General features: G+C 40.1%; 1 protein-coding gene across 2 annotated transcripts; it reads left to right on the plus strand.

Moving 5' to 3' along the window:
• Positions 1–59,058: 59,058 nt before the first annotated feature.
• Positions 59,059–119,732, plus strand: gpr26 (G protein-coupled receptor 26). Of its 2 annotated transcripts, none has more exons than XM_087999195.1 (3): positions 59,059–59,898; positions 67,350–67,463; positions 117,429–119,732. In XM_087999195.1, exons 1-3 carry the CDS (start codon positions 59,231–59,233, stop codon positions 117,538–117,540), a joined length of 894 nt encoding a protein of 297 aa, XP_087855321.1. In that variant the 5' UTR covers positions 59,059–59,230; the 3' UTR covers positions 117,541–119,732. The 2 variants fall into 2 exon arrangements, with proteins under 2 accessions (XP_087855321.1, XP_043568596.1); XM_043712661.2 differs by lacking the exon at positions 117,429–119,732 and adding an exon at positions 92,138–93,179.
• The last annotated feature ends 24,447 nt before the right edge of the window (positions 119,733–144,179 follow it).

Here is a 144,179-nt window from a genome sequence, read left to right on the forward strand (position 1 = left end):
TCAATCCCCTACAGGATGTGGTTACTGCTTTATTGATAAACACCAGTTTACCAGTCACTCCACTTGTCTAGCACTTCAGCTGTATCTTCATTTTCACCTTTCAGCAAGGCAATGCACTACAGGGTTTGGAGCAGCTTATGCAGCTCCACCTGCAACTCTGGTAATGCTCAAGAGAAGCAAACAACAGCACCAGTAGCAGCAACTGCAACAGCAGCTCCTTCATCTCAACCGTATCTCTCTCCACAGGCAGAAGGGATGATGTATACATCCAGCTCCTAGAAGATGTGGGCTCCATGGGATCTAGAGAGGATCAGCTCTCTCACTTGTCTCAAGAGGTTAGGTTCTTCATGGCAGTTTGCTGCTGGCAACTGGAGCCTCCTGGGGAGAATGATCTCCTATCCAACAGAGCAGAGGAACACATAATTGTCAGTGGCTGATAAGGTGCCTGTTATTGGAGAACCATCCCACCCCTCCAGTCATCGTCTGGGTCTCTGAAAGCTTCCAATTTATATCTACTCACGTGCAAGGAGTGCAGAGAGGTGAATATGCATCATGGCAATGTATAGAGAGTGTTGAATCATGGCAATATGATGAGGGTGTGTCAGTGTGTTCATTGGTCAAATGGGATTGTGAAGAGATGCCTGGAGAGACAAAATGATTTGAGCTGCAGAAGTGGTGTTTAGAGAACTGCTGTACAAGGGAATGCACAGAACTTAAGGGCTTGGTTCCTGCACTAAATTTAATTTACCTGAACTCCTGAAGAAATATCTCCAGGTTAGAAGCACCACAACCTGCTGTTGACTTTTTTGAGCACTTTCTTCCAATTTGCCTATTTGGCTAAAGATGTTATCTGCTTCATTCACCATTGAAAGTTCTCAATTCATTGTAACCCTCAGATCTCAAAGCAGCTTCTTTGCAGAAGCAGAGACAGTAGGAGCAGCCTTTACAGGTCTACTGTCCATTACTGGTATTGCTGCAGATTCCAAAAAATCCAAGTACTGCTGAGCCTCATAACCCATATCATGGTCCCCTTCATTAGAAACTCATTCTTTGATAGAATATGTATTGTGTTCTATTTTCTGAACAGGTCCAGGAATTTGGAGGGCAGATGACAATGCCTCGATTAAAATGTCACAGCACGGTTGCTAATTAGTCAATTCTGACCTGAAAATGATGCTGCTATTCCAGCAAGAATTAACTCTGAAAAGAAATCTATTTCATAGGTTTGGTTGAAAAAAGTTGTTACTAATATGATGAATTGAATGCAAATAGCAGCACAATGTAAAATTTCAAATAAAGTTTAATATAGTATATGCCTGAGAAGTTTATTTTTCATTTCTCTTTTTACCCGGATTTATTTCATTGTAAAATAGATTCTGAGCTCATTAGAATACAAATTTCATTGTTTTTCCCAAAATGTCACAATACATTTGCACACAAATTTTCTGATATACTCAAGGCCAATTTCACTGACCAAACAAGTCAATTCTATGAGTATATGTTGTTCTCCTGATGCTTGTGATTAAAAGAGAAGTAAACAGCTTGAAAGTTGTAAACTGCCTATCTTAAAGAAAAAAAAACATCCACAAAGATGCAGTGTTACAGAGAGAAACAGTTAGATGCAATCAAGAGGGTTGGTTGTGTTTGCCACCTTATGTAGCCTATCGAATAGCCTCAAGGTAATTGAATATTCCCTGTCTGAAATAGCCAGCATGTTCTGTAACTGTCCACCAGGAGCTGTACAAGAGCAGTTCAATTATATATACACACGTTGATTTTCAACCATCTGTGACAGACTACTTCATCTCCTTTCAGTGTGCCCTGCTGCAGACTGGTTGTGATAGTGAACTTTCATTGCCAATTCTGGATATAACCTGCCTTCAAACTTCAACATTAATATGTTGCTACATCACTGTCACACTAACTGATCATTTGTTTCACACAGTTTTGAAAAGTGAAGCTGTGCTAAGACTTGTATGTCGAACAACGACAAGCACCTGAACATGGTCACGAGGTTCACCTACACACATTCATGACAAATGGCTCTCTCACCTATGAACAAACAAAAGACTATTTAAAACTAAAAATTCATGAAATGTATCACTACTTGTTTCTAATACTTGACTTGCTAAAATAGACGAGAGTGTGGTCCTGGAAAAGCACAGCAATTCAGGCAACACCCGAGGAGCAGGAGATGTTTCAGACATAAGCCCATCATCACCATTCCTGCACCTCGGATGCTGCCTGATCTGTTGTGCTTTTCCAGCACCGCACTCTCGACTCTGACCACTAGCATCTGCAGTCCTCACCTTCTTCTAGCTTGCTAATATAGCACATTCATATATTCAGGAATCTCGCAGATTTTACGTTTGCATCTGGACCTATTGCATGTTGATAAAGGTCTGAATGAGTGAATGATTTTTTTTGTCACATGCAATAGGTCCAGAAAACAGTAAAATGCAATGAAAAGCTTTTTCATTGTTGCCATGATCCAACACCATATAGTTTTAAGAATAAGAGAAAATAGAAAGAGAGGTTAAAAAGATTCTATCAATCCTGAGCCAGCTTATCATCAACAACACCTGTGCTACCATCTCTCCTCCACTGCCTCAGCGCAATCTACACCAGATCCAACCAACGTTGAAGTTGCTATTATTTAGGCAACATCTTTTGATGCCGGGCTGATTCTCCAATGCCTAGCTGCCATCTGTGAGAGACTCATCAATGGCAGAGTCACACCTCTTGCTGCTGGGCCCACCTCATCGATGTCACTGTGGTGCCCTTGGATCACCACTTCATCACCAGCAGCACTGGATCCAATCAATCAATGATGAAGTCGCTGATCCTCAGGCTCCACTTTTGCCTCTGGGCCTACCTCACCAATGTCATCTCCACTGATGCAGCTGCCACTGATTCAGATGCCAGGTCCCGTGCTTGCCCTGGATTAATATGTAGGGTCCCACTCGATTCAGTGCTGGGGCCACTTGCTGCATGCCATCTGAGCTCAGGACAAGAGGCAAGGAAAAAGAAAAGCAAAAGAAAAGAAAAGGAAAGCAGTGGAGCTGATAGGCCCTGACTCAGGAATCCTACTCCACTGTCTGCCTGATCTTAATTCTGTCAATATTAATTACATGTCCACACTCAGGGACGTTGATGCTGGATTTGGTGAGAAAATTGAGGGATTAACAGCTATAACTGCAATGGCGCTGGATACCTCAAGATAACACTGAAGACTTGTGGCAATTTGATTTGTCAATTTTCTATTTTGTGAAGATCTGGGAAAATGCCATCAGTGTTTTTGTGTTGAATTTACTATTAGATGTGGAAAATGCCTCCAATCATTAAATGTAATCTTTTCTATTTTGATGTTGGCCCCCAATAACAAGTATGCTTCATGATTAAAGCATTTCTCTAATCTGTAAAATATTTTTTGTCTCTTAAAAACTTCGTTCATCACAATTAAATTTGATCTTATCATGTGTTGCTTATGGTATTTTTGTTCACTTTTGTGAAAGTCTGAAGACATCACAGACAGCAACACTTGATTTAATAAGAAAAGAAATCATGAATTGAAAAATGTTAAAGATGATGTGAGAGGGAAGCTGTGTTTGGGATTTAGCTGCCCATATGTCGTTTACATTTTGTGTTCTCTTTGTGTGAAATAGTAAAGACTTACCATCACCTATATAGCAATAATCTAAATATCAGCGCAGGTTTTGAAATTTTTAATGCTATTTCTAAGCTTCTGGTTCTCATTGAAAATGTAGGTGATGTTTCCCACTGTTGTTAATGTTTGGTGTGTTTCATAAATGTTAGGAGCATTTTCTGCAAGTTGCAACACCAGGCAGTGAAACACAAGCATTGATAATGCTGGGCAACACAATGACAACATTTACCTGCTTCAGGGTCAGTGACACTCAGCATCCAAAATGCAGCCTTCTAATTGAGCTTTCAGACCACACAGTTAAGGGTTTATATCATAATGTTCTTGTGACACTGCACTTTTAAATTGGCAGCTCATTAGAAAAAAGACTGGAATCTGGAAAACAGGAAAGGCAGTTAACCAATGCAAGTTTCACACGAATGTTTTGTGCATTGTGATGAAAGGTGCGAGATTTAGATCTGTACAGATATCATCATTTTAGATCTTGGTTATGAAACTAGTGATGCATGGGGGTTGGTCTATTTTTGAGAAGGTGTTCAATAATGAATGAGGTAACGTCTTTCCAGAACCATGCTTTGTGCCTCTTGGAATATTTGCGATAGGAGAGAGAAAAAATGGCAAAAGAGCTTGCTTTAGGGTTTAGAATAACGCACAATTTATGCACTGGTATGTCATAGAGGAGTCTTTCAGATCAGTGCAGGCAGTAGAATTGTTTTTTCAGTGGTATATTCTGCGATGTTTCATGTGATAGTATGGTTCTTACTCTATGCATGCTAGACACTTAATTTTAGGTTGCAGTGTGGAGTCATGAGCCAACTGTTAAGCACATAGTTATTGCCATTCAGCAGTTGCCGTCTGGTTGGATGTGGTAGCGGAAAGATTGCTGGAACATTGGATTAACACAAGATGACTGCTACCACAATAGCAGACATTCAGCAGCATGAGTGAGATCACACTGCAATTGCAGATTCAACAACTAGCAATCTATTTGGTTGTGAAAACTGTCAGCATTTGGATACAGCTCACACTAGGTTATTGATCAGTAATTGTTGAAAGAAACATAGAACAAGAAAGATTTTTTTTTAGAATTCTATTCATAATATGTCATTGGCACACAGCACATTGGTGATATCCACTACCCTGGCAGAAACGTGTGTAATCTCTGCTTGTTTCTCTGTCAAAAAAATAGAATGATGCGCCCCTCAACTGGCACAACGAGTCTGTGTCATCTCTATGATCTAGTAATGGACAGGAACTGAAAGATGTCACTCATATTAACTGTCAATGTCTGGAAGGATTCAAACATATAAAGAAATTCATGGCTATTGGTCACCTTAGTATTCACTGACAGCCCCATCCTTGCTATGCCCCAAGGTTACAGCTCTGATTGCAAAAGTTGACAGAGATCTGTGAGCACTTCCTTCATAAAGTGCAGGCACATATACTTCTCCTGGCTTCAGTGGAGAGAAAAGAAATATTCTTGGATGATTAGAGGTGAATAAGGCCTCCTGCTGACAGCCTTCTCCTTCTCTCTCTGCAAGCGGATATATAAAGGCAATGACAGTGTGAAATTATTATTCACATTGACTTACATTATGATCTGGAAAAGCACAGCCAGTCAGGCAGCATCCCAGGAGCAGGAGAGTCGATGTTTCGAGCATAAGCCCTTCATCAGAAATCAGCTCATTTTTGATGAAGGGCTTATGTTTGAAATGTCAACTCTCCTGCTCCTCAGTTGCTGCCTGACCTGCTGTGCTTTTCCAGCACCAGATTCTTCGATTCTGATCTCTAGCATCTGCAGTCCTCACTTTCTCCTAGTTACATTATGATCTGTCTGCTCAGCATATTTCCATTGTCAGATCATAAGTCTGCATTAATGCCTTCATGAATGTTGGGATACCTGGTAGGAACTGTGTCATAAGTGTGCACGTACATTTTCATATCAAAATGTCACCTGTATCATTGGACTGATAAGTGCTCCAAGGCCCTGTTTTGTAGTCCATATATCCTAGGGGCTGTATTTCCACCTTCACAGGGGCATGCTCCTGACCATATCCATGTTTCTGACTCTGGAGAAATTTGGTTGAGAGAGGTATGTTCTTTGCCTTCCATTAGAAATTAGTGCTAGACCAGGATCAATTCTGATTAGTTTGTTGTAGCATGAGGGAGAAGATTCAATAGTCTGAAGAATAATATATTTTGAGAGAAAGTTCCTTTTTCCATGCTAATAAACTTTGTTCTCTGAAAGCACTTGCACACTTAAGACCAATATGTGGAGAAATGTTTTCCTTCAAAAGGTTGTTTATATTTGAAACATCCCTCCTCACAGACCAAAGAAGGCTGAGTCATTGAGTATACTCAAGGCTAAATTAGACAGATTCTGATCACCAAAGGAGTCAGGGATTAGGCTGTGAAAAAGGATTACAGGAAAATTGAATTAAGATCACAATCAGATCAGACCTTAGTGAATAACAGAATAGATTTAAGGGGAAATTAATTGAGATTTTTGAAGAAGTAATCAAGGGGATTGATGAGGCCAGACCGGTGGACATGATCTATATGGACTTTAGTAAGGTGTTCAACAAGGTTCCCCATGGGAGACTGGTTAGCAAGGTTAGGTCTCATGGAATACAGGGAGAACTTGCCATTTGGATACAGAACTGGATCAATGGTAGAAGACAAAAGGTTGGTGGTGGAGGGTTGCCTTTCAGACAAGAGGCCTGTGACCATCGGTCCTGGGTCCACTACTGTTTGTCATTTGTATAAATGGTTTAGATGTGAACATAGGAGGTATAGTTAGTATGTTTGCAGATGACACCAAAATTGGAGGTGTAGTGGACAACGAAGAAGCTTGCCTCAGATTACAACGGAATCTTGATCAGATGGGCCAATGGGCTGAAGATTGGCAGTTGGAGTTTAGGTAAATGTGAGGTGCTGCATTTAGGAAAGGTAAATCAGAGCAGGACTTGTACACTTAAATGGTAAGGTCCTGGGGAGTGTTGCTGAACAAAGAGACTTTGGAGTGCAGGTTCATAGTTCCTTGAAAGTGGAGTCTCAGGTAGATAGGTTAGTGAAGAAGGCATTTGGTATGCTTTTCTTTATAGGTCAGAGTGTTGAGTATAGGAGTTGTGAGGTCATGTTGTGGTTGGCCAGGACATTGGTTTGGCCATTTTTGGAATATTGTGTGCAATTCTGGTCTCCCTCCTGTTATAAGGATGTTGTGAAACCTGAAAGGGTTTCAAAAAAATTAACAAGGATGTCGCCAGGGCCAGAGGATTTGAGCTATAGGGAGAGGCTGAATAGGCTGGGGCTCTTTTCCCTGGAGCGTTGGAGGCTGAAGGGTGACCTTATAAAGGCTTATAAAGTTGCATGGGGCATGGGTAGGGTAAATAAATAAGGTCTTATTTATTAGAGGGCATAGGTTTAGGATGAGAGGGGAAAAATTTAAAAGGGACATACGGGGCAATTTTTTCACACAGAGGGTGGTACGTGTATGGAATGAGCTGCCAAAGGAAGTGGTGGAGGGTGGTACAATTGCAACATTTAAAAAGCATCTGGATGGGTATATGAATAGGAAGAATTTAACGGCATATGGGCCAAATGCTGGCAAAATGGGACTAGATTAGATTAGGATACCTGGTCGGCATGGACGAGTTGGACCGAAGGATCTGTTTCCGTACTGTACATCTCTATGACTATGACTAAATAGACTCCTCCTGCCTTTATTTAATGTGCTCTTTTGTTGATGCCACTGAACACAAGAGGTTCATCCATAAATCTGAGATTACTTAGATGACACAACACCCAGCGTTCACACAGGACAAGTGGTGAGAAACAGGGTGGAAGCTAGGCTTCTTTCAATTTAACTTCATTAGCATGGGTCCAACCACATGGTTTGGTGTAGTTCACGCTACCAAGACCTCCCATCAGAAAAGTAGGGTAAGTGGGAATAATGATAGTAGATTCCTGAGGATATTTCCAGTCCTATCTAAGCACATCTGCCAGACAATGAGTGAACTGGAGGCTGAAAGCTTAGGCCTGTACAATTCACATTTAATTAATCATTACCTTTCTGTTTGGGTTCTAGGATCAGCCATTGTTACAGCATGTCCCTCAGGAAAATTTTTCAACAAGCTTTTCAAATGTTCATTAAAGACAAAATGACCAATTACAAGTCATGTAAGTATATTGAATTGCTATTAATTATCATTAAATTATATGAAGAGAGGTTGATTAGATCTTTAATAATGAATAACAAGATCAATCTTGGAATGAAATTGAATGCAAAATCATGGTGTGTAATTATTGTTTCCAGCTATGTCTTAATTCCACCATGATGCATAAACTCACTTCTCCACTGTGATGTTTGCAGTGACCTTGCTTGGAATAATCCCTTGCTAACACTTCTAATAGCAGAATAGAGATTTTTCAAGCAGTATTGCTTTTACATGTAGGGAATTTATATAACACATTGCATTTAATATTCTGTATCATGTATCCTGTATCTTTTGAGTGGTGATTTTAGATCTGCAAACAGAAATGATCAGATATCTATTCTGATTGAGGCAGAATCTGTTGATAGGACAACAGGAGTGCTATGAGATAAGACAAGATCTCAGTTTAACATTTCACATGAAAGGGAAGAACTCTGACATGTTTACACTGAAGCATCAGGATCAGATTATCTATTGAAATCTCTGCAGTACCTCTTAAGCTTCAAACTTTCAGCATTAGAAGAATGAAATCAACCACTGGGCTATAGCTGATACACCAAAGTAGTAAGATTGTTATTTCCAGTAGGTAAAAAGACCGATAAACACCAATTGCAAAGTATTCCATTGGTGAGTAAATGGTAGATATGATTGCTATGATCGTTCTTCACTTGTGTTCACATGTACTGACTTGAACTGCATGCTTTGAGAACTTTAAAATAAATAGTGGCAAAGAGGGTTCAATTCAGGGGAGATATTCAAAGTTAAAGACAAAAGATAAGAAAACACTGCAGGGGAGTGATGCAGATAATGATAACTAAAGTGTGACAGGAGTGGATATGTATATTTATAAGAATGCACCAGCAATGAAGGTTAGAGCACCAAAAACCAGCCTAACAACAAAATTAAAAACTCTTTATCTGATTGCATGCAGCATTCATTACAAAACTGATGAATTGCAAGCATAAACAGAAATAAATGAGTATGATATGATAGTAATTACAGAGACATGGGACAAAATGAAATGGTTCCCTGCCCATAGCTTTGAAAACAAGGCAGCTATATGAAATGCAGTGCATGACCTGCCTGCCACCTATCCACCAGCCCTGACCTGTCATCCATTTCATGGTGGGAGTGACAAAGTAAGCTTTGGGCACTTCCATCTTCTAGACTCATTCAGAAAGTGAGGAGGCATGGAATACAGGGAAACCTGTCCGTCTGCATGTAGAATTGACTGGTGCAAACAAGACAGAGGGTGGTGGTTGATGGGAAGTGTTCAGTCTGGAGCTCAGTGACCAGTGGTGTTCTGCAGAGATCGGTTCTGGAATCTCTGCCCTTTGTGATTTTTACAAATAACTTGGATGAGGAAGTGGAAGGATGGGCTAGTAAGTTTGCCGATGACATGAAGGTTGGTGGAATTGTGGATAGTGTGGAGGGCTGATGTAGGTTGCAACGGGACATTGATAAGATGCAGAACTGGGCTGATGCAAGGCAGATGGAATTCAACCTTGAAAAGTGTGAAGTCATTCATTTTGGAAGGTTGAATTTGAATGCAGGATACAGAGTTAAAAGCAGGATTCTTGGCAGTGTGGAGGAACAGAGGGATCTTGGGGTCTATGTCCATTATTCCCTCAAAGTTGCCACCAGGTTGATGGGCTTGTTAATAAGGTGTGTTGGCTTTCATTGGCAGGGGGATTGAACTTAAGAGCTGCAAGGTTGTGCTGCAGCTCAATAGAGTCCTGGTTGCACCACAATTGGAATATTGTGTTCAGTTCTGGTTGCCTCATTATAGGAAAGATGTGGAAGCTTAAGAGAGCATTCCAAAAAGATTTACCAGGACACTGTCTGGACTGGAGGGCATGTCTTATGACAAAAGGTTGAGAGAGCTAGGGCTACTTTCATTGGAGCAAAGAAGGATTAGAAGTGACTTGAAAGCAGTGTACAAGATGTTGCGTGGCATAAATAGAGTGGATAGCCAGAGACTTTTTTCTCATGGCAGAAATGTCTATCACGAGGGAATATCATTTTATAGTAATTGGTGGAAGGTTTTGGGGAGATGTCAGAAGTAGGTTCTTTACTCAGAGTGGTGGGTGTGTGGAATGCATTGCTGGCAGTAGTAGTAGAGTCAGATCCATTAGGACATTTAACCAACTCTTGGATAGGCACATGGGATTTAGTGCAATGAAGGGTGTGTAGGTTAGTCTGATCTTAAAGTAGGATAAAAGGCTGGCACAATATTAAGGGCTGTACTGTTTTATGTTCTATAAGGAGCAGACATGTAAGGAGATATTTTATAGCTCTCAGTGAAGAAATAGTCCAGTGAGAAAGAAAGACGAAAAAGGTCACACCATCCATGACTAACAACATTAAGGAGAGGATAAAATTAAAAGAAATTATATGCAATATCACAAAGATTAGCAATTGGCCAGAAGACTGGGAAATTTTTAGAAATCAAAGGATGGTTAATAATCAGAACAAAGAGGCAGAAATTGTAGCATGAGAGAAGACCAGAGGAAAAATATAAGAACAGACAGTAAAGTTTCTCCAATTTTTATATATTTATATACAAAACAAGATATAGTACAGTGAACATTGGTCAGGGAATGCTAGGAAATTAATAATGGAAACAAGGAAATTGCACAGACTTTGAACATATTTTGTCTTCATAACAAAAATATCCCAACAATTACAGAAAAGCAGTGGATAAAAGGGAGCAAGGAAATTAAAACAATTGCTAACACCAGAGAAAACATTACTAGAATATCACTGGCACTAAAGGCCAACAAATCAATTGGATCTGCTGATCTGCATCCCATGTTCTCAAAGGAAGTAGTTGCAGAGATAGTTGATGTGTTGGCTTTAATCTTCCAAAAATCCCTGGATTCTGGGAAGTTTCCGTTAGAAGTTACTATTCAGGTAATGAAGCAGACCAAAAGCAGGAATATAGGCTATTAAGGTGAACATTTGTCATTGAGGAAATGCTGGAAGCCATTTGTTATGGAGGTGGCAGAAAATTTAGAAAATCATCATAACTTAAAGCAGATTCAACATAGTTTAATGCGAGAGAACTTGTATTTAACAAATTTATTAGACTTTTAGAATGTGACAAACATTGTATTCAAAGGGAGTCTATAGCTGTTATATACTCCCGGAAAGCATTGGAAGAGTTGACACGTAAAAGGCAATAACACAAGATCCAAGAGGTGTTGGGAATTGGGGGTAATAAAGCATGGAAGGAGTATTAGCTAACTTAAAGAAAACAGAAAGTCAGGACGAATGGGTCATGAACAGGTTGACTAACTATAATCAGTAGTCACGTCTGTACTGAAGCCTCAGCTGCTAACAAGCTAAATTAATGATTTGGATGAAAGCACTGACTCTCTTCTAATTTGGCGATGATACAAGGATAGTTAGAAAAGCAAGTTTTGAAAAGAATACAAAGACTCTGCAATGTAATCTAGAAAGGTTAATTAAGCAGATAAAAAATTGACAGTTAGAATATAATGAGAAAATGAGGTTCTCCACTTGGGCAAGAATGGAAAAATGGAATACTATTAAAATGGAGAAAGACTGCAGAATATTGCAGTCAGAGGAATAAGGATGACATTGCACATGAAGTACAATAAATTAGCTTGCAGCTACAGAAGTGTAGAAAAGCAAGTGAAAATTTGACCTTTATTGCAAGGTGTATGAAAACTTGCTACAACTGTCCAGGCCTTTGGCAAAACCATATCTGGAGTACGGTTTACAGTTTTAGTCTCCATACTGAAGGACTGATTTACTTACATTGGAAGGAGTCAACACACTACCTCGTCATGCTTTCCTATTGCTTAAAGTACATGATATTTTTAACTTCCCATGTTTTGACAGAAGACCATTGACATGGAACATTAACTCCGCATATTGTTACTGACCAGATCAGACCCCCTCAAAGTATTTTAAATGTAGCCTGGACCCTAACCTTCTCTTATTTTAAAGAAAGTAAATGTGAAGTGCCAAAATCCAGGTGCGATGCAACTGGTCAAACTACTTGATGTTAAGCAAAACACAATTTACTTAAACACTATATTTAAAATACAACCAAAATCAAGAGGAATTTAAAATAACTTAACTATTAGAAAAACTAACCAAATAATAGATACAGTACCAGTACTAATATGCAGTCAGTTCTGCTATAACACAGTAGTTCTGTTCTCCTGCAATTCCGTATTTTAAGAAAATTATGTAATGGCAGCACCACCCAAACTAATTGGGCCAGAATCGCTTAATAACAAATACATGATTCAAAAGTTCACGTTTTAGAAACAGTGTCCCCACAATTGTCAATGGTGTTATAGCGAATTCATGTCAACAAACATGCATTATAGCAGAACGATCTGTGGTAACATCCCAAAAACACACCCCGAGGTAAAAAGGCAAATTTGGACACAGATTCTTCTGTGCAGTTCTCCAATACAGGAGGAAAAAAAATCAAGAGAATGTTCATAAAGAATAGCAGTTAGGAATCATTTACAGAAGCTTCCAATTCTTTTGAGATTCCAATGGCTTCTGACCTTAACGCTAAAACAACTCGAAAGGCTGGTCAGTGAGAGCTGGCCACATCTAGGCTGCTTCCATTGATCCAACTTTAAAAAAATCCCAAGGCCTCACAAGTTGTTTACTAAAGTCATCATCAGTAGCCAGTTCTATACGTCTGCCTTACAACCTCTCTTGAAAGAACATCAGGGCCAAATAACCATTTAAAATGACAGGACTGTCACAATTTCCCTCTACAGTTGCTGCTTAACCAGGTGAATATTTTGAGCAATTTCTGCTTATGGTAAATTGTTGAGCTAATTTCTAGATTGAAGGCCCATTTTCTTCTTTTCACACCTTAATTCACTTACATTTTCCATTCTTTTTTTTCTCACCACCATTAACTATTTACATTGAGCCTCTCCATCATCTGTCTTTAATAATAGAAACATCTTCATCTCCCCTCTATTGAAAATATAAAATAAGTATATTTTAGGACACCTTTCAGTTCTGGAGAAGGAAAAAAAGAACAGTTCTGAAGAAGAATCATACCAGACTCAAACTGTTAATTCTGTTACTCTCTACATAGATGCTGCCAAACCCTTTGAGTTTCTCCAGCATTGTGTGTGTGTGTTTCAGATTTCCAGCATCCACAGTATTTGCTTTCTTTCCAGATTGTTTGTTGCTGCACTGTGAGCTTTTTCCAACCAATTACTTGGAATTGCAACAATATCCTACATGATGCTTTTTAACAGCAAACTATTCCTAGTACCACCCCCTTCAAAGAGCTGGAAAGCTACATCCGTCACAACAGATCATGGTGTTGTTTAACAAGCACAGTAGGTTGAAATGTGCCCCTGGCTATAATCCAGTTCTATGTTTAGGGTAATGTTATTCTGGAAGAAAACATTCTCAGGTCGTCAGTGCTCAAGCAAATGTAATATTTTCAATTAAAATTCTTCTGAATTCTGTTAAATGTCTCCACTAGAGGAATCTTGAAATCAATTATTAACACTTCAAGACAATAAAATCTCAATTAATGATTAAGGAAGTTTTTTTTGTACACATTTGATTTTTAAGGTATTTTACCGAACAATTATTTGAACTTTCTTATCTAATATACATTCATACCAGATTATTTTGCATTTTGTTGAACATGCAAATATTTCCATTTACAAGAAGAATGCATATTATTTAACATGAAATGTGTATCCAGAACAGTGAGCATAATCACATTAAAAGATTATTAAAGCTTATAGTTCATTACTTTCATGTGTTTTTGTCTATTTACAAATTAGGTAAATGATGACCAGATTTCACTATACAGTCTCAGTCTTCAGAAACCAATAGGTTAAGCAAAATGATATTGTTCCCATAGCAACATGTGAATAATTTTCTAGTTGGAATGATTTATATGGAAAATGCTCCATTTTGGGATATTAAAATGGTGTAGGAAATTGAGATTCTACAGATTCACGTATCTTTTGAAGATTATTTCTCATTTTGATGTAAAATTACACATATATTTTTCAAAAAAAAAAACAATTTTTAAGAGGCGTTTCAGTGTTGACAGCAATTAGAACCTTCGCTTCATTGTCAAATCTGCTGTCATGATACAGCACTGCACAGAAATCTAAAACTGATTATCCAAACTGCCTAAAATATATGATATTTTAAAAATACATCCATTTATAGTATTCAGTTTTCAGTTCTGGCTATGAACTAGAAGTATTTTTGTAATAATAGTGAAATTGAGGTGTTAATTAAGTTAGTGTCGTACTATTTTGCATCATCATGCAAATGACCTATTTATAGCAGCCACATCTCACCTATTCAATTAGGCAGCATGATAGCGAACTGAAAAAAAGCATCTGACAACATTGAGTCAATCATTCAATTGTAATGATGAAAAAGACTTCAGTTACCCTTAAACTCATCACAATATTTTGGGGTACAAAATGGAGTACTATCATTTTAGCTTTTCTGCAACAGATTCTAAACAAAGAGGATCTATTCTTGGTGATTGTCCTTGTCACTCTTTGAAGTAATTCCCAGTATTTACAAAGCAGTAACATAGCTTGTTTTATCTCTGGTTCCTTCCTCTGTTCAATTGTTTCATCTCCATTTGACATATTTTCTAACAGGATGATATTCCAGTGAGACTCACCACTTCAATAAACTGTGTATTTTCACAGCCACATAATCCAATTATACTTCCTTCCAAGGACTCCAAGGCCACACATATCATGTAAATTGTAAATGTAAATGGGTATTCTGTAGTTAGACTTGATTTACCTTTGGAAGAGGAAATAACTTTCAGAATATTTGCTAAGGAAATTAAGTTGGTGGGTTATAATCCATGGTTGAGCAAGTTGTACATGATTAATTGATGAAAGTGCAGTAAAATGTCCTTTTTGTATTATCAAGTAGGCAAAGAAAGAAAAGTCATAACTTTATGCTAAACTAACAGTATAATTTTTTATAAGTATTCAGTGTTTATCCTTTCTTTTCTGAGATTCTCAAGTCACTTCTCCCTCAAATTGTCTCTTTAGGAAAATTTCTCTCTCTCTCTCACAGAATGAGGATTGAAATGTGTTTCATTGGTCAAAATGCAGCCCCCAGTCAAACTCGTAACCTGATCCAGGCAGGGAACTCATAAGTAGGGATTGCATTTTATCACTTAAATAAAAGTATTGTTGGATGACCTAATTGTAAAATTGGCCACAGCTGAAAGAACAAAATATAAGCTTTTCTACTAGGTTCTGCCACTCTAGGTTGTGCTCCGTGTTACCAGTCACTGAAAATCTTCCCAAACTCCCTGTACCAAATTTAGCTTCTTTTAGGTTTAATCACACTTATATGACCTACATGTGATAAGACTTTTTTTACACCCAGTTCGGGCAAGGAAGAAGCACAGTTATGAATGTCATACTGACAAAACCAGCCATGTCTCACAATTCCTGGAGAAACTTGACATCTCTCTTACTTTCTAACTATAAGTTTAAAACCTTCGTTCCCTCCCCGTCAGTTGATTTTATAAGACTTATCTCAGCTGTTCCTGTCATGAGGTGATGCAATTAAATTTAAAACAGCCAGGTTTTCCATGTGTTAGAAATTTGTTTTAATTGAGTTTGTAAGTTAGGTGGGTGAGCAATCCATGAAGGTGATTCACTGCAGCTTTAAATGTGACAATAGAACAATGATTGATTCATGACATTGTTAGGGACTGAGGTGTGCATCTGAACTAACAGGGAGTTTCTGATTGGGCTGGAGTGCAGCAACCAATATTCTTTGCCGAGTTGAAAGGCCTATTTAATTTACAATGGTGGAAGATAAATCCATCTTCAGCCCTAACAGGATGAAACACTTATCTTGTATAAGATACAGTTAATTATATGACAGTACTAGGTACAGGTTCCATGAGTCTAGATTAGAGTGGTGCTGGAAAAGCACAGCAGGTCAGGCAGCATCCGAGGAGCAAGAAAATTGATGTTTTGGGCAAAAGCCCTTCATCAGGAATAGAAGTAGGGTGGCTGCGGAGTGGAGAGATAAATAAGAGGGAGAGGGAGAGAAAGTAGCATAGAGTACAATAGGTGAGTGGGGGTGGGGATGGAAGTGATAGGTTAGAGGGGAGGGTGGAGTGAACAGGTTACATGAACTAGTTAGGCATAATTATGAAGGCTGTCAGGAGCCAGATATGTCACACCTGTCTCCATCAGGACCTCATGCTTGACTGCCTCTTCTCTACCCAAAGACTATGTGCTATCTTCAGACCACATAGAGCTTAATGCAACTTCAAATGAACTACCTCAGAAGCATTACCTTATACACAATGAAGGGCAGGTAGGTCAACAATAGACAGAAGTCTTTGAAACATCTGTTGCTGCTCATTCAATCTTGACAAGGTTTCACGCCAATATGGGTGCTATAGGAAGTATAGCTATCATTCAGACAGGATTAGAATATTGTGTGGCACTAAAGCTGGCTACATTCATTCTTAAAGCTGCAACTAAAATGACATTTGCTCACACAGATGATGATGACAAATGGACATGTATTTTCAAAAGTGATCATGAATTTACAATGAAGTTTCACTTGTGCCACCTATATGCCCTCAAGACGTTTACCTTCCATTATGTCGAGACACAGTGCTGAGTTTGGAAGCTGGGTTGGAGAGAACCTGACCTCCAGGGGAACTGTAGCCTTGGAGGTTAGGGCCATTAACCCCAGGGATGTAGGTGGCTCAAAGACTCATATGCTGAATGAGTTCTGCCCAGAAGCAGGTTCACCCTCATTGGCTTGAACACCCTTAGGACTGAGGGTGGCAAGCTGGATGGAGGTTGGAAACCCAGCCTACTGGCCTCACTCTGTCTCTTTGTGAAGAAGGGACACCTGCATTGAGATGAAGGTATCTCACTGTTACTGTCCTACTGCCGGTACTGAGCATCAATGCCTAGATCTGTGGGGTACAAATCTGTGTGCTAATGCTGCAGACAGTGAGTGTATTGGACATGGCTATTCCTGGCAGCTACCAATGTGTCCATGAAAGCAGCCAGACACTTGTATGCCTGAGGCATCCTGATACAAAGAGCATTGAGGAACGTGAAGCTTTGTGTCAGCTTGCCCAGTGCCTCTGACACAACTGTCTGCTACTCCTATGTCTGTCTGTGAATTTAAATGAAGCTCTTAACTACCAACAGCATGGAGTCCTCTCTTGCCTGGGGCTGAGCAGGTGACTGGTCTCAGTGATTTGGGGCATTTCTTCCTCAATCAATGTGGGGATGGAACAGCGAACTGCTCATTAGCATGCGCTCCTGACTGTAATCCGGGGGGGGGGGGGGGGGGGGTGATGTTCAGGAGGCTGCCTGGCTGTTGTATTGTCTAAGGGATCTGTGACTTCTTCCTCTGAGGTGAAGGAAAATACCTCTTGTGGGGGTCACCCTCTTGACATCAAAGACCACACAGATTTCTTTACTGCTTGCAAGAGATAAAAATGGAAATGACTTGTTAAGTACGAGTAGACACTGCATGTTGAGATTACATTCACAGTGGTGGTTAAGGGAGGGTAGCATATCAATGGAAAACAGTTCTTACTGGATTGCTGGGACATGGAGGTTTTGGTGTCACTACATCAGAGATGACAATCTTCTCCCACTAATGATGTGGAGGGGCCGGTGTTGGACTGGGGTGGACAAAGTTATAAGTCACACAACACCAGGTTATAGTCCAACAGGTTTATTTGGAAGCACTAGCTTTTGGAGCACTGCTCCTTTACCAGGTGGTTGTGGAGCTAGATGACCATAAGACACTTCTCCTCAAATGAGGTGAGTAGATGAATATTGGGCACTCCACCATTCACCTTGGCCCTTTCATTCCTATTGTGAGCTAAACTTGGCTGGTGCAGCTGTTAGTGTTGGAGCAGCTGGGGAAAAGATAGTGAGGCACCCCAGTGAGTGAGTAGGCAGTGCAGAGGGCATGCAGGATTAATGGTGAGGAGGGTTGGGGTGATTGAGAGCGACTGAGGAAAGATTTTGCAAGCAATAGTGAGAGTGGTCGACCATGAGCTCCAATGGGAGATGGATGCAGGAACAGAGTTAGCGTGCATGTGAGGTAGTAGAGAGTGCGGAACTTACCCTTGTAGAACTCCAAAAGTCTTTAAACTTCAAGAGGGATTACTGGGCACACTGATACTGCTTGGCTAGGTGTGACATTACTGTTTAAATATAATACAGGCCGCAGGAATCCTGGAAGGTTCTAGCACTGGTGAGTACACTCACTTCACGTGAGGGGAAAATTGTGCAGTGCCATAGATGTGTGGGGCATAGCTAATGAGATTAGCTGTGGAGAAAAAACTTCAGGAAACCTACTCAAGATCACAAAACCTGCACAACTTGACTGGATGACTCAAACTCACTCTTATTTTGCTATGAATTGCCTTGTGAGCTGAAATCAAAACCTAAAGTACCTGGCTGAGAATAGCAAATTCTTGCCAATGACCTAACTTGCAGCATGTTCCACTCACCCATCTCCCCGAGTGCTTGCTGATTAAAATTTGTGGCCAATTTGTGCCTCAATTATGAAATTCTCATGCTTGTTTAAACATCACTTCATGGCCTCACCCCTTCCAAACTCTGACAACTCCTACATTTTCCTGAGGTGTTTGCACTTCACCAACCTTGAGTATTTCCAAGCAATTGAGACGCAATATGATGAACAGCTCACCATTGCCAGTGGTTTCTTCAACTGCCTAAGCTCAGGAAAATCATCCATATCACCCTGTGCCTCTCCGCCTTACTTTTATCCTTATGATATTCATTAAAATCTAGCTTTTGGACATCCTGACTGATACCACCTGACATGGTTTGGTTCAAACTCTACTCCACAATGCACCCATAAATTGAGACATTATATTGACTAAAAGATGCAATATGAATGCAGTTGGTTTTGCTGTTATTGAAAGATTAATACTCCTAGGTTCCAAGACTGAAGGAAACTACCTGAGTTGTTGCAGTAATGAAAGCTACATATGTTTTTAACATGGTGGTAGCGTGATGTGGGTGAGAGATGTCAGGAAGCAGATTTTATTTGTGGGTGTTGTCATTTTCTTGCGAGACATTTACAGGATACAATAATTAATCATTTCTACATTCAAGTTTTTTGGTTTGCATATTTAAAAAAAAGATTAGTCCTGCTGCCTCACAGTTGGCACAGAGCAATTAAGAAATAATTGATGTGTGCATTTTCCCTGCCAGCATATGCTCATTAGAGTTTGGCAGGAGGAACAAGTGAGAGTTCAGGAACTGAGGTTCAGAAGTCGAAGGAGGTTGAATGTCTTTCAAAAATCAAAGCCGTCCATTTTAAATAAAACACTAAAAGCATTAGATATATTAGGTCTGATATCGCTAATTCACTTTTGGTGAATATTTATTGGTTGATAGATTTTCAGTATGCATGGGAAATAAATGTACTGGAATTAAGATAGTTAGAAGGACTTAAAATACACATCAACCATGATCTAACTGAATGGCAGTTGAGGATTGAGAGGCTGAGGTCTACTCATGTTCTGTTATTCAATGCCTTTAATTAGTTCAACCAATACGAGATCATAAGAGCAGGTGTAGACCACACAGCCCCTCAAGACTGCTTATCCAAGTAATAACATCTACTTTCTCATTTGCTCCGATATCCTTTACTTCCTCTAGTATCTATGTGTTGATCAATCTCACCATTGATTACATTAAATGACTGAATATGGACAGATCTCTGGAATAGAGAATTCCAAGCTATACAGCATTCATGGTGAAGAAATTCCCCTTCGTCTTAGTCCAAAATGGGTAACCAGTTTCTCTGTGGTAAAAACAAGGACTGCAGATGCTGGAAACCCAAGTCTAGATTAGAGTGATGCTGGAAAAGCGCAGCAGGTCAGGCAGCATCCAAGGAGCTGGAAAATTGAAATCTCAGGCAAAAGCCCTTCCTTTTGCCCGAAACGTCGATTTTCCTGCTCCTAGGATGCTGCCTGACCTACTGTGCTTTTCCAGCACCACTCTAATCTAGAACCAGTTTCTCTGTGTTATTCCTGTTCTAGATTCTTGATGAGCTATAAATATCAGCCCAAACAGCTGTGCCTGCATCTTGAATGAATTTTTAAAAATGTTCCAAACAGGAGAAACAGTCTCTCAGCATTTGCTGTGTCAAGATTCCTGTTCACCCAAAAATCAGAAAATATCAGCTCGTGCTACACAATCTCCCCTCAAAGGATAATGCTCTCATCTGCGTGATAACAATTGTCTTAAACTATCCCTTGATTCAAGGATATCAACTACACAGGGTTGCAACATCCTGCCACAGTCCATCTGACCAAACCTGCTGATCTGACAAAGATGTTTAGGCATATGCAGCAGGTGTCTTACAAGGTAGTGGATTCCTGAATGCAGGATCACAGCTTTGTTTCATCATTTAAGATGTTGTGAATCAAAATGTGCTTTGGTAGCCACCTCTCCCTCGATGAGGAGATACAATACCAGTTAAACCTCAGTCCTCTACAAGTGACTGTAATGGCATTGAAAGTATCTAAAAGTCTTAATCACTGGCAAAATAAATTCATGGCATGCTTTGATAAATAACAATATATCATAATTTAGTTTACACTGGCAGACCTGATGCGGCATTGGTGATGGTGACACTGAAATAACACGATAATTATGACATGCAGTTTTACCAGTGGCATTGGGCTTCTTGAATGGGGAAGAGTGACTCCTGATGTTGAAATGCTGAGATGAGTCTTTGGAAACAGCAATGTTTTGATGGGATGTATGCAGGATGCAGAGAGTATTGGAAAGCAACACTGAGGCATATACGGAGGTCTGGATTCGCTGAATGAGGGATCCTGTAGTCTGGGAGCAGCTTCATAGGAAATCCTAAGGCATAAGATAACTGGAATACCCTAGGCAAAAATACGAGAGAAAAATGCCACCTTGAGATTGTGGAGAATGGAGTCTTAGGATTCAGCAGGTCTGGGGAGAGGTGCCAGAGAATTGTAAGGACAGAATCTGACAGAGTTGAAACTTTATTGCTGGAACAGCACAGCAGGTCAGGCAGCATCCAGGGAACAGGAGATTCGACGTTTCGGGCACAGGCCCTTCCTCAGGAATGAGCAGAGAGTGTTCAGCAGGAGAAGATAAAAGGTAGGGAGGAGGGACTTGGAGGAGGGGAGTTGGAAATGTGATAGGTGGAAAGAGGTCAAGGTGAGGGTGATAGGTCGGAGTAGGGTGGAGGCGGAGAGGTCAAGAAGAAGACTGCAGGTCAGGAAGGCGGTGCCGGGCTGGAAGGATCCGGCTGAGACAAGGTGGGGGGAGGGGGGATGAAGAAACTGGTGAAGTCCAAGTTCATCCCCTGCGGTTGGAGGGTTCCCAGTCGGAAGATAAGACGCTCCTCCTCCGACCGTCGGGTTGTTGTGGTTTGGCGGTGGATGAGTCCAATGACCTGCATATCCTCGGTGGAGTGGGAGGGGGAGTTGAAATGCTGTGCCACAGGTTGGTTGGGTTGGTTCGTCCGGGTGGCCCAGAGGTGCTCCCTGAATCGCTCCGCAAGTAGGCGGCCTGTCTCCCCAATATAGAGGAGGCCACACCGGCTGCAGCGGATGCAGTAGATGATGTGGGTGGAGGTGCAGGTGAATCTGTGGCGGATATGGAAGTTTCCCTTGGGGCCTTGGAGAGAAGTGAGGGGGGAGGTGTGGGTGCAAGTGTTGCACCTCCTGCGGTTGCAAGGGAAGGTGCCGGGAGTGGTGGTTGGGTCGGTGGGGGGTGTGGATCTGACAAGGGAGTCGCGGAGGGAGTGGTCTCTACGGAAAGCTGATAGGGGAGGGGAGGGAAATATATCCTTGGTGCTGGGGTCTGTTTGGAGGTGGCGGAAGTGACGGCGGATGATGCGCTGTACATGGAGATTGGTGGGGTGGTAGGTGAGGACCAGTGGGGTTCTGTCCTGGTGGCGGTTGGAGGGGCGGGGCTCAAGGGCGGAGGAGCGGGAAGTGGAGGAGATGCGGTGGAGGGCACCGTCGACCACGTCGGGGGGGAAATTGCGGTCCTTGAAGAAGGAGGAGGTGCAACACTTGCACCCACACCTCCCCCCTCACTTCTCTCCAAGGCCCCAAGGGAAACTTCCATATCCGCCACAGATTCACCTGCACCTCCACCCACATCATCTACTGCATCCGCTGCAGCCGGTGTGGCCTCCTCTATATTGGGGAGACAGGCCGCCTACTTGCGGAGCGATTCAGGGAGCACCTCTGGGCCACCCGGACGAACCAACCCAACCAACCTGTGGCACAGCATTTCAACTCCCCCTCCCACTCCACCAAGGATATGCAGGTCATTGGACTCATCCACCGCCAAACCACAACAACCCGACGGTCGGAGGAGGAGCGTCTTATCTTCCGACTGGGAACCCTCCAACCACAGGGGATGAACTTGGACTTCACCAGTTTCTTCATCCCCCCTCCCCCCACCTTGTCTCAGCCGGATCCTTCCAGCCCGGCACCGCCTTCCTGACCTGCAGTCTTCTTCTTGACCTCTCCGCCTCCACCCTACTCCGACCTATCACCCTCACCTTGACCTCTTTCCACCTATCACATTTCCAACTCCCCTCCTCCAAGTCCCTCCTCCCTACCTTTTATCTTCTCCTGCTGAACACTCTCTGCTCATTCCTGAGGAAGGGCCTGTGCCCGAAACGTCGAATCTCCTGTTCCCTGGATGCTGCCTGACCTGCTGTGCTGTTCCAGCAATAAAGTTTCAACTTTGATCTCCAGCATCTGCAGGCCTCACTTTCTCCCAGAATCTGACAGAATAGAGTTTTGTTGGAGATTGTGAGTACTAGGGCTGGGTGGCTATGTTCTGCCAGTTGTCTGCTTCTCAGTCCCTTCCCTCAATCCACCTCCAACCCCCTTTTATATTTTCAGAAACCTCCTAGCAATGTGATCACAAATCACCTGACTGCACTTTTCTGCCCTAAAAGCTTAAATTTTGTACTGTTTTAAAATTAAACAGGGAACGCACAGACTGGGCTGTGTAAACTTATTATAAGCATTCCTTTCACAGGCCAGGAGCACATTAAGTTTAGCGCAATGTTAATGTGTATATTAGTCTATACAGACTTACACTCACTCTTACCAAGCTGTTGCTTCTGTGATTGCAGACATAGTCACTCTCGCTAACCTGTTTTTCATATGGTTACAGGGACAGCTATTCTCCCTAATCTAAATTACAGATGCAACCCCTGCTCTCCCCGACTATGTTCGTTATGATTTCAAACACAGCTTCATTCGTTAATTTATGTTTTCCTGCTGTTGGCACAGCTTGCTTTTCAATCTATGCTTGTTTTCTAATCAGTGCACTGTGCACAGATGACTATTGCACAATTGGTATTGAATAATTTGAGAGCATTTAATAGATAGTTATACAAATAAAAACAAATCTATTGGAGTGGTATCCTTCAGAACATGTCAGCATTCCTTAGTGAGGTGTTAAAATAGAGACTTTTGGTGACTGACAGTATTATCATGTTTATATTATTAATTGAGATAGTTATTAAATTAGGCAGTGAAGCTGAGCAGCTTAAGCTCAAGAAAGTTTTGAATACATTTTTCAATTGGGTAGACAGATGACCATTGAAATATTACAAGACATTGACAAATTGTAGAATGCATCTATATTTACTGAATTAATTTCAACATAATAATGTGCAAGAATGTATTCTGGAGGGAAAAATAAAGAGGCCACACTACTGCTTGAGTCTGCTCTGTGTCTCTATAAAATCATGCTGATATGCTTGTGTTTCAAATTCCACATTCCCATTTGTTCCTGCATAACATTGATTGCCTAACAAAAATCTATTCTACCTTTGCCTTAAGTATAATCAATGATATGCTTTCATCTCCTGAGTCGGAAGGGTCCCAGTGCTCCAAGAAAAAAAAGAAATCTCTTGATCTCTATCCTGAAAGGGTGATGATTAATTTTAAACTAATGCCCTTTAGTTCCAAACTGACCCACAAGAGGTGACAGCCTTTCCATGTCCCCTTGTCAAAACCATTCAGACTCTTGAACACTTTAATCAAGTCACCCTTCACTCTTCCATATTTCAGAAACAAGTTCAACCTGTCCAATCTATCTTCATAAAACAACCATTTCATTCCAGGTATCAATCTCATGAACCTCTTCTGAACAACCTCCAGTATATTTATATCCTTCCTTAAGTAAGGAGACCAAAGCAACACTCATTATTTGACATGTGATCTTATAGGTACCTTGTTTAACTGAAGAATAGCATATTTACTTTTATGTTCAATTCCTCTCATAATAAGGGACAGCATCCCATTAGTCTTAATGAATTGATATACCTGCATACTAACTTTTTGTGACGGGTACATCAGAAAATTTAAATCTCACCTCACCTCCAGATTCTAATATAGTTCTCCATTTAAGTAATATTTTGCTTTTGTCATTCTTCCTGTCAAAGTGAGCAACTCTATATTTTCCCAAATTATACTCCAACCAACAGATTTTTATCCATTCACTCAACCTATCCAAATATATCTGTAATTTCCTTATTTCTTCTTCACAACATAGTTTCTGACCAAAATAATGTCCTGTGGGGTGCCACTTATTACATCCAGCTGATCTAACAAAGACTAATTTATATGCACACTGTTTTCTATCACCCAGTCAATCTTCGAGCCATGCTAATATGATTAGCCCTACACTGTGAACTTTTATGCTCTCCCACAAACTTTGATATGGCAAATTATCAAGTGTCTCGAGACGTAAGTGACTTCAACATTACTTTTTTTTAATGAACAGTTCAACGCTAGTAAATCTTCCATTTCTTCTGTTAAAACTTTAGCCATCAGCAGCCAGGAGTGACAATCCAAAAGCTACATTGAGTGTACCTCATCATCCTTTCAAATTGCACTTGTTGGGGTAAGGTGGTGTCCTGCGTAATCTTCAAAGTTCTGATTAACAATCATTGGACTCAAAAAATTAACTCTATTTCTCTTTTCATTGGTGTTGTCAGACCTTCTGAATTTCTGCAGCATTATACTCCTGTTCAATATTGCTGTACAATGTAAAAATAAGATATCGTTGGACTGGGCAATTGCAAAATGACATTATTGCAGCAAGTCAATGTCACACACTAAAGCATAAGAATCTGCCTCCTGTACAGATCTTTTCAGGCTTAGGTATATTATAAGCCTGTTTCCCAAAATGGCACAAGGAGAAAGTGAGGACTGCAGATGCTGGAGATCAAAACTGAAAATGTGTTGCTGGAAAAGCGCAGCAGGTCAGGCAGCATCCAAAGAGCAGGAGAATCGACGTTTCGGGCATAAGCCAAATGCATAGGCATTCCTGAAGAAGGGCTTATGCCCGAAACGTCAATTCTCTTGCTCCTTGGATGCTGCCTGACCTGCTGCGCTTTCCCAAAATGGCACCCTTTGTATTTTTATTGGGTGGGTGCATGCACTTCTTGCTCTTAATTTTTAAAAATGTAGTGGTTGCACAACATGTTAAAAAGCAGTACTACACAGTTACATTGATCTACCAAACATCTTCCTAACTGGAAAAAAAATGACTTCACTATCATCCCTGTTCTTGTTGACCCATTGGGTCCTGGTCAAACACGTAGCCTCTCGCTTGTTGTTGAGGAGTTCATAATTAACATATTTTGCTCAAGCATCACTTTCCTGAAACAAACATTTTGATTTGTTTCAAAGAACATCAGCTCTTTTTGATACACAAATTGTATGGTGGGAAATCCTGCAAACTGCACGAGATCATTTTAGTAAGAGTGAAAATATATAGCAGATGCCCAAGCTTTTGAAAGAATCTAAACCCTTAAAGTTAAAGCATTAACAAAGTCAATAAAAGAAACAATGGAAAATTGGGAAATGCAACCATCTCAAAGCGAGATCGATAAAAATGCTATTTTAGTGCACTGCCATGACTGCCTATTTCCACTTCCATAATAATGCCTCACTTTGCCCTTAGCTCAGCTTAACTTTTACTAAAGCCATCATTCTTAACTTTGTTCCCTTTAAGAGATATTACTTCAACGGACTCCTAGCTGATCTCCCACATTCTGCCCTCCCGATACTTGAAGTTATCAAAAACTCTTCTGCATACATCTTAATTTGTACTTGACTCTGTTGGCCTATCATCTCTGTGGTTGATTGACCTACATTGGCTCATGGTCAAACAGCTTGATTTTGAATTCCCCATCTTCATTTTCAACTCCATCTATGTGTTCACACTTCCATAAAGTTAATCTACAGCCCTACAATCCTCCAAGGTCTTTGCACTCTAATTTTAGCTCCTGTGCATCCCCAGTTTTTATTACTTGTCATTGGTGGCCTTACCATCAGTTGCCTGGGTCCCAAACTGTGGAATTCCCCATCTTAAGCCTCTCGATCACTCTGCCTCATTCTCCTCCTTTAAGACACTCCATGAAACCCTTCTAACCAGTTTTTGGGCATCTTAACTAATATCTCTTTTCAAGGCTCCATTTTATGCTTTGCTTTATTAACGCCCTGTGAGGTGCCTTGTGACATTTCATTGTGTGAAATTTGCTAGATAAATATAAATAGGTGTTGTTATTACTGCTGTAATTATTTTGATATTATAGTTTTAATGTTTAAAGGGTGTAGCTATGTCACTGAAAGTAAGGCAGTGTGGAACTTCTCACTGCTATTGAGCTCACCAATAAATCATCTGAGTGAAATATTCAGAGGCAGGGAGACAGTATAAATCTACATGAAGGTATGATCCTTACTGTACTCCTCTTTAGGTGTATGGATATCACTCCTTTAAACAGCAATAGGTTTTATATCCAACCTTGGCACCAGAACTGTACCTTAGTATCAATTTTCCTACCTAGCCTATTTAATTTTTTCTATAATGTGGACTCAAGTCCTCAGTTCATCTCTCCTCATGCTAATTCATCTATTAATTTCAAGGAGACTATAAAATAATACTTTGCTGGTTAAAATTAAAGAACGGGAGGAAACAACTGTTTGAGATTGAGAGCAGAGACATGCTTAAACAGGAATCAAAGGCAATGTGGAAGGAGGAAGCAGCCAATTCATCAATTCTAGGGCTCCTCTTCCATGCTGAAAAGTAATATTTTTAGCAGGTCAGCTTATAATCCTGTCTTGTACTCAATGTATAGGTATGCTAAGTGAACAATACTTAGGCCAATAACATCGACTGTATCAATCTCCACTGAAATCAAACATCACAGATTTATTATTATCAGTAACTAGCTGAAATTTCAGTATTATAATTAACTGTTCCTTTTTTAATGCTATGAATTAAAATGCCTCTCCAAATCCCATCATTATTTCCTGCTTTTGCCAGACAATGGTTGGGAGGCACTTTCTGAATAAACATTGCCATCAAATATACATCCTACTCCCATTACAAGAGGAAGATATTCATTAAAATAAAAATTATTGACAACAAGCAAAAGATACCAGACATTTGATCCTCATTGCGTTATGAAATTTTGTAAGTGCTGGCGAGGCAGAGAACAGACACTTGAGATGATGAGCTAAGAAGGCTACTAACAGCCCCAATTTGAGCATTGTCTGGTGTTAATCATGATCAAAATTTATAGAGCTCAACCATCACGCAAATACAGCTGATGAGACATCAAGTTAACAGCTTACTCTGCATCATCTTTCCCCTTGCTTAAATCCTTAGATAAATCATAGCAATTTGCTGAGTAAAATTTAATAATCATAGAATGACCAAAGCACTGAGGAGGGCTTAACAAGTCCATGCTAGCTCCCTGTAAAATCAACTCAGGCAAACCCAATCATCTGTCTTTTCCTGTCGTCCTGCAATTTGTCTCCATTCAGGTGTTTATCTAATTCTCTTTTGAAACCTATAATTGAATCTGCTTTCATCACAGCCTGGACCAAAGATTCCAGATCTGAACTGTATGCTGTGTTAAAAAGATTCTTGTCATGTCATTATCGATTCCTAGATCATTCACCTTAAATTGATTTCCTCTGGTTCATGACCTTTTGTTAATAGAAATAGTATCAGTTCAGTCCCCTCATAACTCTGAATACCTATTGTCAAATTATTCTCAACCACTTCTTTAAGGAGAACAACTCAGCTTTTCCAATTTATCATGTAATTGGAAGCTCTCAACCCTCAACCATTGTTGTAAATTCTACTTGTACTCTGTCTAAACCCTTCACATCTTTTCTCAAGTGCAGAGCATAGATTTGGATACAGATTTCTGAGTGAGGAAAATCAGTGTTCTATAAAAGTTCAATATAACTACCTTTTTTTAATTCTCCACATGTATTTCTAAAACCCAGAATTCGGTATGCCGTTTTAATCCATTCCAAAATTTGTCCTGCTATCTTCAATGTGAGTTCTGTTTTGAACTCTTTGTTGATCTCTCAGATCATTCAACCCTATTGGTGTCATGTCCTTTATTTTATATTGCCTCTCCTTATTCTTCCAACCAAACTTAATCAATTCATACCTCTCTACGTTAAATTCCATCTGCCATGTGCCAATCTGTTACACAAGGATGCTTTTTCTGGAAATTTATGTCATAGTTCACAACAGTACTGATTTTTGTTCCTGCAAATTTTGAAATTGTGCCTGCACACCAAAGTCTAGGTCAACAGTACATTTTCAGAAGAGAGTGGTCCGGACTCACCCAGAAACATCTCCTCACCACCCTCCATCTTCTTCCAATCCAAAATACTGCTGTTCACTACATGCCCTGTCACTCAGCCAAAAGAATGAGGAGAGACGCAGTCTATCATCTGTCTCTTTTCAACTTCATCATCACTCATGTTATTCATTCTTTTTTGCTTACCAGTCTAACAAAATTGACTCAGGTGGCTCAGTAGCTCTGACAAAACTTTAGTATGGGCACAGACGGGAAAAGTGAGCAATGAAGAAGTCATCAGTTACTGTGAAATCTAACGATTCAGATTTCAATAAAACTTTTCTAAAAATAAGGATGCTTGATGAACATCACATTTGTGTGGAGGCAGAGAGGACCATCATGGAGAGTTTGAAATAGGTGATGCATCATGGTGGTGTCCAATGCCTTCCTTTGTTCTGGTTTCAATGTAGCATTATCTGGAGAGAGTGGTAGGCCCTTGAGGAGATGTCTCCATCCTTCTTTAACCAATGGATCTTTAGAACAGTGAGCGATTCTCTTGGGAAACTGTACATGAGACATTTGGGATCTCCACAGCTTAAATGTTTGGCTTCCCATTGCAGGTAGATTTGGAACCAAGATTGGCACCAACCTGCTCTGATGAGCTTTTCTGATGATAGCTCACACAAGCCTTCTAGTCAAACCTTCTTCATAGAAGTGGCAAATTATAGCCCATGGCCCTGCAGTGTAAATGTATCTTGAGATACTTTTGAAGAGGATCAGCGGCTGTGCTGCTCCATGACAGCAATCTCCCAAGCCTGCTTTGCATCCTGCTTGGTGACAAAGGAAGGATGGCATGAATCCTTAACATCATTGTCTTTGCCACACAAGAGCCAATGTTAAAAGCCAATGTTTTAATATCAGAATTCAGCTCATCCAGCCTTCAAAGTGCTTCATAGTTGTTACAGAGATGTTGACAACAGCAACTAATCAGACTATGTTGCCTGATGACTATGCCTTTTTTTTTTCACAAAGAACCACAAAGTTGTGTGATTCATGGTTTCAAAACACTATCCAACAGCAAATACAATTAAGCTTTTAAACATATCTGCACCACATCCGATATTCTTCAGTTATCAGTTGGCAAATTGCACACACTAAATTATTATCATTTCATTATTCTTATATTTTATTTGGTTGTATATGAAGATTATACCCAGTTTCCCTTTTTATGACTTTGCCAAACATTGCTTCTAAGATTTGTATGTCTCTGCCATATCTATCTTGTCCTATACTCTAGAGAGAACAGTATAAATCATTTCATGTTTCCAAATCCTATTCTTCCCCAAAAACACACTTGTACTAATTAATATTGAACTTCATTTGCCACGTGTGTACTCTTTCTAAAGGCTGCATGTTATTAAGCTCTCACAACTCTTCAATTTTCCCAGAAATGCTTAAGGGTGTACCACCCACATTCCTTCCTCCTTCCTCCCCCACTATTCCTATCACTTCCAAAATGCAGTCCTCTTCATTATGTGTGTTTACAATAAGCTTTGGAAGGAATATGCAGAAATTGTTTATGTCTAAGCCCATCATGCTGTCAGCATTTTGCCCATAGGAATGACTGGTGTCAGCTATTTATCACCGTTAAACTGTTCACACTCTGATCTTCTCAGGCATACTTCCAGAACACTTTTGCACTGTTATATTTTCTTTCAATTTTAATTAATAGGCAGTGCTCATAACAAGAATATTATCTGACTTTCTATGACACAAGTCTGAGATCCAAAGAGCTTTGCCAATCCTTAATGATTCAATTCCCACTATTGTTTTCATATGAACAATGCACAGAGATCTGAAATAGAAAAATAAGTGCCTTAACTTTCGCCACTCACTGGTAGAAATTGATCTATTTTATCTGTATTTGCTTCGGGGTATAGTGAGGTAGCCTATGCATAGGTTTTCTTTTTTCCTGATTGCAGAACTTTATACTGTTATGGTAGAATATTTTCTTAAATATCATATTTGGAAAACTTTGCAAAATCTTCACTGTGTTCATCGATTCTCGAGACTGCAAATGGCCTCACAGGACTGCCTCAAGTAAGTCTGCACTTTGAACATCTAGCTTGGCTGGCTGACAGAAAACCGCAAGGGCAACATTGTTGGAAAGACAAATGTCATTATCCTGAGAGATTTTGAAAACAGCAAGCATGTGGCTGAAGCTTGTCTTTCAGACCAAATTGCAGGCTGAAGGTGAAGTGGTATTTGAGTACATTCCTGCTTTACAGAACTTCTATCATCATAGATAGTTTCAGCAATGGTGCTTGCCACAGTCCCCATGACAGCTGGGACAATAATTTGTTCCACCAACATATTCAAAGGACTAAGCCAGGCCTGACTCCATCATTGTTTGTTGCTCCTTCCTGTTTGGTACCACCTTATTCTATGAGACAGAAGGAAGAATGACACTGTTGTCATGTGATTGGATAATGGACCATCATAGATGACTAGATGGAAATATGTGGAAGTTGTGAGACATAGATGTGAGGTTTGCAGCAATCTACGTGTGTGTGAGGATGGACTGACCATGAGTCTTAATTACTGAAAATTGCTGAGTGGACTCACCCATTTTTCTCTGGGAAACATACATGAACATGAATAAAATTCAGTCTTCCAAAGATTGTATTCTTTCAAAAACTAAACATAAAATTTCAAATACTACAATTCATATGTCACACAGCTTCCTGTTTATGTCAGGAGAGGTAATTGTGAATTAATATAACATCTATCAGAACCTCAGTGTATCACAAAGTGCTTCATAGTTAACCAACTAGGTCTGAAATCGAGTGATTCTTGTGATGTAGGAAACATGGCAGCCAGTTTTCTCACAGCAAGCTCCCACAAATCACAATGTAAAAAATGAATGGATAGTCTGTTTTAGTTATGTTAGTAGTTAGGGATAAATGTTTGCAAGAAAATAAGAACTCCCATGCTCTTCCTCAAATAAGGATTTTGGGGATCCACCTGAGCAAGCTGATGAAGCGCCAGTTTAACATCAAATCTGAAAGGCAGTCTCCTGCAGAGCAGCAATCTCTCAGCATTGCACCAGTGTCAGCCTAGCTTATTTTATGAAGGTAGTTTGACTGTATCACTTGCTGACTCACAGGCCAGCAAGCAACTGCTGAGGCATGACTGAGAGTCACCCCATCACAAACTAACAATTAAATAACTTCAGACAAATAAATACTAGCAGAGAAATTTTAAACATTTAGTCCTCCGTTTAAACTTTCTGCCCAACCTAAAATCTGGAATTTGCTAACAAAAATGCAGCTACAGACTTAGTCATACTTTGTTGACTCAGAGTTTTTGGTCCATGTGTTTAAGCTATGGGAAGTTCTGGGATTGATTTATTGACTCAGAGCAGTTTAAAAAAAATACTTATGTACTGATTTTAATTCCGCAAAGTGTCCCAAGATGCTTTCCAGCAAATAACACCAATGAAAATGTTTTTCATAGTGAGCCAGTGAAGGAGATATCAAGACAGATGACTAAACCTTGACTGTAGAAGTAAATTTTAAGGAGACTGTTACAGGAGGTAATTGAGGTAGTATTACAAAGAGGTTTAGTGAGAAAGTCCAAAAGCTAAGGGCAAAGACAGCTAAAGCACAACAACCAACGGTGGACCAAACAAAATCAGGGATAAACAAAATAACAGAACTGGACAATTGCAGAGATTTTGTTGGCTTATTGGGGTTGAGATAAGGGGAGTGATGGTGCTTTGGAGGGACTTGAAAAGGATTGCAGAAGAATTTTACCATAATAAACAGAACAGATACAGCAGGTTTGAGAAACCTATTCCCAGTAATTAGGGCATCAATAGAAATGATCAATGAATAAAAATTGGAGTTACCCCTTTTGGGAGTGCAAGTGTGAAATGTTTCTTCATACCAAGTGTGGGAAACATTTGCAACTCTCTTCATAAATAGCTGGATACTGGATTAACTGTTAATTTTAAAACTGTTCTTTATTAAGCAGGGAAATAAATGCTATGGTATGAAATCATTTCTACTATATGCATATTTAGGTGTATGAATTAAGGCCATTGAAGCCCAAAATCTCTTTCAATGTTGTAAAGGTTCAAGGGGTCAAATCACATAACTGCTTGCTTGATCTTTTATTGCTATGAAAAGAAAGCTGGCAACATTAAAATTGAGAGAGTGTCACAGTCAAAACAAGTGTAGATGAATAAACACGGGCAATGGGTAAATGTGGCTTGGAGTGGGTTAAATGTGGTTAGCAGAGTATTGAATGAGCATAGTGTATGTAGAATGGAAGATGGAAGGCCTAATAGGCGAATATTGGAATAGTCAAATCAGTAAGTAGCCAAGGCAGATAGAATCAGAGAACTACACAGCTCAGAAGGGGCACTTCAACGAAAGAAATAACTTGAATCTCCACTATTCCCACTTCCCATCACTTGGGCCCCAGCCTTGAATGTTATGACATTTCAAATTCTCATCCATGTTCTTTTTAAATGTTGTGAGGTTTACCCCCTCAATTATTCTCCCAGGCAGAGCATTCCAGACCCCACCACCCTCTGGATGAAGTTCTTTTTCCACTAATTCCCTCTAAATTTCTTGCCTTTCACCTTAAAATTATGCATCCTTGTTAATGGCCCTTCAACTGAAGGCAACAACCGTTTTCTATCCAGCCTATCCATGCCCCTCATAATCTGAGATACCACAATCAGGTTCCTTCTTAGTCTTTGTTCTAAGGAAAACAGCTCGAGGTTACCCAGCCTCTCTTCATAGCTAAGTTGCTCCAACTGAGGCAACATCCTGGTGAACCTCCTCTGCACCCCTTACTGTGTAGTCTTAACTATATTGGAGAGTGGTGACCAGATGAGCTAAGGCATAGTCAGGGTCGGCCAAGTTTTGGAGGTGGAAATAAGAATTCTTGGTGATGCATCAGATTTGTGATCTGTAGCTCATTTCATGGTGAAATATAGCATCAGGCTTTTGAATGATCTGACTAAAATTTAAACAGTTGTCAGAAGTGGAAACTGTATGGAGAGAATGGAATTTATGAGAGGAGACAAAGGCTATTACTTCAATCCTTCTAACATATCAGGAAATATCTGCTCACCCAAGATTGGATGTCAGACAAACAGCATGACAAGTTAATGGAAAGGTGTGAGACATGGTGGTGAACTATTATCAGCATAAATGGGGAACCTGATGCCATGTTTTCAATTAATATTATCAAAGATTACAACACATATGAGAAATGAAGAGGAGCCATCAAAACAAATCTTTGGGACAATCCAGAGGAAATAATGCAGGAATGGGTAAATAAGTAGTAGCAGGACAGTATTCTTTGGCTATTATTTAATAAATAAGAATGAAAGAAAGCAAAGTCCCACCCATTTGGATGACCAAATGGAGGCTTTAGAGCATGATGTTGTTGTCAACAGTCAATGACAATAAAGGTAGATGAGGAGGGATAGGCAATCATATTTGCAGTTACGCGTTGACTTTGATAAAAACTATTTCAGGACAGTGATGGGATTGAATTGGAGAGATTCGAACATTGAATAGTGAGAAAGATGGGCACAGATTTGGGAGTTAGCAACACAAGAATTTTGGAGAGGAAATGGAGTTGGAGATGAATGCTAGCTTGTAGTGACAGAAAGATTGTTTTAGGGAGGTGTTTTAAACCGTTTTAAAGTAGGCATGCACAGAGCTAGTACCTGAAAAGAGAATCATTAACAATTTCAGATAACACTGGCCGCAAGAACAGAAGATGAATGGTCAACAGTTTGATCAGAATAGGATCAAAAGAGCAGGAATTGAGTCTCATGGATGAGATGAGCTCAAACAAAATAACAGAGGTGATGGATGGAATCTGCAGAAAGACCTGATTTTATGGTCAAGGCAGTGGGGAACGTGAACTGATGTTTACGCCAGTGGGTTACGTGAGATAGAGAGAAGCAGCAGCTGAAGCTGAATGGATGGTTTCAGTCTTTGTGCAAAATTTTTCATGACCACCTTACATTTGTTAAAGATGAGGGTAGAAGAGGCAGAGGTTTGAGAAAATTGTGGAGGAGAAGAGAAACCAAGGGTCATCTTGTATTACTCTGGGACCTTTGAATAGTGGCCAGTTTTAGTAATGGAGTGCAGAAACGTATACATGTAATGCTTTATGTGGTCCAGCTACATTTGGTGATGGAAAATGGATTGTGGGCCAAAGGCTCAGTAGTTGGGAATTTGAAAATGCAGTGATAAATAAGATCTGCAATTGCCAAATGTATTCATGTGCTTTTGTTCCAGTTTATTCTGTTTGAACCCGTTTCTTACCCTATCTTATGAACTTTGGCTCAATTCCAGCTACCTTAGATGGCCTTTCAGTATCTGCCTTCAGGTCTTAAACATGATTTAAGGGACATCTTATCCAATATTTGGACTGAATCTTAACAGGTTTTTGAATATATTTGTTGGGATTATTTTGATTCTGACTGCAATGCCATAGACTATTTAGCAGAACAGTTTGATGCCACAGCTGTTGAACCAACAGTTTTACATGGTTACCCAAAATTTGAGTCTGGTGAAAGTACAGTATTTCAAAACATTCTTAGTTTTGCCCGAACTGGTAAAACGTTACATTTTAGATTTGTACTTCAGAGTGTTTCTTACTTTGTTGTTTTATGTTTTTGTTTAAGCCTTCATTAATGTTGTTTTGATGCAAGATTGCAATTTAAAATTGCACACATTAGAAGTTTCTCAAAAGAAATAAGGCTATTTTTTAAAACAAAAAGTATATGGTATATTACAGTAGAACCCTTGAAAATCAGAAAACCCAATACAGTGGCCATCAGTTAAGAGGTGTAACCGAAGAAATTTATGGGGAATTCATATTGTTTTCTATGGCAGCCCCACAGTCATTTTACATTCTGAAGGATATTAATTCTGCTCCCAGTGAGAAGGAAATTCTGTCTTGGACAACTGCCAGCCATCTGATTTGGTCATGGGTTCACTGATCCCAGCAGTGATATAGGGATCCAATAGTTACTGGTGGGATTACACCAAGTCCCTAAGATCGAGGAACCAGGATCTAGTTGCAATGAGTGCCCAGGAGCCACAACAGAGCCAGGAATGTGGACATAGTGTTGGTGGTATTGTGTGGCCAGGACGTAAAGACCATATTCCAGGGGTCACCTGGTGACAATATGGGGTTGGTCCCCAATTGCAAAAGAAACTCATCTGTACCCCCATTTCCCTTCCCAACATCTAAGCAGGCTCCCTTGACAGGTAGCCTTGTCAGGCTACAGCCATCAACTTCCATATTCCAACCTTTTTCTTAGGGGTTTCAATTGGGGCAAGAGCAGACAGATCACCTTAGGCCTCACCCACCAACCGGAGAATTGCAGCAGGTTTGGGGAGGGACTGGAAAGTCACCTGCAGGACCCTATGGTGCCATCACCCACCACAAAATTTCATACTGTTATTTCTAGGTGATGCTGCAGGGATTTCAAGTGGTAATCAATGAGTGAAAATAGTCTAATACAAATAGAGTGAGCAATTATTTCATGTAAAAGTTGAAACTGAGAAAGATTAAAAACTGAAACGAAATGAAAATTTTTCAAAAGACAACAATGACCAATTTCATTTTCAGATCTCACCAAAACATGAATAGAGTCCAGTGGGAACAGCAATCAATGAATCTTTGGAAAGCATATTTTTGCTAATGTATACTTACCATGTATGGAAATATTTATAGAAGAAAGGCTATGAATCTCATCTCCTCAGTCCTCATCTGTAATTACCGAGAAGTTCCATTCCATTGTTTTCATAATGTTACTCTTCTCATTTTTATTCAGGTGTTATCTTGAATTCATTTCTCATTGTGTTTCCATTCCATCAGATTTTTGATAGCTAATGGCCCTGTGAAAATAAATGCTAAAACAATTAGATTTTGACTGAATGCAGAGGCTTGGCAAAGCATTCTGTTTCCATCCTGTCAGTTCACAATTCAAAAACCATGAATCATTCCTTAGAGACTCAGAAGTACAAATGTTCCCAGCAAATAAAGTGTGACAGCAAACTTAGATTAACATTGTACATTCAAATGTGTTTGGATAACTAAGATATCTGTTTGATTAAGATTTCTCAAAGAGGAGTGTAGTCTTGCTAATTAGCAAAAGATGGACATTTTTAGAACCCAACTAGATATTTAGGAAATGAAAGCATCAACCTTCTTCCATTGTGAAGGAGGTCAGTGGATATGAAACATTAACTCTACTTTCTCTTCAAAGATGCTGCCAGACCTGTTGAGTTTCTTCAGGACTTTCTGTTTTTGTTTATTTCAGAATCTCCAGAATTGCAATTCTTTATTATATTTTAGTTATACAACATGATTTATGGCTATTGTTATGATGTGCAGCTGTAAAATCAGATTTTCAACACTTACATAGAGTCATAGATTTATTCAACATGGAAACACTCCCTTCAGTCCAACTCATCCATGCGATCAGATATCCTAAATTTATCCAGTCCCATTTGCCAGCATTTGGTCCATAACCCTCTAAACCCTTCCTATTCACGTACCCATCCCAGTTGCCTTTTAAACGTTGTAATTGTACTAGCCTCCATTATTTCCTCTGGCAGCTTATTCCATCAATGTAACACCCTCTGCATGAAACATTTGCCCCTTAGGTCGCTTTTATATTTTTCCCCTCTCACCTTAAAACCAATGCCCTCTAGTTTTGGACTCCCCCAACCTAGGGAAAAGACACTGGGGTATCCAGCCTATTAATGTCTCTCATGATTTTATAAACCTCTTTAAGGTAACCCCTCAGCCTCCCATGCTCCAGGGAAACCAGCCCCAGCCTATTCAGCCTCTCTCTATAGCTCAAACCCTCCAATCCTGGCAACACCTTTGTAAATCTTTTCTGCACACTTAAGTTTAACAATATTTTTTTGTGGAGCTGCAAAGGAACAGAAGGAACCAGCTGAAGGTTGAACTCAGTTTGGAGCCAGGTGTCACCTTATTGGTGCATCATTAAAATGAACATCACTCTCCCCATTAATTCTGATGAGAGTTTTGCAGTGACAAACAGATAAAGGTGTGATAGGCCTGTAGATCTTTTCATCCACATTTGAGAACCACAGATATGGAATAAAATGTCGATAATAAATTCTTACAGGAAAATTCACTTCTGTCTTGCTCCCCTTTCAAGTGGGATATGTGGTAAGTTTGTCAGATGTCCTATATAAATGTTGTACCCTGGAGGTGAAATCCAATTTTAACCCACATGTTCGCAAAGCCTTAAATTTCTTCAAAGTAATGTATGAGAGGAAAGCATAACAAAATTAATGATAGTAATATTAATTACATTGCAACCATTCTGTACTTATTCAGCCATTCAATAAGTCTCTAGTCTTATAATAATTGTTTTTTGCAACCTTTTCCAGTTTGTAGCAGTTATTTATGTGAGTCTGTACTTACTACTTTTGTTATACTCACATATTCTTTCTGTGTACGTCTGACATTTTCATTACCTCAATAATCTATCATTGCAGTGTATTTTCTTATTAAACCCGTCACTACTGTTTGCCTTTAAGTCTTAATCAATTTGGCCTTCTACAAATTAAATCCTTGAACATCACTGGTTATCACAGTGTGAAAGCCAGAAACATTATTTTCTTAAAATTGAGTTCTATAGCAAATAATTCATGTTCTGATTTTTAAAGAATGGTACTGATGATAGCAAAAAGCAATAAGTTTTTTTATTGCTGAAACATATACATTATATTGACGACTTGCTCTAATTATGTCTAGTGTAGCTTCTACCATTCTGGTTTGCAACAGTACCTGGATGTCTTTGTATTCTAGTCACCTGAAGGTAAGCATGTAGGTGCAGCAGGCAGTAAAGAAGGTAAACAGTATGTTATCCTTCATAGTGAGAGGATTCAAGTCTAGGAGAAGGGATGTCTTGCAGCAATTATACAGACCCTTGGTGAGATCACACCTGGAATACTAAATGCAGTTTTGGTCTTCTTTTCTGAGGAAGGATGTTCTTGCCCTAGACAGAATACAGAGAAGGTTTATCAGACTGATTCCTGGGATGGCAGGATTGACATATGAGAGAATGTTGAATTAGTTAGATAGGAAGAAAAGTTTCTCATTGATGGAGGGATCAATGTTCAGGTGGCACAGATTTAAGTGGCAGAAGGTTTAGAGGAGATGTGAGGAAAATCTTTTCCACCCAGAGGTTAGTGGGAACCTCAAACTCACTGCCTATGAGGACGGCAGAGGCAAAAACCCTCAAAACGTTTAAGAAGTATTGAGGTGTGCACTTGCGATCCCAAGGCTATGAGCCAAGTGCTGGAAAATGGGATTAGAATAGCTAGGTGGTTGTGCCCATGCTGGACAAAAACAATGGGCCAAACAGCCTTTTTTTCTATATTGTAGACCTCTATAACTCTATGACTATCGTTGGGATTATATTGCTGGAGTTCAGAAGAATGAGGGAGGTATCTCACAGAAACCTATTAAATTCTAACAGGGCAAGTTAGGGTAGATGCAAAAAGGATCCCAATGGCACTGCAGTGCAGAACCAACTGTCATGGTTTAACAGTCTACAGGGTAAACCATTTATCACTGAGATGCAGAGAAATCTCTTCAGCCAGAGACTGGTGAGCCTGTGGAATTCACTACCATAGAAAGCAGTTAAGGCCAAAACATTGGAGGATATCAAGAAGTAGTTGGAGTTAGCAGGTAGGACTAAAGGAACCAAAGGATATGAGAGAAAAGGGAGAAGAGTTGGATGATCAGACATGATCATAGTGAATGTTGGAGCCTTCTCCCTCCCCTAATCTCTGTCTTCAGTACTACAACAATGTGGTTAATTCTTCACTCCCTTCTGAAATGGACTAATTAGTTCGAGAGATGGGCAATGAATGCTGGTCTTGTTAGTGAGGCTGACATCTCATATACAAATAAAGGAAAAATAAAACTTATATGTGGTATTTCAGCTATGCTTAAAGGGCTTTGCATGCCGTCTGTTTTGTTTGCAAACCTAGGACAGTTCTACTTGTACTCCTGAACAAGGTCACCTAAATCCTTGGACATGATATATTCAAGGGTATGTTTCTTTAATCAATTAGATTAAAAGATTGACAGATAAACAGAGGAAGACTCAATACAACTTTGTATGCAATGTCGAATCAGGTTCAAAAAGAGAAATAAATAGAGGGAAATCATGATTGGAAAAAGGAACAGAAAAAATGAAACAAAGGATAAATAAGAAAGAAGCTAATATTGACTCTCTTAAGCAATACATATCATGAACTTTCCAAGAAAATTAATAGCAAGATGCTGTTTCCACAGACCTAATGGAACAGCAATAAACATTGGCTCAGAGCTTTTGTTGATTCGTAAGTGCAGGGTACCTCTTTAATACAAATTGCTGTTAGCTTTACACATTAAGAACAGCATGCAGCTTCAAACAATTCTATTTTTTCTGCAAATGGTAGATGTAAAGGTTTTATGATCATTCTTTACTCTGCATTCACAAGTGGAAGCCACATTTAGTGTTTCTTCATCTCAAAACACCACGACACTAAGGCAAAGGAAGCAGAAATAAAATATTGTGTACAGTTAATAGCTTTGTACACAGTAAGGCAGCAATACTGCCTTGCAGCAGACACTTAAATATGGCAGCCTATTAATGACAGCAAGAAGGTGAGAGTTGAAAAGTTATTTGAGTGGGTTTCCCTGGTTGCACAAATTTTCCCTCATTGACCTTCAACCCAGTGTTTGGAGATATGTCCCTCATGATAGATAAGACATCACAGATTGGCTGGATCAGCATCAGTGCGGATAGTTTTGCTTAGCTTTTGTCATTCGAAACAGAATAAAAAAGCAGAGAAAATAAAAAAGAACAAAAGAAAATAAAGAGGGTTGATAAGGAGGCCCAGGTTCAAGTCCCACCTGCTCCAAAGTTGTGCAATAACATCTCTGAACAGGTTGACTGGAAACCAAAACAGAATAAAGGATAAATAAGACAAAACAAATAAGCAATATTTGACATCTGTTAATAACACAAGGGTTATCGAGAAAAAGTGGCCTCTTAGTATTCAAAAATGGATGAGCAAAGAGCATACAATAATCAAAGTAGCCGTGGGGTCTTCATGAGAAAACATGTTTGTTGAAAGTGGGTGTATGAAGTCCAATTCTAATGCTCTATGAAACATCTGTTTAAGTGTTATTTAAGTGAAAAGGTGTCTGATTTAAACCACTGTCCAAGGTCAGATTTTAGCAATCAGCCATTATCATCTAAATTCAACGTTGAAATGGATACATCATGTTAGCACAGCATTCCTATTCTTATACTTTACTCCAAATAACTCCTTGAATGTCCTGAGCAGTTTAGCTGAAATCCATTTAATATCTATTTTGAAAGGGCAGCATCACTGAGAGTGCACCTCTCTCTTTTGGTCGAATGGATTTTTCAGTAGGTTATATTATTAACTTCTGAGCTCATGTCTCTCTGACTCAGATTAAAAAGCATGTTAAACTGGCACTTACTCATAATAATGGGAAATAACAAATTTGTAATAAATCCCATTCTCATAATATGAACCTGGAAGCAGGTGTTGTAGCATCAATGGAAAACCCCTCTCACAAGTCCTCATACCTTCCAGAGAGGCATAAACAAATCAGCAAAAAGGTGAGGAAGTATTCTTCAGGACAACCACCAGTCTTAATAGATAGAGGCAAATGTTCAACTGTAACCCGATAATCAGACCTCAACTTTGGGATTATGTTTGCTAAAAGATGTACTTTCTTTATATGCTTCACTTTTCTGTGATACTTTTACATTCATGATTCAGATAAAGTCAATAATCACACAACACCAGGTTATAGTCCAACGGGCTTAGTTGGAAGCACTAGCTTTCGGAGTGTTGCTCCTTCATCAGGTGGACCACCTGATTATCAACCACCTGATGAAGGAGCAGCGCTCAGAAAGCTGGTGCTTCCAGATAAACCTGTTGGATGATAACCTGGTGTTGATGTCATTTTTAACTTTGTACACTCCAGTCCAAGACTGACACCTCCAAATCATGGTTTAGATAGTTTAAGCACAATATTTGAATAAATTACAGTACCATAAAACACCTTTAATGTAAGCTATTAATCTGATTTATTCTAATTCAAAGAATATTTATGTGACTGAAATGATCAAAACATGCTAGAATTTCATGTTCAATTTGAAGGATTGAAATGTGCATTTAAACTTGAATGATTGCAGTTATAAGAGTCTGCAGGCAAAGCTAGTTAAAGTGAACCTGGAAATTAGGTTAAAAGGTCAGACTGTGGAGATGAAGAGGCAGACTTTTACAGAGATATTTAATCACTCTCATCAAAGATTTATGCCAGTGAGAATGAAAGGCACTTTGATTGAAATCTTATAGGGGTCTGAGCAACTCTGGCTATGGTGATATTTGTGACAGAAGCATGTGGGAGACCTGACGAGGCCTATCTCAAAGTTGAAAGCATCTCACACATCTTTGGACGTACATGGAATAGTGTAGGTTAGATGGGTTTCAGATTGGTATGACAGGTTGGCGCAACATCGAGGGCCGAAGGGCCTGTACTGCGCTGTAATGTTTTATGTTCGATGTGAGTGGCAAGGTGAGCTGCTGACAAAGCAGCAGCGCATCAACAATCAAGGGGCATTGCAGCTTGTTAACTGACTTATTGGCGGCCCCAATCAACTCATTAATATTCAACTTCCTATCTTGCTAAATAGGCCAAAGAGAAATTTTGATATGGAAATCAGAGTGAGTACCAATCAGAGCGATTTCAGCTTGACGCTTGGTCTGAAGGATTTACATGTCGCTTTGGGCATATTGCATGGGCACCAACCACTGACACTGGCACCTGACATCATAACTACTGTGGCACTTCTTTGAACACATGTAGACTGCTCAGGAAACACAGGCAGGCGTTGCAGGGTGCACCAACAACCAGCATTGAGTGGCTGCTACACAGACACTTTTATGCACAGGGACAGGCACCCAGCTCATAGCTTGGACCAGGCTACATCTCAGGGCTCCTTGCTAATTCTGTTCATGCTTGCTCTTTTAGTGCCTGTTAGTATGCTTGCAGCATCCATGCCTTACCTTGTTGCACTTTGCCTGTTAGTTTGTTCGTATTTCAGCCAGAACCAAAGGCTATCAGGTGAATATATAAATGTGCTCTTTTGCACAGGCACATGGATAGATTGCTTGTTAGCTAATGGGGCAATGCCTTTGTAGAACAGTGGAGATCACTTTTGAAGGGGAAGGAAATCAAGCCTGGGGGTTGCAGAGGTATTTATAGAGTTGGGAACAAGGACGGTGGTGGAGGGAAGCTCCGATCATATGGGGAGGTAGACCAAAAACATCAGAGGGCAGGGTACGCTATGGGATTAGGGTGGGGGTCGTGGCGTGGTTATTGATAATGACTACAATGTGGCCTCCACAGGTGGAGCTTAGAGGAGCAGGGTGAGCAGCATTAAAAAGTCATGTTCAGGGGTAGGAGACAGTTGGAGATGAAGTTCAGTGTGGTTGATATTCATATATCGGGGAATGGGCTGTCATGCTAAGTGAGATAAAAGGGGATATGAAGGCTCTTTGGAGGTGGCTAGCAGTCAGGCAAAGCCCAGTGCTGACCGCGTTCACTGTGAGTTGCATTCAATGACAACACTTGCCATTCTCTGTATGCACAAGGCAATTAAAAAAAGAGCTCAGACAATGCCCTGGGTGGGTGGAGTCACTATCACTTTGATTGGCGAAAGGGTGGGATCCATGTCTGCTGGATGCAGACACTGAAGAGGCAAATACATAAAGAATGGGTTTGCAGACTCCAGCTGCATTTCATTTTCAAACATTCATTCATATGTAATGTATGCAGAGTGAATGGATTAGGCTTCAAAGACGGATCGCATCATGCCATTGCTGCTGGCCAACTAACATTGTCATCTCAGTGATGCAGATGGATGTGGGTGTCCTTATTCATAAGTCACTGAAAGCTATAATATGCTAATGTAACAGACAATTGGAGGATAAGTAGTACGTTGGTGTTTACCACAAGAGTATTTTTTTGTATAAGAGTACAGAAGTTTATATTTGGTTAGACTGCTCCCTGCAGCATTTTGCAGGAGGACATACTTGCCATTGAGGGAATGCAACAAAAACTTATCAACTTGATCCCTGGCATGATGGGATTGTCCAAGAGGAGGTGTTAAATTAATAGATTAGATTACTTAGTGTGGAAACAGGCCCTTCGGCCCAACAAGTCTGCACTAACCCTCCGAAGAGCAACCCACCCAGACCCATTCCCCTACATTTACCCCTTCACCTAACACTACAGGCAATTTAGCATGGCCAATTCACCTAACCTGCACATTTTTGGACTGTGGGAGGAAACTGGAGCACCCGGAGGAAACCCACACAGACACGGGGAGAATGTGCAAACTCCACACAGACGGTTGCCTGAGGCCGGAATTGAACCCGGGTCTCTGGCGCTGTGAGGTAGCAGTGCTAACCACTGTGCCATCGCCCACTGAAAAGAAAATGAAAATCCTAGGGAAATATTCTCTGCAATTTAGGAAAATATGATGTCATCCAATTGAAACACACAAAGATCTCATGTGGCTTCTAGGTTATCTGCTTGTGGGGCAAAGAAGGGTATGTTTTCTAGAAGGAGAAAGTGAGGACTGTAGATGCTGGAGACCAGAGTTGAAAAGTGTGGTGCTGGAAAAGCACAGCAGGCCAGGCAGCATCCGAGGAGCAGGAGAATTGACGTTTTGGGCTAAAGCCCTTCTTCAGGAAGCGGGCTGAGATAAAAGGTGGGGGGGGGGTGTGGAATTTGGGGGAGGGGCGCTGGGAATACGATAGGTGGAAGGAGGGTGAGGGTGATAGGCCGGAGAGAGTGTGGGGGCGGAGAGGTCGGGAAGAAGATTGCAGGTCAAGAGGGCGGTGCTGAATCCAGGGATTGGGACTGAGATAAGGTGGGGGGAGGGGAAATGAGGAAGCTGGAGAAATCTACATTCATCCCCTGTGGTTGGAGGGTTCCTAGGTGCAAGTTGAGGCGCTCTTCCTCCAGGAGTCGTGTGGCTATGATCTGGCGATGGAGGAGGCCAAGGACCTGCATGTCCTTGGCGGAGTGGGAGGGGGAGTTAGTGTTCAGCCACGGGGCGGTTGGGTTGGTTGGTGCGGGTGTCCCAGAGGTGTTCCCTGAAATGTTCTGCAAGTAGGTGGCCTGTCTCCCCAATGTAGAGGAAGCCACGTCGGGTGCAGCGGATGCAGTAAATGATGTGTGTGGAGGTGCAGGTGAATTTGCGATGGATATGGAAGGATCCATTGGGGCTTTGGAGGGAAGTGAGGGGGAGGTGTGGGCGCAAGTTTTGCATTTCTTGCGGTTGCAGGGGAAGGTGCCGAGAGTGGAGGTTGGGTTGGTGGGGAGTGTGGACCTGACAAGGGAATCGCGGAGGGAGTGGTGATAGGGGTGGGGAGGGAAATACATCCCTGTTTTTCTAGAACCAAAGGATAGAGTGCCAGAATGAGAAGTAAGTCATTTAGAGGTGACATAAGGATGAATTTCTTCATTCAGTGTGAGGTGAATCTTTAGAATTCTTTACTCCAGAGAGTTAAGGAAGCCAAATTGTTGGATGCAGTCAGGACAGAGGTTGATAGTCTTCTCAGTATTAGAGATACCTTGGGATATGGAGACAATTTAGGAAAATGTGAACTTGTTCACCTTGACTGGAAGAATAGTAAAACACTGCAAAGTTGAATGTAGAGAGACTGCAAACCTCTGTGCTCCAGAGGGATTAAGGTATCCTGACATATGAATAACAAAAAAAGTAGTTTGTGAGTTCAGTCAATGATGGCAAATGGAATGTTAATGGTTATTGTTTAGGTAGACTTTAAGGCAACAGTACAGGTCTTTGGTGAGAACACACTTAGAGTACAGCAAACAATTTGATCACTTTATTTAAGACAGGACTCAATTACTTAGAAGGTCAGAAAAGGTTCATTCGACACAATCCTGGGATGAAGGGCTTATTTTATGGAGAAAGGTTGAACAGGTTGAATCTATACACATTTAAAAGAATGAGGGGAGATATTAATAAAACGTATAAGATCCTGAAGGGACTTGACAGAATGTGTGGTGGATGCTGAAAGGATGTTTCCTTTTATGGGAAACTAAGGAGACAAATGGTAGGGGGCACAGTTCAAAAATTAGAGACCTCCCTTTTAAGACAACAATGAGGGAAAAATAATATTTCTTTCACAGGGTCATTATTCTGTAAAATTCTCTCCTCTAGGATTCAGTGGAGGTTAAACTGTGAACTTATTCAAGTTTGAGTCAGATAGATTTTTGATAGACAAGAACATTATTGGTGGCAGAAAATAATCTCGCTCCAAAGCGAGACTACAACCCAATCAGTCATAATCTTATTAAAATGCAAAGCAGACTAAAAGGGTTGAATGTGCACTGTCAGCAAAAATATTTCCATATGGCAGAATACAGTCAGATTTTAAAACATTGGTTCCTAATTGGATAAAGTATCCATACAATGATGTATCTGATATACTTGTGCTACAACTCTGTTAATTGGTTACAATTATTGCATATTTAATAGCTTGATCAACATAGTTATCATGTTATTGGAGGTACTTCTGACTGACTTTAGTGCCAAATATCCAGATGTCAGGAAACTATAAAGATGAGGTTTAAATATTATCTTAACAGATGCTTAAGGAATGTTAGAAAATGTTTCGGACAAATTACTTTTTATAACATGCGGCAGAATTTTAACAAGTGCGACCTGCAAGCATGCTGAATTTCAAATTTAGAATTCGGCATGATCACATTGAATACTGGACTTGATGCCAATGATTTGGGCATTTGATTCTTTACTCAAGCCCTCATTCCTGGTAGAACTGTCCATAGTCACTCATGTTATATAGGCAAAAGCAACAGTTAATTGACACACATAGCAAAAGCAAAAGTAGTAGTAATTTAAATAACCTGTTTTAAGTGTAGAAATAAAACCACACTGTACCCATTTTATGGCTCCGCTTGGAACTAGGTCTGGAGAAGTTTCCAAGTTCTGCTGTTTAAGGAGAAACATAGGAGACTCAGGCAAATGTCTGGTCTTTCTTTGAATAATATTATTGAATCTTTAACATTTATTAATGTAAATTTTAAATAGAAGATGGCACTTCATAATGATCCAGTCATTGCTTTTTCATATCAGCTTATATACTCAAAGCCAGGGATAAAAATTTCAATCAAGAACCCTTTACTCATCTGAGCCAAGCTTGTATTTTTGCCTTAAACATTTATTGATGTGAACTGCTGTTTCTTTATCTCTTGTATTTTATAGTAATCCACACCTATAATTGCTTTTCTCTGCTAAGTACCTGTCACATCTAAGAGGAATTGCTAGAGCTGCACTGTGTACCGAAACAGTACAGTAATGGGCATCAAAAACCTGAGCATCTATAATTGAACAGCATTGCTGTTTGTGCACCATGCATGACCAACTAGTTATTGGAATTACTTTGATTGTGTGGTTTTTTTTTAGATGCTGTATGTTTGTTGCAGGAAAAATCTGGCCAAAACAACATTGACCCTGCAACATCCTAATGCAGATTAATTAGGATTATTACCAAGTAGTTTTAAATCCAATGGGAAAACTATCAGAATGAATTTCAGTTCCAAAGTGACCAAGTTGAGTTCTATCAACAAAAACTATTACACGTATATAGTGGCTTTAAAATAGAAAACAATGTTCATCAATGTATTTTATTCAAAATTAACTTCAGGGAATTCTTTATTATGAATTCATTTCACCTTTTTGTTTTTACTGCATCACGTGTACTTAAAAGCATGACAAAGAGTTTTAGGCTTAGTCTTACAAGTCTCCAAATGATATTAATGCTATTTCATCAAATGTTTTGAATTTAAGATTGAGTGAAATTTCATTATTAATTTCAGACCAATGGTAGGAGCAACAAAAAAAATTGTACTGAAAAAGTGTAAACAGATGTCCAAAATAAAAGATATTTTACTACAACAGTGAAAGCTAGCTAACAGTGCTGTGTAGATTGACAATTAGATATGTAGTAGTTAATCAGCATTCTCAATGTGCTACCCATCAGTATTTGGCTTACATTGGAAAAGTTAATGATCCTTCAAAGAAACCAAATTCAGCAAGTCTGCTCTTGCAGAAACCCAGTATGACGGGATCAAAATTTGCCAGTATTTGAAATCCTGTGGCTCTCATACCATTGGATCCACACTTTTCATCTTGTATATTGTATTTCCTGGTTTCATCTGATAGGAGATTTGTATTTTTGAATGGAGTAATCTTTTGGATGAGGGTGCTGGCCAGGTGTTCCTGGATACAGATTTTCCTGAAAATAATAATTACATTCCATTTTGCATGTGAGGACATGTCTCATAGGCTTTAGGAACATGAGTTTTCATGTATAGAATATTGATTCCTTTTCAAGAAGAAATATCTCCGTTTTCCATGCACCTAATCAGCTTTATGATTTTCCTCCATGCAAGAAGTGACTGAACCTTTATTCTCAAAGATTCCCAACAGGAGATCATGGAGAACCGTGAGATCACCAATCAGAAGGTTCTGTGAAAATACTTGAAGGGAGATCAGCTTCCCTTAAAATTGTATTTTGTGCTTTCTGATTTTACTATCAGTGGAAACAATTGCTTCTTCCTTACTCTATAAAAACTTTTCTAATCTGCAACATCTCTATTAAATCCCTCTTTTTACTTTATCTGCTTTTAAGAGAGCAATCCAGCTTCTCTTGCCAAATAACCTAAGTCATTCATTTATCCTGTAAATCTTTTCAACAAAGTTTCCAAGGCTTTCATATTCTTAAAGTCTGAGCTTTGGATACAACATTCCAAGCCTTAAAAGGTGATTATAAAGATTGAGTATAACTGATTTGATTTCTACTCTATGCCTTTGTTTATATAGCAGAGCATCCTGACACTTTGGTTTTGACAGACTTCTTGACATGTTTTATCATTCATAAGGATACTTATATGTAAAGCCCCCAGGTATCTGTTCCCACATCTCTTAAAATTGTACCATAAATCTATATTGTTTTTCCTCATTCATCATTTCAGTTTATTTTAAACATATTATTGCCTGAGAAACAAGTCAAATCCATGAGTTTTCCATTTATAATCTTCTCTAATCCCAGTTTGTATTTTGAAGGATAGTTATTGAACCACCAGTATTACTAGTAAATTCCAAAAAGCCAGCTTTTGAAAGATGAAACTGGAGTCAACTTTTATACATCTTTAAAAACTTTATTTACAGAGATGCACATTAGAGAACATGCACCTCCTACCTCCAATACCACGGTTTGTGTTTGTCCCTTTTTATAGGAGCATGAGTAAATCCACAATTAATGCTCATCGTTTTCATAAAATAAAACACATTTAATATCTAAGTAGTAATTGATGTATAACAAAGTAATCAATAAATTTTGGACATTAGTTAGGAAGTCATTTCCAGGACTGTCACTGACATCATCTCCTTTGATAATCTTCTATGAATAACTTATAGTGTCTCAACCTTGAGCAACTCACATATCTCATTATGGATCCAGAAACAGGGTGCCCCAGTAGGCCCATTGTTTCAGGCTGTTCCTACCCCACTGAAATAAATGCTTCATATCTTGACTCTATTTCTTCTCCTCTTAGTCACAGAGATGTGCAGCATGGAAACAGACCTTTCAGTCCAACCTGTCCATGCTGACCAGATATACCAACCCAATCTAGTCCCACCTGCCAGCACCCTGGCCCATACCCCTCGAAACCCTTCCTATTCATATACCCATGCACTTGATCAGCTTTATGATTTTCCTCCATGCTAGAAGTGACTGAACCTTAATTCTCAAAGATTTCCAACAGGAGATCATGGAGAACTGAGATCACCAATCAGAAGATTCTATGAAAATACTTGGAGGAAGATCAGATTCCCTTAAAATTGTATTTTGTACTTTCTGATTTTACTATCTTTTAAATGCCTTTTAAAAGTTGCAATTGTACTCCCCTCCACCACTTCCTCTGATAGCTCATTCCATACACTTACCACCCTCTGAGTGAAAAGGTTGCCCCTTAGGTCTCTTTTATATCTTTCCCCTCTCAACTAAACCTATGCCCTCTAGTTCTGGACTCCCCCATCCCAGGGAAAAGACTTTGTCTATTTATCCTCTCCGTGCCCCTCGTGATTTTATAAACCTCTATAAGGTCACCCCTCAGCCTCTGACCTTTCTAGCCTATTCAACCTCTCCCTATATATAGCTCAAATCCTCCAATCCTGGCAACATCCTTGTTAATCTTTTCTGAACCCTTTAAAGTTTCCCAACATCTTTCTGATATGAAGGAGACCAGAACTGCATGCAATATTCCAACAGTGGCCTATCCAATGTCCTGTACAGCCGCAATATGATGTCCCAACTCCTGTACTCAATACTCTGACCATTAAAGGAAAGCATACCAAACGTCTTCTCCACTATCCTATCTACCTGCGACTCCACTTTCAAGGAACTATGAACCTGCACTCCAAGGTCTCTTTGTTCAGCAACACTCCCAAGGACCGTACCATTAAGTACATAAGTTCTACTAAGATTTGCTTTCCCAAAATGCAGCACCTCGCATTTATCTAAATTAAACTCCATCTGCCACTTCTCAGCCCATTGGCCCATCTGATCAAAATCCTGTTGTAATCTGAGGTAACATTCTTCGCTGTCCACTACACCTCCAATTTTGGTGTCATCTGCAAACTTACTAACTATACCTTTTATTCTCACATCCAAATCATTTATATAAATGATGAAGAGTAGTGGAATCCAGCACCGATTCTTGTGGCACTCCACTGGTCATGGGCCTCTAGTCTGAAAAACAAACCTCCACTACCACCCTCTGTCTTCTACCCCTGAGCTAGTTCTGTATGCAAATGGCTAGTTCTCCCTGCATTCCATGAGATCTAACCTTGCTAACCAGTATCCCATGGGGAACCTTGTTGAACGCCTTACTGAAGTCCATATAGATCACATCTACTGCTCTGCACTCATCAATCCTCTTTGTTACTTCTTCAAAAAACTCAATCAAATTTGTGAGATATGATTTCCCTCACACAAAGCCATGTTGACTATCCCTAATCAGCCCTTGCCTTTCCAAATACATGTACATCCTGTCCCTCAGATTCCTTCCAACAACATGCCCACCACTGACATCAGCCTCACTGGTCTATAGTTCCCTGGCTTGTCCTTACCACCTTTCTTAAAGAGTGGCACCACGTTAGCCAACCTCCAGTCTTCTGGCACCTCACCTGTGACTATCAATGATACAAATATCTCGGTAAGAGGCCCAGCAATCACTTCTCTAGCTTCCCACAGAGTTCTAGTGTACATCTGATCAGGTCCTGGGATTTATTCACCTTTATGCATTTGAAGACATCCAGCAGTTCCTCCTCTGTAATATGGACATTTTGCAAGATGTCACCATCTATTTCCCTACAGTCTATATCTTCCATGTCCTTTTCCACAGTAAATACTGATGCAAAATGCTTGTTTAGTGTCTCCCCCATTTTCTGTGGCTCCACACAAAGGCTGCCTTCCTGATCTTTGAGGGGCCTATTCTCTCCCTAGTTACCTTTTGTCCTTTAATATATCTGTAAAAACCCTTATGATTCTCCTTAACTCCATTTGCCAAAGCTATCTGATGTCCTCTTTTTGCCCTCCTGATTTCTCTCTTAAGCCTTTATTCTGTTCTAAGGATTCCACTCCACCTCTACTCCTATTGCATCACTTCAAGAGTTTCCTGTCGATGGTGATCTCCTTTTATTATGGATGCTGATTAGGTCTCCATCCCCCATCAAGGTTCCCTGAGAACTCTCCATTTCTTCCTTGAATGGAAGTTCAATGTTCTGAAGAATCTTAGCAGTTCTGGTAGCATTACAGGATGGAGAAAAAAAGTTAATGATTTGAGTCTGATATGACTCCTCTTTGGAATTCCAACAATCTTAGATTAACAACCTTGTATTCAGTCAGTGGTCTGGGACAGGAGAGTATGACGGTGATCAAGGCAGGTAGAGGGATTCAGGAGGTAGTGCAGAATGAGCCTCAGCCCTTGAACTCATTGAACAGGTGTGATACTCCTGCTCCCTGTCTGGATGGGTACAGGGTCTATAAGGAGGCTTAGTAAATTCACCATAACACCAAAGCACAAGGAGCCATTCAAAAGGAAGTAAAGATAAATGTAATTGTAATTGGGGATAGTATAGACATTGTTCATTTTGGCTATGATCTAGAGTCACGAAGGCTGTGTTGCTTGCCTGTTACCTGGGCTCAGGATGTCTCATCTGGGCTGCAGAGGAACATTGAGTGGAGGGAAAAGATCCAGTTGTCATGGTCCACATATGTACCTAAATCATTGGTACCATGAGGAGAAAGGTTTTGCTGAGAGAATATAAGCACCAGGGCCTAATTTAAAAAGAAGAACCAAAAAGGTCATAGTCTCTGGATTACTACCAGAGCCACAATCTAATTGGCACAGGGTCAACAATATTAAAGAGGTAAATGCACAGCACAGAGCTTGGTGTGGGAGAAATTGGTTTGAATACATGAGATATTGGCACAAGTACTGGAGAAGGAGGGAACTGTTCTGATCGGATGTATTCCACCTGAATCATGGTGACAGTAGAGTGCTGGCAAATTGCATAACTAGGGCTATCGATAGGGGCTTTAAACTGAATAATGGGATGGGGGATTTCAGTAGCTAGGGTTGTAGGTTAGTGATGTGGCTAATTGTTACTAGAAAATAAAAGGAAGAGACAGAATGTGTGAATGTCATATTGCACCAAGAAACCAAAAAAGCATAAGAAAAATTGATGACAGAACAAACTTAAAGGTATTGTATCTTAATGCATGAAGTATTTGCAATAAGGTAGGCAAACTGACTGCACATTTTAAAGTTAAGGAATACGATCTCATAGCCATTATGGAAACATGGTTACAAGGAGATGAAGACTAGGAGTTTAACATTCAGATATTTAACCTTTCAGAATGGCAGGGGGTGTGGAAAAAATGGTGGAGTAGTGTTGCTAATAAGAAATGAAATGAAGGCAGTCATGAATGATGGTCTCAGCTTGGATGCTACAATCCATTTGGATGTGGGTTAAAAAAAAACAGTAAGACAAAGAAGACATTGGTAGGAGTGTGTACAGACACACAAAATACAACCACTTTGCAGGAAATGCGATAAATCAACAAATAAAAGGAGCATGTAAAAAGAATAGAGAAGTAATTATGAGTGACTTTAAGTCTTCCTATTGATTCAGTTAATTAAATTGGAAGGTTTACCCATGACAATGAATTTATAGAGTGCTTTGGGGATTGTTTACTCGAGGAATATGATTATGATTATGATTACATTACAGTGTGGAAACAGGCCCTTCGGCCCAACAAGTCCACACCGACCCGCCGAAGCACAACCCACCCATACCCCTACATTTACCCCATAATATGTTAGGGAACAAACCAAAGAGCAGGCTATCTTAGATCTAGTAATGTGAAATGAAGCAGGTTTAATAAATAATCTCAGAGTAAGATGAAACATGCTGGCTCAGTGGTTAGTACTGCTGCCTCACAGTGCCATGAGAGAATTTAATATTCAATTTGAGATTGAGAAGCTTGGGTTGAAAACAACTGTGTTTAACTTAAATGAGGGCATTACAATGATAGGGTTAGCTAAAGTCTACTGGGATGATAAATCAGCAGGAATGACAGCAAGCAAGCAGTGACAGACATTTAAAGAGGTGATTCATAACTCTCAACAAAAACGCATCCCAGTAAGAAGGAAAGATTATAGGAGAGGGATAAACTAATCAAGAAAGTTAAGGAGAGTATTAAGTTGAAAGAAAAAGCATATCGGGGGCAAAAGTCAGTGATAGTCCCAAAGGCTGGGATCAATTCCGAATCCAGCAAAGAAAAACTAAAACAACAAAGAGAGTAAACTACAAGGTCAAATTAAATATATTAAAAAAAACTAATAAGAGCTTCTTCAAATGTATAAAAAGGAAGAGTCAGGTCAAAGTGAACAAACATTCCTTAGAAAATGAATCTGAGGATGAGGAACAAGAAAATGGCAGAGCAGTTAAAAGCAGGTATTTTGCATTAGTGTTTATGGTGAAAGACTCTTTGCACATCCCATTAATACTAAAGTCCCATTAACATCACTAGAAAAGTGGATTCGGTACATTAATAGGGCTAAAGGCAGGTAAGTTCCCCTGACTTGGTGGCTTGCTTCTAGGATCATAACAGAGGTAGCTATAAAGATAATGGTTGCATTGGTTGTAATTTTCTGAAAATTCTTGCATATAGTTACAGAATTGGCTAAAGGGCAGGAAAAACATATGGTGATAAGGGGTTCTTTTTCAGGTTGGCGACTTTTGACCAGTGGAGTTCCACAGGGATCAGTGATGGGAATGTAATTGTTTACAATATATGTTGTCAAATTGTAGACAACACAAAAACAGGTGGAAAGGTAGATTGTGTAAGAGATACAGACAGTTTATAGAGAGATATTGATAGGTTAAGTAAGGGGGCAAAAGATTGGCAGATGCAATATAATTTGGGAAAACATGAAATTATTCATTTTGGAAGGGAGAAGAAAATAACAGAGTATTAGTTAAATAGTGAGAAACTGCAGAAAGTTGCAATACAAAGGGAGTGAGGATACTTGTGCATAAAACTCAAGCTAGCACACAGGCGCAGCAGGTAATCGAGAAGGCTAATGGAATGTTGATCCTTATTTCAAGAGGTTAGAGTATAAGAGTAGGGACATCTTACTGCAATTGTATGAAGTGCTGGTGAGACCACATCTGGGAATACTGTGAGCAGTTTTGATTCCCTTATTTAAGAAAATATATGATGTCATTGGACGCTGTTCAGAGAAGGTTCACTCAGATTATCCACGGTATGGAGGGACTGCGTTACAAAGAAAAGGTTAAACAGGTTGGGACTCTAATCATTGGAATTTAGAAGAATGAAAGGTGACCTCATTGAAGCATATAGGATTCGTAAGGGGCTTGACAGGGTAAATGTTAAGTGGATATTTTTCCTGGTGGGAGAATCTTGGACTAGAGGGCATAGTTTCACAATAAAAGGGGCACCAATTCAAGGTTGAGGCGAGAAAGAATTTCTTCTCACAGATGTTTGTGGGTCTTCGGGACTCCTTGCCACAGAGAGCTATGTGTATAGGGTCCTCGTGTATATTTCAGATTGAGGTAGATTCTTGATCAAAAGAGGAGTGAAAGGTTATGGGAAAGGGCAAGAAAATGACCATGAGGTGTGTCAGAACAGCCATGATCCTATTGAATCGTGGAGCAGACTTGAGGGGCAAAATGGTCTAATCCAGTTCCGATTTCATATGGTCTTATGATCACCAGAGTGATGTATTATCAATTATGGTTTAAATTCAAGTGCTGAGTTTTCATAGCTATTCATATTTTTTTAGTTTATAGTTTCATGGAATTATACAACAAGAAAGATGCAATTCAGACTATCATGTCTATATCAACTCTTTGAAGCAACTCTCCAATTTAGTTAGGAGGAAGTGAGGACAGCAAATGCTGGAGACCAGAGTTGAGAGTGTGATGCTGGAAAAGCACAGCTGGTCAGGCAGTATCTGAAGGGCAGGAGAATCAATATTTCGGACATAGGAATGAGGCTTGTGGGCCAGGGGGCTGAGAGATAAATGGGAAGGAGTGTAGCTGAGAATGCAGTCGATAGATGAGGATGGGTGAGAAAGTGATAGCTCAGGGAGGAGAGTGGAATGGATAGATGGGAAAGATGACTGACGGGTCAAGAGGGCTACAAATTCATTTGGATCATCTCAAACAGCTCCCTCCCCTCCCCACAGGTACTTAGATTACACCTCCTCCCACCCTGTCTCCTGTAAAAATGCCATCCCTTATTCCCAATTCTCCCCCCCCCCCCCCCAAATCTGTTCCCAGGATAACAAATTCCACCATAGAAAATCCCAGGTGGCCTCCTTCCTGAAAGACTGCAATTTCCCTTCCCACATGGTTGATGCCCTCCAGTGCATCAACCAACCCCACTGCCCATGGCTGAACACCTCAACTCCACCTCCTACTCTACCAAGGACATGCAGGTCTTGGGCCTCCCCCATCGCCACACCTTGACCACCCGATGCCTGGAGGAAGAACATCTCATCTTCTGCCTTGAGACCCTGCAACCACACAGGATTAATGTGGATTTCACCAGTTTCCTCCTTTTCCTTCCCCCCACCTTATCCCAGTCCCAAGCCTCCAACTTGGCACCATCCTCTTGACCTGTCCATTGTCTTTCCCACCTATCTGCTCCACCCTCCTCTCTGATGTATCACTTTCCCACCCACCTTCATCTACCTATTGCATTCTCAGCTACCTCCTGCCTAGCCACAGCCCCTCCCATTTATCTTTCAGGCCCCTAGCTCACAAGCCTCATTGCTGATGTCCAAAATGTCGATTCTCCTGCTCCTCGGATGTTGTCTGACCTGCTTTTTCCAGCACCACACTCTCAACTCTCCAAATTAGTGCCATACCCGAATTTTTCCAACATAACCCATCAAATCAGTTCTCTTGGAGCAAGTATATAGAAGTAACTCACATTTCAGGAAGTTTGGTTCAGATCTTAACAATCCTTTTCTGATATAAAAAAATCTCATTCCCCCCTACTCCTTTAGTAAATTACTTTAAACTATAATCTTTCACTGCTGACCTAATGCAATCAGTTTTTTTTTTATTTGGTCTCCCAAAGCCTTCACACTTTTAATACCATTTCCAAACATGATTATAACAATGATGAGTAAATTGTACATAACTTTTCACATTGCACTAGGTTGTGTTCTGGGCAGTGAACAAACAACATTAATCATTCCCAGTTGTTATGCTTGTCCGGAAGTTTCCCTATCGTTTCTAAACTGGAAATACAATCTCTTGGTCAATTGTCTAAAAAGTTAATATCTTCTGTAGGAAGATAGTATATTCTTAGTATCTTATGCATCTAGAATCCCTGAACAGAACAACAACTCTGCATGGCCTTAATCAATTAAAGAATTGTGAATGAGTAGTGTACTGTTTAAATTGATACATGTCAATTTGAATATTGAACTCGATATCAAAGCACATACATAGAGAAGATGAAAACAAACATTGAACGTAAAGAGAGAGTCATGAAAGGATCAAAAATAAAATCTGCATGGAAAATTTGTCTTTTTTCAAACATTTCCGAGAATAATTAAAATCTGATTCAATCCCACTTGCAGAAGTTTGTTTTTGATGAAGGGCTTTTGCCCGAAACGTCGATTTTGCTGCTCCTCGGATGCTGCCTGAACTGCTGTGCTCTTCCAGCACCACTAATCCAAAATCTGGTTTCCAGCATCTGCAGTCATTGTTTTTACCTTCAGTGCCATATAGTCTGTTTATATGTGATTAAGATGGACCATACTCTTAAGTGAATAATTACAGTTGAATGGACAAAACCCTAACTTTTTCTGAGGAATGTGGGGGTGAGAGTACATGTTTAAGCTTATAATCAGCATATAAATTGACCTCCACATGATTAGGACTATACCCAATCGGGATTGGCCTCAATTTTCGGCTGAGAAATATCCATCAGGATTATCCTCACCTCATCATTCAGTGCAAGGGTTCAAAATACAGACCATATTGTTAAGAAAGTGAATGCGCATAAGACAAGTCCATACAGAATAACCTGTGCATGTTGTCCAACAAGCTAACCACAGCAAGCTAAACCAATGTATTTTGGGAGATGATTAAGTTAAATAACACAGTGCCATTTTCTGGAAAAAATTGGAGGAATATTATCTGAGACAGCCATCTGTAAACCATCCACATACCCGTGTAGTCATCAGAAGTTACGATCAGATTTGCAAGTGAACACAGCGAACTGCATTGTTATCTCCAGTTTCTGATCGTGGTGTGGGGAATAATGACATATCCACCCAATTCTTTGCAATCGCGTGTGGACTTTAAGAGCATTTTGCGCCCTTATAAAGATATCCGATCTCCACTTGGATTGGTTGGTTTGAAAGAAATAACAATAACAATGTGAGACGCTAATTTATCAATGCTGAGAGGTTTACCCAGGACAGTTGCCTTGTTCACCACCATCTTGCAATTAAGGTTTCAGGTTTAGTCTCAGAGCATTATACTTCATCAGAAATCCTGGAGATTTTACTGAATGTCTCCTTGGTTCTGTTTGCATTTCTCTGCCCCTTCCCGCCTGAAACGCATCTTCCCATCCATAAGACTGCAATACTGTCCCCATCATTCGCGACTATAAGCGAAATGGAAGCCACTCTTGAGACCACTGTAACAATCTGCTTACTGTACACGAAGTGCCTCTGCTGATACACAATAAGAACCTTGTGTTGATAAGATGGGTTGTGAACTCAGCCTGAAATGGGAGAAGCTCCGGTTTTGATGAGGAAATGAGTTCATTTTCCCCCCGTCGTGACTTGGTAGGAGTTGTGATGAGTGGTGTAGAAATCACAAGTCTTTCCTGTGCAGAGTAGTGACCATTCCCATCCCGCGCACTTCTGAGAGGCACCTCATAAGGATAGGACTTGAGAACACGTGATATGTGTGTATGTGTGCGTGTTGTGCACACTAGTGCCAACTTGTCCGTGTGGTGTAAACTATCGCCAGGGTTGGGTGGCATGACTCAGTGGCTGTCAACCTGAGAAGAACAACTCTCAGAACGAAGGGTATTCCTGCTGACATCTTTGAGATTTCTCACAAAGCTTGCTTTTTTTTGAACAGGATTACTTCTTGCTCAATTAACTGAGAAGCGGATTTATTGATTGATTAAATGTACCATGGTAATGAGTTGGTCCCTGATTATTCGGTTGTAACGATTACCGTATAGCAATCCGTTTAATCCTATAGTTAATGACAGTAAGGTAAGTTTTTACCAGTGATCAGATATTCTGGTAACAACCATCGACTTACTGCGCCTATCGATATTGTGACTGTTATCTTGCTCTATATTATGAACAGCTTTAGTTCGAGTGTACTTGGGCACTTTTGACCACAGTTGTTCAGTGACTCAGACGTGCATGTGACAGGTAGGCTCAATAAATCTTCCCCCCCCCCCCCCACCCCACTCAAAGCAGCGCAGGGACTGAAGTGAGTGTGCCAATAATAACGAGCTAAAGTGTCAGGGCGGCTCTTCTCTAAGAACCAGTGATCACTTGTGGCTGGGCTGACGGGAGAGCCCGCGAACTCTTCGCAAGGGCAAAGCGAGCAGGAGTTCAGCCCCGCGTGGAGCATCCCAGAGGCTTCCGTGAGACGGACTTCCCCGGTGCCCGGTGAGTTCCTGCGAGCCAGTGACGTGCACGGAGCCACTGCAACTCGCCTGCAAAATCACAGCGGGCTGACTGAGGTGGGGAGCGAGCACCAAGCTGCAGGAAAATGTATTGTCTGGGATTTGGGAATGACAGAAGCGGCTGCAAGGGACATTGAGCGGCGAACACCATGGACACAGCAGAGGTGATCCTATCGCTCTTCCTGGGAATTCTGATGGTCGTGTCGTTGCTGTCCAATGTCCTGGTGCTGATCTGCTTTCTGTCCAGTGCTGAAATCCGGAAACAGGTCCCTGGGATGTTCATCATTAATTTGACTCTCAGTAACTTGTTGACGACTGTGCTGAACATGCCGTTGACTTTAGTGGGGATCATCAATAAGGAGCAGCCGGGAGCTGACTCCGTCTGCCGACTGGTCGGCTTTTTGGAGACTTTTCTGGTAACCAACTCCATGCTAAGCATGGCTGCTCTCAGTACGGATCGATGGATTGCGGTGGTTTTCCCTTTAAGTTACAATTCCAAGATGCGTTACAAGGACGCTGCCATCATGCTGGGTTACACGTGGTTTCACTCTCTGTCCTTTCCTATTGTGGCAATCTGTTTATCCTGGGTCGGATACAGCCACCTATACGCCTCCTGCACTCTCTGCCAGACCCGAACTGACGATCAGACCCAATTTGTGGTTTTTACGGTAGTTTTTCACGCCCTCAGTTTTCTCCTTTCGTTAATAGTGCTATGTTTCACCTATCTGAAAGTGCTGAAAGTGGCGCGATTTCACTGCAAGCGGATAGATGTAATCACCATGCAAACGCTAGTGTTACTGGTGGACATTCATCCAAGGTAGGCAACCCAGACCGTGCTTCAGTTCCGACAGAATTTACTGCTCTCTTTTTGAATAAAGAAATGCATTTGCATGAATATATTTTAGAGTTTTTTTTCAGTGATCCTCTCTCAGCATTGACACACACTCTCTCTCTCACACTCACACATTCTCTCACACACAGTCTCACACACACACACACATATATATATATATATACACACACACATATTTGCCAAATAGCATATCTGGATGCCCTAATCTGCTATGTGTACAGGTCTATGACTAAGGTGTTGTAGTAGTTTATCATCGTGTACGTATTTTAGACTATCTACATTCCGAGATCACTTTTAATTGCCGCAGAGATTCCCTTTCTTCCTGCATGTTTGTACTTTTGAGAACACATTCCTCCATCACGGTTTGTTTTTGCACTGGCTATTCACCTGGAAATGACGGGTGCATTCGAGAAAGTTAATGAAAATGAAGTCTTAGCCCTGTGTGTGCTGTGCTAGTTCTGCAGGAGATCTATGCGTCAGCTGACGTATTCAGGCAGCCCCCGCTCGTAACATTGTCAGATGATAAAAATAAAATACTGTACATTCTAACAGTAGGTACTTTGCAACAAACTTCAAAGCATAGCAAAAGGAATGATTTCTAACAGCCTAGCTTCTTAAAATCCCAATATAAACGGACTGTATCAATTGTATAAAAATACTTGCTGAAGAATGAGAAACCTTGATCCAACAAGTGATGTGTTCCTGACTTTATCCCCAAACATTTCAATGACTATGTTTCGGAAGATTTGTTATTTTGAAATTGCTGGACTGAGTAGAGTTCCCACGGAATGTCAATTTTCAAGAGTTGGAGCTCGGTGACTTCAGCAGAGTGGATTGCGGGACATTGTTCTGCAAATCATATTCCCCGAGGCGACCTCACCTGATCACACTTACCAAAACAACCAAAAGACAAAACAGCACGCGGGGATACTAGACTACCACAATTCTGATGAAAAGGATGCGCCGACAAATTCGCCTTTTTTTTCCGTTACCTCAAGCATTCGACGAATCTGTTTACTACACTGAGAATTTTTGTTTCGAACTCTCTCTGAAGTGATTTACCACCATTTTCTCTTTTAATTTCCCTAGATTTATTCGGCCTCCAAACAGTCAAGTAATGATTATGACATTATTACTGTTGTGATAGTGATACGACTCTTTTTCAGCAAATCGTTAAGAGTCTGGGTTTATTTGACTATTATTTCCCCTTTTTCTTGCTCCATTATTAAAAAAGATTTTATCTCTGTTAAAGACACCAAACTTTGTCTTCTGATTAAATGAAAATGCTCAAATTAAGAAAAACCAACAATCATAATTGGCATCTAAGTTTCAAACTCACAACATTTTACCTTGAGATAAAATGTTATTAAGTCGCCGTACATCATCACGTGTATTTATATAAATTTGTTCCTTAAGTTTCTGGAGTTGCCTCTGAAAGAATACATTTTCCTTCTTAAGCCCCCAGATCAAAAATGTGGACAATGGATTCCGGTTTAAACATAATTTCGAGATTAAGTCAAACTTTTAATAGGGTCCAGAACTCTCTTTAACAAAGCGATAGTGGAGAGTTGACTCAAGGAAGGGGAGGACTGAGTACTAAATCTTTCAGAGACCCACATGATCAGAAAAGTAAAAAGGGAGAATGAAGGAGAGTTGACAGTATTGATTAAGCAATGGAGCACTGGAGAGAATATCCCTCATGGTTCAAGGACAACATTGATTTGGTTGGAATAAAGGAACAATAGATATATCATAGCATTGCCAGGCATGCTCTATAGAACATCAGCTAGAGTGAAACAAATCTTCAAATAAATTACAGAGTGATGCAGTATTTATAGAGTATTTATAATTGGGGACTTTAATTAACCAAATGTGCATTGGAATACTGGGAGTATAAGGACCAAGAATTCCTAGAGTATATTCAGTGGAATTTTCTGCAGAGGTGTAACTCCAATGGAAGTATTATTCAAACCAATTCTTAGGAATAAGGTGGGCCAAGTGGACTCGGGGTCAGTAGGGTAAAACATCAGGATAATGATGTTCATGTTATAAGCTTTAAGCAGACAATGAGAAAGTTCAAGGAAAGATCTAGAGTGAGAAGAAATAAATAGGAGAAAACCAACTGCAATGAGGTAGGAATAGATCTGTTCCAGATAAATTGCAACCAACGATTGGCACACATGACCGTAATTGGACAATGGGCAGCCTTTTAAATAAGAGATAATTCTGGCCCAGTCAAAGAATATGAAGCAGAAATAAAATGCTAACTGTCGGATGATTAAAACAATTGGGAGCCAGTCTCAATATGGCAGAGTTATTGGCAAAGTAAAAAGAAAAATAAAAGCAAAGGGAGCCTATGGGGAGAGACTAACAACGAATGTGAACGAGAATATAAAAGTCTCCTGTAGGCATATAGGTGATAAAAAGGTGAAAAATAGAGGAATATGGTAATTGTAGGCCTAAAAAAAAGGATTTCCACGTGAACACAACAGCAAGGATGAATTACTAAAAAAAACACGTTGCATCTGTCTTTCCCATTGAAGAACATACAGAGCAAGTCACAGCAAAAGAAAAGTAGTTGAGGCACTTTATTGGCAAAATCAAACAGAAGGTCTTAATTACACTGCTTAAAGATGATAAATCTCCAGGTTAAAATGAGATGCATCCAAGGATTCTGATGGAATATGCAAATTATGACTTATTTTCTAATAAATTTTAGATACACATTGGTGCCAGAGGACTAGAATTGCAAATACTGTACCATTGATCAAAAAGAACTGTAAGGATAAACAAAGCTACAAGTCAAGCACTTTAAATTTGATGATGGGGAAACTTTTAGAAAAGATAATTCAGAACAAAATTTACAAGTCAGTTGGGCAAATGAACATTTGTTAAGGAAAGCTGGCAGTAATTTGTTATGGGCACATAATGTCTATTGAACTTGCATTAGGTTTTTTTTTTGATGAGGTGACAGAAAGGGTGGTTGAAGTAATCCAATTGATATGGTGTACATAGACTTAAAAAAGGCATTTGATAATGCATTACATAATACAGTTTTTCACAAAATTAGCATTCGTGTAATAAAAAAGACAGTAACAACATAGATACAAAGCTTAATAATTGGCAGTACTGGTGACTATTAGTAGTTTGGACTGGAGGAACGCTTATTGTCAAAATTTGTGGATGACCTAAAATTTGAAGTGTTGCGCACTGTGAGGGAATGGTCATAAAATTTCAAAGCTTGGTGAAATTGGTGGGCATGGAATGGATTAAATATAACACAGGTAAATACAAAACTATTAATTTTGGCAGCAAGGTTGAAGAAATGCAACATAAAACAAGGGGTATCATTTTAAGAAGACACAAGAAAAGAGGAACTTGTGGACATATGCACAAAAGTCACTGAAGGCAGCATGGACAATTGAGAAAGCAAATAATAAGGCCAATGAGATCATGAGTTTCATAAAGATATGAATAGAGCATGAAAGCAAGTTAGTTATGATAAAGCAGTTGTATCGGCCTCAACTGGAGCACTGCAGCCAACTGTGTTGAACCTATTTTAGGAAACATAAAAACTAGTAGCAAGATTAGGCCATTTGATCCTTTGAGCCTGCTCTGCCATTCAATATGATTGTGAATGAGATTCTATCTCAGTGCCCCATTCCTTGTTTCTCTCTATATCCCTTGATGTCTTTAAAATCTAAAAATATATCAATGTTTTTCTTGAATATATTTAATGATTTGGCTTCCATAGTGTTTTGTCATAGGGAATTCCATATGCTCATTATCCTTTCAGCAAAGACAGTTTTCCCAATCTCATTCCCAATTAGTTTACCCTGTATCCTGAGATTGTGACTCCTAGTATTAGCCTCCCCAGTCAGGGTAAACATCCTCTCTGTGCATCCAGCCCTATTGGAATTTTATATGTTTCAATCAGATTTCCCCAACATCCTTCTAAACTCGTGTCCATACGCCCAGTTAAACAAATCCCTTCTCATAGGCCATCCCTGTATCAGTCTACTGTACCTCTACTGCATTCCCTTTATGGCAAGCCCATCCTTTCTTAGGTAGAGAAAGCTGTCAATACATCAGAGAGTACAAAAAAAGATTCAAAAGAAAGGTCTGCACAATGAATAGTTACGTGTGGATTGGAGAGGCTGGAGCTCTTTTCCCAAGATAAGAGAACAGTAAGAGGAGATTTGATACAAATCTTCAAAATCATGAGCAATCTGGACAGAGAAAATGTACAGAAACTGTTTCCATTGGTAGAAGGATTGAGAGCAGAGATCATTGGTCTAAGGTGATTGACAAAAGAAGCGACAACGAAAAGGGGGAAACATTTTAGGACTTGGAATGTACTGCCTTTGACTATAGTAAAGGTAGTTTCAGCAAGGCCTTCAGACCTCTTCTGAAGAGAAATAATTTGCAGAGCTGGTGAATTCTTCTTAGATGAAGTCAGCATGAATATGACAGACCAATGGTTGTATTGTTACCATTCCAATTTATGTTGTGATCAATGTTTATAAGGAATGCCTGCTATACTAACAAATAAAATCCATGGTTAGTCACTTCATAAAATATACTATTTAATTAAATGTTTTGACCTCAAACCTCAGGGAAGAGAAATGCTTTCCTTGAACCATTTCATGTCCTACCCCAGTTTGAGTTCTTTTTTGGCAATTGGAATATCTTTTTTTATGCAACAACCCATTTTCATCATGTCATCATTGAACCACATTATCCATTCAAAATAAAGGCATAGTCCTGTACCTGTGAGTTTCATGCAAGTTTTCAATAATCAAAGAAAAAGATATGAACAACAACTGGAATCATACAGTGCTTTTATCTCAGAAAAACATCTCATGGTACTTCATTGCAGTGTTAACAAGACACAAATTATAACAAGCCACATAAGTCAGTGTCATAATAGGTCAGCAAAAGTTTGGTGACAGAGTTAGGTTTTAAGGAATGTCATAAAAGAGGTGAGAGAATTTGAGATGCAGAAAGGTTTACAAAAGTTCCTGTAAGCTAACCACGACAAATGTGAAGTGATGCACTTGGGAGGTCAATACAGGTGGAAATTATACAGTGAACGGTAGAACCCTGAGGAAGGTTGACGTAGAAAGGGATCTAGTTGCGCAGGTTCATAGATCACTGAAGGTGGCAACGCAGATAGATACGGTAATTAAAAAGGCCTATGGCATGCTTGCCTTTATTGGAAGGGGCATTGAGTAGAAGGATAGGAAAATTATGCTGAGCTTTTATAGAACTTAATTAGGCCACGCTTGGAATGTTGCATGCAGTTCTGGTCAACACACTACCTGAAGAATGTGGATGTTTTGGAGAAGGTACAGAAAAGGTTTACCAGGATGCTGCCTGGTATGGAGGATTTTAGCCATGAAGACAGGTTGATAGACTGGGTTTGTTTTCATTGGAACACAAGAGGTTGAGGGATGATCTAATAGAAGTTTATAAGATTATGAATGGCATGGATAGAGTGGCATGGATAGGTTGGAAGGGTCAATTACTAGGTGACACAAGTTCAAGGTGTGGGTGTGGGAGGGGGATAAAAGCGATGTGCAAGGCCCGTTTTTCACACAAAGGTAGGTGAATGCCTGGAATGTGTTGACAGAGGTGGTGAAAGCAGACATATTAGCAGCATTCAGAAATACCTGGACAAATACATGAATGGGAAAAGAATAGAAGGATATATATCCTGTAAGTGAAGACAGTTTTAGTATGGAAGGGCAACATGTGTCAGCACAGGCTTGGAGGACTGAAGGGCCTGTTCCTGTGCTGTATTGTTCTTTGTTCTTAACCAGCCAAAGGCATGAGGATCAGTTGTGGAGTGAATGCAATCTTTTATAGGGAAGAGGCTAGAACTGGAGGATTGTAGGGCATTGAGAGAGATAGGGATGTAATTATAGAGCAATTTGAAAACAAAAGTGAGAATTTTAACGTTAAGCCATCTCAGGACTATGAGCCAATGTAGATCAGTGAGAACTCAATATTAGAATGGCATATTAGAATACAGGGAACAGAGATTGAAATGAGCTCAGAGTTACAGAGAGTATAATGTAGGAGGTCAGGCAGGAGAGCTTTGGAATAGTCAAATTTCAAGATTGCTCTATCTTGTGACATATGAAGGGCTGAATGTATCGTAGTTTGCAACAGTTTGGATTCTCATTATGCACTAAAATGGACAGAGTGAAAGTATTGTTTAAAGTCAAATCACACTTAGTCCAGGACATGATTCATGTTTTGCAAGCATAGCATATGAAAAAAAATTCTTTAAACACATGAATCCATAAATAGCCTCACCATGAAAACTTGGAACTGACGCAAGCATGTGCTACAGCACAATTTATTTTCCTCTTGTCATAGTCAAACTTAATTTGGATGGAACGAGTGATGTAGGTTATATATAGTTGGAATCACACCCACCATTTTTCAACATTTGTTAAGTTCAATAACATAAGGAATAAAAAAAACCTCTTTTTCTGGAACCACATTTTAAAAAATTGCGATTTTATTTTTTTAATCAGATTCATCTGCTAAATATAAAATAGTGAAACACTGAATTCAGTGCAGACTGTTTTTAATGTTTGTTCATACATACATTCAGATGGTTTTGTTTGTCATTAATTTGTTAAAATCTTTGAATAATACTTAATCTAGTCTACATATATTCAATTACTAGGATGCCACATAGTTTTACTTATAATTAAATATATATTTGTGCTGATTTAATAATTAATTGTCAAGTGAATTCATTTTTAGTTACTCCCCTTACTGTTTCTGTAAACTGAATAGTGTTATCTGTAAAATGAATGAATTTAATAACTGTGGTGATAAACAGCAAAGTATATTTGGAACAATTTTGCTTATTTTAAATATTGATAATAACTGAATACTTTATAAATTGTATATTTTCCCAACAACATGGTCTTACATGTTGATTTTACAGTACAAAATAGAGTAATTGTTTTAGAATCTACTACGAATGACTCAGGGTCAGAACTACAAACTAGTTCGAGTTTTATTTTTTCATGAGATATGGATGTCATTGGTTAGGCCAATATTTATCAGCCATCCCTAAGTGCCCTGTAGAAGAAGGTGGTGAACTGCCTTCTTAAACTGATGCAGTGCTGTGAGTGTAGGAACACCCATAGTGTTGTTAAGATGTGAATTTCAGAATATTATAACAATGAAGGTATAGTTACAAAGCAGGTTTGTATGTGGCTAGCTGAAGAACTTGCAAGTGGTGGTGTTCCCAGGCATCTGATGCCCTGTCCTGACTTGAGCCTAGTCGGTAATGGACATGCTTTGGGGTGATTCTTTTGTGATTCTTAGTAGCAAATGTTTCTGACTTCATGGAATATTATATATAGTTGCTTATCTGTATTTCTTTGCAGTGTAAGACAACGCTGCCTGGAAGAACAGAAACGGCGAAGACAGAGAGCAACAAAGAAGATCAGTACTTTCATCGGTACCTTTATACTCTGCTTTGCACCTTATGTCATTACGAGGTGTGTATAGTAATGTAGTCTTATGCCATAGCAAATTCTGCAGCACATTGATCAACTGACAGATTTAAATGATTCACAGAAAGCAATACTTATGAAGATGGATAAGTTGAACCTAACATTTTCCATAAACTTTGTTTTTTTATTTATTCACACATGTTAAGTTGTTACTTTTATAGATTAGCTTAAACTGTTTGAGGAATAAGCTTGAATTTGTCATAATGCATTGGCTTGAAATATCAGAATTTGAACTGAACTTTGAGATATTGTGCAAGATGACTTTAAAAGACAATGGCACTACAAGTAATATTGTCAAGAAATATAAGCCTATTAACTAGTCTCAGCATTCAAAATAATAGCTCGACTATTTGTGAGTAACAGGGAAGTAATTTCAGTAGCATAAGGCTCCTACACATTTTCACGTGTTAACAATTCAGAGTAAGTGGATTGTCAGGACTGCTGCACTGACTATGTTGATTAGATTATTACTGGCAACATAAATAAACAATTGTGTGGGAAGTACTCCAAAGCTGATTTATTGCCTAGGCAGTGGACTACTATGTTGCATATGCAGAAGGTATTTTTTGGTTTATTGGTTTCAATAGTTGAACTGTGCCATATTTAAGCTGCAAAATACACTTTTTTACATCCTTTAAATATTGGTTTTTGAGCTGTACTGTTAATGCTATTGGCAGAAGAGGATCAGCATGATTAGAGAGGGCCACCAATGGTGCCAGGTAGCAGAATATTAGATTCTGCTAGTAAACAACATACCTGGTGGCAAAGCTGTTCCTAATACAGTGTAATATGAGGATTAGTAGGCCAGCACAGAGCCATCATGCTCATAAATGTCTCAGGCACCATTAAACAACTATGTCAGTGACGGCCAAAGGCAACTCAGCATTTTTCTTTTACAGTGGTTCCTTCCAGGGTAGCACTTATAACCTCATCAATAGAAGCTAGTTTGCTATCTATAGAAATGTTAAGGAGTTCACAAAATGTCTTATTCAACAGAGGCAATAATATGATCACTTTCACCCTGACTTGCATCAAATTGAAAAAGAGGAGCTAAATTCTGCATGTCTGTTGATCTTAAAGTCCAGAGGGTTTGTTGACTTTACCAGCTAGTCATTCAGGCCCTTATGCTCAATATGACACATATCAGAATTCTATTCTCTATCTTCAATTATACATAATCATGATCAGAATAATGCAGGAGAATTTCTAATTCCTTTGCCTTCTGTTTAATGCTATTATCCATACTATCTTTATTTTAAGAGAACTGAGAGATTAGGATTATCTGTGACAGCAACAATTTATGGTGCTTGATAGAAGAATCAAAACAAAGATTCAATAAACTTATGCAACAGACAGAATTATTATCAAATACTAGGATCTTAACAGCACTGCAGCTGTCTTGCCTGATAAGGAGTGCTTTACCGTACAGCCCTCTCTTAGTCTTACAAATGCTAAGCTTGCTGTACAAATTCTTTTGGGTTCAGCACTGCTGCTTTCCCCACAGATAGTTGCCTTAATCTCTTACAAACAGATGTTTCAGCTGATTCTTGAGCTCTATAATAGTGTGGCCAGGGGCTGCAACAAAAAAAACCCATGTGTTTAATGAATTGGATGCTCTAATACTTCACATGATGAAGTAACCACATCACCTGGCAATCTCTTGAGAGGTCAACTGATTGATGTTTTGTTGAGACAAGGTCAAATATGAATTGAAAACCTGCTTTATTTTGCTGCCAATGATTTGAGCACTCTTAACAGGTCCTGGCTTGCTGGCTCTCATCACTGATTTTGTCACGCTAATGGCAAGCTCCTCTTGCAGACTCAGATTGTGTTTTCCTTATGTTCTTTAAAACAGTAATATTAGAGATTACCATGAATGTTGTGTAAACTTCAAAATACATAAGCAACTGAGTTAGCTGTTGATGAACAATACATTGGTTTGTTCTTTTTAGAAAATATTTATTTCAGGATCTGTCACATTGGAGTGTAAAATTTGTTAGCTTCCACGACCGCAATAGTTCACAATTGCACCTAACGGTATTAATTCATACTTTTCATGTGTGAGAATTATTTCTCTGAAGCATATTTTATAAGCACACTTCACTTTATCAGATGAGTAGGTTTGAACATCCAATTCACCAAACACCAGACTGACTGTGTATATTGTTGAGCCTTTTAGAGAGCTCACATGTTGCATGTAAAAATATCTTTAAATCCTTAAGTGCAGCGGTCTTCATGTAAGTTTATCCTACACCAAACTCTGTCATATATTTCAGTGTTTCACTCTCTCACCTCTGATTGTCTGTTTAAAATCCATGTTACTGAAATATCTCATACTGGTCTTCAGCACTTTGATTTTTAAAGTGAGAATCATTATTCATAATGTTTCAATTTTATTTAGTACACATATTTAGTTTTATGCTTTACTTACTATTGCAAAACAAAGTCCCACTGCAGATACCTTTTAACCCAGCACATTACTGATAACTGCTTCATTTGGAGTAACCCTACAATGCTGAGAATCACAGTGCTGTTACGTCAAAGAAGGAGGCTGGTCAGACTATCATGATTGTATCACCTGATTGAACATCTTGACTCAATTCCATATTTGTTCAAAGGTTTCAGAAAGTCCAGAATTGAATGCAGCATTATGCTGAAGGCAGATATGACACCCTTAAATCTTTATATATCCCAGAAGTTACTGCATCCCTTAATGAAACATGATGTGGAGGTGCCGTTGTTGGACTGAGGCGGACAAGGTCAAAAGTCACACAACACTAGGTTATAGTCCAACAGTTTATGTGGAATCACAAGCTTTCAGAGTGCAGCCCCTTCATCAGGTGAAGGAGGAATGGGCTGCGCTTTAAAAGCTTGAGATTTCAAATAAACCTGTTGGGCTATAACCTGGTGTCATGTAACTTTTGATCTCGATGAAACAAGTTGAGAACTAACTTGTCAAAATTACACAAATGGACAATATTTTCTTAGTTACAAAATCAACAGAGTGGATTTTTGGGCATAGTTACTGTACCCAAGCCTAATGGTGCTTTTCCAATTTTTGTTGAACTTGCATGAACTCAACAATGCAGCAGCAAGGAAATTCACCTTCTGTCTGTTGTTGACAACCTAAATTATACAAAAGCAGAGTTTTCATGAAATTTGATGCAGATAGTGGATTCTGACAAAGCTATTGATGATCAATTAAGATTGCTGACCACATAGATAGCTCGCTTAGTAAGATATTATTTTAATGGATGACTGGTTTAGAATTACATCTGCTTCAGAGATTTTCCAACAAACTATATAAACCATTTTAAAGATTTTCATGGAGTCATATGTTAATTGGATGACGCACATGAGGCATTGGTTGAAGAACAAGATCAAAGTACATTCAGTGTTAAAGCATCTACTTGAAGAAGGTCTCACACTTAATGAAAGTGTAAATTCTCCAAATAATCCAACACTTTTTGAGACTCTTCAGAAGTGAATGGCAAATCCTCTGATGATTAAAGCCATTACAGAGTTTGCCACTTCAAAGTCAGTCCAGGATCTTCAAAGAATCTTGGCTGTGGTGAATCAATTTGCAAAACTGCTGCCTTCCTAGCAACCCTTGAGCCAACTTGTCAGGAGGTCACAAAGTTATTGTTGGAATCCTCATTGAAGATTAAGAAAATATTGATATTTACAGATGTCTTACTGCATTGTAATCCTTTATTTCCATCAATAATAGCTGCTGATGGTTCAGCTGTATGTTTCAGAGCATTCTGTTCCATGAGTAGCTGATGGGTGTCACAAGTCAGTCTATTTTGCTCCATGAGCATGATCTGATACAGAAACATGATATGTGGCGCTTGAGAAGGAGCCTGTCTCAGTCAGGTGGGTTTATAAGAGTTTTTCAGATTATATTTGTTGTTTGAAAGTGGTCATTCATACAGATCATAAATCTTTGTTTCTCTACCAATTAAAAAGGAGCTTACAAGAATGCCTCAAAGAATACAAAGATTCTGACTTTGATAGACTTGGAAGACAGCACTGCTGAAGTAAAGTCTTGTACAATGAAAACCGGCCTGGCCTTTTAATAACTTTGCTATTGCTCATCTGCCCGTTGAAATTACTCCTCCGTTGTGCTCTGTGTTTTTAAACACTCTCTTTTGAGCCTCTATTTTCCAATGCATTGATTTTATTCCTGCATGGTAGGATGTTTTATAGGTTTATCTTATGTTCATCTTTGGTGTCACTCCCTACATGAAAAGAGAAGCCTGATTTGACATGATTGGTACTTGATATAATTCTGTGCACAGCAACAGTGTTGATATTGAAGGTCATGCTGCAGATGGGCAGCTGTTACTGAATGAATTTGTTGGATTTCTACCTGGTCATAGCATTAGCTTGTGCCATTTCCATTAATTTGAGGTCTGTCTTCACATAATGGTTCAAAATTAAGGAAGTTGATAGGATTTCCACTAGTCCATTTTCTTCCTTTCTGATTGTATATTACCTTTCCATGTAATAACAGATATACAGTACACATTCGATATTTGTTCAAGGCACAATCTTACATTTTACCTTCTAGTGATACTTGATTGCATAATGTACAAGCAGTTTCAAGTGGCTTGAAGTCACAAAGACTAAGTTGAAACATTATGGAAAGGTGGGTAAGATGTGTTGTGTCACATCAGTGCTTCTTCTGCTCCAGAATTAATGCTGTGTTATGTTTGTAGCAAAGAACCTGTGACATGAACACAATGGGTGCAAACTTAATTTCCATTATCAAATTGTGGACAATCTTTGTTTTAAAACACCTGCTCTTGTGATGCATGCTACTTATTGATGTGCATAGGAAAGCTTTCCTCTCTCCAACACATTACCATTTTCGTCTTCCCAGAGACCACCATATATTTCATTATCAAAAGTGACAGTTTTGATCACTTTCCTTTGACAACCTTCTGTTCCTGTTAACAAGACAACAGCAAACAAATGAAGCAATGGCCTTTTAAGAGCTGATATTTTCTACATTCTTTGCACCATTTGATTGAACCCACCCATGCATTCATGAGTAAAGAGCGAGCAGCATGTTAAGCTTGTTGAAGTTCATCCCCTGATGCTCATGCATGAAACATCATGTTCACACAATTGCCCTAACTCCATTTTTGGTTGGGATGGCAATTATCCCTAATGTTTATAACAAACATTTCTATCACTTTATCTGGAATTAATTCCTTTTTTACATAGGCAACCATCTAGCTTAGTTGTCTAGATGGCTTATGTGTGGTTAAGAATTACAACAATTGTATGTTTTGAACTTTGTTCAAGTTTAGATAAATTTGGGCCCTGGCTGCTTCCCCTGCCCCATTCACATAAGCACTGCAAAATTCATGGCTCAGCATCCCTCAGTCTCTGAGGATGATACCTGGAGAAGAATAAACTTTTTTTCTGACACAACTTAAGATTGACAAGCTCAGCACACTACATTTTTGAGATATTTCTTTCATCCAAAATGTGACCAAACATTTTAGCCAATATTCACAACCAATCTTGGAGGAACTGTTGGGCGAAGTTCACAGCACAGAATCAGATAAGTTAATTGTTGTTTTAAGTCTGTCCAATAGAAAGGCTGCAGTAGTGAGTATAGTGGATTCTTTCCTGATTATATGTTTTTGGAGCTAAGTCTCTTGATTAAACTTAAAATATTAGCCATAGCTATTAATTTAAGCTGGGACAGTGTCTGTAGAGGAATAAGACGGTGTTATTTTCTGGGTCTGTAGATTGTGAAGGAGCAAAAATGGCCTTTGCAGTGATATGTACTTCTTGTTAGATGTGGGAGTTTAAAGAGAGTTTAAGGGTTACTGCGGATTATATCTGCCATAAATGCTGTTGGATGCAAATCTTATCAGATCGAGTGGATCGGTTGGAGAGACAAATAGAAGCGATGAGGAATTTGCAACAGTATGTGATGGATGGCAGTTATAGAAAGGGGGGAAAGTCTCAGATACAGTCACATAGATGGGTTAACTCCAAGAAGGGTAAGAGAGGTAGGCAGCTAGTGCAGGAGTCTTTTGTGGATATACACATTTCAAACAGGTATGCTGTTTTGGAAAATGTGGGGGTGATGGATTCTCAGGGGAATGTAGCATGAACAGCCAAGTTTCTGGAATTGAGACTGGCTCTAATGCAACGAGGGGTACGTCGGCTTCCAAGAGATCAATTGTGTTAGGGGATTCTGTAGTCCCAGGTACAGACAGATGTTTCTGTGGCCAACAGAGAAAAAGCAGAATGGTGTGTTGTTTCCCTGGTGCCAGGATCAAGGATGTCTCAGAGAGGTTGCAGAATGTTCTCACGGGGGAGAGGGGCCAGCAGGAAGTCATTGTCCACATTGGAACCAACGACATTGGAAGGGAAAGGATTGAGATTCTGAAGGGAGATTACAGAGAGTTAGGTAGAATTTTAAAAAGGAGGTCCTCAAGGGTAGTAATATCTGGATTATTTCCAGTTCTATGAGCTAGTGAGGGCAGGAATAGGACGATAGAGCAGATGAATGCATGGCTGAGGAGCTGGTGTATGGGAGAAGGATTCACATTTTTGGATCATTGGAATCTCTTTTAGGATAGAAGTGACCTGTACGAGAAGGATGGATTGCACCTAAATTGGAAGGGAACTAATAAACTGGCAGGGAAATTTGCCAGAACTGCTTGGGAGGATTTAAACTAGTAAGGTGGGGGGATGGGACCCAGGGAGATAGTGAGGAAAGAGATCGATCTGAGACTGGTAAAGCTGTGAATAGAAGTAAGTCAAACAGTCAGGGCAGGCAGGGACAAGGTAGGACTAATAAATTAAACTGCATTTATTTCAATGCAAGGGGCCTAACAGGGAAGGCAGATGAACTCAGGGCATGGTTAGGAACATGGGACTGGGATATGATAGCAATTACGGAAACATGGCTCAGGGATGGGCAGGACTGGCAGCTGAATGTTCCAGGATACAAAGCTACAGGAAGGATAGAAAGGAAGGCAAAAGAGGAGGGGGAGTGGCATTTTTGATAAGGGATAGCATTATTCCCGGAAATACATCCAGGGAAGTTATTTGGGTGGAACTGAGAAATAAGAAAGGGATGATCACCTTATTGGGATTGTATTATAGACCCCCAGTAGTCAGGGGGAAAATTGGGAAACAAACTTGTAAGGAGATCTCAGCTATCTGTAAGAATAATAGGGTGGTTATGGTAGGGGATTTTAACTTTCTAAACATCAACTGGGACTGCTATAGTGTTAAAGGTTTAGATGGAGAGGAATTTCTTAAGTGTGTACAAGACAATTTTCTGATTCTGTATGTGGATGTACCTACTAGAGAAGGTGCAAAACTTGACCTAGTCTTGGGAAATAAGGCAGGGCAGGTGACAGAGATGTCAGTGGGGGAGGACTTTGGGACCAGTGACCATAATTCTATTCGTTTTAAAGTAGTGATGGAAAAGGATAGACCAGATCTAAAAGTTGAAGTTCTAAATTGGAGGAAGGCCAATTTTGATGGTATTAGGCAAGAACTTTCGAAAGCTGATTGGAGGCAGATGTTCGCAGGTAAAGGGACGGCTGGAAAATGGGAAGCCTTCAGAAATGAGATAACAAGAATCCAGAGAAAGTATATTCTTGTCAGGGTGAAAGGGAAGGCTGGTAACTATAGGGAATGCTGGGTGACTAAAGAAATTGAGGGTTTGGTTAAGAAAAAGAAGGAAGCATATGTCAGGTACAGACAGGATAGATCGAGTGAATCCTTAGAAGAGTATAAAGAAAGTAGGAGTATACTTAAGAGGTAAATCAGGAGGGCAAAACGGGGACATGAGATAGCTTTGGCAAATAGAATTAAGGAGAATCCAAAGGGTTTTTACAAATATATTAGGGACAAAAGGGTAACTAGGTAGAGAATAGGGCCCCTCAAAGATCAGCAAGGCGGCCTTTGTGTGGAGCCACAGAAAATGGGGGAGACACTAAACAATCATTTTGCATCAGTATTTACTGTGGAAAAGGATATGGAAGATATAGACTGTAGGGAAATAGATGGTGACATCTTGCAAAATGTCCAGATGACAGAGGAGGAAGTGCTGGAAGTCTTGAAATGGCTAAAGGTGGATAAATCCCCAGGACCTGATCAGGTGTACCTGAGAACTCTGTGGGAAGCTAGAGAAGTGATTGCTGGGTCTCTTGCTGAGATATTTGTATCATCGATAGTCACAGGTGAGGTGCCGGAAGACTGCAGGTTGGCAAACGTGGTGCCACTGTTTAAGAAGGGTGGTAAGGACAAGCCAGGGAACTAGAGACCAGTGAGCCTGACCTCAGTGGTGGGCAAGTTGTTGGAGGGAATCCTGAGGGACAGGATGTACATGTATTTGGAAAGGCAAGGACTGATTAGGGATAGTCAACAAGGCTTTGTGCGTGGGAAATCATGTCTCACAAACTTGATTGAGTTTTTTGAAGAAGTAACAAAGAAGATTGAGGGCAGAGCAGTAGATGTGATCTATATGGACTTCAGTAAGGCGTTCGACAAGGTTCCCATGGGAGACTGATTAGCAAGGTTATATCTCATGGAATACAGGGAGAACTAGCCATTTGGATACAGAACTAGCTCAAAGGTAGAAGACAGAGGGTGGTGGTGGAGGATTGTTTTTCAGACTGGAGGCCTGTGACCACTGGAGTGCCACAAGGATCGGTGCTGGGCCCTCTACTTTTTGTCATTTACATAAATGATTTGGATGCGAGCATAAGAGGTACAGTTAGTAAGTTTGCAGATGACACCAAAATTGGAGGCGTAGTGGACAGCAAAGAGGGTTACCTCAGATTACAACATGATCTTGACCAGATGGGCCAATGGGCTGAGAAGTGGCAGATGGAGTTTAATTCAGATAAATGCGAGGTGCTGCATTTTGGGAAAGCAAATCTTAGCAGGACTTATACACTTAATGGTAAGATCCTAGGGAGTGTTTCTGAACAAAGAGACCTTGGAGTGCAGGTTCATAGCTCCTTGAATGTGGAGTCACAGGTAGATAGGATAGTGAAGAAGGCGTTTGGTATGCTTTCCTTTATTGGTCAGATATTGAGTACAGGATTTGGGCGGTCATGTTGCAGCTGTACAGGACATTGGTTAGGCCACTGTTGGAATATTGCGTGCAATTCTGGTCTCCTTCCTATCAGAAAGATGCTGTGAAACTTGAAAGGGTTCAGAAAAGATTTACAAGGATGTTGCCAGGATTGGAGGATCTGAGCTACAGGGAGAGGCTGAACAGGCTGCGGCTGTTTTCCCTGGAGCGTCGGAGGCTGAGGGGTGACCTTATAGAGGTTTACAAAATTATGAGGGGCATGGATAGGATAAATAGGCAAAGTCTTTTCCCTGGGGTTGGGGAGTCCATAACTAGAGGGCATAGGTTTAGGGTGAGGGGGGAAAGATATAAAAGAGACCTAAGGGGCAACTTTTTCACGCAGAGGGTGGTACGTGTATGGAATGAGCTGCCAGAGGATGTGGTGGATGCTGGTACAATTGAAACATTTAAGGGGCATTTGGATGGGTAAATGAATAGGAAGGGTTTGGAGGGATATGGACCGGGTGCTGGCAGGTGGGACTAGATTGGGTTGGGATATCTGGTCGGCATAGATGGGTTGGACCGAAGGGTCTGTTTCCATGCTGAACATCTCTATGACTCTATAACAAAGCTATTGGTAAATTGCCATTAAAGGAAAGTCTCAGTTCTGTCAACATTTGATTATCGTGAGAAGCTTCTTAAATCTAAGGCAGGCATTATGTAAATTTTTTCTGTTAAAGTGAAACTTCCAGTCATTATGATATTTCGATTACAATAAACAGCATTTATTCTAAATATTTTGCAAAATGCACCAGTTGATGGACATGCTTTTTCTGATAATGTTCATTTGAAAAGTATTACCTTAGACATGAGTCAATGTCTATTCATGGCATTAAAGTTACTCAAAAAGAGCCACACAGTAATGGAATCATTTGATGTTCAGTTTGGTTCATATTTCAGCTGGAAATTGTTTGAGAGTGAGTAAAATCCAGGTAAGTAAATTCTGTAAATACCAAAAAAAAAAGAAAAATAATGAAAAGAAAGCATTGAAACAAAACAAAAATTTAGGAAATGTACTGAAAAATACCCAAAAAACAAATCGTGTCATGCTTTCATGCTTGGAGAAAGCTTGAAGTAGTGGAAAAAAATTGTAGTTTGACAGGTTGTGATGCAAATACCCCTTCCATTGCCATCTTGACATCAATAGGTGCAAAGGTTAATTCTGTATCGCAAGATGAATTTATTGACAAGTACAACACATGCAATCACAGGGGAGAAGGGTTGTTCACCTAGCTATTCTGCTAGATGTCATCACAGAACTCAGATCTCCAGCTATCACCTGTTGGATTGGAGCCATATACCTTTTGATACTGTGGTAGAGATGCGAGTACAAAACCAAAGGTTCTCCATAGGTGACACCTACATACTTAACAATACATCTTTAGTACCTTCTTGAAAACTGTAGATTACCATAGTACCTTGTCTGTTTTCCAGAATTGTCTTCTAATTTGATAATGTTACATTGATATAAATACTTGCTACAACTTCCCATTAACTGTCCTCCTATCATAGGATCTACAGATCATTCACTAAAACTAGAGTTTGGATTCATTGGCATGAGAACTTTGAAAACAGTTTTACTTTTTCCAATTGAAAATATTCCAGTCATTGTGAAATATTTGTCCAGAAATGTTATATTATTCCATGGTAGTTAAAAATGATCCAAATTCACTGTCATTATTTTAATACAAATGCGTTGTTAAATTATCTTTGATGCAAATGCCAAATTTAATTTTGTTTTGTACAAACTATAGATACAACACTGTATAGATTATATCAAAATGCATAATCATATAGTCATCCATTTTTCACAAAAGCAGTACTTGTTCAAACAATTTTCCAATCAGTTTCCTCTCTCTCCTATTTGGTGGTATTGATCTCAAGTTGGGTATGATTTCCTGGATAACAGTGCCTTGCAGAAAGCCATTGAACAAAGTTAGCCTCATTTCAGAACGGATTCTTTTCTCAACTGATGATGGAAATGCTCTTGTAAATACATTTTGTAATCACTTGAGTTGTCAGTTTATCGATATAGTTGCTGCCCTAAATATCCCAACAGACCTCTACATTCTAAATTCTTGTGAATTTATTGTGGAGTACAAAGCTGACAAGTGGTCTCAACATTAGCTGTAGCCATGATTTGTGTGAAGGGATAGTTGAGTGAATTCAAAAACAGAAACGAGGTTTGGACCATTTTAACTTTTAGGTCTCATTTACATGGGATCTACTTGGGGTGGCAATAGAAATTCCCTACTTGCCTGCATGGGTGCAGCTAAAGAAACTTGACACCATCCAGGACAAAGCAGCCCACTTGATTGGTACCGCATCCACTCCAGCCACCACTGACACAATGTATACTGTCTACTACATGCACTGCAGAAATTCACCAAAGATCCTTAGATAGCACCTTCTAAACCCATGAGTACTTCCATCTAGAAGGACAAGGGCAGCAGTTACATGGGAACACCACTACCTGCAAGGTCTCCTCCAAGCCACTCACTATCCTGACTTGGAAATATATTGCCGTTCCTTCACTGTTGCTGGGTCGAAATCGTGGAATTGTGTGTCAACCTACAGTGCATGGTCTGCAGTGGTTCAGAAAAGCAGCTCACCACCACCTTCTGAAGGGCAACTAGGGATGGCATTAAATGCTGGCCAGCCAGTGATGTCCACGTTCCACATATTAATAAGAGAAAATGAGCATGAAGGAGTTATTGGGCTATGGAAAGTTGGGCAAACCATAGCCTCCCACTGATATATAGGTAGGTGTGAGGAAAGAGGTACCAGGAGAGCCTTGATGGAAGCAAAGGGTATGGTGGAGGAAGGAGTCTGGCAAAATCTGAAGTTTATGTTCCTCAAGGAAAAGCATTAAACTTACCAAGAGCCTTGTCTTATTTGATTTTAAGTGGCACAAATAGCATAGGAGCTTCCCCAGTTGGACCGATATTAAAATTACAATTGGGATACAATAACCTATCTGTTCAGAAGCCTGAGTCAAAAATAACATATAATAGGAACTAGGTGATTTCATAGTGGTTAAATAATTCAGTTTGGATTGGTGGCTAGTGTTAAAATTGTTTATAAATTGTTCAGAGTAGTTATGTTGCCAAACAGTTGAGAACAATTCCAATGAATCTAAGGAGAAACATTACTTTTTAATACTTGCATAAAATTGAACTGTTAACATTCCATGACTAAAACTGTCTTGTCCTTTTTGATTACATCTGACTCAAGTCCCCATCCTTGTAAGTTGGTTCTATAAATAGGTCCATTGGAGAAAATAGTAATTCCCAGGCAAAATTTTGCTGTTTGCAATTTTAAAAAAACATTGTCTAATTTCTTGCTAGGATCCTACAATCTGACCTTTATTTCAGAAAATATCACTGACAGACAACTTGAGGAAATATTTCTGCAAGATTATGATGGCATTTCCAAAACAATTTCTCCAAAATGATCCAATTAATGCTGTAATTCTTCATTCTCATTTGTCAATCCAATTCCTTTTAAAGTATTTGACAGAATTAGCTTTCATAATCTTTCCAGATCATGTCTTCCAAATCAGGATATTTCTCTGAATGAAATATATTCTCACCTACAATTTTGATCTTTTGTCATTAAGTATATGACCCCTGGCTGTTGGTCTACTCACCAAAGTGAACATGTTTCATTGTCTATTCCAAATAATTACTTATTAGTAAAATAACAAACATTGCTAAAAGGAGGTAAGATGCTGAAGCATTTTTGTCTTGCACTGGTCAGGAGAAGAAAGCAAGAAGCAGACTGGAATAAAGGGCCATGAATTTATGCAACATGGGAAGAAGGTGCTTGTTTGGGCTATTATTCAATGAAGATGCAACAGGAGCAGTTAACTGTCAATCTTTGTTCTCAGACCAGGCTATAGGTATTAACATACGGGGCATTTATACACACACTGCACCTTGTTCATTAGTAAAATATGTAGCTTTGTATACTGCCATTCTCTGTTACATTGACATGGCAACACCCTGATAAATCAGAATCTTTTTAACCACCTTATCTACTTGCGCTTCCACCTTCAGTGATGTGTGGACCTGCACATCCACATCCCTCTGCATATCAATACTCCTCAGGGTTCTGCCATTCATTGAATAATTACCACCTGTACTTGACCTTCCAAAATGCATGATCTCACATTTGTCCAGATTAAACACCATCTACCATTTTTCTGCCCAATCCTCCAACTGATCTATATTCTGATTCGTTGTTGGTTTGTTCGCTGAGCTGGTTGGTTTTTTGGCAGGCGTTTCATCCCTCTTTCTAGGTGGCATCATCAGTGCTGTGTTGCCTCCTGTGAAGCACTGGAGCGCTGTTCTGCTTTGAATTGATATCGAGTCATAGAGTCATAGAGATGTACAGATTCGGTCCAACCCTGTTTCCAGTTGGTGTCGGTTCCAGTTTCTCCATTGCAGCAGTTTGTGTATTGGGTCCAGGTCAATATGCTTGTTGATGGAGTCCGAGGATGTGTACCATGCTTCCAGGAATTCTCTTGCTGTTCTTTGTTTAGCCTGTCCTGGTATCGTTGTATTGGCCTGGTCATGGTTCATGTTGTCTGACTGTATGGTCGTGTCGCTAAGTTGCTAGTTGGTGTTCATGGATGCAGGTCACTAGCTGCCTGCCTGGTTGTCCTGTATAGTGCTTAGTGCAATCACTAATGATCTATATCCTGCCTTATCCTCAGACAATCTTCCTCACTATCAGCAACTCCACCAATCTCTGTATCTTCTGCAAACTTACTAATTAGACCAGCCACATTTTCAGCCAAATCATTTATGTAGACCACGAACAGCAGAGATCCCAGGAATGATCCCTGTGGAACACCATTAGTCACAACCCTCCATTCCAAAAAGCATCTTTCCACTGCTGTGCCATGTCTCCTATGACTAAGTCAGTTCTGTATCCATCTTGCCAGCTCACCCTTGATACTATGTGACTTCTCCTTTTGTACCAGTCTGCCATGATGGACCTTGTCAAAGGCTTTACTGAAATCCATGTGGACAACTTCACAGACTATTCCCTCATCAATCATCTTTGTCACGTCTTCAATAAACTCAACCAAGTTAAAGAGGCATGACCTCCCCCTCACAAAATGATGCTGTCTATCGCTAATAAGTCCATTTGCTTCTCAATGCATATAGATCTCGTCCCTGAGAATCTTTTCCAATAATTTCCCTATCACTGATCTGTAATTTCTAGGATTATCCTTGCTACTCTTCTTAATTAATGGGACAACATTGGCTATTCTCCAGTCCTCCGGGATTTCACCTGTAGTCAAAGAAGATACGAAGATGACTGATATGGTTCACCAGTCATTAGGATGTATGGCGTACAAATCTGGCATTATACTGGTACTGAATCTCATATATCTCTATTTATTTGTGTGGTGGACAAAATATTTTTTCCACTTGATGATCATATCTCTTTGTGGCGAAAACCACTCGGTTTACTGCAGAGTAACAATGTGAGACAGCTAGCTTTGGATGTTTGGGAAGGCAGAAGAATCCAGAACCGGGGTCACAATCTGGGACAGAGAGGATGAGAAACTTCTTCATTCAGAGAGTGGTGAACCTGTGGAATTCACTACTACAGAAAACAGTCAAAACCAAAAAATTGTATGATTTCAAGAAGGAGTTGGAATTAGCACTTAGGATTATGGGAACAAAAGATATGGAGGGAGAAGCAGGAACAGGCAATTGAGTTGGATGATCCGTGATAATCATAATGAACAGTGGACCAGGCCTGAAGGAAGAAATGGTCTACTCCTGCTTCAAGTTTTCATGTTTCTATGTTTCACCTGCTGTTCAAATATTTGAGGCATTTTCCCCTTCTAGGGTCATCTAAAGTATTGGCAACTATTCAGAGACAGAAATAGTGGACACAGGCCCTTTCATGTTTACTCTGTCAAAATCCACCTTGGAAATGTCTATTAGATCATCTCTATAAAGAACAATACTAAATTGAGCAACCTCTCTTCATGACTCAAGTCCCTTGTCCTTGGTAACATAAGAGGAAATCTTCTCTCTATAAGGCCTTTACAAATCCCTTGAAGTGGTCTAGACACTGATAAAACTTTAGCATGATTTATTTTCTTTTATATTCCATGCCTTCATCTTTATATCCAGTAATATATATGTATTTTAGACACAAGAGACACCTTTTAAAAGTTATTAAATATTAAAACATATTTAATTGTATCTGTTTTGAGTTTAAATAAGGACTAGATTTAAAGCAAGGGGAATATTCAGCAATTACATTCTAAAAAGCTGCCCAATGTTTCTGCTTTATGGAAGCGTTTATGATTATGCAAATAAGCTTTGAAGTTTGCATCTGGAATGCTGATTGCAGCCAGATCAGGAACTCAGACTCCATATCTTAGCAAACTGTAAGTAGTAGTCAGCCCATGAATTTCTGTCAGTTTTAACAGAGGGGTTTTCAGATCCATTACCTGGGTGGATTTTTTTTAAACTAAGTAGAATCTTGTCTTACCAGGATCTAATGTAATTCAAGTGATCAAGTCCCTTATGAATAATCTGCAATATAAATTAGATTTTTTATTCAATACTAGCTAAATAATTACTAAATAATAACAAAGTAAATTGAAGTTAATTGTGAACAATTAGCATAATGATTTAGGGGTCATTGCCACTGTCCCTGAAGATTAAAACTTAGGAATGATGCTGTATGATATCAGTGGACAAAATTATTGAATGCTCTGTTGAACCAGAGTTCGAAGTTCATCATATTATTGCAACAAATTTTGTTATGGAGCTTCTCCACTTTGCTTCCAATCAGAAAATGATCCAGCTTGTAGTTTGTTTTTTTAGATTGGTAGTCAGCTGCATGTAATGATGTGATCACAATGCTCACAGTACTGAGTCAAGGGTATTCATCCGGAAGCTGAAAGAACTGGATCTGAAGGGATTATTGGTGCAGAGAACACAAAATGATGCTGTATAGTTCTGGTCAACTGCAGAATTGGTAGCCATTGGTCTTTGTTTGTATCGATTTTGCCTGCTTCTTTACCTCTATATCATCCTTTCCAAGAGAATTAAAGGAATTTCCAATTATGGAGATTGCTGGAGACTGGAATAAATCTGAAGACTCTCTGCATTATGTAACAGCACTCCTATGGAACTTTCCAAGGAGCAACAGAGCGGTTTCAGGATATTGGTAGTTTGTGCACTATGGTTTATCACACTTATGAAATCTTCTTGTGGTGCTTCTCTGTGTCAGTGCACAGGTTCATGATGGGTGACATATGGACCAAATGTTAAGAAGATGCATTTGTACCTAGATACCACATCAAACACTTGATTGTGTCAGTGATAGTCAGAAAACTTGAGAATTGGATTTTGGATGTGATAAATGGCAGAAAAATGCAGATTATTCCTACTGTTGTACACAAGATGAGTACAAATCTTCTCCAGGAAAGAATAGTTATTATCTTGCCCTCAAGCACACAAGGATATATTGGTGCAGTTAACAATGTCAGGCATTAAGCACAGGAAATGGGCCAGTGACCTGGTCTTTGCTGCTTGATGTTGCCTTATGAAGTGTGTGGGTTCCTTCTCAGAGAGTAAGTGCATGTTGCCAACATCTGAAATTAGTGTTGCGTAGAGCAGTCATTAATTTTAGGTGAGGGAGAATATTCCCATCACTCCTGCTTTTGGAGCAGGTGATGAAGCTGAACAACAGCCAGAAGGCCTCAGCTACAGCAGTCATTGCCATAGCTGCTGACCTCTCAGACTTGCATCAGTGGTCATGTTTCTCTTCCTAAGGTACCAGATACCAATCTTTATCAATAGGGCTCCCTGCATCCATAATTTTTATTTTAATACATTCATGGGATGAGGTCATCACTGGCTGGACTAGCATTTATGACCCATCCCTATTTGCCCCAATGGCAGTTAAGAATCAACCAGATTGCTCTGAGTCTGGAGTCACATATAAACCAAAACAAGGAATGATGGCAGATGGTTTTCCTAAAAAGGCATTTGAGAACCAGACAGTTTCTTACAACAATCAAAATTGTTATATGGTTACCACAATCTATTTTTTTGAATTTCACATTTTTATTGTCATGTTGGGATTAAAACGAGAACATTAGATTGGGTTCTGGATTATTAGTCCAATGATTTTACCATTACACCACTGCCTCCCCTTTTAATGATCAGGCTTTTCAAATGACTAGGCCCACCAAATTCAGGCACACTGAATGGACATCTCAAGCACCTGGGGAGAAGCAAATGGGGAAAAGGAGCCCCAGTATCACTAACTGATACAAATTTGATTTCAGCAGAAACAATTCTATTGCTGGTGCGCTGCTAGAAATTACTGTTATTATTTTAAGAATGTTTTTGTCTAGTTGTTTTATGAGGGTGCTAATTCATTTAAAATAAACAGATTAAAATATGCATCAGAGGAAAGCAGACAAATGCATTTGTTGATAAAATGAGCATTGAGATTATTATCCTTTGTTAGTATTTTTCCTTTCTTTCTCTTTAGAATCCTTCTTCATTCACCTTGGGGTTTGGGTGTGAGGGTATGTGGCAGATGTCTTCAAAGTAGCTCATTGACAAACTTGTCAGGAGGTGCATCTCAGCAACGCTGGAAGCTTTTTTCTCATCAATCCTTCACATGACTTTAATAAAACTGACAACATTTATCCTCTCAGTGAGGTCTGCATGCAATTGTCAATCAGGAATTTAACTTAAACTTAGTCTGCTAATCAGATGTAAAGTGCTATAATTCAATAGCTCTATTCAACAGTCTAATAAAACACTTTTTTTTAAACAGGACAGCTTTATTCTTCATACTTGCATCTTTTTAATAAAAATTAGACAGTTGCTCAAAATGTTATATTTGTATTCTTTCAGTAGATTACAGTAGTTCAACTTAGTGCAGGTATTTAATTAGATGTTCAGCTGAAAATATTCAATGGTGGTATGCCATTAACCTATGCCTGTGGTTTCTGATGTAGGCACCATGCCAATTTTGCATTTTGCCCAGGTTGCTGTGTGCAGCCAGTGCTGAACGCACTGTTGAGTGGCTACACATCTCAACAGGGAGCTCTAGTTTGCTGTGTGACCAGCAGCACTTAAAACCAGATGGCACATCTTAAAAGCAGTCACGCACTGGCTGGAGGAAGTGAGGGGCTGTTCATGGAAAAGGATCTACCTGAGAGAAATGGTTAATTGTGATGCAACCAGGAAAAACAGTGTGCTTCAGGGTTCTCCAGCAGTGCACTGCATGCTATGGTACAGGACATGAAATAAAGAAGAGATGCCATTTATCCTCAGATGGGCCAGGAGACCTTCCAGGCAAACATTTTGAAGACAGTAGGACTAGATAGCGAATTTGGTTAATGTGAGGAGCCAAGCCCTGAGGTTATGTTACAGTATGTTACAATCCCAGATAAGGCCCCTCAAATTTATGCCGCAGATCTTGCTGTCAACAACTCTTCACTTTCGAGTTACTTAGCTTTTTTTCTCCAAAGACTACATCCAAGGCTTGACAATGCTGCAGTGTAGCATCCAATCACTAGCACACATCCAACTCTCTCGCTGCTCTGAGCAGAACCCTACTGCCCATCGGCTGACCTCTGTCCCAACTGCATGAAGCCAGCTAACAACATCAGTTGGTCAAGTGGCTTCATCTTCTCTAAGTCTCTTTCTTTCTCACTGAGAAGCTGACTGTCGAATTTCCGATTCAGTGACCCTTGCAACTCCTCTGTAAGATCGAATATAGCAACCATTGGAACATTCTGTGCCTCGTATTTTACGATGTCCACAGCATCTTTAATAGCTCACCGGCATGAAAATGGATTTTATCACAAATGTCAGAAAAGGATCAAAGAGCTCACATAAATGGTCAAGGTCAGTGAATTTTGCCACACCCCACTAAATGAACCTCATGTGTGGCAAAATAAACCACACCACCCTCACTCATATCAACAACAATTGCAGTCAATCACTGCTCCTAATATTCATAGATTCCCTTGCACTAGTTGGGTAGAAATTTCGCTCCCCATAAATATTGGGAAGGCTGAAACAGCTGTTCTTGGTACTTACTTAAAAGTCTTTAGGTGCTGGCCCAATGGATCTCCATGGCTACAGTCTGACACTAAACAGTTTATTTACAATCTTGAATTCTCTTCGACCACAAGCTGAGCTTCTCTGACTACCTAGTCTAGCCTCTGTAAGATTGACTGACATTGACCTTAACAGCTTATCTGCTGCTCGAGCTCTTATTTACTCATTCTTTCATTATTGGCAGATTTGACTACATCAGTGCAATCTTGGCTAGCTTACCAGTCAGTCTCATAAAATTCCTTCTTGTTGACAGTATGCAACAATATTCTTATGCCAACGTAGTCCCTTTTTTATTTATGCAATCCACCAAGAGTCTGAGAAGGCCAATGAAATTCTCTACTATTTAGCCCTTGACAAGTTGAATGACAACCATATTTGTTCCTGGATCAATTGTTCTGTGATTGGCTTCTATTTGAATAGACTTGTAATGAGTTGGTTTCTCTTGACCCATTTGCTGTCTCTTGCTACACTTTGAACACCTTTAGTTATATGAAGAATGTTGACACCAAAACATGTACATAGACTCAATATTGTTGATTGTAAATTACATGTACATTCTCAACTCGCGAACATATTTTTGTGATGTAGACATGTTTGTAGCAGCTTTGCATGAGACATTTGATTTCTTGCTGCCATGAAATGGCATTCTTTCTTCTTCCCATGTACTGGAAGGTACCTACAATGTTACAGATGTAGCATTCCTTTGTTATAGTGGAGTACTACTTGTGATTGTGAGACATTTTTGTTCCACAGCACTGACACTGACTCTTAGTTTCTGTTATTTGGCCAATTCTTTGCTTTGGCTAGATTGTTTGGTTACATCTTATAAAGCAAATAAATTCTTTTGCTCTCCTTGATAAAGTTGCCTTTCCCTCTGAGGATTTGTCTGTGAATATTCCTGATTTCTGCATTCAGAACAATTTGAATAGCTTTCTCTAAAGTTAAATCTTCTTTGAATTGGATTTAACAAGCTAATCAATAATTCCAACAAGAGATGCCTCTTATGAATTCTGCTTTCAAATCTTCATGGTCACCGGTTTCCACTAATCTGTAGAAATCAGTATTAAAATAATCCATGGCTTCCCCTGGATGTTAATCTCTTTTGTTAAGTATTGCTCTTTCAAGAGTGTTATTTGTTCTCAGATTAAGGAAATTGTCAAAATTGCATAGAATTTCTTCAAAAGCATCTTTCCCTGGTTCTATCATTTGGAAATTTGCAATATCAGCAGCTGTAGTCCTTATTGAAAACAACAGTATATTTACTTGTTTGCCTGTGGCTGAGTACTTACCTTTGCAGAAATTCAATATCTTAAAAACTGATTTCTCCAAGGTGTTTATATTGATGTTCTATTTGCTCTGATCTGTCATTAAATCTTGCAGCTAACATTTCACCTGCCATGTTTTGCTAGTGTAATTATTTATTCTTACTTTAATGCCTTTAAATGCTGCAGTGTCATCAATTCATTGTAATCTCTTTTGCTTGAAGATATTTACTTATGTAAAAGCAATGTCATTTTATTTCCCTATTGATGAAACTTTCCAACTATGCAGCATCACAGTGCTGCATTCTTTTCATTCATTTAAAGATTTTATTTCTGCCATTGTAGTGCTGCAGTATAACTGCATTGCTTACTGAGGATTTTCCAGTATTATTGCCATCAAAATAAAGATTTTGGAGCATCTGCAGCTGAAGTGGGCTTTCAGTCTTTTTAAGGAAAAAGTAGATGCACTCCTAGCTTTCACAGCCTGATATAAAATAGTTTCCCATAACTTTACCAAATAAAGCTTTAAATCTGTGGTATTAATAAATTCTTGCTCTGACTACAACCACAAAAATCATCTATTTTCTTCTGCTAGACTCTGAGTGTGCAAGCGTCAAACTAATCCATTTAGCTGACCTCCCGAGCACTTGGCAGAGTCTGCAAATTCCTAATTGAATTTATTGGCTATCTCAAATCCTGTTGGTCATCCTTCATCACAAGAAGAATCCAAAGTCCTTGATCAGCAGACCTAATATTTCCTAATGTAGCAAATGTCAAATTTTCTTTTACAAAGTTCTGGTGAAGCACTCGAGCCACTTCATTTAATAATGGTGCTATACAAATATAAATTGTTGCGATGTAACTCGTCAGCACACTTTGAATGTGTTACATTTGTGAAGTGCTATGGGATGATTTATCATGCTAAAGGCATTATATAAGTACTTGTTGATTTTGTTGTTGACCTTACCCTCACATATATACCATTGCTGCAAGCCTTAAAGTTTGCACACACTACTAGCTATTGGACAATAACAACCAAATAATTAAAACAGACCCTCAGCATTACCCTCAGTGACACATTTCCCTCTCTCCTTTGGGATAAGGTGATAGAAGCCAGGAGTTAACTGAAGGAGCCCTGGTACACTCACTCCTTGATAGAGAAGGTGGCCATCATCATTGGAGTGCTCTTGCCTTAGACCATAGTCAGCAGCAGAGCTCCGTCCATTGAAGTTAATGAAATCATCATGTCTAATCTTTCTCCTCAGCTCTCAATCTCCTATGATTGACAAACAGACACCTCGTGGTTTCTGCAGCTACCCTAGTCCCATCACGACTCTTCATTTTACTCCTTCCTTTCGGAAAGCAAAAAAACTGATACCTCATCAGACAATGGTGGAGTAGAAAGAAGTGAAAGAGCAGAAAGGTAATGATCAGGAAAAAATCACTGATCTTACACTTGCAGCCCCCTGGCTCCAATACAGATATCACATGTACTCTCGGGAATAAGGATTTGTATATGCTTAGGTACTGGAAAGGAGAAGTTTGTAATCAGGGCAATGGATAAGGGTAGTCCAGGTATTGACCTTGAATTTTTAAATTTTTGTGTATTCTGGAAAGTTATCATCAGTTTGAAAAATAATGAATATATCTCTTCTATTCAAGAAAGAAGGAAAACAGGCAGCAGAAAAGTATGGGCTAGTTAGCTTAACATCTATCATTGGAAAAACTCTCAAATCTATTCTCAACAATGTTATAGAAGTCACTTAGAAAATCTCAATGCAATCAGGCAGCATCCACATGCTCTTGTGAAAGGGAACTCATATGAGTAACCTATTAGAGTTATTTGCAAAAGTAACAAGCAATATAAATAAAGGGAACCTGTGGATGTATTGCACTTCGATTCCCAAAAGCATTTGAGAAGATGCCACATCAAAGCTTAATATGCAAAATAGCCCAAAGTGTGAGGTGATAGACAAAAAGGAATGGTTAGCTAACAGGAAAAACAGGAAGGTAGGCACAAATGAGTCATTTCAGTGGTTCTGTTCGCCGAGCTGGAAGTTTTTGTTGCAAACGTTTCGTCCCCTGTCTAGGTGACATCATCAGTGCTTGGGAGCCTCCTGCGAAGCGCTTCTTTGATGTTTCCTCCGGTGTTTATAGTGGTCTGTCCCTGCCGCTTCCAGTTGTCAGTTTCAGCTGTCCGCTGTAGTGGTTGGTATATTGGGTCCAGGTCGATGTGTTTATTGATGGAGTTTGTGGATGAATGCCATGCCTCTAGGAATTCCCTGGCTGTTCTCTGTCTGGCTTGCCCTATGATAGTAGTGTTGTCCCAGTCGAATTCATGTTGCTTGTTGCCTGTGTGTGTGACAGAGAACAGCCAGGGAATTCCTAGAGGCATGGCATTCATCCACAAACTCCATCAACAAACACATCGACCTGGACCCAATATACCAACCACTACAGCGGACAGCTGAAACTGACAACCGGAAGCGGCAGGGACAGACCACTATAAACACCGGAGGAAACATCAAAGAAGCGCTTCGCAGGAGGCTCCCAAGCACTGATGATGTCGCCTAGCCAGGGGACGAAACGTTTGCAACAAAAACTTCCAGCTCGGCGAACAGAACCACAGCAACGAGCACCCGAGCTACAAATCTTCGCACAAACTTTGAGTCATTTCAGGATGGTAAGATATAAGTTGAGGGCCACAGGATCAAGTGCTGGTGCTTCAGCTCTTTAAAATTTATCTCAATGATTTGGATGAAGGAGCCAAGTTTCTGGTTGAAAAATGTATAGTATAATAGATTGTTGTTTGGAGACATAGTGTAAGCACAGCAAACAACTACATTTGCACTCGTACAAAGAAAATTCTAATGTCTTGTACAAAGATCGTGGCAAGTATCTTCTAAGAAGCACACTAACAATTCACCTTCATATACTTTGAAAATCAAACCAAGGTACTTTAGAGACATGTGGATGATATGCCCTGAAGGAGAACGTGAGGACGGCAGATGCTGGAGATCAGAGCTGAAAATGTGTTGCTGGAAAAGCGCAGCAGGTCGGGCAGCATCCTGAAGAAGGGCTTATGCCCGAAACATCGATTCTCATGTTCCTTGGATGCTGCCCGACCTGTTGCGCTTTTCCATGATATGCCCTGAACCAAAGATAGAGAGACAGCACCGAATGATAATGGGTCAAAATGATGCATTTTGACAATTATCCAAAAGATAGAGATATTGATGGGTTCAAAAGGAAATTCCAAGAATTAGTCTTACATATCTAAAAAGAAAGCTGCTAGTGATGAGGAGAAGGATGGATTAACTAGAGCTTGGAGTATGCAGAATGGACAATTCTGAGAGAGGTTGCGGTGGGGTGGGACAGGCGGTGAACTTTGGTGGATGAAAGACATAGAGAAAGGGATGAAGGCAGTTACCCAGTTGGGATGGTGTGAGCCAGTGGAAAGTATATATGAACTTGTGCAAATGAGGATATTTTAATTTGTGGAAATTGACGCAAGTCAGCAAGGGAAGGGTATATAATAGGAAATGACCAGGAGATGTAGAAGAAAAGTTGTTATTGGAGTGTACAGGATGGGAAGCCAATTAAATTCAAGTGTCTTCTAGCAGATATTAATTAAATAATTTAAAAAATTGATTTAACTTGCAATTGTAGTTTGATCATAACTTAATGAAACCCATTTAACATAGCCATATGTGATTCTTTGAGATCTTTCATGCATATAGGATAATCAGAAATCCAAGTGAACTGAGTAGAATATTCAGTTTCTTTAGGAGTTGCATTAATCTTTGGTTATAAGGGACGTCAGGAAAATCATGGCATTGAATTGTTGAATCGCCTGAATTATGACTGGTGATCATACTGTTGGCTGGTTAATAAATATCTGAATTTGGAATTAATGTTATCAATTGTTTCAATGGGAAGAAAAGCTGAGATATGTATGTCTCTTGTTACAAACCGCATACTTCTAATTGGATGGAATTAACTTTTAAGGTCATGGTGAAATAAATTTGTTTATAGTGCTTCATGAAAGGGTCTTGAGTGACAAAGGGCAATGTTAAGAAATTCTCGAAATGTAATCTCTTAACAAATGCATTAGAAGCTTCCTGTTAACATTTTGTGTTTTGACAGGCTGGTGGAATTGGCTGTGTCAACACCAATCAATCCATACTGGGGAATTCTTTCCAAATGTTTGGCTTATGGCAAGGCTGTTTCAGACCCCTTTGTATACTCTCTGCTGCGTCATCAATACAAGAAGACCTGGATGGACATTATTAATAGACTGCTTAAACGAAGCTCTTTAAACTCCTCGGCACTAACAGGTGAAACACCAAACAGCAATTTTGTACAAACAACTGAATGAAATAAACTTTGCAAACAAAGTTTGACAGATATGTGCATTTGGGATTTTTATTGGAATATGTGCCCGATGGAATTTTTGACTTTATTCTGCTTTCTACTACTTTAGACAATTATTTTCGTTAATGTTTAAAGGAAAATTCTCACAGCTCACCTTTACACTTTTGTAACTATGATTGATATTTGGTTCTTTTCTCAGGTGGACGTGGATGATTAGTGAGCACTTTCAGTGAGGTCCTGTAAATTCACAAGTAAAGTCACCTTGTAATTTCTGTGGGAAGGTGTAGAATTGCCGGAACTGAAAATAACACGAGCTGAAACACATTAATTGCAGGATAATCATTAATTGTCAACCAATTGAGGGGCAACATTTTGAATTCAATCTCAACTAATTCTGATATCAATAACCATCACTGATTGTGTCTCTTTTTTTAATTCAAAGCTGTATCCATTTGAGTCATCAAATGCAAATAACATGGAGAACTATTATTAGAGAAATAAAAAAAATAGAGAATGCTAGAAATGTGGGCTTACCAGCATTTTTGGACATAGAAAAGATTAACATTTAAAGTCAATGACCTTTCTCCACAGATACTGCCAGACCCACTAAGTATTTCCAGCATTTTCTGTTTTTATTTCAGATGTCCAGCAACAGCAGTATTTTGATTTTCTAATATTAGAAAATATTAGTATTAGAGATAATAATATCAGGGAATAACTTCCTTTGATCTTATTATCTCAGCAACGAACACCAGTCTTTATTGATATTATCACCAAGTTTTTATCTTTCTTAGCATCTTTATCCATTTTTAATAAACCCTATTAATATTGTTTTCTATCATAGGCACTGTTGAATATTTTCAGGTATCTCATGAAAGGAGATGGTGAATAAGTTAGTCCCATTTTTTGTATCTTGACTGATATTGAAATATGTAAAGAATATTTCTGTAAATGTCTTCTTTTCCTTAACTAAGCAGGAAATAGAAATTCAAAGATGCTTTTAATATTTAAAATATTAATATTCAACATCATTTATAGGAGTAAGAATATAACTAAAGTTTTGACTTGACTGGCAGTCACTTCAGAAATACATTTTCTACTAAACCACCTGCTAATTGATTGGCCTACCTTCCAACTTTACTGCTGCTCCTGTTATATCTTAACGTTTGGAGAAGCATGTCCATTACAATTCCTGTCTGTATGGCTTATCAGTCAATCACTGATGTTGTTAAGAATGGTGGCATTTTGCCATAAATTACCAATTTGTTCTAAAAGAGTTACACATACCCTAATCACGAGTTTTCAAACTGATCAGTGTGATGGATATTAGCAACTTTCCAGCTAGTCCATTGTGAGACGTAAAATTGGAAATGAACAGCTTAAATCAGGCAATCCAGCATTCAAAATGATGGGATAGTCTCTAGACGATGCCATGATTTTCTTGTGAAAAACACTTGTTCTGTTACTTTACTTGAAGAATTCAAGCTCCAAAGTGAAATTAATTGTTATGCTAAGGCTCATAAATACTGCACTTGAAACAATCCACAATTATTAAAGGGATAAATGTAGGGGAATGGGTCAGGTTGGGTTGCTCTTCGGAGGGTCGGTGTGGACTTGTTGGGCCAAACGACCTGTTTCCACACTGTAAGTAATCTAATCTAATCTAAGAAATCAATGAAAACAAGTCAATGTTTAATCTCATGTAAAGTGGATATTATTGACTTTACCCTTCCAAAGTAACTGTCTTTTCAGTCTTTCTATTAATAAAAACAATCTGAGCAGATTTTGGAGAAGGTCAAAAAGTAAACGACAGTTTTGCATAATCTGTTGTGGCTTGCATTGATAATTACAGGGTTGATAATGAATTCTTTGTGCAAAAAGAACAAGCAAATCTGAAAGTATAACAACAGCTCAAAAGCAAACAAATTCCAAAGATCCTAGATTCCATATAGTATGTGGGTGATTTCCATCCACAGCCACATTGGAACTGCTAAAATCTTCTGACTCTACCTCCACTCTCTGCCCCCCTTTGCGATCATAAGATTCCTGAGAGATGGACTGGTAGCCAATTCTGCCACTTTTTACCAACTGTTGGTGAGTGGTCTCTGAGTTACAGTTTTCCTTCACATTGACCAGGATCAGCCAAAAATTTTAAACAAGGCCCAACCATTAAAATAGGCCAAGTTTCATTCTACTGCTGATATTTAAAATCAAAGCCAATGAGATTGCAGATCCAAATAATAAAAATGACCACTTACTCTATTTGGTCACTAAAACAATTTAGCCTAATATAATTTCAGACTTGCTAGTTATGGCTGCATAATAAATTCAAAATAAATAGAGATAAATACTTAAGGTTTACTCTTTCTTAGCATCCATGTTACCTTTGTTATAAACCTCATTTATTAATATTGAATTTATTCATAGCAACTAATGATTACTTTCAGGTATCTCACTGAAGTTAGCCTCAAAAGGCTAATGGTGGATAAGTTAGAGTTGTTCTTTGTACCTTGGCTAATAGTGAAATATGTAAAATACATTTCTGTAAATGCCTTCTTTTCCTCAACCAGACAGGAAATAAGAAAGTAACAAAGCCTTTAATATTCAAAGCATTGCCATTCAACATCATTTATATGGGTAAGAAAATAATTAAAATTTTAATTTGACTGGCATTCATTTCAGGAACAAATTTTCTGGTAAACTATTTGCTAATTGATTGGCTTACCTTTCAATTTAACTGCCAATGTTCAAATTTTGTTGAGGCTACCAGGAGTATATGGCCTTCATTTATAATAGATTTTAGTGGGTTTTGAGAAGATTTGCAGCTCAGGTTGAGGTTCTGGGTGTATGTTTACTAGCTGAGCTGGAAGTTTAGTTTCCAGATGTTTCATCACCTTACTAGGTAACAACTTCAGTGAGCCTCCAACTGAAGCCCTGCTGGTGCAGCCTGCTTTCTATTTATATGTTTGGGTTTCCATTGGATTGGCAATGTCATTTCCTGTGTGGATGTCATTTCCTATGGTGATGTCATTTCCTGTTCTTTTTCTCAGGGGGTGATAAATGGGATCCGAGTCAATGTGTTTGTTGAGAGTTTCAGTTGGAATGCCATGCTTCTATGAATTCTTGTGCATGTCTCTGTTTGGCTTGTCCTAGGATGGATGTGTTGTCTAAGTCAAAGTGGTGTCCTTCCTCATATAACTATAAGGATATTAGTGAGAGAGCATCATGTCTTGTTGTGGCTAGTTGAAGTTCATGTATCCTGGTGGCTAGTTTTCTGCCTGTTTGTCCAATGTAGTGTTTGTTATAGTTCTTGCAAGGTACTTTGTAGATGACATTAGTTTTACTTGTTGTCTGTATAGGGTCTTTCAAGTTCATTAGCTGCTGTTTTAGTATGTTGGTGGGTTTGTGGGCTACCATGTAACAAATATTACATTGAACAAACAGGCAGAAAACTAATCACCAGGATACATGAACATCAACTAGCCACAAAAAGACATGACCCACTCTCACTAGTATACTTACATACAGATGAGGAAGGAAACCACTTTGACTGGGACAACACATCCATCCTAGGACAAGGCAAATAGAGACTCGCACAAGAATTCCTAGAAGCATGGCATTCCAACCGAAACTCTATCAACAAACACATTTACTGGGATCCCATTTACCACCACCTGAGGAAAAGAACAGGAAATGACATCACCATAGGAAATGGTGTCAACACAGGAAATGATATCATCAAGCCAAGGAAACCCAAACATATAAGTAGAAAGTGGGCTACACTACCAGTGTTTCATTCGGTGGCTAAATGAAGATGTTACTTAGTATGGTGACGAAACATCTGGAAACAAACCTTCCAACTCAGCAAGCAAACCTGCATCCATAATAGATCTAACTAGAACATTTATTTTTCAAGCCCGTATATTTTCTTACAATTTCAAACAAATATTTGAAGATTGTGTTGTTGCTAGCAGAATAGAATTTACTTTACAAACTCGGGAATGGAAGTAAAACCAACAGCCCAATGAATATTCCAGTTTTTAAGATACCTAACTAAATAATAGTCAAAAGTCACATGACACCAGGTTTTAGTCCAACAGGTTTATTTAAAATTACAAGATTTCAGAGCATAGCTCTTCTGTCAGGTAATGTCTTCACTTTATTTGACGAGGAGCAGTGTGCCGGGCCTAACCCCAGTTCAACACCGGCATGTCCACATCACAAATAATAGTTATACACTTGGATATTATATCACGAAACAAAAGTAAATTTGTTGTGATCAGTACATAATCTTTCCCAATGCAATCAGGAACATAAATACAGTATCAACAATAGCAACATAAATACAGTATCATTGAAACTTCTATACAATCAAAGTTCTAAAATGTTACTAGAGAAGTGGGATTAGTATGGTATTAAACAAAATGGATACTAAATGAATGTTCTGGAATTGTTAAGCATTTAATGATTTACAATCTTAATGCTAGTTGTGTTTTTTTGGAAACTGTTTTATTTTTGTGGTATTTAGCTTGCAAATATTAAGGCAGAAGTATTTTCAGCCACTTAGTTGGGTAGGAAAATAAGATCATTTCACTGTAAAATGGTAGAAATTTTACACATGAGCTTAGAGATTCAATTCAGATTTTTGTTTCACATGTCTTGCACTTATTTGAAAACTACCAAATAATGAATTGTTATCTATTGTGATACCTCAGCATTTTTAGCATTTTTTATACGAAATGCGCATGAAACATTTTAGGCCACTAAAAACGCAGAGATTCAATCTTCAGCCTGAAGTTAGTACCATCTGAATAATTGCACTTATGCACTGCACTGATGATTAACAGGTTTGATATTAGCTCAAGCTTGGCAACAGGGGAGAATAAATCAATCAGTTACCATTGCTCAAGTTACTCAAACTGATGTTATAATATCCGTGTGTCAAGAACTTTGTAAGTCATTATTTTGAGTCACCATTGCAATTGTGGTTGAATTTTTAGGTTCAGAGGAAACTACACAGCAAGTATCCACCTTTCATTATAAATGAAAGGGTATCATTTAATGCACATTGCTTCACAGGTATTGTAGCCTAATGACAGTATAAGCCATATTCTGTTCTTCCAGTATTTAATGATGCATAACAAATACATGCTTCAATTACACAGGTCGAAAATAAAGAAGCTAGTCCATCTAAAACTCTTCTTAGTCCGACTGCAGCAAGTCAGAGCAGAATTTAATAGAGTCTATTGGAATGGTTATGATGGCGGGGTGGGGGGTGGGGGGTGGGCATGGAGAATTAAGAGGCATTAAAAGCATTGGATTTTCACTTTCTAGGGAACTTATCCCCAAATAAGTTGAGGGGTTGGAACACCCCACTGAAGGAAATTTGCCTGTCGGTGGTGAGATATCAATTCGGCTAATTACTGAGCCATCTTTCACCAATTACCTGCCAGGATTTAGTGGTGGTTCAGAAGGCTCTGGTGACACATTGACAATTTCCCTACCTCTGAACCAGGAGGCCCACAGTCCCACCTGCTTGTGTGTACCAACATCTCTGGTCAAGCTGATTGCAAATACGTAGTGATGGTGCAAGGATTGAATGAAAGAAGCACTGTTAACCTATGTCTCTTGAAGGTTGACGAGCAAACTCTACTGGGGTTTATGTCTGGTTGAGGAATCTGATAATGTGAAGGGTGCCCACTAAAACCCAACCCTGGTGAGTAGGAGCCCTGTCATGTTGAAATCCCTACTCTAGTTTGAAGAACAAGTACCTTTGGAAATATTGTCATTTTTTTCTTTAACATTAAGTTCCTGTTAACATTACAAGCAACATTAAGGAGCATAGATTAGATTTAGCAGGGTAGACACACAAACCACATCTCTTTGAACATGGTCTCTGTTGTGAAAACTTCACTAATGACATTTGGGAATAATCTTATATATGAACTATTAACTGTTTATACACCTTTTTTTGTTTAAACTTTTGACTTGATTGCAATCTATTTAATCTATTTAATCTTTTATACGTGCACTAAAAAAATAAACTGATAAAAAACCATAAAATATGCTGACAACATCTCTAATGACAGAAGAGAAGGAAATTAAAAATGCTAAAGTTGCTATAAAAAGAATTAAGAAAAAGTAGTTTGAGAACAAAGTTACAATTAAAATAAAATGGACAGCATTGCATTTTAAGTTCCTAATTTGGTAGTTAAAGAACCACATTGCTATATTAAAGCTGACATTGTTTATTTCTATTTCCATAAAATTTATGGTAACCCAAGAATTATAGCAGAATATCAAGAAGGGGCAAGTACAGGTAAACTGTGGCAAATCTTTTCATATAATATCCTGGATTGCCTCTCACAAACATTCAGCCAAAGTCAATGAAATCAGTCCAGCTAACTGCCTGACTGGGAACACATCAATAAAATTGATGATCATTATAAAAGAAAGTGAACAACTGTAATTGGCACCACTGTGAATCATTGTCAGTGGTGCACACGACACATGGAATAATTTTTAGAATGCACTGTTAGCAAGCCCAGAATTTGTTATCCATCCTATTTGCTCTTCAACTGAGTGACTTGCTGGGCCATATCAGACTGATGCTTTCTTGAACTTCTACAATTCACATGGTGCATTTTTTAAATTTAAAGATTTTGACTCATGACAGTGAGGAAATATTAATGCATTTCCAAGTGAAGATGATCTGGGCCTTGAAGGGGACCTTGCTTGAGGTAGTGTTCCCATTAGTGTGCCCTTGTTCTTTTAGATGGTAGAGTTTCCAGGTTTGGAAGCTGCTCTTGAAGCAAACCAGCTGTAGTGCTGAGCTTGTAAACATCCTGCTGCCGTAGTGCACTGGGGTTGAATGGGGTAAATATTTAAGATGGTGGATGGGCTGTTGATCAAACGGACTGCTTCATCCTGGTTGGTAGCAAGCTTTTTGAGTGTCATTGGAATTGCAGTTATGCTGGTAAGTGGGAAGTATTACCTCATACTCCTGATTTCTACTGTATAGGTAGTGGACAGGCTTTGTACAGGCAGAACAGTCAGTGAATTACTCCCAACAGAATTCTTAACCTCTGATTTGTTCTTATAGCCACTATATTTATATGGCTAGTCCAGTTCATGTTCTCGCCCATGATAAGTCCTACTAATGGTGTGGAATTCAGCAATGGTAATGGTGGTGAATGTCATGGGGAAATGGTTAGGTGATTATTCTCATTAATAGATGATTAATGATCGCTTTCTGGCAGTTGTGTAATGTATATGTTACTTGTCACTTATTATCTTAAGTCTTAATGTTGATCACATTGTGCTGAAAACAGGCACAGAATGCTTCACTACTTGAGGAGTTGTGAATTGTATTAATGCTATGCAAATATGAGCAAGCATTCCCAATTCTGACCTTAAAATGGAGGGAAGGTTATTGATGAAGCAACTGAAATAGGATTGGCCTACGACAGTTCCTGAGGAATCCTGCAGAGATGTCCTGAAGTTGAGACGACTGACCTTCAGCAACCTCAACCATCTTCCTTTCTTTGAAATGATTGTCTCCGATAGTTGTTGGTTTCACTTTTGCTGGGGTTCCTTGCTGTCACACTTAAATGAATGCTGAGTTCATATCAAGGGCAGTCACTCTTACCTCATGTCTCTTATCTCTTTTGTTCATATTTGGTGCAATGAGGTCAGGAGGTGAGTGTCACTAGCAGAATCAAAACTGAGCTTTTTCATAAGTGCTTTTTCATGGCATTGTCAACCACCCCTTCCGTCATGTTGTGGATGATTGAGAGTAGACTGATAGGATAGTAACTGCCTGGGTTGTATTTTTCTACGTTTTGTAGAGAAGATAAACCTCGCCAATCTTCTATATTGTCAGGTAAATGTCAGTATTGCAGCAATACTGGGTCAACTTGGCTCAGTGTCCAGATAGTTCTGAAGCACAACGTTTTGCAATATTTCAGCTGAGATATTGTCTTTGCTTTATTCAGCAATTGGATAAAGGTTGGCATTTGTGATGATGATGTTGACGATTCCCAGTGTTACTCTCTTCTGACTGTATACCGCTGTGCCACCAACACTGATTTGTCTATCTTGCTGATACCTACAGTCAATAATGATGGTGTCTGGGACATTGGCTGTAAAGTATAATTTGGTGAGTATACCTCTGTCAAGCTTATGCTTGATTAGTCCAGAGGACAGCTCATCCAGCTTTGTTACATGTCTCCGTATTTTTGTTTTTGATGCCTAGATCAACAGTGGTCTTATTATTATTTGACTTTTCTGTAGCAATTTGATATGACAGAATGGATTGCTAGGCTATTACAAGAGTCAACCACATTGATATGATTTGGAGACACATCTTGATCAGACTGGGTAACAATGGCAAATTTCCTTCCCTCTCAGGCATTGGAGGACCAATAGTTTTGTGATTGTTGTTATAGATTCGAGTGTTTCTATTTAAATTTCAGGTTTGTAAAAGAAATTTAAATTTCACCAACTTGCAGAGCAAGAGGTGAACTTGTGTTTCCAGGGAAGTAGCCTGGGCCTCTGGATTAGTGGTGCAGTGACATCACCAAAATGCCTTTGTTTCAACTTTCTGCAAGCTGACAAATCATTCCATTTTGCAACTAACCATGCATCCTGAGGGTTCCTTTAGGGTAAAATTGAAGCAGATCCTGTCTTTTTTCGTGGTAGACTGATACTCAATGAAAATTCCTAGCGTGCTATCAAGAAACATATCATTTGATAGAAACACCACCTGAATTATTCTGTATCAGAAGATTATTCTGAAAAATAATCTAGAAGGTACATCATTCACTGTCACAGAGTCAAAATCCTGGCATTCCCTTCCTTATGGGTGTACCTGCATCACATAGAATCCAGAAGCTCAAGAAGGTGACTCACAAGAGCAATTCAGAATGCACAATAAATGGCCACATCTTGTGAATAAACAAAACATAGTGATAGTATTTCTCATTGCATGGGTTTCACTTGAGTATGTATTTTATCAAACTGGAACAGTACTATTCATTTAAATGAACGTATTTAAATTCTGTTGTGTTGGGCACAGATAAATTTATTTTACAATAGTCATTATATTAAATTAACTTTACTGTTGTTCAATAATTCCTAATTTTATTTACAATCACAATAGACTTGGAAACTAATGCATTTTTTAATGAATAACAAAAGGTACTTAATTATTTACAATAATTGAAGAGAGTGCACATTCCCTAGCATCATTGGTTGACTGGACTGGATCACTTAGGCTGAACATTGGGAAAACAAATATAGACTAAACCATTAACTACAGAGTTCAATATGAATTTTAAATATGCAGTTTTTTTTCTATGTCTGGAAATATTATTTTGTACATGTTACGTAATAGAGTTAACATCTAGAACCCATCGTAGCCTTATCCAGCCATAATGTATTTATTTCGCCTCTTATCCTAATTCTTTAGCTGTAATACCTTAGCAACTCCTCCTGAATGCACTACTTACTATAAAAGGATTGATAGTTTGCTACTGCGACATGCAGTTCAGTGAACCTGCACTAGGCTGCAATATAGCAGTAATTAAAAGCACCCCTGAGCATAATAGTAAAGTTTTCATGTAACTTTATTATTGACTGCTGTTTCAATGATCATCAAATTATGAGGTGTTGTGAATCTCAATTATCTTTGGTGTGCCTTTTTTTCCATTTTGTTAGAAAAGTTTTGCCTGCGTGGCTCCATCATATAATGCAGTTATCATTTGTAATAAGATATTGACAACCTCTTTGAAGTGCATAGTTTCAAGCAATCAGTGCCTGGGGACCTTTAGCATGTGGGTGAACAGTAAAATTCCACTGGAAAGAAGAACAAGATAATTGGTTATCCTCTTCAATTGTCAGTGGCAACAAGGTTTTGCTTTTTAATCCACTTATGTTCTGAACTTTCTTGAGGTTGTCTCAAATATTCTTGTAAGATTCCCTGCATTATGCCCAATGTATGAATTCAGATTACTTAATATATTAACTATCAATCTTTAGAAAGTTTAAAATGCTTACGATCTGTACAGACTTTTTTTTCATTATTTAATCAACTGGCTGGTGTATTTGTTGTTAAATTTACTGCAATTCAACTTGTGAGAAGTTAATGTAAAGCAGTGCCAATCATCTGCAGCAAAGCTTCTTGAGTAGTGTTGTCTGAGTTATATCCTCAGCTTAATGTTTTTCAGCCCCAACAGCTGAAAAGCAGCCTTGTTTATAGTGACCAAAGCACCGGAAAGCCTGGCTGTGACTGTAGCAAATAAATCCATTGATAACAATGAAATGTCAATAAGATGAAGTGTTCACATTAAAGGCACATTAAAACGTGAACTATCAAAGAACACATGGGCTGGAAAGTGTTAAACACAAATGAGTATGATGTATGTTACATCTGTGATGTTGAAAGTGATTATATGTCTGCATAAAGAAATATTAGATACCGTATTATATTTTTAATATATGGGAATGTTGTTTGAATTTGCAAAAAAAATGTTTATTGTGATTTTATTAAAGTTAATATGAATGTAGAGAAACACTGTGTCAGGGTAATTTGTCCTGATTGTTGGAGGAATTTTTCACTGTCCTTTGTATGAACTTTCTATGCTTTTGACTGACGAGATTCGTCCTTGCTTTAGGATTCCTATTCCTTTGAGCATAAGCATGCATTTTATCATTGAAAGGTCAGAACACTGATGTGAAGTAATTAATGACAGAAAGAAATGACACATTACACTGTGGCAAGGTATTTGCAGTCTGTAATACTAGAACACTGCTTCAACATGTCTTTACAATCGCTGTGGGTTTGATACAAGTGCAATAAATGTTACTTCTGTACTGCAAACCTTACAATAATCCCAGAATGAAAACAGTTAATATGTTTCTATGTTAATCTTCAAAATGGTAAAGAAAACTAATAGAACACATAATTCCATTTTCATGATCAGTGATGAAAATTTTCTGAATATTTATTGGAAGCACTGTTTCGTTTGAAAAGTGCAAAGGTCGCAAAACCCTTAAGCTTTGAACAACAATGGATCTCCTGCATTTCCTCTCACTTCGCACACATTTGCGTTATGGTGTTTATAATCCTATTCCAAAAATAGATGTCAAATTTCATCTTCATTAATCAGGAAAGTCTGAGAGTTCTATGGGATAATTGAAACAGTTAAATCTGTCAATATGTTTAAGCAGTTTACTTTATACAAACTCTATATTTTATACTCTGGAAAGTATTCAGAACATGGCAACAATCATTGGTTAAATGTCACATTGGTAAAATGTGCGCTGATCAAAACGACTTCTCAGGAATGTCGACACTATTGATCTTCATGGATCTGGTGAACATACTTTAATAGACAAAGAAGAACATTCTGTGGCATCCACCACATCTGCTTAACATAATTTACAAGTTTCACTGATTGCACTAATTTTGTCATATCCATATCTTCCTTTTCATGTTTTTATCTTTCACTTTTTGCTTAATCCATTTGTGTCTCTAATTGTTTCACTGGAGATTTATTCCAAATCTGTCATGAAAGTATGGGATTTACGGAATTTATAATATGAAATTAATTCAATCTAAAACTGGATAAAACCTCACACCTGTCCATGATGTGGGGCTACCATCACTTAAAGCTAACGTGACATTTGTAAGTGGGGAAATGCATTCTGGAGTCAGGAGACAGTGGAAGTCATAGCAAGGCAATTGGAGACTAGAGAGAAGACTGTTAAATGATATAACAGGCATGATAGTGTACAGACCTAGATGCCTCAGAGGCAAATAGTCCTTTTTCTTCTGGTGGTCCATGCAAAGGCATGTCATGAAGCAAAAGAAAGGCATGGAAGTTAATCCCCTGAGGGTGGCCCTCAGGAACTGTTTTAGTGCTACAGGAACTTTAACAACTTCATACTAGATGTAATGAATGTAGTGATTGTAATGACGTCAGCCATGTGGATCTCTTAAAATATGAGTTGCTGTTAACCTGGTCCAATCAGGGAGTCCTAGTTGACAGATAAGAACAGGAGTGACAGACATCCTGTTCACCTGAGAGCTGGCTCTGACTGGACCAATATCAAGTACTATGCACTTGTAAATTCAATGTGACTTGGTGAGGGGATACCGGCTTCCATGGGGTTATTTCAGTGTCAATGAGAGAAAAAAAATCCTTCTGAAGAAATTCACTTGCAACAGTCATCTTTGAGTTGGGGTAAGCATTTCTGGCATCATGCCATTGTTTAGCAAGCTTGACTCATTCGATCCTGCTGTTGAAGACTGGGCACAGTATGAGTGCATTATTTTTCCAGTCAAAATAACATTGGGGCAGATGAAAAACAATGAGTAATTCTCCTGACAACTTGTGGACCTGCAGCTTTTTCGGTTACGAGGAGCCTAATGTTTCCTGAGGCACCAGATACTCAAACTAAGAAATATTATGACACCAAGTTTCCTCTAATTCTGAGATGCAATTAGTTTTACTCAGCAGTTTGAGAACCGGAGGGATCCATGTTGGGATTTTTGACACGGTTAAGATGACTGGCAGAGGCATGTGACTTTGATTTCACCTTTAATGAGATGCTGACAGACTTATGATATATGGAATTAATGATGTAATCATGCAAAGGCACCAAACAGTTGAAGCCCAACTGAACGTCAAGCAGGCACTACAACTGGCTTTGTCACTAGTGCAGAAAGTGGAGCATGGCAACTACAGGGTATGCCGATGGAAGTGGATCTCCTCGTCAGGCTGACTGAGCTGTGGGAACACCACTTGAGTGAAGGGAATTGCATAAGCCTCACTCAGGACATATCCTGATCAGAGGGATTCTAGGTCAGACAACAGCAAAACCACATAACAAGCCTTGATGAAATGGTTAAAAGTTTCTTCAGAGTTCGGGCTGGCAAGACCTTATAGTTGCTGCCGATAAATGGACTCAAGACAGTAAAAGAGTCCCACTAGATCTAAATAAAATAAGAGAACTAATAGAGTGCACACCCTGAAAAGCCCACCTACATCTGGCTTGGGACAGTTAAATTGCTCAGCAACATCCAAATCAGAACCAATCAAAATAAATGTCTGGTTAAATAGTCACCCAATTCTAATAGAGATTGATACAGACACAGCTATATCAGCAACGCAAAACCAAATTTAACAAAATTCACTCTGGATTCTGGGTTCCTGGCTGCACAGTGGCCCAGGGGTTAGCACCATTGCCTCACAGTGCCAGGGAACTGAGTTTGATTCCAACCACAGTTTACACATTCTTCCCATGTCTGGGTGGGTTTTCTCTAGGTGCTCCAGTTTCTTCCCATTGTCCAAAGATGTGCAAATTAGGTGGATTGACCAGGCTAAATTACCCTGTAATGTGTAGGTTAAGTGAGTTAGCCATGGGAAATGCAGGGTTACAGGGTAGGATAGGGGATGGGTCCCGATGGGATGCTCTTTAGAGACTCGATGTGGATTTGTTAGGCTGAATGGCATGTTTCCACACTATAGGGATTCTATAAAGAAAAACCTTTAAGGTTGAATAAGGCCTCAGCTATTTGGAGAACCTATACTGAGGAAACTTTACAGATTAAGTGTACAACTTTGGTTCCGGTCTTGTATGAGAAGCAGCTGGTTTATGTACCACCAATTGCAATAAAACATTTGGGCCCAAGCCTGATGGGGTGAAATTGAGAAAGATTCAGCTAGATTGGCTCAACATTTTTTGATTAGAAAATGGCTGCCTGAGTGAAGTCCTCATTAAATACCGGGAGGTTTTTCAGGAAGGTCTGGGGACTATCAAAGGAGCCAATGCCACCTTGCTTATTGAGCAGCAAGCAAATCCATAATTCTGAAAGGTCCACCCAGTGGCATTTGCCTTATGTGCAAAAGTAGAGGCAGAAATCAGGAGGCTGGGAAGTGAAGGAATCATCAAACCAGTCTAATTTGTGGAATGGGCAGCACCAGTTGTATGAATTATGAAGCCTGACAGATCAGTTCTCCTTTGTGGGGATTTTAAATGAATGCTAACTTGTTTTTTGCAACTGGAGGACATGCATGTAAAGCTGGTGGGGAGGTTATCCTTCACAAAGCTGGACATGAGCCATGCGTACTAGCAATTGTGGTTTAATGAGGATTCCCAGATATATACTACAATTAATACCCATAAGGATTTGTACCAATATACAAGATTGCTATCTGGGGTATCATCAGCCTGTGCCATTTTTCAGAGGACAATGGAGAACATTTTACAAGGTCGACTTCAAGTTGCCATTTATCTGGATGATGTGCTAGTAATATGGAAAATCAATCAAGGACACTTAGAGAATTTGGGTATAGTTCTTTGACCTTTGTCCAAGGCGATGTATACCTTAGAAAATAAAAATGTGTATTTTAGGCACCCCAAGTGACCTGCTGGGGTGTCAGAGTCGACTAGACTGGGTTACATCATTTGGATGATAAAGAGAGGGCAATCCAATGTGCCCCAGCTCCCACGAGTGTACCAAAACTTAGATCTTTCCTTGGATTGATGAATTATTACGGAAAGTTCATATGTAAACTAGCCTCCATCCTGGTACCATTACATCTGCAATTGAGAAAAGTTCAGCCTTGGAAATGGTCTCATAGCCAAAACGTCGCCTTTAGGGAAATGAAGAAGCAACTTTCATTGTCTAAACGTTTGGCATACTTTGACCCCAAGCAAGATCTGCTACTGACATATGAAACTGCCCCATAAGGTATTGGAATAGTATTGACTCATGGATGGCCCAATAGAGAGGAACACTCAATAGCATGTACTTCCCAGACTTTGGCTGATGCAGAGTGTGAATACACCCAGATAGAGAAGGAAGGTTTGGTGGTCATCTTTGCTGTGAGAAAGTTCCATCGATAAATTTATGGACATAAGTTTGTAATTGTAACAGACCACAAACCCCTACTGGGCTACTCAAAGAGGACAAAGCCATGCTGCCCAGAGTTTCAGGTCAAATTCTGTGATGGGCTCTCATTCTAAGTGTGGCGAAGGCCAAGTAACAAATGTGGATGCCTTGAGCCACCTCCTCCTGGCAGATGCACCACCAGTGGTGCTACCAGTGAATATGTCTGTTCTGCTTTTAAATCTTCCCATCACTGCTGACAATATCGGACTATGGATGCAACAAGATCCAATCTAGGCAAACGTTAGAATGATTGGTTGTGACGGGGGAAACAAAAAGGCCATCATAACCAGAACTGAAATGTTTTTGGACCTGGCGAGATCAGATTACCGTAAAGGATGGCATTTGTATTATGGAGAGCAAGAATGATTGGCCTGAGCAAATGTCATTGCCAAATATGAACAGAACTTCATGAGGGTCATTCAGGTGTGTCCAAAATGAATATGTTGTTGAGAAGTTGTGTCTGGTGGCCACGATTGGATTCAGACATAGCTGTATTCGTGGGCAGTGCCCAGAGTGCCAACAAAAATTAATGAGAAGCAGCTGGTTCAGTGACCACCAATTGCTCTAAAACATTTGGGCCCAAGCCTGATGGAGTGAAATTGGATGACAACGATTCACTTAGATTGGCTCAACATTTTTTGATTATAAAAATTAGGAAGCCGATGGGTCGGCTCTCCTTTGTTGGGATTTTAAACCAGCCAATATCAAATGTAGACAAAACTTAATGCCAGCAGCTCACCCATATTCATGGGAATGGCTGGATACACCCTAAACTTGGTTACATGTCAACTATGCCAGTCCTTTCATTAGCCATTGTGGATGCCCATTCAAAGTGGTTGGACATTCACAGAGTTCATTCATCAACCATAGGGACAATGACTGGAAAACTGCGAGCATCTTTTGCAATATCTGGACCCTTGGAACTATTGGTCACAGACAATGGGTCACCATTTACCTCAGAATTCAAGCATTTCCTGAAGTCAACTGGCATTCTTCATATAAGGATAGCTCCATACAATCCATCACCCAGTAGTCTGGAAAGACCAGTCCAAACTTTGAAATCAGGCTTAAAGAAACAGCCTACAGCTTCACTTGATACCAAAGTGGCCCGGTTCCTATTTGATTATAGGACCACCCTTCATGCAACTAAAGGGATAGCTCTAGCAGAGTTACTAATAGGGAGAAGACTCCACACGAGATTAAATCTGATCTTCCTGGACCTGTGGGGAGGGAATGAAACGGCATCAGGAACACCAATGCTGGACAGAAGACTCTGCTAAGAAAAAGACATAGTTTACTTCAGGAGTTGAAGTTTAATACCGAAACCATGGAAATGGCCTTGCCTGGGTGAAAGGCATGGTGGAAGTGAGGTCAGGTCATATGACGTACAAAGTTCAGGTAGATGAGGCGGCCCTGAACAAGCACATGGACCACATGAAAGCTGCAACCTCACAAACAGTGCTGGAGCAAAACATACCCAGCTCCTCAGAACAACCAGAAAGGTTGAGGGTTCTCCCCTTCCATCCAGCATTGAAGAAACCTCGGAGTCCGAGATGGACACAGCGGATGTTGCAGCCTCGACGCCTTTGTCGTTTGAAGAAGAGGATGAATTTTTTCTCAGACACTCTGGGTGCAAGAGGTGGGCTACAGTCCAGTACATGTCTGAGGCCGAGTCAGAGGTACCGGACCTGGTGCAAAAATGTCCCTGGAGAGCCGACAAGAAAAAGAATGTGCCTACGTACCCAGACATAAAGGGATGGGATATAGTGATTGTGGACCTTGTAGTATGTGAGTTCCCTGACTGGAGCTGTTAATCTGGCCCAATCAGGGAGTCCTGGCTGATAGATATAGACAGGAGTGTCACAGGTTCTGTTCACTCTGAGAGTTGGCTCTGAGGGAGCTGCATCAATGTCAAGTACCAAATAAAGGATGGGGTACTAGCCTCTGTAGAATTATTTCAAGGATCAGTGAAATAATCTTTCCTATTATGCTGTCAACAGCACACCTCATTTTACATACTGCTCCATTCACACACCCTTCATTTGCTTACTGCCCATGTTCATAGTCTTATGCAATGCTCACAAACCTAGCACTGTTGCAGGCCTCACATTCAAACCTTTTGACTTGCAGGCCATGTCAGCTGTTCAACTATGGCAGCCACATCAGCCAAACATATTGCACTGCACTCACTGCCACACTTTCCTCCATCTGTCAGGACACAATAGAGGGAGCAGCTTGGACAGGAACACTCTTGTCCTCACACCCTGAGATGAGATCATTATGAAAACCATTGGAATGGTCAACAGGTCCATGGCAGTAGTAATGCTGAAAACAGAGGAACCAACTTTCGGCAGCCCACATTGCCCATACCTCACAATCTTTTCTAAAGTACAAACTCCAGCTTGTGTCACCATATCACATTTATTTCCCATCCTTCCCTCACCACAACCCTTTAATCTACCTGTCCCATTTCACTGGTCCAAATCTCTCACAGTTTACATCCCCAACTAACCTTGCACTGTTGGTCTCTCTCAGTCTCTTTACCTAATTCATTCATATAGAATGTATATAGCTGAGTTGCCCAGCAATGATCCTTGCAGCATATCACTCGTGAGAGCCTGTCAACATGAAAATGCTAGGTTTATCACTAACTTGCTTCCTGTCCATGAATCTATCCTCCATCCATGCTAATATACTTCCTCAACTCGATGTGTTCTTTTCTTGACTGTTAACTTCTGTATGCCACCTTATCTAATGCCTTTTGGAAATCCAAGTGTACAATATCTACAGCCAGTAGATTAGTAACATCCTCAATACTATTAGTAACATCCTCAAAAATAAGTCTAATAAATTTATCAAATATATTTTGATTATGTAAAACCATATTGAGTTTTGTCTAATTATGTTTTGTGTTGCATTGTTAAAATTTCTCTAATAATACATTTACACATTTTCCTGATGGCCAATGTTAAGTTAACTGGCCTCTATTTCTCTGTTTTCTCTTTCCCTTCTTTCTTGAACAGTGGTGTTAATTTGCTATATTTCAGTCTGATTGGCCCTTTCTAGAAACTAAAGTTATTTTAGACCATCATAACCAGTGTATCTGCTATGTCTACTGTTATCTTTTATAGAACCCGTGGATTTAGATCAATGGTCTGGAGAGTTTTATCAGCTTTTAGAACCTTTAATATTGCTGACACCTTTTTCAAATCTGATATTAATTACCTGAGGTCCTTTAATCTTGTTGTCCACTTGGTTGCCCTTTCTTTCAGGTATTTAATTTGAACCTTTTATTGTGAAAACAGACAGAAAATATGTGTTCAACGTCTCTGTGATTTTCTCACTTGCCCACAATAATTTCTCATGTTGCTGTCGCTAAGGAATCAATATTTACTTTAACTACTCTCTTCCTGTTTATATTCTTATAGAAGTTCTTACAATCTGTTTTCATATTTAGGTTATTCTCATTCTACCTTTCCTCCTGATGTTTCTTAGCTGGGTCATAAGTGGCACAGTGGTTAGCACTGCTGCCTCAGCACCAGAGACCCGGGTTCAGTTCCTGCCTCAGGCGACTGACTGTGTGGAGTTTGCACATTCTCCTGTGTGTGCGTGGGTTTCCTCCGGGTGCTCCGGTTTCCTCCCACAGTCCAAAAATGTGCAGGTTAGGTGAATTGGCCATGCTAAATTGCCCGTAGTGTTAGGTGAAGGGGTAAATGTAGGAGAATGGGTTGCGCTTCAGCGGGTTGGTGTGGACTTGTTGGACCGAAGGGCCTGTTTCCACACTGTAAGTAATCTAATCTAAAAAAAAAGATACCTGCTTGTTGCCTTGCATGCTGAATATAAATGGGAGATAGACTGAGTTTCTCCAGCACTTTCTGTCTGGCCTGTCAGCCAGCCCATACAGCTGCATTCCAACCGAGGTTATTCAGTCTGAAGCTGAGTCCGCAAGTCCTGAAGCTGTTCTAAAGTGTCCTGAAAAGCCTTCAGTAATCTTCCTCCAGCCCCACTGCAGCCATTAATATGCAAGAACACTGGACCATGCAGCACAGGAACTAAGGAAGATCATGAGAGTGAATGGCTGTTGAATTTACTTATTGAAAGTGTTTTGAGAACAAAGTTTTAAAAAAATCATTCATGGGATGTGGATATCACTGGCTGGACCAGCACATGTTGCCTATTCCTAACTGTCTGAAGGACAGTTAAGTGTCAGTGTCATTGCTGTGTTTTGGGAGTCACATGTTGGCTAGACCAGGTGAGGATGGCTGATAGATGGTTGAAAACAACAATGGTTAGATGGTCAGCATTAGGCTAACTCTTAATTCCAGATTTTTTAATTTAATTCAAATTTCACCTTTGAAATTTTATTGTGTTTGGATTCAAACTCATGGACCGAGAACATTAGCAGAGGGTTTTAGATTACCATGATGTCACTGTATCACCAAGTTGTCAAGAAATTGTTGTGTTCTGTTGTCTTTTATTTCAGGATGTTGGTCAAAAGAACACTGGGATGATTCATAATAAATAAATGGACAAGTGAAAAGAGTGCAGCTGAAGTGGTCTAGGGTATTATTCAGGATAATCTGATGGAGGTACTGGCAGATAGCATTTCAGGAACAATATTGTCCTTCCGAATATTATTTTTCTTCATCCCCTTCCCCCGCTCCTTCATGAACTTCTCTTTCTGTCTTCAGAGACAACCTCTCCTCTCCACTCCCTCTGCTCTATCTCTGTGCTGGAGCCCAATAGCAAGTGTATCTACTGTCTTCATGGTTGATAGTCAGTTTCTGATCAAAGACCCTTCAAATCCAATCCATCCCTTCTCATGGTCCAGTGCCAGGCCCTTCTGGTTGATGAAACTTCAATCAACTCCTCTAAAAGAAACCTTTATAGTGCTTCACTCACTCCACGTAGCAAAAAAATGTCGAAAGCACCTCAGTTGCAAGTTTACATTTAAATAGTTCTAGTGGAGTAGGGTGCGGGGTGTTGAGGGGTTTGTTTCCTCAACACATTTTCAGCAGTCCATGCTTAACACACAGTATAAACAGGGCCCGTGAGGTGCAGAAGGGCCAGGCATGCTTCAAATTCGCTTTAGAAACTAATTGGCATCAGAATCTGTCTGCACCACTTGCTTCTGGTGCTTGCACTGATGTCTTTCCCACTCTGCTGATTGCCACATATTTTGGTAAAAGCTAACAGGGCCAAACCGCATTTTATTTTTTTTTAAAATTGCTCCTGCAATCAAGGGTGCTAAGAACACAAATTTATTTCTGCAACTTAAAGTGTGCTGATATAATTATTAGGAAACAGCTTTGCAATACATTCAGCAGATCTGCTTCATCTTCCATGAAATTTTACTTACATATGTTCTAAATTGGCTTTTCTACTGAACTGTCAGAGCAATGTTGAAGATTTGGATCATAAAAGTTCATTGCTGCTGCTCGAAGGCCATTTTCATCACAAGTCCTGACAAGGTTTACTCTGCCTGTCTCCAAATAATCCAGAAGATATGTTGTAGAAATGCACTGTGATGTATTTCTCCCGTGTCATCATTAAGCATTCTGAGATTGACCAGAGCATAAACTAATTCTTGGCAAACAGTCCCTTTTACTCTACCCTGTTAAGGATGTTAAACTAAAGCTGAGTTAAAAATCACACAACACCAGGTTATATTCCAACAGGTTTAATTGGAAGCACACTAGCTTTCGGAGCGTCGCTACCACCTGATGAAGGAGCAGTGTTCCAAAAGCCAGTGCTTCCAATTAAACCTGTCTGACTATAACCTGGTGTTGTGTGATTTTTAACTTTGTACACCCCAGTCCAACACTGGCGACTCCAAATCATAAAGCTGAGTTAGTCAGCTCTAAACGTCACCAGTATCTACTTTTGTCTTTCTCATACGAACCATTTTATAGTCTTCACCATTCATGAACTCCTACAGCTTAAACATGGATTAGTTCATTATGCATTAACTTGAGAGGGAATTTTTATGTCTTTCTTTTGACAGATAGGTATGAGATGCCCATTTATGAACTAAAGAGAGGGATTTGAAAATTACATTGCTATTTGTAGTTAAATTGCTATCATGATGTAAATGTTAATATAAACATTTTGAGTGAGCTGTTAACATCAATGTTCAGGGTAAGCATTTTTAGTTCAACAATTGCATGAATATATCAATGATTGCACTAGTAACTTTGGAATCATAGAAGTCACAGTGGAATCACAGTGGAGAAAGAGGCCATTCGGTCCATCGAGCCTGCACTGACCCCCCGAACAGCATCCTAACGAGATCCAGCCCCCAAAGCTATCGCTATGACCCCGTATTTACCATGGCTAATCCACTTAACCTGCATATCTCTAGACTATGGGAGGAAACCAGAGCACATGGCAGAAACCCACAGAGACAAGGGGAGAACTTGCAAATTCCACATAGACAGTCACACAAGGCTGGAACCAAACCTGGGTCCCTGGCACTATAAAGCAGTAGTGCCAATTATTTAATGGACATCTTTGTTTATTGTCCTATTATATAAAATGTACAATGTGCCAGTCTAGATTTAATATATTGAGCAATTAGCTTGCAAATGCTCTGATCCTAAATCAATGGACTGAATTGATAATATTGATCACATACAAATTCTGAAAGCTGTTCAGAAGAAAAGAAAGTTTTTTTTTCTCAGCTGAAATGGGTCAGTGCTAACTAAGATAAACATTTTACAGAGCATAGTGATAGTATTATCCTGTACATAACAATCAACATGAGATGATAATGATTATCATCTGGTCGCCACATTATTTAAAAAGTATGTAGCAATTGAAATGGCAGGAAAACAGTGACAATGACAATCTCTTGTACTCGCAGGACCCTTTTGAGGAATTTTCAAACAGTCTAGTAAATAGCCTACACAAAAATATGGAAAGGAGATTTTTCCATTTGGAAATATATCAATGATGTTGGAACCCAATTTACAATTTTGAACTACAGACTGTCAGAGTGTGGGTGATCATATCACAATAACTCCAATTCTCAAAGGGACTGGAAGATTTTGGAGAATTTTATTTTGTGTGTATGTTTCTCTAGGTTGAACAGATGTACTGCAGAATGAGCTGATTGGGTGCAGACCTGTGCATGGTGAATCTTTCCCCTCATTTCATTAATAAATTCAGGCTTAAGAATGTAAAAACATAATAAACAAAAACCAAAATAGACTATACGGCCAGTCAGACTGTTTCACTATTCATTATAATCAGAGTTGGTCAGCTTCACCTTCTGACCACACTCTTGGTCTCTTGATTCCCTAAAAAGCCAAAAATTCCCTCTATCTTAGCCTTAAATGTGCTCAATGATGGAGCCACCACTATTCTTTGGAGTGGATGATTCCGAAAAGTCACAATCTTCTGAGTGAAGAGATTTCTAATCATCTCTGTTCTAAATAAACTGATGCTCTGGACTCCCAGACAGGGGAAATAACTTGTCAATGTCCACTCTGTGAAGCGCCCTTAGAATTTGGTATGTTTCAATCCAACGACTTCTTATTCTTCTAAACTCCGGAGAATATAGGTCCAATTGACTTAGAAACCTAAGTTTTCTCCGATCCCAGGAACAAATCCAGTGAACCATCACTGTACTTTGTCTAATGTAAATACAGTCGTCCTTAAATATGGAGGAAAAACAGCACTCAGTACTTCATGTGGTCTCACCAAAGCCTGACATAAAATTGTAGTTATTCTTCTTTATTTGTATAATCAAATCTCTTGCAATAAAGGCCAAAATGCCACTCACTTTCCTAATTGTATCTCAATGCCAACTTTCTGTGCTCCACATTTTAAAAGACCTAAGTTTTCCTGAATATCAAAATTTAATAATTATTTTTAAAAATTCTGCTTTTCTGTTCCTACTACCAATGTGAATAACCTTATACTTTCCCACATTATACTTCACCTGAAAACTTATTACCCATTCATATAAACTTCTTATCTCTTTCTGTCCTTAACATGTCTCATCAACAAATGTAGATGCATTATTTCCCTTTGTTTAAATTATGAATTCTTCTTGAGCTCTCAGCCCACTAGGGATTGGGCAAGGGAAGCAAGTTGAAAATTTATCCCAGCTAGAAGAGGGATTGAACCTGTGCTGTTGGCACCATCCTGATGCATGCTAGCTATCCAGCCCACCTGCCTCCTAAGAACTCAATGTTGCTGTGGCAACATACATGTTGGCATTATTGATGAAGCATGGAGCTGTGGGCAGTGAGAGCAGAGTATCTAATTTCTTTCCATTAGATGGCTGAGCAGGATTCTCTCCCACGCTTACCACCTGCTATTGGCATATATTGGAAGGATTTACAAGGCGATTCTCAGCATTATGAATGCACATCTTTTGTCCATCAAGCTCTGGAGTAGCCTTTGTATCTGAAGTTCCAGTTACAGACACAAGGTCACTATTCACTGCAAACACATGCTTATGTCATGGATATCAATTGAAAATAACTGAGGCATCATCCCTGATCCTTGCAGCACTCCACCAGTCACGGCCTGACAACTGGAAAATCACAGGTTTATCCCTACACTATGCGTCCTTTCATTATTTATCCATACTAATATTTTATTCAATTTCATGAGACCATACAAATTAAACTTTAGCTGGCACTTTCTCCAATGCCTTTGGGAAGTCAGAGTATACTCCTTCTACTGTTGCCCTTTTATCCATCCCACTAAAATATCCCTAAAAGCCACAATAATTTGTTACCTGCAATTTTCCTTGTGGAAATACACATTGTCTTTCCCTGATCAAACTATGATTTACTAGCTGTATTCTTAGCCTTCCTGAAAAACTCATTTCAGCTTTTTCCTGAAAAATGATGTCAGACTAACAAACCCTGTTTCCCTTTCCTTCTTTTCTCAAACTGCACTGTTACATTCCTATCTTCCAATGGACTGGTAACATTCTAGAATCCAGAATATTGTCAAACTTCATAATGTGTACATCCACAATTTCTGCAGCTACCTCTTTTAAAATCCCAGGATGTAAGCCAACAGGCCCTGAGGATTTGTTTTAAATTTTGGTCCCTTAAGTTTCTTCAATTTTTCTTTTTCTTTAATTGCCGGACAATTCCCCTCTTATTAGACCCTTGCTTACAACTTAATTCCCAGAATGTTATTTGAGTCTTGGCTTGACTTGTGTGGCTTATGGATTCATGGAGTTTGTGGCTTCCCTGTTAATTGGCAAGCTGCCTGGTTGCTCAATTGAGCTCTGATAGCTTTGTTAAGGGTTGAACCTGAAAATAGTTCAGTCTCTTGCTGTTGGGTTTCCAGGGGTGCAGCTGCCTACACAAAGGTTTCTATGTACATTTAAAATCACCTTTCCAATCTGATTTTGTAAATCAGCAAATCAAAAATGCATGTTGGAACAGACCAAACAGCACATGATGTGATAAAATATTTAGCCCTCAACAACATGATTCTGAGGCTCCAAGCCACAGAACAATTGCTTCTTCCCCACTCCCAACAAAACACAGGCATTTCAGAGCCAGCTCAACGATAAGCTGATCCAACTGAGTCAAGTCTAGAGGAGGTGTACAATTTAAAATATCCCGAGCATTAATCACATTCACTGGAAAAAGATTAAAAGAAAAAAGGCACATTTTTTGCCAAGGCAAAGTCTGCAGCTGAGTTTCACACTTAAGATTTGGGAGCAGTATTACAATAACAACACAGGATTAATACCTTGGAAATTCCTTGAATCCCACTCTGCTGACATAAATGTGATGAACCAAATCCCTTATTCAGGACTGGAGATTGTCCACAATCCCAGGGACAGAAACAGTTTCTTGACAGGACTGTCTATCATTAGCTGGAGTATCAACAGCAGATGTTCCAGCTAGAATCCAGCCACAGCTGAAATCCACCCTCAATCTAATCCCAGTCCTAGCCTGATCCCACCCCATCCCCAAGCTCAACCCCATCGCTTATCTCTCACCTCTTATCTGATCCTATCCACTACCTGATCTCACTCTAGGGATTCACACCTTTATTTGTATCTATCACATAGTTTTGTCTCACATGTAACCATGTTAATGTCTCAATGTTTCTTTCCCTCTGCAGGAAAATCTATACAACCAGCATGAGTTTGCACAGACAGACTGTGCCTGATCTAAGAATCCTTCACTGCTTCAGGAAGCAGGTTTCTGAGTTGCCAGGGAGGCAAGGGGAATAAGGCTGTGCTGATAGATCTCGCCATATAGTGAGAAGGTTACTTCCAGTGGATCTTGAGGCATCACTATCATAATGAAAATTTGGATAAAGATTGAGCATCACAACACTAACAAATCCTTCTGTTTACCTCTGCAACCTCCAGAACATAGCGCCACGCAAGGGATAGAGGAGTAAGAGCTTCAGGCCAGTTTCTCCCAGGTTTACAGGAAAATCCTCAGAGGAGAAACAATGTGGACCCTCGGATGCACCATCAAGACCTTCCTCCCCACCAACCATCACACAGAGATTTTCACCTCGATGGGGAATCTATTTAGAGTAGACTCATGGCCACATTCTGGGCAGTATAGCGCTGACACAGGCTCGACACTCCAAGGACTGCTGAAGAACAGGGTGCTGCTGACTCCAGTGTGGATAATAATCTTCTGAACTCAATCATTCATGAGCTGCCAGAGATCCAGAGGCAAGCAATGAAGTGCCTGACAAAGCTGACAAGAGGTGTAGTCTAGAGTGAAGAACAGTGGAGTCTACTCATGTTCTGCTCTTGCCTTGGCTAAAAGCCAGACCTACTACCACCTTTTCATGAAGAGACACAACTTCCAAAACCCCTAACTGGTTTCATCCTTTCCTGATGCCAATCAAGACATTTGTGCATCTTTTACTTCATGTTGCTTTGCATGTATTTATAGGATCATAGATTCATTCTTCAATGGCACAGTGTAAATCCATTTGTACTTCACCACCCTCTGAAATGCTGCCTGTTTCTTCATTCCTGATTAGATTCCTTCAGTATGGAAACAGGCCCTTCAGCCCAACCAGTCCACACCGACCCTCTGGGGAGTAACCCACCCAGACCCATTTCTCTCTGAATGATGCACCGAACACTATGGGCAATTTAGCATGGCTAATTCACCTGACCTACACATATTTGAATGTGAGGAAACCCACACAGATATGGGGAGAATGTGCAAATTCCACACAAATAGTTGTCCGAGGCTGGAATTGAACCTGGGATCCTGGTGTTGTGAGACAGCAGTGCTAACCACTGTGCCACCATGCCGCCATGGTGGGACCCACTTCCATGGCCTGGTCAAGTTCGCTAGAATCAGTCAGTATTGCTACCTCATTTGGGCAAGCTGGTAGACACAGCCCTCCCTCACTCCCGAACTGCATAAGCAATTAAGTACAATAAGGCAGACTGCATATAAATGCAACTTCTTGTTAACTGATCAACATGGAGTGGTATCTGCACAAAAAACAATGGCTTTTTTCCAAGGGGACCAAATTAGTGGAGAGGATTGTATACACCAGAGCTTGGAGGAAATAATCGACCCTGTCAGATGCATGCCTTGAACAAATAGCTGAATTTGTGAGCAGATGTGTTTCTAATTGTTGGCTAATGAAATTTGACCCATGATCATAAGTATAGGAGACTGGTATGTTTGAGAAGTCAAGACATGCTAATAAAGCAAAAGTGGTTCCTGCTGCTTACTGTCAAGAAATCTGGCCTGCATGAAATGTTCTGAAAATTTACCAGGAAAGGTTCGGCTCACCATCAGGCAGGAGAAAATTTGCCTCTGCCCAGTTGAGTTCATGCATCCCCATCCTGAAAGGTCCGGGAGTACGGGGTCTAGAAAATTCTGCTCTATGTCTCCTCTCCAAGAACAACTGGAGGTAGACTGAAATGTCCCAGTATTTGCTGTCATCCAAGAATATGCTGTATTTTATTGCAGAATAGCCCATCAACACTGCTCTCTCGGTTTACACAGGGCAAATAGGATGATGAATCAGTGGGACCAGACTAAGCATGTTTCACAATTGCCATATAGGAGAGAAGGAAATGACGGAGGAATTGCTGCAAATCAAAACCAAGGCAGCAGACAAAGGACCCGAAGATGGCTCTGACATTTCAATGTAATTCACGTAGATGAAGGATCAGTTCTAGATTTGTGTCCATCTAGGCAGCCAACCTCACGAGCTTCAGAAAGATGCACGATAGCATTTGCAACATCAAAGAATGCATGGGAGAAATACTTCAATATGTACCCTTAAGTAACATAGAAATGGTGAAGAAATCTTGACCAAAAGAAGGTAGTTGGAATTCTCCACTATTAAATGTTGCTATGTATACCAGGACCTTCTCGTTCGTGACAGTGCTGTTCACAGGCAGCTAAAAGAGACATTGTCAGTTGTTGTTACAAAACTCCAAAAACAACAATTGTTGGGTAATAATTTTCTATAATAAGACAATAAGTTTCTGGATAGGCTTGACAACAAAAAGAGAGATGAAACTAGTTTGGCAACTCCAAGATTAAGTGTATCATCTAGAGCAGCACTGAGTCATGCAAATCTAAAATAGATCCCAGATTTGATCCATGTCAACCACTGATTTGACTGATCCTGGCTGCATGGTCAGAGAATGCCTCAGCATTGCTGGCTGTTAAGTAATGAGTATTCAAGAGATTGTCCGTTTTGTGAAAGTCAAATTAGGGCAGCATCAAGTTCCTATGCCATGTGTCCCTTGGTTGAATAACCTGCCGAAGCTCATTGAAAAGATTTGCAAATATAGAGCTACCTTGGGTGAGATTTGGAGGATTGCCAGTGCCTTGGATCAACATGAATCAGTGTCTTCAAGACAGCATGAACACACTATGGGAAAAGCATATCCCTCATACAGGAGTAAATGAACAGGACAAGCTGAATGTGCTGAACAGCTTCTTATTTGTATCGACAGATGTTTTTGTAGAATTTATGGGGACAGGGGATGGGATAATCAATAAAATGCTATTCCAGACCTGACACACATATCACTGCTTTAAAGTCAGGTCTAGAAACAAAATTTTACAAACAATAATCAAAATAATACCATAATTTGTAATTCCCAGACACTCTGGCTATCTTCGTATAAAGGAACAGCATAATCTATTCTGTGTGCCCACGAAACACTGATATAACTTTTAGAGTTGTAATGCATCAACATAGCTATAAATACAACTTCTGGTGAAACAGCATTATTAATTTATGTAATGTGTATCTGAAAAGGAATTGTATAAATCTGAAATCCTGTTAAAAGTAATACAGCACTTCTTCACCTTAAATGTCTCCGAGTGTTTCATAGAAATTTTACTTGAAAAATGCAATGCCTTATATCTGTACACCACAATCTATTCATCAAAGGATATGCAATCTATGAGGTCATAGATTTGTTTGCTGGGGGGGATGTGTGGTTTTCTACAGACATTTCGACACCTCGCTAGGTGACATCGTCAATGTGTCTTTGATCTGGTGTTGGTGGTCTGTCCCATCTGTTATTGGTGTGTCTCTGTTTTTTGGTACTTCCAGTTCTGTATCTGATTGGTTTATATATGGGGTGTAGTTCAATGTGTTTATTGACTGAGTTCCAGTTGGAGTGCCAGGCTTCAAGGAATTCTCTCTTCAAGGAATTAACCACACAGACAACAAAGGACATGAATTCAACTGGGACGATGTAACCATTTGAGCACATGCTAAACAGGGACACAACAAGGGAATTCCTTGAAGCCTGGCACTTCAACTGGAACTCAACCAATGAACACATTGACCTGGCCCCCATATAAAAACCACTCAGATGCAGAACCGGAAATACTGAAAAACAGAAACACATCAATACCAGACCATCAACACCGTATCAAAGATGCACTGACGATGTCACCTAGCGAGGTGACAAAATGTCTGCAGAAAACCACACCAGACCGGCGAACAAATCTACGAACTCAACCCACAACCAGAGCTACAAATCTTTCAAAAACTCTCTCTCTCAGTATATATATATTCTATCTTTCAGAACATGATAGTGAATTCATTATGCTCGCATAAATAACCAATGATTTACATTATTCAGAATCAATCTAAATTTTAATTGAAATCAACTAAAATAAATGGGTCCTTGCATGTCAACACCTAAAGTCACACATATATGAACTTGATACATTATAATTCTTGGACTACAAGAAATAATGTTAATTAAGATCAGGATGTACATCTTCACGATTGCTAATTAAGTCTTTTCCAAAATAAACTTCCATCTGATAAAATGTCTGGTATCTCATGAAGCCGAAATGCTATTAGTCACTTTGATAACTCAAGCATAAAATAAATTCCTCATTTTCAAAAGTTACAACAAATTCAGCTGTTAAAAAAAACACTAAAATACACTTCCTTAATTGAGAATTTCTGCCACAGAAAGAACTCTGCTTAAATGCTCATTTACATAACCCAGATAATATTGGAAAAGTTTATTAAATCTCTTCTAAATGTCAATATTAAAATATATGAGCAGGTGAATGTTTGTTATGCAAATCTGTTGCCAGCTTGATTTCTGGATAACAATTTTCAAGATAATGACATTTAAGTTACTAGTTGCCAATTAAGATCGTTGTTTTATAATTTTATAACTGAGCTACAGAACAGAAACAATTCCAGATAGCTATTTTAACATTTATAATTTGGAGGTGCCAGGTGTTGTGTGATTTTTAACTTAACATTTACAGAATGCCAGCAGGTGCTGATCAAAGTTATGAGATCTTAAGTCGTGCTGCCAAATCTCACCATACTCCTTCCTCTCTTTTCCAAGTGAAACTACCCTGGAATTTTTTTTTCTCACTTCAGGCTCCACTCTGTTGTTTTCTACACCAACTGATTCCTACCATAACGAATTAGTGTTTCAACAATAAAATGGGTTGACAATGCAGAGTTAGATGATGTTACAAAGGAAGTCTTTGGGATGGGAAGTATGATGGAGGAGAAGAGTGAGATGAGGGTGGTGTGATGTTACAGACTGTTGAACTGCTGCAGAGAATCCAAAAGGTTACAGAAAAGAATAATGTACCAAAGTCACAGGAAATACAATGATCAGCTCTGGTAAGGCCTATTGATTCCAGATTCACGGTAAATAGTTCCTCTGTACTTAGTCTATTGAATCCCTTTATCATTTTGACCAGTTCAAATAGACCATCTGTCAACATCCTAAGTGTAAGGGGATATAAGCTTAGTTTATAAAATTAACCCCCTCCTCAGTTCACAAAATCACTGTAGTGCACCTCATAGCATGGCAAGTGATTGTGCCTTTTGTGGTGTTTCTTTAGCGCCTACCAGTTGCAGGACACTGAAAATCCAATCTTTGGATCAACACAGTAGCTCTGATTGGCCCTGGACCAAGGCAGTGCAGTCAGGAATTTCAGGATACCCTTAGTGAGGCTTTTGTATCCCATCCTTTCTGCAGACTAGTTTCAAAGAAAAATTTGTGTCCCCATTTAGGTTTTAGGAATAAGAAATCAGTTGCTGCGCAAATAAGACCATAAGACCATAAGACATAGAAGCAGAAGTAAGGCCATTCGGCCCATCGAGTCCACTCCGCCATTCAATCATGGCTGATGGGCATTTCAACTCCACTTACCCGCATTCTCCCCGGAGCCCTTAATTCCTTGTGACATCAAGAATTTATCAATCTCGGCCTTGAAGCCATTTAGCGTCCCAGCCTCCACTGCACTCTGTGGCAATGAATTCCACAGGCCCACCACTCTGTGGCTGAAGAAATGTCTCCGCATTTCTGTTCTGAATTTACTCCCTCTAATTCTAAGGCTGTGTCCCCGGGTCCTAGTCTCCTCGCCTAACGGAAACAATTTCCTAGCGTCCACCCTCTCCAAGCCATGTATTATCTTGGAAGTTTCTATTAGATCTCCCCTTAATCTTCTAAACTCCAATGAATACAATCCCAGGATCCTCAGCCGTTCCTCATATGTTAGACCTACCATTCCAGGGATCATCTGTGTGAATCTCCGCTGGACACGCTCCAGTGCCAGTATGTCCTTCTGAGGTGTGGGGACCAAAACTGGACACAGTACTCCAAATGGGGCCTAACCAGAGCTTTATAAAGTCTCAGTAGCACAACAGTGCTTTTATATTCCAACCCTCTTGAGATAATTGACAACATTGCATTCGCTTTCTTAATCACGGACTCAACCTGCATGTTTACCTTTAGAGAATCCTCAACTAGCACTCCCAGGTCCCTCTGTACTTTGGCTTTATAGGTAGAAATGAGTTCCAATCCTTTGTTTAGAGGCAACTAGAAATTCTCAGTAATAGTAGAACCATTGCATTTCAGGGTAACCCCTACTTTTTCGGATTGGTTCAGCACAAGTGTGGAATTTTGAGACCGCACACAGACAGGAAATAATATTGTTTTGCTTCCAAAGATTATTTCTCACTCAATTGAATTTCCAGACATGACTGCATACATTTGAACAGCCTAAATCAAAAATGCATTTGGATGATCATTTCTTGGGCTACATCTCGGGTTATTCATCATTGTAACCACCAAATCTGCAGATAAACAAAACACGGTAAGGCAGGGACAGTAACCTTTTGTTAACAATGAAGCAAATTTTTTTAATGATGTTTTGTGCAGGCACACATATTATCACAGTACATTTTGGATTCTTTTCTTGTGCAAAACCATCTGCTGTGATCAATGTTCTCCCTGCTGTTTCTGACTGATGTAATCAATAGCCTCCCACGCAAACCATTCTTATCTGTTCTTACTTACAGACTGTTGCAACTTTCTAAGGCCTTTAATGTCTTGATTTTTCTTTCTCGGTCTCATAAATTAAAAAAAAACAGCTTTAAAGACAAACTGAATCTGAAGGTATTGCAAGTTGAGGCTTCACACTCTGTGATATCAGCATAAAATATTCACCTCCATTAAAATAAAATAAAATGAAGGTTCTGACCAGTAATATCAGAGAAAAGGGCAATAGTAATGAATATTTTAGGTCATGCTTCAACTGGAAATAAATATTAATTTTTAGAAGACTAGATCTTGAATTTTCAAAATCACTATTCATATTTATCTCAAAAATTTAGATTGTCCTACATTACACGCAAAATCTTTTCCTTAAAAATGCCTAATATTTTCGGATTTTTTTTCTGCATTAATCATAAAGGCTGCAGATTGACGGGAAATAAATTCCATGCAAGTAGCCTAAAATAAGTGTAATTTGCTAACTACTTAACAATGACAACTACTAGTTGTACGTAATAGTTAAAGCTAATTGTCATGAAATATTGTCATGCCAGTATTTATTCACAAGCATCTGCCTGTGACAGGACACATTCATTGCTGTCATCACTGTGATGGCAGTGCATTCAATTATCACTATCTTTATGGGTTGCAATGCGTAGTGTGGGTGTCTCAGGAAGGGCACATCTGTATATCTCGTAATCAATTTTACAGCATGAAAAAGATTATCAAAATAGTGTGGTACCAATGAAGTTTTCTCAAGTTGCCTTTATTGTTTCAGAGATTAGATCATTTTTTTGAGTATATAAGTACAAACTGGCTTGAATCCTTCTCTGCCACTGACAAATGATTGGTTGTTCTAATATCAGGCTGACACATCCTGTCAAGGAACAGAACGCACAAAGAAATATCCGTGAAATGTAAGGAATATCAGGGAGACTTTTAACTCTTGCACAGTTGGGAAGAAGGTTGCCTAATCTAGATATTATGCAACTGAAATTACAAACCTGTTTCTTTCGTTGCTCCTTGCACCATTTTAAAAAATGGCAACTTCTGTCCACCTTCCATTCTTTTCTTAATGTCACATAATAACAAAAGTGTGTACCATTTACAAGATAGAGGGTATTAACTCACCAAGGCACCTTCAATAGCATTTTTCAAACTTTGTGCAAAAGCAGCAGTTGATTGGGTGCTGAATCAAGGAGTCCTCCAATATTGAAGTCAGTGAAACAGTGTCTGGGGAGCACACAGAAGAGAAGCAGGTAGAGGGTAAACCTTCCTCTATCAATATACCAAGATTCACCATTGTGGAAGGTGCCATTGACCGTGCACAAATTGCTTTGGAGGCATTGAATCTAATCCAGAGCTGTACCATGATCAAAAAAGGCCTTTACTGCTTCAATTTCCAGCTGGTGTGTGACCAGACTGAGAATATCATGAGGAGCCTGCCATCTAAGACCAGATTGAGAATATCACACAGGAGCCTGCCATGTAAGACCAGACTGAGAACATCATGGAGGAGCCTGCCATGTAAGACCAGACTGAGAACATCATGCAGGAGGCTGCCATGTAAGAGCAGACTGAGAACATCACACAGGAGCCTGCCATGTAAGACCAGACTGAGAACATCATGCAGGAGCCTGCCATGTAAGACCAGACTGAGAACATCACACAGGAGCCTGCCATGTAAGACCAGACTGAGAACATCATGCAGGAGCCAGCCATGTAAGAGCAGACTGAGAATATCATGCAGTAGCCTGCCATTTAAGACCAGACTGAGAATATCACACAGGAGCCTGCCAGGTAAGACCAGACTGAGAATATCATGCAGTAGGCCTGCCAATTAAGACCAGACTGAGAATATCACACAGGAGCCTGCCATGTAAGACCAGACTGAGAATATCATGCAGGAGCCTGCCATGTAAGACCAGACTGAGAATATCACACAGGTGCCTGCCATGTAATACCAGACTGAGAATATCACACAGGTGCCTGCCATGTAATACCAGACTGAGAATATCACACAGGAGCCTGCCATGTAAGACCGGACTTAGAATATCATGCAGGAGCCTGCCATGGAAGACCAGACTGAGAACATCACACAGGAGCCTGCCATGTCAGACCAGACTGAGAATATCACACAGGAGCCTGCCATGTAAGACCAGACTGAGAATATCATGCAGGTGCCTGCCATATAAGACAAGACTGAGAATTTAACACAGGAGCCTGCCATTTAAGACCAGACTGTGAATATTACACAGGAGCCTGCCATGTAAGACCAGACTGAGAATATCACACAGGAGCCTGCCATGTAAGTCCAGACTGAGAATATGACACAGGTGCCTGCCATGTAAGACCAGACTGAGAATATCACACAGGAGCCTGCCATGTAAGTCCAGACTGAGAATATGACACAGGTGCCTGCCATGTAAGACCAGACTGAGAATATGACACAGGAGCCTGCCATGTAAGACCAGACTGAGAATATCACACAGGTGCCTGCCATGTAAGACCAGACTGAGAATATCACGCAGGAGTGTGCCATGTAAGACCAGACTGAGAATATCACACAGGAGCCTGCCATGTAAGACCAGACTGAGAATATCACACAGGAGCCTGCCATGTAAGACCAGACTGAGAATATCACACAGGAGCCTGCCATGTAAGACCAGACCAAGAACATCATGCAGGAACCAGCCATGTAAGACCAGACTGCGAATATCACACAGGAGCCTGCCATCTAAGACCAGTCTAAGAACATCATGCAGGAGCCTGCCATGTAAGACCAGTCTAAGAACATCACGCAGGAGCCTGCCATGCAAGCCCAGACTGAGAACATCATGCAAGAGCCTGCCATGTAAGACCAGTCTAAGAACATCACGCAGGAGCCTGCCATGCAAGCCCAGACTGAGAACATCATGCAGGAGCCTGCCATGTAAGACCAGACTGAGAACATCATGCAGGAGCCTGCCATGTAAGACCAGTCTAAGAACATCACGCAGGAGCCTGCCATGCAAGCCCAGACTGAGAACATCATGCAGGAGCCTGCCATGTAAGACCAGACTGAGAACGTCATGCAAGAACCTGCCATTTAAGACCAGACTGAGAATTTCACACAGGAACCTGCCATGTAAGACCAGACTGAGAACATCATGCAGGAGCCTGCCATGTAAGACCAGTCTAAGAACATCATGCAGGAGCCTGCCATGTAAGACCAGTCTAAGAACATCATGCAAGAACCTGCCATGTAAGACCAGACTGAGAATATCATGCAGGAGCCTGCCATGTATGACCAGACAGAGAACGTCATGCAAGAACCTGCCATGTAAGACCAGACTGAGAACATCATGCAGGCGCCTGCCAAGTAAGACCAGACTGAGAATTTCACGCAGGAGCCTGCCATGTAAGACCAGACTGAGAATATCATGCAGGAGCCTGCCATGTAAGACCAGTCTGAGAATATCACACAACAGCCTGCCATGTAAGACCAGACAGAGAATTTCCCACAGGAGCCTGCCATGTAAGACCAGACTGAGAATATCATGCAGGTGCCTGCCATATAAGACAAGACTGAGAATTTCACACAGGAGCCTGCCATTTAAGACCAGACTGAGAATATTACACAGGAGCCTGCCATGTAAGACCAGACTGAGAATATCACACAAGAGCCTGCCATGTAAGTCCAGACTGAGAATATGACACAGGTGTCTGCCATGTAAGACCAGACTGAGAATATCACACAGGTGCCTGCCATGTAAGACCAGACTGAGAATATCACGCAGGAGTGTGCCATGTAAGACCAGACTGAGAATATCACACAGGAGCCTGCCATGTAAGACCAGACTGAGAATATCACACAGGAGCCTGCCATGTAAGACCAGACTGAGAATATCACACAGGAGCCTGCCATGTAAGACCAGACCAAGAACATCATGCAGGAACCAGCCATGTAAGACCAGACTGAGAATATCACACAGGAGCCTTCCATCTAAGACCAGACTGAGAATATCACGCAGGAGCCTGCCATGTAAGACCTGACTGAGAATATCATGCAGGAGCCTACCATGCAAGACCAGACTGAGAATATCATGCAGGAGCCTGCCATGTAAGACCTGACTGAGATATTATGCAGGAGCCTGCCATGTGAGACCAGACTAAGAACATCATGCAGGAGCCAGCCATGTAAGCCCAGACTGAGAACATCATGCAGGAGCCTGCCATGTAAGACCAGACTGAGAACATCATGCAGGAGCCTGCCATTTAAGACCAGACTGAGAACGTCATGCAAGAACCTGCCATTTAAGACCAGACTGAGAATTTCACACAGGAGCCTGCCATGTAAGACCAGACTGAGAACATCATGCAGGAGCCTGCCATGTAAGACCAGTCTAAGAACATCATGCAGGAGCCTGCCATGTAAGCCCAGAGTGAGAACATCATGCAGGAGCCTGCCATGTAAGGCCAGACTGAGAATATCACGCAGGAGCCTGCCACGTAAGACCAGTCTGAGAATATCACACAGGAGCCTGCCATGTAAGACCAGACTGAGAATATCATGCAAGAACCTGCCATGTATGAACAGACTGAGAACGTCATGCAGGAGCCTGCCATGTAAGACCAGTCTGAGAATATCACACAGGAGCCTGCCATGTAAGACCAGTCTGAGAATATCATGCAATAACCTGCCATTTAACACCAGACTGAGAATATCACACAGGAGCCTGCCATGTAAGACCAGTCTGAGAATATTACACAGGAGCCTGCCATGTAAGACCAGACTGAGAATATCACACAGGAGCCTGCCATGTAAGACCAGACTGAGAATATCACACAGGAGCCTGCCATGTAAGACCAGACTGAGAATATGACACAGGAGCCTGCCATGCAAGACCAGACTGAGAATATCACACAGGTGCCTGCCATGTAAGACCAGACTGAGAATATTACACAGGAGCCTGCCATGTAACACCAGACTGAGAATATCACACAGGTGCCTGCCATGGAAGACCAGACTGAGAATATGACACAGGAGCCTGCCATGAAAGACCAGACTGAGAATATCACGGAGGAGTGTGCCATGTAAGACCAGACTGAGAATATCATGCAGGAGCCTGCCATGTAAGACCAGACTGAGAATATTACACAGGAGCCTGCCATGTAAGACCAGACTGAGAACATGACACAGGAGCCTGCCATGTAAGACCAGACTGAGAATATCACGCAGGAGTGTGCCATTTAAGACCAGACTGAGAATATCACACAGGAGCCTGCCATGTAAGACCAGACAGAGAATATCATGCAAGAAACTGCCATGTAAGACCAGACTGAGAATATCACGCAGGAGCCTGCCATGTAAGACCTGACTGAGAATATCACACAGGAGCCTGCCATGTGAGACCAGACAAAGAACATCATGCAGGAGCCTGCCATGTAAAACCTGACTGAAAATATCATGCAGGAGCCTGCCATGTAAGACCAGACTGAGACTATCACACAGAAGCCTGCCATGTAAGACCAGACCAAGAACATCATGCAGGAACCAGCCATGTAAGACCAGACTGAGAATATCACACAGGAGCCTGCCATGTAAGACCTGACTGAGAATATCACACAGCAGCCTGCCATGTAAGACCAGACTGAGACTATCACACAGAAGCCTGCCATGTAAGACCAGACCAAGAACATCATGCAGGAACCAGCCATGTAAGACCAGTCTGAGAATATTACACAGGAGCCTGCCATGTAAGACCAGACTGAGACTATCACACAGAAGCCTGCCATGTAAGACCAGACCAAGAACATCATGCAGGAACCAGCCATGTAAGACCAGACTGAGAATATCACGCAGGAGCCTGCCATGTAAGACCTGACTGAGAACATCACGCAGGAGCCTACCATGCAAGACCAGACTGAGAATATCATGCAGGAGCCTGCCATGTAAGACCTGACTGAGATATTATGCAGGAGCCTGCCATGTGAGACCAGACTAAGAACATCATGCAGGAGCCAGCTATGTAAGACCAGTCTAAGAACATCATGCAGGAGCCTGCCATGTAAGACCAGTCTAAGAACATCACGCAGGAGCCTGCCATGCAAGCCCAGACTGAGAACATCATGCAGGAGCCTGCCATGTAAGACCAGACTGAGAACATCATGCAGGAGCCTGCCATTTAAGACCAGACTGAGAACGTCATGCAAGAACCTGCCATTTAAGACCAGACTGAGAATTTCACACAGGAGCCTGCCATGTAAGACCAGACTGAGAACATCATGCAGGAGCCTGCCATGTAAGACCAGTCTAAGAACATCATGCAGGAGCCTGCCATGTAAGCCCAGAGTGAGAACATCATGCAGGAGCCTGCCATGTAAGTCCAGACTGAGAACATCATGCAGGAGCCTGCCACGTAAGACCAGTCTGAGAATATCACACAGGAGCCTGCCATGTAAGACCAGACTGAGAATATCATGCAAGAACCTGCCATGTATGAACAGACTGAGAACGTCATGCAGGAGCCTGCCATGTAAGACCAGACTGAGAATATCATGCAGGAGCCTGCCACGTAAGACCAGTCTGAGAATATCACACAGGAGCCTGCCATGTAAGACCAGTCTGAGAATATCATGCAAGAACCTGCCATTTAAGACCAGACTGAGAATATCACACAGGAGCCTGCCATGTAAGACCAGACTGAGAATATCACACAGGAGCCTGCCATGTAAGACCAGACTGAGAATATTACACAGCAGCCTGCCATGTAAGACAAGACTGAGAATTTCACACAGGAGCCTGCCATGTAAGACCAGACTGAGAATATCACACAGGAGCCTGCCATGTAAGACCAGACTGAGAATATCACACAGGAGCCTGCCATGTAAGACCAGACTGAGAATATGACACAGGAGCCTGCCATGTAAGACCAGACTGAGAATATCACACAGGTGCCTGCCATGTAAGACCAGACTGAGAATATTACACAGGAGCCTGCCATGTAACACCAGACTGAGAATATCACACAGGTGCCTGCCATGGAAGACCAGACTGAGAATATGACACAGGAGCCTGCCATGAAAGACCAGACTGAGAATATCACGGAGGAGTGTGCCATGTAAGACCAGACTGAGAATATCATGCAGGAGCCTGCCATGTAAGACCAGACTGAGAATATTACACAGGAGCCTGCCATGTAAGACCAGACTGAGAACATGACACAGGAGCCTGCCATGTAAGACCAGACTGAGAATATCACGCAGGAGTGTGCCATTTAAGACCAGACTGAGAATATCACACAGGAGCCTGCCATGTAAGACCAGACAGAGAATATCATGCAAGAAACTGCCATGTTAGACCAGACTGAGAATATCACGCAGGAGCCTGCCATGTAAGACCTGACTGAGAATATCACACAGGAGCCTGCCATGTGAGACCAGACTAAGAACATCATGCAGGAGCCTGCCATGTAAGACCTGACCTAAAAAATCATGCAGGAGCCTGCCATGTAAGACCAGTTTAAGATCATCATGCAGGAGCCTGCCATGTAAGGCCAGACTGAGAATATCACGCAGGAGCCTGCCACGTAAGACCAGTCTGAGAATATCACACAGGAGCCTGCCATGTAAGACCAGACTGAGAATATCATGCAAGAACCTGCCATGTAAGACCGGACTGAGAACGTCATGCAAGAACCTGCCATGTAAGACCAGACTGAGAACATCATGCAGGAGCCTGCCATGTCAGACCAGTCTGAGAATATCATGCAAGAACCTGCCATTTAAGACCAGACTGAGAATATCATGCAGGAGCCTGCCATGTAAGACCAGACTGAGAATATAACACAGGAGCCTGCCATGTAAGACCAGACTGAGAATATGACACAGGTGCCTGCCATGTAAGACCAGACTGAGAATATTACACAGGAGCCTGCCATGTAAGACCAGACTGAGAATATCACACAGGTGCCTGCCATGTAAGACCAATCTGAGAATATCACACAGGTGCCTGCCATGTAAGACCAGTCTGAGAATATCACGCAGGAGTGTGCCATGTAAGACCAGACTGAGAATATAACGCAGGAGCCTGCCATGTAAGACCAGACTGAGAACATCACGCAGGAGCCTGCCATGTAAGACCAGACTGAGAATATTACACAGGAGCCTGCTATGTAAGACCAGTCTGAGAATATCACGCAGGAGTGTACCATGTAAGACCAGACTGAGAATATAACGCAGGAGCCTGCCATGTAAGACCAGACTGAGAATATCACACAGGAGCCTGCCATGTAAGACCAGACTGAGAATATCATGCAACAAAATGCCATGTAAGACCAGACTGAGAATATCACACAGGAGCCTGCCATGTGAGACCAGACTGAGAATATCACGCAGGAGCCTGCCATGTAAGACCAGACTAAGAACATCATGCAGGAGCCAGCCATGTAAGACCTGACTGAGAATATCATGCAGTTGCCTGCCATGTAAGACCAGTCTAAGAACATCATGCAGTTGCCTGCCATGTAAGCCCAGACTGAGAACATCATGCAGGAGCCTGCCATGTAAGACCAGTCTAAGAACATCATGCAGGAGCCTGCCATGTAAGCCCAGACTGAGAACATCATGCAGGAGCCTGCCATGTAAGACCAGACTGAGAATATCACGCAGGAGCCTGCCACGTAAGACCATTCTGAGAATATCACACAGGAGCCTGCCATGTAAGACCAGACTGAGAATATCACGCAGGAGCCTGCCATGTAAGGCCAGACTGAGAATATCACGCAGGAGCCTGCCACGTAAGACCATTCTGAGAATATCACACAGGAGCCTGCCATGTAAGGCCAGACTGAGAATATCACGCAGGAGCCTGCCACGTAAGACCATTCTGAGAATATCACACAGGAGCCTGCCATGTAAGACCAGACTGACAATATCATGCAGGAGCCTGCCATGTAAGACCAGTCTGAGAATATCACACAGGAGCCTGCCATGTAAGACAAGACTGAGAATTTCACACAGGAGACAGCCATGTAAGACCAGACTGAGAATATAACGCAGGAGCCTGCCATGTAAGACCAGACTGAGAATATCACACAGGAGCCTGCCATGTAAGACCAGACTGAGAATATCATGCAAGAAACTGCCATGTAAGACCAGACTGAGAATATCATGCAAGAAACTGCAATGTAAGACCAGACTGAGAATATCACACAGGAGCCTGCCATGTGAGACCAGACTGAGAATATCACACAGGAGCCTGCCATGTAAAACCAGACTGAGAACATCATGCAGGAGCCTGCCATGTAAGACCAGACTGAGAATATCATGCAGAAGCCTCCCATGTAAGCCCAGACTGAGAATATCACACAGGAGCCTGCCATGTAAGGCCAGACTGAGAATATCACACAGGAGCCTGCCATGTAAGGCCAGACTGAGAATATCACGCAGGAGCCTGCCATGTAAGGCCAGACTGAGAATATCATGCAGAAGCCTCCCATGTAAGACCAGACTGAGAATATCACACAGGAGCCTGCCATGAAAGGCCAGACTGAGAATATCACACAGGAGCCTGCCATGTAAGGCCAGACTGAGAATATCACGCAGGAGCCTGCCATGTAAGGCCAGACTGAGAATATCATGCAGAAGCCTTCCATGTAAGACCAGACTGAGAATATCACACAGGAGCCTGCCATGTAAGGCCTGACTGATAATATCACACTGGAGCCTGCCGTGTAAGACCAGTCAGATGCTGCAAGGGCTATTTGCTGGTCACCTGGCACATAAATTGAGTACACAATCCACACATGGATGGGGAAATGACATGTGGCAAGACATATTGCTCCATAAAATGTTACCATGTTCCTGGCACCATTTCAAACAAACCCTGACAGCTCTTCACTCTCAGCAACCAAAGAGCATCACTCAACCTCTGTTCACCACTAGCTCACTGATCTTTCATCACAACTAGGAGAAGGAATACATCTAATAGCTTTTCAAGAAAGGCTTATGTGGGAGAAGGATGCCCGCACAAAAAATGGTTTTAGAATGGACACCACACAGGTATTTCAGGCACATACATTGTATAAAGCCTAATTTATTGTAATTAACTCTCACTCTTTGACACTTTCCTTCAGAACCTTTAAACCCTAATATCCCAATATTATATTACGTGTAACAAACATGGACAATCATGGATCTGGGAATTCACATTTCCAGCAGTCCAGGTACAGCAATTGTGTAACCCTGCCAATGTCTCTGTATACCTCTCTCCTATTGCCAGGGAAGAATGTATACAATACGTGTGAACATGCAGTGAGCGAAGGGGTATGGGGTGGTGACTCTTCTCTCCCTTCACGAAGAGATCTTTGTCATGGATATACATATATATGTGAAGCAACATCAGGAATGAGATGTATGCCTATCACCCGAGATACTAATAAAGCAAATGTATCCTTTGAGCCCAGTGAGGCTGTGCATATGTTGGATAATAGGCTGCCCCACAAAGAGTTCCGTATGGAGAGACATATCCTCGATAACCCAGATGACTTCTGTTTCAATCCCACACTGCCATCTGCAAGATATTTTGTCCTTTATCTTTGCATTTTTTTATCCCAGGCATGCTGTGATTGATACAATGAAACTCTTGCTGCCTTGCATTATCTAATGGGATACAACATAAACCTTGGAGTACACAGAGTACACAACAGCTTCAAGCCAATGTCCCTAACTTTCATCCACATAGACCTGTGAATAGTTTTTGTTGTAATCGCAGCTGATGGACAAGTCAAATCCCAGAATGAAATCTGACTTGACAGATCATTTTTAAAAATTAATTTAATGTGATGGTTTTTCACTGAAACATAAGCAAACAAAGATACAGATTTGGCTTGAACAATGAAACAAGAATTCATTACACAAAAGAAATAAAAATAAAATGAAGCAAACCAAGCTATCTACACATATCAACTTTCGAAACGTTTCAAAGCACACAGCAAAACAAAATCCCACTTATTCCCAAAAACCATCAGTTTACAGAGATAGAGACCAGTTTCGATTTCACCCTTGGGTGACTGTTTGTGCAGAGTTTACACATCCTCCCCGTTTCTGCGTGGGTTTATCTAGGTGCTCAGTTTCCTCCCACAATCCAAAATGTGTAGGCTAGCTGGATTAACCATGGTAAATGTGGAGTTACGGGGATAGGGTAGAGATCTGTGTCTGGGTCTGGTGGTCTTCAGGAGGTTGGTGCAGATTCTTTGGGCTGAATGGACTCTTTCCACACTGTAGTGATTCTATGATTCTTACTGCTTTATCTCAATTCAGTTCCGTGAGCTTATATTAGATTTCTTACAGTGTGGAAACAGGCCCTTTGACCCAACACTCTGAAGTGTAACCACCCAGATACATTTCCCTCTCACTAACGCACTTAACACTATGGGCAAATTAACATGGCCAATTCACCTGACCTGCACATCTTTGGACTGTGGGAGGAAACCACAGCACTCGGAGGAAACCCACACAGACACGGGGAGAACATGCAAACTCCACACAGACAGTCACCCGAGGTTAGAATCATACCCAGGTCCCTGGCACTGTGAGGCAGCAGTGCTAACTACTGAATCACCGTGCCGCCCTGTAAGATCTTTTTCTTTGACTCACTCGACTAAGATGTTAGACTTTCTCAACTTTGAATAATAAATTCAGGTTTCTAATCAAACAGTCCTCATCTGGAAGTTTTCACAAACTACACACTTCAAGTGAAATAAATCATTTTTAATTGAGATCCAGCTTGAAGGGAATCTGACTGAAATCAAAAGCATTATTTTTTAGAAAAAGATTGATCAGGGTAGTTTAGAAAATAACTTATTTCAATTGAGATCCACCCCTCTGCAATTAAATTTGTCCTCTCAATTCTCCAGGACCCTCCAGTGTCCCAGACAATCATGTTATTTACGTTCTATTCCCTTCCTATCCTTTGCACTCAGCAAACGTTTAGTCCACCATTTATGTTAAGCCTCTTTTAAGTTAATTCCCATTTAGGTTAATCGCCCATTTATTTTGTACCCACTTTAACATGAGCCTTGCCTGCCTGCCCTGATCAGGTTTGCTGGGTTAAGCCAATGTGCCTGCCTTGTTGGGTAGGATAGCAGGCTGAGTTAGCCTTCACCCCCAACAATGTAAACCTTTAACTACAAGAAGACTGCCTATGACTGACCGTTATCGTGACCTGTTGGACATAGATAAGTTTCACCCCTTACATTGCAATCATTCAACTCTAAGAAGGCAGAATACATATGACTGAGACTTCCCTTGAGTTGGTTGATCTGGTCGGAGATCACCCCTTACACTCTAAACATTTGCAAAAACAATTGGCTTTGTTTTTGAGGAAGCCAAGTTAGCGATTGTACACTCCAGAGCTCGGAGGAAGCAGTCTCCCCTACCAGCTCCATACCTCATACATAAAGTTGGATTTGTGAACACAGTTTCCCATTGTCAGCGAATAAACTGCATCTATGATTGTAACTCCAGTGGGCTGGGTATTAATGAATATTCATAATATGCTAATAAATAACAAACAGATTTTGACCAATGAATATGGGAAAGCCATCCCAAAAGAAAGGCTCAAAGAACTTAATAGGATAATGGCAATTTGTCATTGGGGAACTTAATTTTCGCCTTGCGCTGAAGTATATTCCCCTGTCCAGCCTTCTTAAAATCGCACTAAATTCTGCTTGATGTTTCCTCAGGCTAGGTGGTCTAGACAGGGGTGCACAGTCTCAGTGTAAAGGGCAAACCATTTAGGACTGAGATAAAGAGGAATCTCTTCATTCAAAGGGTAGTGAACGTTTTGAAAATCTCTACCTTGGAAGGCTATCGAAGATCAGTCACTGAGTTTGTTCAGTATAGGGATTGATAGATTTTGAGATATTAATGATATCAAATATATGTTGGTAACATGGAAACATGCATTGAGAAGATGATCACAATATCTGGAATGACAAAACAGGCCTGGGGGGGTGGGGGTGTAAATAACCAGTTCCAGCTCTTCTATTCCTACGTCCCAACAGTGCGGACAAAGTGATACCTAGATGTAAGTGTTATACCAAACTCAATTCTTTGGAAAGAATAGGAAATGCTGAAGTAATTGGGAGAGTTTATAGAATCCCAGAATTATAGTGCACAGAAAGATACCATGTGGCTCATCATGCCTGTACAGACTCTCTGGGAACGTTACAAATTGTCCTACAGAAATGATCTTCCTCTTGAGTCACATAAGTGACAATAGACAATAGGTGCAGGAATAGGCCATTCTGCCCTTTGGGCCTGCACCACCATTCAATATGACCGTGGCTGATCATCCTTAATCAGTATCCTGTTGCTGCCTTATCTCCATAACCCTTGATTCCACTATCCTTGAAAGCTGTATCCAACTCTTTCTTAAATGAATCCAGAGATTGGGCCTCCACTGCCCTCTGGGGCAGTGTTTCCCTTTTGAAAACTACCATTGAATTCAGCCTGTTAATTCTGCCATTATTAAATTAAAATTTTACCAAGTGGTCGTGATTCGTTTTGCAACACCTTCTTTAAAGATGTCCAATTTTCTACCTTAGTTAAAACTAAGGTGACTGGTGATCCATGACATGCTGAACTAAATGATTATGACACCACTTTTCAAAGTTCAGATATCAATTTCCATTAGATGCCGCAAGGCAACAATTTGTTTCTTATCTATTATCATCAAAATCTAATGGAAAACAGATGCAGACAACCTGCCTCTCATTCCTCTATGGATTTAACCTCATAACTTCTCAATCAGATTATTAAGTACCTGCAGGCTATTGAGATAATGTTTTGCCAGTGAGCTCCAGATATTTAAATTATGTTGAGTAGTTCTCACGGCTTGGGCAGTGTGGGTGCCATGATGTGGAGATGCTTCACCTGATGAAGGAGCAGTGCTCTGAAAGCTTGTGATTTGAAGTCACATAACCTTGTTTCATGTGACTTCTAACAGTGTGGGTGCTGTTTGAGAGCCAATGTAATTTCATTGTTCACATGCACACTTTTGCCATGAATTATTTGTCATGGACCAGACCAGACCAGACGCCCTCAAAAACATTTAAGAAGGTAGCCTAGACCCTAACTTTTTCTTATTTTAAAGGTAGATGCGAAATGGACATTATGATGCGACTGGTCAAACCACTCAGCTTTAAGTAAAACAGAATTTCTTTAAACACTACAGTTGAAACATGAACAATAGAAAACAGAATTTAGAACAACTTAGAAAAACTATTGGAAACTTAACTGGCTCGATACAGCAACTTAACTAAGGAGCTAATCCAATTCCCGTAAAATCCCATAAACACACCAGTTGGCAAAAGGTAAATTCAAACACAGGTTCTTGCAGGCAGGGGAGATTTCAGAGAGAAATGTCTGCCTGCAATCATCTGCTGAAGCATGGAACCTTTTTTTCTTGCACTGTAGCAGCTTTTTTGCTACAACTAAATTAAACTAGAAAAAAGCTGAACTGGAAGAACTGACCACTCCCCTGTCATTGCTAAACCAAGGCCTTTCTAGACATTTCAGCACCTCTGCCTTTATGACTTCTCTTAAAAAAACCCAAGGCCAAAATAACCTTGTTAAAGTGACAGAATCGTCACATATTGGTCATCCTTGTAATAAGACTGCTTATCCATGCACAGCTAATGCCTACCAGTAAAATGCTGAAAAGATGATCACGAAATTAATGTGGGATGCTGATTTGATGCTAGTGCCACCATTTTGAAGCTCTAAACTAACAAAATCCCTCTCGACAGCTTGTACAGTACCTCATCCATGAAGCAGCTTTTCAAAAATGTACTATTTAAAAATCACCCCAAGTTACAAAAGTCTACTGGAGGTAGCCAAATGCTGAAATACATTTTGCTCAATGTAAAGCTTCTGCACAAACCAGTTGCTCACTGCATGGGTCTAATCCCAGGCCTTCCCCTTGGAACAGAACATACCTAAGAGAAAGAACAGATACCATCTTGAACAGGACAAACTGCTCGAAGAGGGAGGGTAAGAAGGTCTCTCACCAGCAGGGTACATCTGTCCAAGATGCTCAAGGAACAATTCACCTTCCTGAAGCTCAGCGAAGTATATGTGAGATGCTGTACTTCAATCAGGATTTTACTCATCAAAATTGGCCACAACCACAATCAGAGCAGAACTAGAACTATATTCCTTGTGGCTGTGAAAGTAACTATGGAGAGGAACGTTTGGGCTAGAGTGTTAATGAGTATTCGTGACACACTAATGAATTCAAAACAGGGTTCCCAACAATGAAGGTTGAGAAACATGACACCACTTGAAAGGTACCAGGTGCCAATTCCTGTACACACATGGCTTTTCAATGGCTGAAAGATAAAGAGCCAAAAGGAATTTCACTCTTTCACTATCAAGCTGATGTTTGACAATGAACAGGATATCATAGAGGCCCATACTCAGTAACCCAGCAGAAATCATACAGCAACAGTTTACTGTGTTAGCTCTGTTTCAACGACCAAAGCAAACCAAAGACTGATTACTGGGTGATATGTGCTAGCCATCAGGCTGATGACTTTGGTTTAGAATTTTTACACACTCTGCAGCATGTATATAATAAAAGCTATACTGCCATGTGAAGTGTGATACTGAAAGCTGTTGACATACTGAATCACCAATCTAACTACTGTACAGCAACTGTGCACTACCCAGCAGAGAAGGTCTTAAGGTACTTTGTAGTCTACTGTACACTATACAATCTCATTAGTGTGACCCTTGTCACCAGCTGTCCAGCATACAACTGAGCTTTAGGAGGAGGAGGAAAAGCAGGAGAAGAACTGGAAGAGGAAGGGAGAAAGCAGCCATGAAAATCTAATTCAGATCTGATACCATTAGCTACAATCCCAATTTGTCCATTCACTAGCAGTCCTATACATGTCATCTGCTGGAGGCCACTAACTTTTCAATTCAGGGCTCCCTATTGGCACAAGCAGCCAATGAACAGCACAGTTTGTCCTGGCAGTATACATTAGTTATACCCATAATCAGATAGCAAAAGAAAGGCATTCTGTCTTCATCACAATCCACACTTGTTTTCTAGAGTTTTAAGGTGGTGCTCTGTAATATAATTTTTAGCTATAAAAATAATTTAACTGCTCTAATCTCTTATCCATAATACAAAAATAAAACCTCCTATAAAATAACCAATTTAAACAACGTTTATAAATGATATCATACCATATAGCATACACTAATTAATCATGCATGCTCATTTCCATACTGCTTGACTTTGGGTTGGAATTGCCTATCTTTTATGCTTCCACCTCAGTTCCTGCAGCATGGCTGGTGGAAGTCAGTTGACTTGAAATGGAGTAGATGGAAAATCATTGGAGAATGATCTCAAGCAGCTCTTGGCTTTAAAGACCCAGTTTCCATTTACACCATCTCAGCATGAGGGCTGGCAAATTTGGCAATCTGGCCTGCCTGGCTAATAGGCATCAGTGGGATGGCAGCAGGGAAAGATAAAGGTTGCCATCCTGAGAGAGATGCATGCTCAGTGGAAGCACTGCGATTCCTCAGGAATGCTGGAGGAATACTGGAGGTCAGTTTGCTGACCTTTATGACATTTTTGGAAATGTGATTTGATTTATTCATTGTCATGTGCATTTTGTTAAAAAATACAGTGTATAGTGTCACCACTCTCCTATCTTAAATACAGAAAAATAAACAAAAGCATGAAATAAAAGGCAGAAAAATAAAGAAATAAGCCCTTCTTGTTAAGTCCTCCACCATGGGTCATGGGCCTAGTGGTTGGGCACGAGTGCCCTTCTTCAGTCACCCACTCTTTGGCAACATCTCGCCTTCACTGATGCCCTTGCTAATATGAGTCCTCACTGGGCCTCGCCAATGCAAATGCATCTGATACTGTTGGGTACTGCGCTGGCCCAAACTTGACTCCACCACTGCCATGAGTCTGCTTCAGACCCACCTCGGTGGTGCAGCCACTGCCGGGGTTGTATGTTGAGTCTCGTACTGGGTGCAAGCCTGCCTCCACTGCCGCTTCCATGAATCTGCACTGGGCACAGATGCCGCGGGGAACCCAAACCCTCTCCCCTGCCACCACAGGTCCACTTTGGGCTCAATGAGTCAGTGCTGGGCTCACTCACCACCGCCAATACAAGTCTCTTTGAGGCTGGTACACACAGCCATGATCACAGCTGTCTCAGGCTGTATAGTTGAAAGTGCGCGTCCATCAAGACCTCAAACGCACTGTCCCAAAACATTTCAGCATGCTCGTTCCCAAGTTAGCTGTGTGTTAAAACAACTTTTTGAACGATTCCTCGATCAATTCTCCACACCTTTCCTCTCACCATTAGAATTGTGGAGGCTAATTTTAAATAGTGTGGGTAATTTTAAATAGTGCGGGTAATTTTAAATAGTGCTCGGAATTTTCAATTTAGGGCTCCGTGTTGATTCATGCAGCAATGAACACCACATTTTGTCCTGGCAGTATATATCAATCACACGCATAAGCAGGAAGCAAAAATAGGGCACTCTGTCTCCACAACAATCCGCATATGCATGTTCCAGCATTTTAAGGTGGTATTCTGCAAACTAATTTTAGAAATTATTTAAATACAACTTAACAATTCAACATGCCGCTGGCTGCCGATTTCACTATAACATTACAGTAATACATGGAAATGTTTTCAAAGATTATCCTTGAAACTTAAAAATATTTAGAGCAAGAGTCACCTATACGCATGGTCACCTATACGCATCATCCTATCCTCCCCAGGAATACACTTATATACATCACTTTGCTAATTCATTCCATTAGTACAATGCTAAGAATCAGATGCAGATAAAAGAGATCTTGACGAGCATCACTAGAGATGTAACAGTGGAAATAAAGCAACAACTTCACAATGACAAAGTAACCTAGCAAGATCTTTTCAAATGATTTCCTTGTGTCAAAAACTACTGACATTATGAACAATTTTTTTGTTCAGTGACAATATTTTCTCAAATGTCACATATAGTAAGTTTCCACGAACAACTATGCAGCGGGATAAATACATTTGAGTCTAACCGTAACTACAAATTTGACAAACCATATCTGTGAAGGTATTTAGCAGAGTGCACTGCTACACACATAACATTCTCTCCATATAGTGAGGGTTTCATGAGAAAATATCAAGCACAAAATCAATGTCAAGTATCTATTGGATCAATACCAGCATTGAAGTCTTGTCAGTTCACAACCATATGTATTAATATCTTCCCTATTTCACACAAGATGGTCTGTGGAAAGTAGGATTAGCATGAATGTTTACAGATTGCAGATTGCTTGTGTGTGTGGGTTGGAAATCATATGTCAATCAGACAGAATATTGGCTGACTCAGAGAACCAAGAAATAAACCAAGCATTTACTTTATTTTATGTTGTAATATGCTTGAGAACATTGAAGTAAAGTTGAGATTAATGGTATTTTGACTCAATGGCCAGGATTTACCCTTTTGGGTCATGATCATATTGGAAACATTTCAGTCTCCCAATTCTTAAAAAAGTCAAGTAGTCACAGGCCATGATTTTCCCTGGGGTCAAGCACTTTTCACTGCAGGGCAGGTTCAGAGACAACCTAATGGCAGGGTGGAGTTGGCACTCTGACATTGCAGGCTCGAGTTAAAGGCATGAAGGCAGCCATTATTGTAGCAAGTCAATGGAATTTAGAAGTTAGCTATTGGAAAAGTAGAACCTTGATACCCATGGCAGAGCAGTTTAGCAATATGGCCCTTTGAGGTGAAGTTAGGATGGTACACAAGAGACAAAGGGACTTATTCTCAGAGGGTGGCAGCATTCAGCCAAAGTAAGCAGATCTGGCTGGAAGCAGCAGAATATGTTAATAACCACAGTGTGGACTGGAGGACCTGAGCGCATTTTTTTAAGGTCTAATGAGCTTCTTGTTTCTGGCAAACTGAGTGCATATTGACATCCAGGTGATGGGTTTTCAGGTCGACTGCCATCAACGGAGAAATCGATTGAGCAGCCTGAGGGCAGATGGCACTCCTGCACTTAGGGAAAGAAAGACTTATCTCAGAATGATCAATGATCCCTCAACAAGGATAAGTGTCCTGCCAACCCCAACCAGTAGTGGGTCTTCCTCCTGATTCCCATTGACAGCAGTTTGCGCGGGCTTCTTGATATCATATCCAGTGTAACACTGCCTTTATGTGAAAGGCAGCTACCCCCTCTTCAGCTCAGGAGTTCAGCTCTTTTGTCTACATTTGGACCTTGAATATAATTGAGTGAGGAGCCAAGTGATCCTGGCAGAATCTAAACTGAACATCATGAAGCAGGTTATCAATTTGTAACCTTATCCTAACTTTTCTGATTTCAAGCAGTTTTCCATTTATTAATCAAAGTTTAATCTCATAAGGGTTGCCAACAAACAAACCTGAACAATGCTGAGATGATTTTAATTTCATTTACTTTCATAATTTCTCATCCATTCCTATTAATCGCTCTAAGAAGGGTTAATGACTGACATTACAGTTTGATACAACTGACATTTCTGACAGCTGTTAAGATTGAAGCATTTTAATATGGAACTGGACTGATATATATAGACCAGACACAGTAAGTTGGCAGATTTCCTTCCTTACAAAAGAACATCAGTGACCCCATTGGGTTTTATGTCATGGGTAACTTCATAGAACATAGAACAATACAGCACAGAACAGGCCCTTCGGCCCACGATGTTGTGCCGAACTTCTAACCTAGATTAAGTACCCATCCATGTACCTATCCAAATGCCGCTTAAAGGTCGCCAATGATTCCGACTCTACCACTCCCACGGGCAGTGCATTCCATGCCCCCACCACTCTCTGGGTAAAGAACCCACCCCTGACATCTCCCCTATACCTTCCACCCTTCACCTTAAATTTATGTCCCCTTGTAACACTCTGTTGTACCCGGGGAAAAAGTTTCTGACTGTCTACTCTATCTATTCCTCTGATCATCTTATAAACCTCTATCAAGTCACCCCTCATCCTTCGCCGTTCCAACGAGAAAAGGC

Source organism: Chiloscyllium plagiosum, unplaced genomic scaffold, assembly GCF_037043375.1.
Source record: "Chiloscyllium plagiosum isolate Xiang-an unplaced genomic scaffold, Cpla_swu_hap1 HiC_scaffold_22, whole genome shotgun sequence".
Taxonomy (NCBI): Eukaryota; Metazoa; Chordata; class Chondrichthyes; order Orectolobiformes; family Hemiscylliidae; genus Chiloscyllium; species Chiloscyllium plagiosum.

Bases quoted from the DNA above. Each gene is read 5' to 3' on its own strand.
- gpr26 (XM_043712661.2), top strand. From the start codon at position 59,231: ATGGACACAGCAGAGGTGATCCTATCGCTCTTCCTGGGAATTCTGATG. The intron at 59,899-67,349 runs GTAGGCAACCCA...ATTTCTTTGCAG, and splicing joins CTGGTGGACATTCATCCAAG to TGTAAGACAACGCTGCCTGG. The intron at 67,464-92,137 runs GTGTGTATAGTA...GTGTTTTGACAG, and splicing joins GCACCTTATGTCATTACGAG to GCTGGTGGAATTGGCTGTGT.